The 144,179-nt window shown below is 39.0% G+C and overlaps 2 protein-coding genes across 3 annotated transcripts in view; both read left to right on the top strand.

Moving 5' to 3' along the window:
* LOC118812123 (ectonucleotide pyrophosphatase/phosphodiesterase family member 2) overlaps positions 1-28,762 on the top strand; it is a 35,179-nt gene extending 6,417 nt beyond the window's left edge. Inside the window, exons 5-25 of one of the 2 annotated variants that reach the window (XM_036576865.1) lie at positions 94-154; positions 3,405-3,502; positions 5,252-5,331; positions 5,430-5,549; positions 7,456-7,511; positions 11,146-11,211; positions 12,240-12,312; positions 13,103-13,211; positions 13,337-13,459; positions 14,601-14,632; positions 14,733-14,860; positions 15,784-15,865; positions 16,420-16,507; positions 16,656-16,831; positions 18,389-18,449; positions 18,776-18,915; positions 19,966-20,101; positions 21,214-21,291; positions 24,408-24,540; positions 24,797-24,950; positions 27,927-28,762. In XM_036576865.1, the coding sequence (XP_036432758.1) occupies positions 94-154; positions 3,405-3,502; positions 5,252-5,331; positions 5,430-5,549; positions 7,456-7,511; positions 11,146-11,211; positions 12,240-12,312; positions 13,103-13,211; positions 13,337-13,459; positions 14,601-14,632; positions 14,733-14,860; positions 15,784-15,865; positions 16,420-16,507; positions 16,656-16,831; positions 18,389-18,449; positions 18,776-18,915; positions 19,966-20,101; positions 21,214-21,291; positions 24,408-24,540; positions 24,797-24,950; positions 27,927-28,097 (2,165 nt within the window). In that variant the 3' untranslated portion in view covers positions 28,098-28,762. Of the gene's footprint in view, positions 1-93; positions 155-3,404; positions 3,503-5,251; positions 5,332-5,429; positions 5,550-7,455; positions 7,512-11,145; positions 11,212-12,239; positions 12,313-13,102; positions 13,212-13,336; positions 13,460-14,600; positions 14,633-14,732; positions 14,861-15,783; positions 15,866-16,419; positions 16,508-16,655; positions 16,832-18,388; positions 18,450-18,775; positions 18,928-19,965; positions 20,102-21,213; positions 21,292-24,407; positions 24,541-24,796; positions 24,951-27,926 lie in introns of both variants that reach the window. The other variant, XM_036576864.1, reaches the window with a different exon arrangement.
* A 6,033-nt stretch (positions 28,763-34,795) lies between these two features.
* LOC118812122 (venom phosphodiesterase 1) lies at positions 34,796-95,211 on the top strand. The gene is made up of 25 exons (XM_036576863.1): positions 34,796-35,018; positions 40,524-40,611; positions 46,271-46,399; positions 46,511-46,636; positions 47,418-47,478; positions 48,076-48,173; positions 48,285-48,364; positions 53,041-53,160; positions 53,471-53,580; positions 56,884-56,949; positions 57,345-57,417; positions 60,616-60,724; positions 61,733-61,855; positions 65,272-65,303; positions 67,381-67,508; positions 67,602-67,671; positions 67,768-67,855; positions 68,955-69,127; positions 72,109-72,154; positions 73,018-73,172; positions 78,509-78,650; positions 86,027-86,104; positions 86,223-86,343; positions 89,753-89,909; positions 94,661-95,211. The coding sequence occupies exons 1-25, from the start codon at positions 34,974-34,976 to the stop codon at positions 94,832-94,834; spliced, it is 2,592 nt and encodes an 863-aa protein (XP_036432756.1). The 5' UTR covers positions 34,796-34,973; the 3' UTR covers positions 94,835-95,211.
* The last annotated feature ends 48,968 nt before the right edge of the window (positions 95,212-144,179 follow it).

The raw sequence follows: 144,179 nt of genomic DNA, 5'->3' as shown, positions 1-144,179 counted from the left end.
ACTACCTTTAAGTGAATGAGAATGTGTGAGTTTGTATGTGTGCGGGTATCTTGTCTCTCTATCTTGTTTACTAAGTGTGTGTGTGGTTTGTAGGTGAGAGTCTGTGGGTGGAAGATGACTGTGAGGAGATTCATTCTGCAGAATGCCCAGCAGGGTGAGTGGCTTTTTCTAGCACCTCTAAGAACAGAAGCTCAGTAATTACTGTAATCAGCTCCATAATTATGGGCACCCTGGGGAAAACAAAGTTAAGTAAAACATGTTTTTGTGGTTAACTCGCTTAACCTCATAGTGAAAACTACCCTGAATACCATGTTTTGGGCTGCGGAGCTTCAGAAGTTACCAACAGTGAATATTCGAAGCTTTGGGAGTCATTCAGAAAATTAGACGCCCACGTTTAAAGCACATCCGTGGCTTTACCCTATGTAATATCTGAATCTCCAGAGTGCTGCAGAGATCACTGCCTGGCTTTGCCCTGTCTAACAGGCCTGCTGGACTCTCCTCCCTGCTAGAAAATACCAGTACAGGTCAACATGGCCGTTCATCAGCACAACCAGCATATGTTGTGTTTTGAATGACCATGCTGGGGTAACCAGCACTAAACTAGCACTAGACCAGCATAAACCAGCATATACTAACATAGACCAGCTTAGTCCAAGATGAAATGTTTGCTGGTCATTTTACAGCACCGTGCATGCACAGAGTAACCAGTGCTTCACGGAGGTATGAAGGGTGTACATCACGGCCCTAGTAAGGGTTCAGTACATTCAGTCACAGGCACTGTATGCAGCCTGTGAATACATGCCGTCTAGCACAGTGGAAGCTTGATGTTCACCACTGTGAGTGAGCGGGATGTCAGACGTCCGAGTTGAGGTGGTATATATTTCCACATTTTAACATGGTGAAGTATAAATATAGTTTAACGCTGCTGTTGGAGCAAAACCTCGTATTTCCAAAATAGTGCAGATAGAGAAAGTCTGCTGAGGGAGCCACTAAAGGCCTAAACCATCTCCTCCAAGAGTAGAGAGAGCGTGAGGACAGCTGAACACACACTACACATCGTTGTTGTCGAAAGAAAACCTTGTATCTCCAAAATGGTAACTTTACAGGAGAGGGAAAAAACTTACCTTACTTTTAATGTAAGTCAAAGGAACCAGACATTTTCCCCACTGTGATTTTGAGCCATTTCTTTTGGTCCGTTCATCATGAAATTTACACACAGTGTAAAGGACAACTGGCGCTTCCAAATTATGTCAAAACTGAAAAATGACAAAAAATGGAGATAAGAGGTTTTGTTCAGACAGCAGTGATAAGAATGTGCTGACAATGTATTGTGGCGTCACCACCGTGTTGTATGTAGTTCAGTTTTTTTAAAGAAAAGAAATGTTTATGTTGGGCTGTTTTAGGTTTGTTTGTAAGGACTTTTATGTTGAAGTGCCTGAATACGAGTTGAGTGGTGGGTTTTCCGGAGTAGAGTGGAGGGCTGTGTTTTTAGCTGTTAGCGCTGGAGAGGTTTCCTTTTGCCATGTTTGGCGCTGTTTTCAGCATATTAAAGATGAAGCTGAGTTGTGGACCATAACCTCCAGCTGTCTAAGATTCTCTTTTTGAACCCCAAATGTTACAGTATTTTACAGTTCACCCTTATTTAGTAAAAAAACATTTAGTAAAAAAAAACAAATATCTGAATCCCAAAATTAAAACCTGAATACCTACCCAAGAATGAATATCAGAATAGTCGAATATTCAGGTCCAGCCCTAGAAAATGTGTATCCTTTAATTTAAGTTTAAGAGAAATAATTTTGCACAAAGCCACATTGGTCACAATCATTGGCAATTCATATTAACAAAATGTGACTGAAGTTTATTCTATTTTACTTTAAAAAGCTTTTACGCCTGGATGAGGTGGAAAACTTGCTTTATTGATAAACGAGAAATGCAAAACATAATGGAAACAGACTTTCTGTAAAAGTTTACGTAGCAGGAACAAAAGTCACATGCGTGGCGCTGCGTTCTCTTAGAACTGTTTGCCCTGGTGGTGTTCCCAGGGGTTCGGGGGGCCACAGGGAAGTGGGATATCGATTTCAACCCTCATTAAATGGGCCACTGTCTGCTCTGCCCTGTTTCTGAACTGTTAGGGCTATAGCTTTGTGCAATTGGGAGGGGGCTGTCAAAACAGCTCTACCGGTAGCGAATAAGGGTTTGAATCCCTCCATTGCTTATGCCACATTTGTCGTGCAAGTGGAGACAGTGTGTCACGTCATTGACAGGAATTAAAAAAAAAACAGTAGTTGATGGAAACACTGATTCATTTACATTTTCTTTTGCTTCCTTTTCGGAAATTTTCTAGGAATGTTTGAATAGAAACCCTGCTAATGACATCTTGTTTCACTAGGGTATGAATATGAAGTCATTCACCAAAGTTTAGAGAATACACAAATGAACTGAGATGAATGTGTGTTGAAATAGCTTTGTTTGAATGTATGTTGAAGAGCTATAACAGATATTACAAAAATAGCTACATGCCTGAAAATCTCAGATGCATTGTTAGGGTAATAACAAGGTTTAAAAGGTTCAAACGACAGGAGTTGCAATGAACCTGCCTGGAAGAGAATGCATGCTTATTTTACCCCCACGCACAGTGAGGAGGATGAGAGGCAAATATTGCTCCAAAGATCATGGCTGGAGTTTTGCAGAAGGTGGTAGCACATTTGGGTCACAGTGTCTCCAAAACAACAATTAGACACTACCAGTCTGCCAACAAACTGTTTGGAGGGCCTTTTCTTTCTGGCTACCATTGCCAAAAAACTAAAACTTGGCTGTGGTTAGATTTTCTAGCAGGGCAGTGTTCCAAAGCACATGTCCAAATCCAAGTGAAATGGTCAGTCAGCACTTTCACACGGCCATCCCAGTCAAATGACCTAAACCCCAATGAAAACCTATCGGGTGAACTGTCTAAAAGAGAGTCTAAAAGACGGGATCTACGACCTCAGAGGATCTGCAGAGAATCTGTATGGAAGATCTTGCTTTGTATTTTCCATCTCATCATCAGTTATAGGAGAAGACTCATTGCTGAAATGTTGGCAAAGAGAAGTTGCACACAGAAGTAAACGCATGGGTGCCAATAGTTGTGACGAATGTTTTTGTTAAAAATCTAGATTGTTTTGGTAAAGGTCTTTTTAGACAACATTTACTTCAACTGAAATTTGAAATTTGAAACATTTTTATTTCTCATATTTCCAGTGTGAGATAAAGCTAATTAACCACAAAGGCCATTATGACCTTATTCACCCATCTTTGGCAATAATTATGGAGCTGACTGTATGTTCACATTTTCAAACCATTGCTATAAGGTGGAACTCTTCTGTTTTACCAGTGAATTAAAACTGAAATATCTCTTCTCTGTGCAGTTTTGTGCGCCCTCCTCTGATCATGCTGTCTTTGGACGGATTCCGAGCTTCCTACATGAAGAAAGGAAAATCTGTCATCCCCAACATCCACAAACTGAGTACGACTCAACCACAGCAACACAGCAAAAAAGTTATGTGGGCATAAGCTCCCCGGACAAAAAATTAGTCACATTGCGTCTTTAAGGTGGTAGTAACTTCAGGCTCCTGTAGATGGTGTTTTGAATGAATTTTCAGGTGTGTTGAAGCTTACGGTTATATGGGTCAACCAGCAGTGGCAGAAATCCCAGTCTACAGGAAATTCTTATTGTGACCGTAAGATGAAACTGGACAGGGACCGCCGGCGTGTTTCATGGCTTATGAAAAAATTGCTTCAAATGACCGTACGCTTCGATACACCTGAAAATTCAGCTGCTTCATTCACACTGTGGCCTTTGGTTGCCCAAAGGCAATCACTCCTTTTTGGCCAATCATTAACATCTGCTTTGCGATTCATTTTTCACACATCAAACAAGACATTCACTACACTGTACCACCTCTTCTCAATCTATGAATCCCATCACACACCCCGCAGGTATTTATAGCCCGACCATCCTTATGCAACGCCACCTGCAGGAGCCTGAAGTTACTACCATGTTAAACATGCAAACTAATTTTTCATCCAGGAAGCTTACGTTTTTGTCTATTTGAAATACATACAAAACACTAACATGTATTTCAAAATATATTGCCACATTTAACCAAATTTATTGTAAAATACATACATTTAAAAATGTGTGAGTAAATATTACACCTATAAATGTACCATACATACCATGTGTAATGCACTTTACTGCTTATGTTTGGAAATTAATTTGTATTCAAGTATCTCAATTTTACAAATTAGCAAATTGACCTTTAATGTGGCAAAAGTGTTAAGGTATTGAAATGCAGTTTGAAGATTTGAAATCCTGATCATTTGAAACTAATTTTGTGTGAGGGTCTTACTGCATACGTACAACGATAAATTTGCAGAACACAGAAGTCAGTTTATTTATATCCATAATCTTTATTAAAACTACATACAGTTGAAAAAATGTCATAAATACAAATAAATGCATGTTAAAAATATATTTAACAAATAGATTTTTGGCCATTTTCATACATTGTAAAAACATATTTGAAACATTTGGACTATATATTTTTTTTTAATATGGGAGTCCAGCATTGCCCTGCTCTTCCACAGTACAAACAAAGTGCACCATCAAAGATCAATTAGATTTTTTTCATCAAACATAAGCATCAGTCTGGTACAGAATTAAAAAATAATGAATGTGTCAATACCGATATGAATCGGATATCAGTGTGAATCCTACACAAATTACTTTCTTTAAGACACACCACAGCGAGGGGTATCCAGTCTTATACGCAAAAGGCTGGTGTGGCTGCAGGTTTTCATTCCAGCAAAGCAGGAGCTCAAATCAAACGTCTGAAACTGAGACCAACTGATTAAACAAGTGGGGTCCTGCTTGTTTGGAATGAAAGCCTAGAGCCACACTGGCACTTTGTAGATAAGACTGGACACGCCTGCTTTAAGGCGATTTCCTCTTTTCATTGTGTCAAAGTGAAAATTATGGCCACTGTGTACTTTTACTGGGCTCTGTTCCTCGGCTAGCAGTAGTTGAGAACTGACCCTCTCTGACTCCACATTAGAGGTGTGATTTTGTAACGCAAAACACAAAGAAAACCCAAAGAGTGGTAAACATCTAGAAAACATTTGGATGCTTGTTCTAAATTTGATTCATGTTCGCTACATTGTGTTTCTCATATAGTTCGAATTGTTTTTGGATTTTTTTTTATTTTTTTTATAGAGACGTGTGGGACCCACGCCCCTTATATGAGACCAATGTATCCTTCTAAAACTTTCCCCAACCTCTACACGCTAGCCACGGTAAGCTACATATGTGCTTTTTAGCTTCATAAAAGTCCAAAAACATATGCAATTGTGTTGAAGTTTATCTAAATCTTTCTCTCTCTGTGTTTTGGTAGGGCCTGTACCCAGAGTCTCATGGTATTGTGGGTAACACGATGCATGACCCAGTGTTTGAGGCAAACTTCAACCTACGTGGGAGAGAGAAGCTCAACCATCGCTGGTGGGGAGGGCAACCTGTGAGTTCCACTTTCTCCCTTTCATTAGCAGTACTTCAATAGACATATTCACCAATTAAAAAACTCTACATAATAAAACTATTAAGATGTAAACAAAGTGATTCAGAGTGGTTTGATGTGAAATGTGACAGTCTAAAGAAACTTAACGGACAAGTGTTGTTTACAGTAATGATGATAGGAACCTGATGCCTGAAGTGTTTTGATGCCTTTAAAGGGTACCTCCCAGACAGATGTTGTTTTAAACAGTTATGAATGTTGCCTGATCTCTGTTTTACAACTTTTGGCCTAAAAAAGATTTGTTAAAGCGCATTCATGAGAGAGAGGTACAGGCAGGGCAAAGTTGAACTTATGAGTAATAAGAAAACTTATTTTTTCAAATTTACATCTAGTCTGCTATTATCAACATTACATATCAAAACTAAGAAGACTCGTGTAGGTTCACTAGTGGTTTAAAATTAAGCAATAGAACACGAAATAACAGCACAGCTGTAATACATGACCTCAAGTGTTCTATTGCTATTATACAACAGTTAAATAAATAAAGTAAGAAATTAATAAATTGGGCTGTGAATTAATGTGTTTTAATGTTAGCAATGTCTTCCGCCAAATTATAGTTCCTTAACAAGCACCTTGTTGCTACGTCAGAGCAATGAACTCCGCTCACTCGCTGCACAGCCGGCAGTTCGTTCTCCAGCTCCTTACACTAAATTCCCAAACTGTCATCACCACTGAGCAAGCTTTTCAGTCAGCAGCTGTTATGTTATAAAATGCATTTTAGACATTGGAGACATTGTGACTGCTGGTTCCTATCAGTATTGTAAAGATCCAAGTCGTTAAGTTTCTCTACACTGAGCCACCAAACTGAGTTTTTTTTACAACAGCTGACAACACTCTCCCCTCAGTTAATCCAGAGCACATTAACAACACTCTCCCCTCAGTTAATCCAGAGCACATTAACAACACTCTCCCCTCAGTTAATCCAGAGCACATTAACAACACTCTCCCCTCAGTTAATCCAGAGCACATTAACAACACTCTCCCCTCAGTTAATCCAGAGCACATTAACAACACTCTCCCCTCAGTTAATCCAGAGCACATTAACAACACTCTCCCCTCAGTTAATCCAGAGCACATTAACAACACTCTCCCCTCAATTAATCCAGAGGACTTAACAACACTCTCCCTTCAGTTAATCCAGAGCATATAATCAGCACTCTCCCTTCATTTAATCCAGAGCATGTGATCAACACTCTCCCTTCAGTTAATCCAGAGCATATTATCAACACTCTCCTTTTAGTTAATCCAGAGCATATTATCAACACTCTCCCCTCAGTTAATCCAGAGAATATTATCAGTACTCTCCCCTCAATTAATCCAGAGCATATTCACAGCACTCTCCCTTAAATTAATCCAGAGTGTAGTTTTCAATTGCTGGCTAATTTAATTGATTTAATTATTTTTCTGAAGCTACATTATGATACAGTAGACTAAGAGACAAAGTTTTTCCCTTGTCTTTTAAAATTATATTTTTTTTTATCTTACTAAACATAAATTGTCAAACACACTTTGTCACTGTCATGTTAGTTATTAGTTAGTGACTTTGCACCAAAGTCCTATTTCCTGTCCATCCATAAACAATTAAAGTCCTGTTTTCTGAGTCATTTTGGCATTAGGAATATCAGATGAGCACATTACTGAAAGTCTGTATCTGATTTAAAGGTTAAAGTCTGATTGCACGGAGCTCTGCACCTGCTATACAGTTTATTTCTTAGGAAACTGGATCCTTATTTTTCAAGAGTTCAGTAGTGGGCTGTTCCCCTTAAAGAGCCCTTGCTGTGAAAGTTATGCTCATAATGGATGTTTTCTTTTGATGTTTTTAATGTTTCCACATTTTCCTCCCTCTTAGATCTGGATAACAGCAGAGAAACAGGGAGTGAAGGCAGGCACCTTCTTCTGGCCTTGGTAAGCAGATCAGTGTGATATAGGAAACCAACTCTGATGTCATTCTTGCTTCGAGTGGTCAGTTCTGAGTTCCCAGTGGATACCCATGGGCTGGTACTTGAGACCCCTACCCTAGAGTGAGTTAGTGCTGGCAACACATGAAAAAGGGAAAATAAGAAGCTGATACTACACATAGACTTGACTGTGTGATGTTGGTCCTGTACAAGCATTATTATTCACTATTACATAAGGCACTGTTAGAACAGCTAAATTAGTTTTTCCTGGAGAGGTTCAGTAATTTAAATGATCACTGATAAGATTTGTGATTTTAATCCAGTACGAATACACAATGTCATTTTTACAAATTTGACATTAATGATTATAGAGCTAATGGCCTTCTGTGATTGGCTGGAACTGGAGCTCCCTCAGTAATTCCTGCACCAAACCACCTCATGCTAATAGAATAACAAAACCTGCTAACAGACAAGGCCTACACTCTTAAAAAAGATGGTTCCTTCAAGGGTTCTTTAGTAAAGAACCATCTATCTTGAATACACAACCATGAGCATTAATTTGCACGATTAAAATGTTCTTTGCATCATTCTTCAGATTGATGGAGAACATTGTATGTGGTTCTATATAGAACCATTTTGAAAAGGGTTCTATATAGCACCAAAAAGGGTTCTTTTATAATAACAAGCTTGATATTGTAATAACAGAAGAACCACTTTTGGTGTCATATAAAACCCTTTTCTAAAAGGTTCTATGTAGAATCATCTACATCAATCTGAAGAACCCTCCCATGATGCAAAGAACTCTTTAGGCATGCATAGGGTTCTTTGAGTGTTCAAGGTTCTATGTAGAACCATTTTCTTTACTGAAGAACACTTAAAGAGCAATCTTTTTTAGGAGCGTATGTATTTGTGCTGTTGTATTTGGTTCTACATAAAACCTTTTTGAAAAGCGTTCTATGAAGCACCAAAAAAGGTTCTTCTATTGTTACAAGCTTAAAATCATAAGAATAGACAAATGCTTTTTTTGCTATATAGAACCCTTTTCTAAAGGGTTCTATGTAGAACCATCTACCACACATCCTGCATCAATCTGAAGAACTATTTCATGGTGCAAAGAACCCTTTAGTCATGCATAGGGTTCTTTGACTGTTTAAGGTTCTATATAGAACCTTTTTCTTTATTAAAGAACACTTAAAGAACCATCTTTTTTGAGAGTGTACAGTTATTGTTATTGAATATGGTGCATAATTAATCGTATATGAACTGGGCAGTCAGAGGCATTAGAAATGACCAAACTCATCCAGCTTGAATAGTGCTTATGCCCCCTATTGGGGCCAGATGTAAGCGCAAATATAGCCATGCAATTGCTGAATGCATTTCAAAGTACACACATCTGTCTGTCTGTCTATCTGTCTGTCTATCTATTTGCTCATGCAGTTGTCAGTCCCTATTCTCACACATTCTTCCTGCCATTTTTACTCAGGTTCACAATAGAGTGGTAATGAACTGATGTAAAAATGGTTGAAAGTAATTTAATTTCAGTTTCATGGGCTTCACAGCTTGTCAGATTTTGGGTTGCGAGAGCGAATACGGAGGAGAAGTGTGATCACCGTGCACATGATCGGACAAGCACATGCATTTCTGTCCCCTCCAGGCATTTACTCCAACAAAGCCCTCTCACACACTCTCAAACACAGACACAGGGTCCATTCATCTTTGTCTGTGTGCAATAGTACACTGTTGAGCTGTTTTGCTCTTTTGTCCTCCTAGCTTACATAAACTAACAAAAGGCCATGTTTATTTTCTTCTAACTCTCTCTCTCCTTTTCTCTTTTCATTCCTGCTGACACAGACAGGACGGTTCTTAAGTCAGATGTAATTAGGCTTGTGAGATCACGATGATAGTATCGTGGGTGGGAGTCTCTATAAACACCAGGTTACCTGCTGTGCCTGCATAAAGTGGAGAAAATAAACATGCTTTCTGGTTAAAATGTGTAAGCTAACTTAGTTCTTCGGTATGGTGGGGTAGTTCTTGTATAGGCTTGGTAGTTCTTAGTATGGTAGGGTAGTTCTTTGTATGGTTTGGTAGCACTTGGTATGTTTGGGTGGTTCTTGGCATGATTTTGTAGTTCTTGCTATGGTTTGGTTGTTCTTGGTATGGTGGGGTAGTTCTTGGTATGGTTTGGTAGTTCTTGGTCTGATTTGGTAATTCTTGGTGTGGTTTGGTAGTTCTTGGTGTGGTGGGTAGTTTTTGGTATGGTTTGGTAGATTTTGGTATGGTTGGCTAGTTCTTGGTTTGGTTTGGTTGTTCTTGGTATGGTGGGTGGGTAGTTCTTGGTATGGTTTGGTAGTTCTTGGTATGGTTTGGTAGTTCTTGGTATGGTAGGATAGTTCTTGGTCTGATTTGGTAGTTCTTGGTATGGTTGGGTAGTTCTTGGTATGGTGGGGTAGTCCTTGGTATGGTTTGGTAGTTCTTGGTCTGATTTGGTATTTCTTGGTGTGGTTTGGTAGTTCTTTGTATGGTGGGGTAGTTTTTGGTATGGTAGGATAGTTCTTGGTTTGGTTTGGTAGTTCTTGGTTTGGTTTGGTAGTTCTTGGTATGGTTGGGAAGTTCTTGGTATGGTTTGGTAGTTCTTGGTATGGTGGGTAGTTTTTGGTCTGGTTTAGTAGTTATTGGTGTGGTTTGGCGATTCTTGGTATGGTTGGGTAGTTCTTGGTGTATTTTGGTAGTTCTTGGTATGGTTGGGTAGTTCTTGGTATGGTAGGGTGGTTCTTGGTATGGTTTGGTGGTTCTTGGTATAGTTGGGTAGTTCTCGGCCTTTTCAAAAAGGTTCCATATAGAACCATCTATAGCCTATTCTCCATCAGTCTGAGGAACCTTTTCATGCTGTAGAGAACCCTTTAATCATGCAAAGTGTTATTTAAGTGTTCTTGGTATGTAGAACCATTTTCCATACAAAAGAGCCCCTGAAGAACCATCATTTTTAATAGTCAAGCTCGACATCATAACAAACCATTTAGTCAAGCAGTGGTATTGACTCTTTATAGAATCAATTTCCTTACTAAAGAACCCTTAAAGAACCTTCTTTTAAGAGTATAGTTCATATTCCGTGAGTGGAAGGCTGCTGCACGGCTTTATCAGATAAACAAGCATTACAACAGATGGGAAGAAATGTTCTGTCTTGCGCTGCTACAGAATGTTCTCAAGACGTGTCAGGGCTGATTCAGGGCATGAACTCTGTTACACATTAAAAGAAAACATATTGCAAAACAAAAACAATTACTTTTGGGCAACTGAAAGTCGCAGATGGAGTGTTCTCTAACATTAAAATCATCCAACCTTATTGACAGTTGTTCTAGATAGCTCAAACCAGTATGTAATCAGACTTGTCTGCTTTCATTTTTGTAATGAATTTGGATTAGCTGATCTTGAGCCAGGACTCAACTGGGCCTGCAGTGTTGAACAAGAACAAAGTCAGTGCCCGCTGACAGCAGCACTATTACACTGGTGAAGCACTCTGTCCATTCCACAGTCTGAACACTCAGCTGTGTGTGACGGAGTCTGAGTGTCTGTTGCTTTTTACACTGCTTTTTTTGTTGGTTGAATAAATCCTCCTCCTCCTGTCTCTGTTTGTTGTGTAGGGTGATTCCACTGGAGAGGAGGATCCTGACCATTCTGAGATGGTTCCACTTGCCTGATGATGAAAGGTCAGCCCTGCTGGCTCTTAAATGCATCCTTTCATGTGCTGAAAGAAAAGAACGGCATGAAATTTAAACACAACACACACAAACAATCACGCTATCTAAGCCACTTATCCTTCTGGGTCGTGGGGAGTGCTGGAGCCTATCCCAGCAGTCACTGGGCGGAAGGCAGGAAACACCCTGGACAGGTCGCGAGTCCATTTAAATATGCACATAATCCACAAAATATACGATATATTACATCAAATCAGCTTTGTTTTTTTCAGTTTACCGAGTTTTAGCAATATCTGTGTAGATGTAACATTTTCTGTAATTGAGTATTTAAATACATATGAATTGTAAAGTCATTTTTTCAGTGTATGTGATAAAGGACTTCAGTAGCAGTTTTAGTATCTTTTAGTATCTTTTTGTACAGCTTTTTTGAGCACCACTGATGTTGGAAGCCATCAATTATTCGTTTAACCCCTTATCAAACCATGGGCCCGCCAGCAGGCCCAAAGTTTTATTGCACGCTTCTATAACATAAGAAAAGCTCCATTAGTTTGCATGGAAGTCCTTGTAGTTACTGAATAATAAGCCTTAGTGTACAATAGGCCTGGGATTTTAAGGAGTTAAGAATCAAAACAAGTCATTTTTTCCATATTTTCTGGGATTCTATAGTCTTTTATCAAACATCTTAACAATTTCATATGTATTACACCTAATTTCGAGTCTTAGGGAAACCTCTGAAAGTGGTAATCCAAATATGTTAATACTGTAATAGCAGTAATGTTTGCTGGAACAAAATGCTGGTGAAAATGTCAGCTTAAGCAGCTCCAAGAATAGTGTGTATCTAAAATGTAATGACTGTGAGAGGTGTACCGATAAGGCATACTCACATATATAAAAACTGTATAACTGTATTTAGTGTAGCTGAATTTTGTTTAAAGTATCTTACAGAGCATTGTTCTTCATGGTCAGGGCACTGCTTCTACCATTATTCCGTTACCTCATTTACCAGTGCGGTGTTTGTTTCCTGTTGTGTGCTGTTTCAGGCCGTATGTGTATGCAGTGCACTCAGAGCAGCCCGATACTTTTGGGCACAGACTTGGACCCTTCAGTAATGAGGTAGGACTAACACATACCAAGCTAGCATGTCAACTTTCAATAGAAATTAGTTTTCTGAAACTACCTCTCATGTTCCCAAATCCTAAAAGGTTTCATTTTCTTGAAACCTTGAAACTAATTGTAAATGAAACGTTCAGGACTTGCATACAGATGAGACACATCTAAATACAGGTCTTAATAATGAACACGTTTACATTAAATGTGAGAAACTTAAGATGCAAGAATGAACACTTTTTTAGCATGTTAAAGTATATCACTGCTGTCGGAACGAAACCTCGTATCTCCAAAATGGTAACTTTACAGGAGAGAGAAAAAACCTACTTTACTTTTAATGTAAGTCAATGGAACCAGACTTTTTTCCAAGTCATTTTGGGCTGTTTCTTTTGGTCCATTCATCATGAAATTTACTCACAGTGTAAAGACCAACAGACATTTTCAAATTATGTCAAAAACTGAAAAATGGAGATGCAAGGTTTTGTGCCGACAGCAGCAATATAAGGTTTGTATGTACAAGATGTCCACCATGTTCGACACATTTGACCTCTACCATATTACTGTTTTTCTATTCAGTTTTAGTTCATTGATGTATTTAATATAGAGGGTTCTATGAAACCATAAATCAGCTGAAGTATGTAATAAAATCTTATATCATTATGTAATAATGATATTTATCAGCAGTGCATTTGGAATAAAGAAAAACATTGAATGAATATATTAATGCTGTAGCCTTACTGAATGAGCGTGTGTGTGTGTGTGTGTTTCTGTGTGTGGTTGTGTGTACCCTGGGCAGTTGGATAACCCCCTGAGGGAAATCGACAATATCATCGGTCAGCTGATGAATGGCCTGAAACAAATGAATTTACACCGCTGTGTAAATGTCATCCTAGTGGGCGATCATGGTACTGCACTCTTCCAGCTTCATACCTTGTAGTGAGGGTGTAGTGATGTGTTAATCAAATCATATCATTATTTGTTATATATGATGAAGGAATGTAACAAATCTGTCATTGCCTGCGTGTTACAGGAATGGAGGAGGCCCACTGTGACCGGACGGAATATCTTAGTTCATATGGACTAAATGTTGATGACTTCACACTCATCCAGGGTTCCTCTGGAAGGCTACGACCCAAGAACCGGAACATACCATGTGAGACACACTATAATCACGCACACCCAGGCATCCAGGCAGTTTGTTCAACATTTCCTCAGAAATAAAGCGTATTAGTGGAGAGTTGGTCCTCCCTAATGTTGCAGTGACGTCTGTTCTTCTGAGAAGGCTTTCCTGAACACATTGGAATGTTGTTGCAGGGATTTGACTCCGTTAATTAGTGCGGTCAGAAAAGATGTTTGATGATTCCTCATTGCACCAAAAACATGTTTACACTCCTTCACAGTTCATTGATGGGAAGCTTATTACAAAATACTGAGACACAACTGACATACAACAGTGTGTGCAATCCACTAATAAGATGGGGTGTCTGGACATTTGGACACACAATTTCATTACTATTTTAACACATTTCATGTGATGCCACAAGACAACAGCATATAATACAGTGTGGCGTATCAAATGGATTTAATGAAAAAAACTGTCTTCTTAATTACAATTGCATCACTCTGCACCGGTAGGCTGAGAAAACAATATTAACCAATAGTAAGTTTTACCTCTCCCTCCCACCATCTCCAGCCATCATCAAGTGAAAACGCTCAGCTAGTTTAGATACCCACCCTGATATCATATTCATATCATATTTATTATAATAACATTTTTTGTAGGGTACAAACAGTGTAAACATCCCCTCAAAGGTACAGTAGTGGTTTTAAGGTCCAACTGTGTACCTTAAATAAGTTTTTCCAGGTGAAAAGTACATATTCGTACATTTTTTATAACCGAATGTTTTAAAACAGAGCAATAAAATAAAAAGCCTGGAGACGAGACGGGGTGTGTGGAGTCAATACAACTTAAAAAATATAATTTCAATGGATTATGGTACAATTATGTTCCCTGACTAAAGGTACTGAGATGTACCCTTGAGGGGACCACCCCAGTGACAAGAGAGGTACTGCCCTAGTGATAGTTTAGTACCTTTATTTCTCAGAGTATATGGAAGGAAAATGCGTTATGATTTCTGATTCACGTTGACATTACCACATCTCTTTGGTGAGAGCAGAAACAGCAAAGACAGATAAAACATTGTGTGTTTTCAGTAGTGAACAGTGTCCCGTGGGTTAAAGAAACAAAAAACAACAGTTGTAATTGATCATCATACCTATGTTTTCCTTTTCAGATGACCCAAAAGAGATAGTAGCTAATTTAACAGTAAGTACATAAAATGACTGATACTATAAAATGACAAGCTGATGACATCATTTCATGATGACATCATTGAATCTCATTGTTTGTTTGCTGTGTTTGTCAGTGTAAGATGCCAAATCAGCACTTTAAACCGTACCTGAAACAGCACCTGCCCAAACGTCTACACTATGCCAACAACCGCAGGATTGAGGATGTCCACCTGTTGATGGAAAGGAAGTGGCTGGTAGCGATGTATGTAATGTACATGCATATTTGAGTTGATGTGTGTGAGATGTAGATGTGCCATTACTATTAAAAGTCTGTGACAGGCTGCTACAGACTGTCTCAGGTAAAACAGCAAAAAATTACCATAGAATATATGCTATTATACAACAGTTAGTTCAAGTCACGCAAGGTGATTGGTTGAGAAGCGTTCTTATCTTTTTTTCGTTTTCACTTCTTACTTTGCCACAAACAGAAAATGGATACTTTAAAGATCACATTTGACTGACAGGGAACTGGAGCTTTTCGCTTTGCGACATTCCCAAACTGTCATCACCACTGAGCAGCTTTTCAGTCGGTAGCTGTGACCTAAACAACCTGGAATCAGCCAGAAATGAACCGAATACATTCGCCAAACAAAATGGGCTGTAAGATGCTTTACAGACTGGCTGGAACAAAACAACATTAATATTGATCTGGCAAAAATTGACAAAACTGAGCTAAACCTGATATTGCGGCAGTTTTATGGCTCAGTCCGATTTGGTCAGACTCTTTTCTGTCTAATTCCAGGTTGTTTAGGTGTTGTTCTGTCACAGGTCCGGAATGAAAAGCTTCGTGTTCTATTGCTTTAATTAATCTTTTTTATTAGAAAGCATTCCTTGGCTTCTGCCTACATTATAGATCCACTATACAGGTGTACAATTACAGGCTGTAGCCTATCTGTTGTAGTAAAGTTATGAGTTCATTGAACTTCAAATAAATTTGAATTATTAGCATTAATAGTTATATCTCTTGCTCTCAGATGTTCACTTAACTCAAAGTTGTTAAAGATACACGGTTTTTTGTGTGGACAGTACGTTCATACTGTACTTCTGAAGGTGGTGTTAACGTAGTGTGTTGACTAGTGTAGATGTAACTGATATAAGGTTGTGCTGTCCTTTCTCTTGGTGTAGGGCTCCTCCTGAGAGTCGTTTACCCGGCAGTTGTCGGTACTTTGGTGATCATGGATTTGACAACAAAATAAGCAGCATGCAGGTACTGTATTAAATTCATAGATTCAGCATCTGTATGAAGCAGTGACAGACACCGAGGGCCTGATTTCAAAGACTTCTAGAACCAGGTTGAGGCGCAAATCAGACGCATTGTGTCTATTTAAATTTGCATTAGGATCTCAAAAGAGCTGTTCCTGAGAGAATTCCTTTAGCAATGGCTGGAGACACAGTGGTTAGATGGGGCCACGAGCCTCGCCGTGTTCCTAGCGAGAGTAGAGTGACCCCTGTGCAGAATTTTAGGTTGGAAAGAGCGTCATTTATTAACACCAATCTCCTCATTACTTAACTTTCGTTTCCTGTTTTGTCTCCATCATGTTAGTTGCTCCCTTATTTTACTGCCTGTTTTGAACCATGCACCTCATGAGTGAGCAGTTAGTGGGTGGGGCTATACACAGTTTGCGTGATCAGCTGCAGTCTTAGTAAACTGAATGGTAAATCCGCCGCATATTGAGGCCACCTCAAGGCACATTTTGTGCTGCAACTGCACTCATACATACATCTAGCCTGATGTTTTTCTCCGCACTTTGTTTCTCATAGACAATCTTTTTGGGACATGGACCAAGCTTCAAGTTCAGGAACCAAGTTCCTCCTTTTGAGAATATTGAGCTTTACAACATAATGTGCGGTGAGGCCTAAAATGATTCTCTGTCTTAACTTATAAACCCTTGGAAAACACTGGAACTATAAATAACTATTACATCCATAATAACTAGAACAAAATGTGTGTGTGTGTGTGTGTGTATTGGTGTGTGTATGTGTGTGAATGTTTGTAGACCTCCTGGGTTTGACTCCTGTCCCTAATAACGGAACTCATGGCAGTCTGAACGCCATGCTGAGAAATCCTCCATACACACCTACACGACCAGAGGAAATGACATCACCAAAACCTCTAGAGCCTGCCTCCACCTCTACTGCCATCTACAGCTTGGGATGCAGCTGTGATGAAGAGGTGACACACACACACACACACACACACATACCTCACATACTTCTAAATACTTGTGTCCACATAAAAAACAAGATCTATAAGAAACACATTTTCTTTTATGTTCGGTTCATACAGATGTAACAGTTCAAGCATAAAGGAAGCAGTGTCTTTTACATACGTCCCCTATAATGGCTGAAATGGAGCAGTATTTTGCCAGCTGTTTTGTTTTTGCCTTGGAATCAGACTTATATCAGTTGGGCTCTAATTCTTACCAGGATTTCCACACTACGAGTGTGATGTGTTTTAAAATAACATCTAAATAACATCATAAAGGTTTAAGAGGTTACATTGTCCAAATACTTTCTGGGGCCACTGCCTCAAACCATGTCAAGTTCGTAAAACACCCCTGCTCCCACACACACACACACACACACACACACACACACACATACACAACCCTCACCCTGCATTCATATCAGCAGACCCATTGTAGGACCAGTTGTAGACATGGGGGGTCTAAAGTCTACTTTCTGAACTTGTTTATTCATATTCCCAACAGTCCTGTGTAGAAAATAACGGAGAGTCTTAGACAAACATATGACCACAGTTTATGTTTTAAATAAAATTTTGACACAAAGATAGAAGATATTTTTTTATATTTCTTTGTCAGAAGCAGAACAGTGAACATACCCCCATCCTACCTCAAGAGCAGCCTTAAAAACCCCCACAAAACCAAGAGTAAAATTTAAGGGAACATGAGCGACAACAAGAAGAGAAAATGTTACCATTACAGTCGATTTTGTGCTCATGAATAAATCCATGAGTGCTGAAAAGAACAGTTTGAAACAATAGGGAATTAGGAAAAACAGCTTTGCCTAATTTTCTTCTTATCCTGAATATAGTCGATTAGCCAAGACGTAAACTTGCATATATGGTTTCAGACATTGCATGATGTAATGGACAGGTATAAAGACGGCTGGTGTTCGTGTTTTTAGCTACGTTCTTTTGTCCATTTTTAGGTAATAGTAGTACGCCACATAGTGTCAGGAACAACTGTGGACATTGAACATGTCTTGGCTGGTTGACTAGGTTTAGTATAAGGGAGAAATGAGGGTTTGCAGTGCTGAAACATAGTCTGATTATTTGCATCTAAAAAGCTTCAGCCAACCTGGAGAGATACTACAGAAAACATAATATGTCATTTATGGAAATTAAGGGTGTAAGGCTTTCAATACAGTATTGAATGTGAAAGAGTGCATCGAAATTAAAGCTCCCTCGCTGATACACTCCTCGCTCCCTCGATTTTTTAGGTCTCTCATGTGTTGTCGTGCTTGGAAACCACTGTCAGTGATCAGAACTATTAGACATCTGAATTCATACAAAGTGGCACAGAAGGGGAAGCACTGAAAAAGTTATATTAGAAAAACCGCTTCTGTTTATCCGACGCAAATGATGTGTGTCGGTACATGATGTGTGTCATTACATTACACATATACACATCTTGGAGTACTCGAACCTATACGTGCGTATGGGCTGTTTAATTGCGTTTAACAGATCTTTTTCCATCCTCTCTCGCAGAACAAGATTGAGGAAAGCACTCTGAGGTTTTCCCCAGAAAACACCGGTTTCCAGTTAAACAGTTAAGCCTTCATCATTCTTGTCATGTCACTGGCCCCTTCTCTCATTTCTAACAAAAAGCAGTCTGTTTAGCAGTTAGTGACGCATATGTCTGGATTTGTTTTCCCGCAGTTCTGAAAAGTCCTGTGTGTGTGCGCCCAACTTCTCTGAAATAATACAAATATGATGTAAAATAAATGTCCATTAAATAAGATTTGCTGTGTTTGGTAACCTCCACAATAAAGCATGTGATTACAGCTGCGACACTGTTTTTAAAACAGTGCTTCTAAGTTACTTTTAAAGCTGATAACAATAAGACATTTTTATCTGTTTCCTGGTGTGTTGCAGATGCCACCCACCTTCCGTTTGGCCGTCCTGCTGTCCTGTTCCAGTCGTCCTACACGTTACTGCAGCACAGTGACTACATTAGCGGCTATAGCTATGAGCTTCGAATGCCCCTGTGGACAGCATTCACCATTACACCACAGGCAAACACCACTGTACTCACCTTCACCCACACATCACCACTGCTACTACACTAGCGGTCAGAAGTCCTATAATAAGTTTAATAATAAGTTTGAAATTGATGTTTTCAATGATATAAAACCAGCTTTCGTTACAGGTACATTTGTAAAATTCTAATGCGCCGGTCCTGCTCATCTTAAGTAATTAGCAGGTGATCAAATCTCAAGACAGATAACTAGATTAGATTAAATTCAACTTTATTGTCATTGTGCAGAGTTCAGGTACAGAGCCAATGAAATGCAGTTAGCATCTAACCAGAAGTGCAAAATCCACTATTATTTACATATAAAGTGCAAGAAAATAACCAAAAATTGACAGTTATAATATATACAGAAAAAAATGTAGATGTTTCAAATATAAATATAATACACGTATATACAGAGTGAGTGGAGAGAGTGCGAATGTATGTAGTATGTACTGTCAGAGTAGCTGACAATGACATAATTATTTATTTATAATATTCATAATGTTACTATGATTACCTTTTTGTACTTAAAATATTGAATTAAAAATGGCTATAATGCAAAACAAAGTCGTTTTTATTAGCCAGTTCACCTCTACCACACACTGGAATATCAATGATATGTGCCAGACTTGGTAACTGAATTTAGTGCATCTTTCCCTTGAAAAATATGCTAAGATTTTTTATTTTTTTTTTGGCCAAAATGAGCACATACCATATGAAAAACAAATGTAAACACAAGGAACATAATATTAGCTAGCCAGGCTTTTTTATATTCTAATATCTGCATCTCATCCAATCTGAGCAGTGAGTTTGGTATATGGAATAACCACAAATATTAATATGGCAAATGATCCCAGATTTTTTAACGATAATGTATATATGCTCACACATAAATGTACTCACCAGAACAGACATATAGAATACATACCTGCAGGACTGTATATTAAACTCATCATCCATACGTCCATACGGCAGGCAGGTACACAGTGGTTTGCAGGTTTGTGTATGTGCCCTCGCCTTTTTTTAACTTGCTCTCTGCATCTTGCAGGTGGACAGCACTGCCCTCCCGCTGTCTGACTCGGAGTGTGTGAGAGCAGACGTCCGTGTTGCTCCTGAGCACACGCAGACCTGCCAATCCAGCATCCAGGATACCGAGATCGTTCGTGGATTTCTTTACCCACCTGGTTAGTGGTCTATCACACACACACTGACACACTAGGGCTGCACGATATGGACAACACAATAGCACATTACGAATATAATGAATATGGTGCTAGATATCGTTATTGTGACATGACTTGGAGTGTATTAAAACATATCACTGAACCTTCATGTGATTTGGCCTATATACCTGGAGACAGTTAAGTGAATTACCATGGTAACAGCTCCAAGTGGTGGTGAAAACCCATTTATTGCCAGTTTTACAACCCGTCAATTATTTATGTCATGCCAATCATAGAAGACACTAGCACTCCCACACATGAACATAATTAGACTTTAAAACACGTTGTGTGGATTAAAATCCTGCATTAACACTACAGTTATTGCTAAAAGGCTTTTGAGTTGAATGTGTTCAGTGCTGCAGGCAGATGTCTGTACTAAAAGCCACCTGTATGGTACAGTGTACAGGATATCCTCCGACCATAGTGTCAGGTTTCAGACATCAGGCAATACAGCTTCAGATCTGGGAAAAAACACATGAAAACATTGATATTATTTCTGTTACTAACGTTATTATTGCTACGCATGTAAAACATTTGTGGAAGTAATTAATAATAAATAAAAGGTAAATCAAAGGAAGCCCCCACACCCCCCGTCTGACCATGTTTAACAGTTTACCCCGGTTATTTTCCACATGTTTAACAGAATAAGAGGACTCTATTACTGGCATAGGCCCAGATGTGTTCATATCAGTCTGCATTATTTAACTAAATTGATAAAAGTATATACCTTTGTTAGAAATCATACAGAATCCACTTATGTAATATGTAAGATATGGTCAGGATGCACCCAATGAAAAATACTAATGCTGCGGTAATGGTTAACAATGCTTAGCTTATACTGTGCATCCCCAACATACACACACACATACATATAAAATAAAATAGAGTTTATTTAACCAATACACAACGGCATAAAAGGCATTAAAGCGGCCTACAAGCAATAACATACAGTTCAACTTAAATTTTATATAACATGTAAAACAAGGCCTGACTAGACAGGTATCAAAGGAGTCCAGTATACTTCAGAATGGAGATTTGTTACAAGCATGTTTATTGAACCCTCTACTCCACAGATTTCTCTCTTACTCCTGAATCCAGATACGATGCCTCCCTGATCACAAACACGGTGCCCATGTACCCCTCTTTTAAGAGTGAGTATGCTCATGTACTCCACTTTAAGCTGTTTTTGCATCTTACTGCCTTGGTAAAATGTCTGGCCACAGGACTAGAAAGGACGTTCCAGTGTTGCCACAGCTACAAAAAGAATAGCCACTATTAACCCTTAGAAGTCACAGTAGCATGTTGTCATTTTGTAGCAATTATTTCTCATTGATAACTTTGAAACAAATCTACAGTACCACACTTGTGCTTGTCAGTAGGAGAGAAATTATTTTATTATGAAGTTGATAGAAAGCTTTACTTGCTCTGTAATTAATAATGGATTAAAAGATGAATACGTCATGAATGAATAATTTTCATAAAGAAAAGAACCAATATTTGTTACTGTAAGATTTTTTCTGTGGACCATGACAATACACACACACACCCACGTGTGTGTGTGTGTGTGTGTGTGTGTATATATATATATATATATATATATCTCGCTGCTGTCAATGTCAAAACAAAACCTTGCATCTCTATTTTGTCATTTTTCAGTTTTGTGATAGTGCCTATTGCCCTTATAGTGCCTACATTGTGTGTAAATTTTATGATGAATGGACCAAACAAAATGGCCCAAAATGACTTGAAAAAAGTCTGGTTCCATTGACTTACATTAAAAGTAAAGGTTTTTTTCTTCTCCTGTAAAGTTTCTAATGTTGGAGATACGAGGTTTTGTTCCGACAGCAGTGATATACTTTAACATGCTAAAAAAGGTGTTCATTCCTGCATCTTAAATTTCTCACATTTAATGTAAATGTGTTCATTATTAAGACCTACACATTTAGATGCGTCTCATCTGTATGCAAGCCCTGAACGTTTAAATGGAACAAAACCTGGCATCTCCATTTTTTCATTTTTCTTTTTTTGGCATAATTCGAAAGTGCCTATTGCCCTTTACATTGTTTGTAAATTTTATGATGAATGGACCAAAAGAAACAGCCCAAAAAGAAAAATGTCTGGTTTCATTGACTTACATTAAAAGTAAAATATCTCTTCCTTTTCTTGTAAAGTTACTATTTTGGAGATTTAGAGGTTTTGTACCAACTTTTGTGTACCTTTCTTCTGAATGAAAGTGAAAGCCCTGTGAATGAGTTTGTGTTTAGTGCTCTGTTAGTCTGTATGTCAGAGTTTGTTTGTGTGTGTGCGTGTGTGTGTGTTAGACGTACCCGGAGCAGACTGATACCATTGTTCTTTGAGTGGACGCTTGTTTAGCTGGATAGCTATCATTGCTCACACACACACACACACAGTCTGTTTTTTTTTTTGTTGTCATTTACAGGGTTTCTTAACTCTGAAGTGAATGCAGGAGCAGGCAGAGTGGTAGCGTGTGTTGAAGTTAATCTTTGTCAAATAAAACTACATAATAATACAGTGTTACTACAGTCATGTTAAAAAAGTGAGGACACTCCATTAAATATTTAGTTCCTTATTAAGAAATATTGACATAGCAATTTTTTGATCTTCTTTCAAACAAGATCTAAAGATAAAGGTGTTGTAATTGCATCACCTTTGCAAAAACAGTGATTTTGTTATCATTTACTTAACAAAAAAAAGCCAGTTCCTACTAAGGAAAGAGTTAGCACACCCTGTGCCCTTATAGCTGGTTTTTTTCCCCATAGGCTGAAATGACCTCAATTTCCTGTAACTGTCTACAAGTCTCTGGCATCGCCTGTGAGAAAGTTTTTCCTCCCAGAGCATCTTAATAGGTTTAAGATGGCATTGACCTGGCTGTTCCAGAACTCTCCATTTCCTTCCATTCCTTGGTGGATTTACTGGAATATTTTGGGTCATGGTCATGTTGCATGGTCCACCTCTGCTTTTTGGATTGATAGTCTAATGTTTTTCTCAAGAAGCCTCTGACACAATAAAGAATCTATAGTGGGTTATATGATGGAGAGCTTGACAGGCCCTTCTGCAGCAAAGCAGCCCCAAACCATGACACTTCCACCTCAGTGTTTCACTGTTGTATGAGGTTCTTGTGCTCAAATGTGTTTGGTTTGTGCCCAACATGTCTTCTGTTACTGTGCCCAAGTGATTCAACTTTGGATTCATCTGTCTAAAGCACATTGTTTCAGATGTCCTGATCTTTCTCTAGGTGCTCTCTGGGGCACATTAGTCTTGCCCTGTTTTGACAGCAAGGGTTTTCTCCTTGCACACCTCCCAGGAAAATCAAACTTGTGCAGTCTCTTTCTGATGGTAGATTCATGTACTTTGACATCAACTGTGGCAGAAGCTACCTGCAGGCCCTGTGATGACATTTTAGGATTGTTGGAAGCCTCTTAATTCAGCTTGAGGTCTGCCCTTGGCCTGAACTCACTAGGACGGCCAGACCTTGTTTGGAGATCTTTTTAAATCCCTTCCCAGACTCATATGCATCTACCACCTTCTTTCTGAAGGTCTCAGAGAGCTGTTTGGATCTCAACATGGTGGTGCCACTCACTTCAACAATCAAGAGCAAACGAAACTAAATGAAACTAATCTAATATTAATCATTATAAGTAGTTATAAATGGGTCTCACTTTATTTGCATAGTCCACTATAAGTCCCCTATAGATTATCTGTAGATGTTCATATGGTCACAAACTATCTGTAAAAACTCAGTTGACTCTAAACAGTGGTGGGGTTAGGGTTAGGATTTGGACCAGGGTGAGGGTGGGGTTTAGATTTTGGGTTGAGGTTAAGGTTAGGGTTAGGGTTAGGATTAGAGCCAGGTTTAGCATTAAAGAAAATTTTGGTCAATTTAGTAGATATTTAGTTGAATGTAACTTAAAGTAATTTAAGTATCTATAAAGCATCTGGACTATGCAAGTGGACCGTCCAATTAAATTGTTACCAGTAAATGTAAGGGTTTCCTTACAAGAAAACTGCATTTCTATTGACGACATTTTACAACTTAATTTTAAAGACATTTTTTTGGTTTAGTTGAATTACCTCCATCTCAACATTGTAAAAATGAAGATCAAATGTTTATATATGTTAAAAAGACAAAGGTTTTCATGGGGTGTCTTAATTTCTGCACATGTACTGTATGTGATTGTACCTGCAGGGGGCGATATTGCAGCACTAAAGTAGCAGTATTTACTTTTCTATGTTTATGTGTGTGCAGGAATTTGGAACTACCTGCAGAAGGAAGCGTTGAGGCGCTCTAGTGAAGAGAAGAACGGCATTAATATAATCACTGGGCCCATATTTGACAGTAACTATGATGGGCTGAGAGACACAGTGGAGAAGATAAGAGAGTAAGAAACACACACACACACGCACACACATATATTTCATTTGATGGTTTGTGATGGTTTGAGGCCAAATATCTCTTGGCTTACTGACTATATTCAGGCTAAAGGGAAATTTACATACATTCGATTTTAGAACTATTCCTTTAAGCACTTGTGCATATGTGGATGCCTCACACATAAAATTGCTGCAGTGGCGACATTGTTGCTCTTTAGATTGCTGTCATTATCGATCACTGACAGGCATGTGTTTGTCTTGCAGGCATGCAGGTGATTCTGTCCCAGTCCCCACTCATTACTATGTGATAATAACAAGCTGTGAGGCAGAGAATACGACAGTAGAAGAGTGTGAGGGAGCCTTCTCAACTGTTACTTTCATCTTGCCACACCGGCCTGACAACTCGGAGAGCTGCAATGTGAGTATAGGTTTGTGCACACATGCAAGAATAATGTATCGCATGCCATCACATGCAAGCATTAACTGTCTGGCTCTGTCCACTGTGTTTCCTGTCAGTCAATTCAAAGGATAATTCCAGCGAATTTAAAGACTCACTCAGGCATGTTTTATTACTTTAGAAACTATTGAATAGAATTAAAACTGAGTCATTGGTGTACTGGATCTGTGTCTGTACAGTCTCAATGGAAGCCTTTCTGTTTCCTGAAATGACCAGTATAATCCCCCATAATGCTTTTGCCATATTTTGTCAAGGTTATAGTGCAGATACAAAAGGATTAAGATAAAGTCATACGCAATTTGGCGGTGAGTGTGTCTGTATAGATGCGTTCACTGGAACTTAATCTACAAAACAAGTGAGCTTCTGTAACAGACAGCCAGTTACAATCATTAAAACTTAACTGTTATTAATCTAACAGTTGTGTTTAAACTTAAGGGCTTTTGCCACTGTTCTTTTATATTGCATGGGAATGCATCATAATAGGAACAATTGTTTTATACATAGAGCTCTACACACCAGTCATGCAAAGACCACCTGCAGGGCTGTACAATGCGACAATATTGTTGCATGTGCTAGGAGAAATATACACTGTGCGAGTACAAAAAAACATCACAGTCGCTTGCGTGCAAAAGGCCCTTATGTGTGTAGTGTCTGTATCTCCAGTCACATAGTTTGTCAAGTCCTAGTGTGAACTGCGACATAGGTGAGGTTCTTGTGTTTATACTAGTCCATCATGTCATTTAAACACTATTTATACTATTCTGATAATGTCACAGTCATTTCCAGTCACTTTTTTGAGAATCTTGGCTTTTAAAACTAATTTTGTAAATCAAAATAACCAGTTTATTTGAGTGTATCGCCTTGATTTCATTTGATTTGTTGCTGTAGTGATAACGAATGAAAGCTGAAATGCTTGCTGAGATTCCCACTGCATTAGGTACTTATGCTGCTGCGTCATGAACTGCATACTAGCACACTTAATAGTATAATACTGTACCAGTAAAAGTGCTCGCATTAGTGTAGTACATCAAGTCAAGTGGTCTTTATTATGTTACGACCCGGTCTAGGTCGGGCCGCAACGTAAAAATAAAGAGACCTCCGTGCCGTCCCGGTTCCCCAAGTCACACAGACAACCAATGTTTGCGACAATAACAATTTGGCTTCATTTTCAAGAGTTCAGGGCTTTAGACAGTTATGAAATGTTAGGGGAGGGAAAGGTAAAATAACAAACAAAAACACAGCTAACTTAAGTTTAGAAAAATATAACTTACCTAACAAACAAAAAGAAAATCAAATACAATTTCTAACCTAACTTCCTAACTAAAGCAAACCAAGAGAAAAAGACAACAGCAAAAAAAAAATAACCCCCTCTTCCCAGGGTGAGTTTATGTGCAAGAGCTATTGTCTGGGCAGCCACGGTAGCTGAGCATTTACAGTATACTTCAATGAAAGAGTAACGGCATGAGCAAGGACAAACAGCAAAACACCAGTAAACCATACACCAGTAGTGAAGCTCTCACACCAACACAGCTCTACAGCAGTAGTGTCGCTCAAGTGACTGCAGGGAACCAGGAACGCAACAGAAGCCACGCCAGAAGCAAAAGCACCCCCCATTTCCGCCTGGGCGTCTCGCTTTTATTGGCGGCTCCCCCTGGTGGTGGCTCAGTGCATCTTCCCTCAGCTCTGCAATAAATACAGAAAACACACTACAAAAACTATGACCCAAAGGGTCATAACAATTATTATTTCTCAATATGACTTGAATACCGAGTGAATACATTGGAATGATGCATTTCTTCAGGCCTCATGGTGCAACACACAACAGCAGCACATTACACAGGACTACATAAAGTGCAGAGACACAACAGTATGATAGGAATGCAGCACATCTTGGGCAAAATTGTCTGGAAAACTGACAACGGGAAACAAAACCTCATAGTGTGTTACTCACCCTGTGGAAAAACCACTACACTTGGATACAAAGTGGACCCCATTCCTTCCTTTTGACAGCTTGAATTCATAATCTTCTGTGGTGTTTGAGGTTGGTGCAGTTTACTGCACAGCAGCTCCTTGTCATTGTTGCTTTGTGCCATGAAGAGAGCTGCTCTTTGCCATAACGAGTGCTACTTTCTGTTGCTTTTTACCCCCTACTTGTGTGCGTGCCTTCTCCGCGATGATGCTTCACAGAAACCCGTCTATTAGAGTATTACACACTTGAAAAATGTTCCAGATATAATAATAGACAGAATAACTGGAGAGAAATAATAATAAGATAATTGCAGACTTCTTGACCCATGCTACACAGGTGAGAACCTTTGAGTAAAGAGGTCAGCACCTCCCCCAGCCATGGGTTCACTGATTACAAACCTTATTATACAGGGTGCTTACACAATTTTCTTATTCAGGCTTTTTAATACCTGTTTAACATGATCCAGTTTAATTGATGCCCATGTCTTTACTTTAATATGTTGTAAAATAATATATCTACCGCTTTTTTGTAGACTACTTATGTGGAATAACCATACACTGATATCATACTGAGTGCTGGAGCTTGCTTCTTTTTTTTGTTTTTGAATGTGCTGTTTCTGCCAACAGCTGTTTAAAGCCAGAAGCAGTGTGGTGAGGCCAGTGAAGCAAAACATTTCTGTGAAGTTTTTAAACAGCTTGAAAAAGTTTGGAAAAAATATTAAAGGAGTATATTTGGTTCACAATTTTGGCAGGCTGTCACTCACAACAAGCAAATGGAGAAAACAAACTAGAATAGCCACATGCTTACTTTTTCCAGTGTTTCCGGTGTTTAGAAGAAAGGCAGACGGTTTAAATACAATATTGACCTCAGATTTTTCAAAAATATTTTTAAACTTTCTAAGACTGAATCTGTATTTCACAATACAGTCTGAAAAAACGACTGTCCTTCTGACCTTTTTCCTCACCCAGAGTTCAGAGGAGCCGTCCGTCTGGGTCGAGGAGATTCTGCGGACACACACGGCTCGTGTTCGCGACGTGGAGCTGCTGACCGGACTGGATTTCTTCCGCTCGACATCCTTGCCCTACACACAAATCCTCATGCTCAAAACCTACATGCACACCTTCGAGGAAGACGTCTAACCCCAAGGAGACACCGTAAGAATGGAAACGTCGTGGCAACATCGTTCAACATCAGTGTTCCGTCTCTCTCTCCTTCTACCTGGGTCAACTGATGCTTAGGTGTATATTTTTTATACAGTTTGTCATATTTATTGTTCACTTAAAACAAAATAATGACGAGACCACATGTAACTCAGTTAAACATAAAAGGCTTTTCGTCTGTACAGCACCTGAAAACTGGACTCACAGTGTTTGTGTTGTCTGTCGTAGATTGTGAATAGGTTGTGTTGGTGTGAGTGAGGATTGTGTCTTTGTGTGCCATTTATGTGCTGTGCTGTAAGTTAAGCATTCGTTAGTGTGTATGTTTATAGCTGTTCTGTGGACACACTTCAGACCACATCATGCGAAGATGATTGCTGCAGCTGTTTTGAATGGTGGGGTTTTATGTGTGGCTCCATGCTCCTGTACACTGCTATGATTATGTGACCGCACAATAACGTCTTTCCCTCCTTCCTGACGCTCTTCCTTCCTCTGCCTGCCGTCCGACTACCGGATCAGTCGGGCTCAGAGCAAAGATTCTGTCCGTGAGTTGGGAGAACATGCTAGAGTGTCTGAAATGCATGAGATTAACACTTTAACGTCTAGTTAAGCCCAGATAACAATAAATCCACATACTGCATCTGCAATTCTGGGGGAGTGTTCGTTCTCGTTTCACTGTCAAAAATGTGAATCTTATAGAAAGTATTCACCTTGCAGTTTAGCTACACGTGCTCAACTTGTTCATGTTCATAAGCCAGCTGGAGAAACTCTCACGTTAGAATTATTTTTTTGTTAGGATTTGAGTTGAGATTAGGTTTAGGGCTTCAGTGAGTGTTATGGTTAAAAACATTATGGTGAATTTAATTGTAGATGTTTAGCTATTAAGTTGTGTAGTATGTATAAATAGTACTGTGCAAAGGTCAGATACCACGCTTCATTGCTTTAATGTCCAGTCGAAGCAGCCAGTAAGGACAAATTATTTATTTTTTAGGAGATATTTCTGCAGAGATGAGATATCCACAGCTGTTTCTGTCCATCCTTCCACTGTGAGAAGAGAACTCAACACTATGAGTCTGAAAGGATGTGTAGCTGTCAAGAAGCCCTTACTGGGGAAAAATAGACCAAAAAGAAAAAAAAAATCAAACAACAAACCTGCTCTCAGAACAATGGACTGACCACCCCAGAGTCCAGACCTCAACATCACTGAATGTAGTTGGGATCACTTGGATTGTGAGAAGCAAAAAATGCAACCAACTTCTAAGACTGAACTTCGGAAGTGTGAAAAAAATATCTCTGCAGATTTCTTTGAAAAAAAATGTAAGCAAATCTCCTGAGAAGAATGGAAGATGAAACAAAGGCAAAGTATTGACTGGAAGGTAAACAAATGAAGGGAGGAGGGTCTCTGACTTTTGCACAGTGCTGTAAATTAAAGACAAGGTGAGCATCAACAAGGCTTCCACAGTAGGCCTGTAAAATAAAGTGTTACCCAAAGTCTTTTTCCTAAATGGTAGATGGATGGTTAATAGAAATGTAATATGGTAAAGGTAGAAAAGAGAACAAAATCAATGTGCAGTGTGTTTCTAAGATTTCACTGGAAAACAGAATCTGGTATTTTCACATAAATACTTCCACGATTGATGGGGTTTTTGGGGTTTTAATGAAGTAACCTGCCAACAGAGTCTTTTGTACCTAAGGGAAAACATTTCTGCCCTTTGAGGAGTAAAACAACCTTTCAGGCTTTGGCAGTTGTCTAAAATAAATGAAAATAATCAACTAATCAAGGAAAACTTGTGAGTCACACAAATTAGTCTGTTGTTTCTATGAACCATGTGATGTCTGGCGGGGATGCCATATTACCATTCCTAGACGTCATTTTCTTTTCTGGCAAAATATTCTTTCCAAAGGCAGTGGGCGAGTTTCAGACCATTATCAGTTTCTTTGCAGGTCTCTGAAGGTTTTAATGTCTGAATAATTCTGAGTTTGTTATCCCATTAATGAAAACAATTTCACCCACACCACTGTGAGAAAAACAGCTCCAGACTTTGAGGTTTCCTCCTCTGTGCTTTACAGAGCTTTTAGTGCAATCTGAATGGAATTCCTCTCAAAAATTTCCCCACAAAAATAATCTGTTATCAGTTTGATGTTGTGCTAAAAGAGCATTTCATTCAACTTTAATGAAATAACCTAAAGAACTTAATGAATTTTACCAATGGTTGAAGTGTCCAAATACTTTCTGGGGCTTTTGTATGGTGGCTCAATCCACTGAGCATGTGGAGTGCAGGAAGTCTATGAAAACCTAAAATGTGGGATTACAGCCAACTTACAATATAAATCACAAAAATGTCTAATGTATTTCTGTAAGAGGTTCAGTGACCTTACTGGAACGACTCGGTGCACAACAACGTTTGTAACATAACATCTTTTTTTTTTTATTATTTCTGCATAACTCAACTGTTGACGTGTAAACAAAGTCAGTTGGAGTTATTTTGAGGTGAAGTGCTCCTTTCTAAAGAAACTTACGAAGTCAGAACTGTTGATAGTGGTGGTGACAGGAACCAGATGTCTAAAAAGTATTATTGCTGTAAAGGTTGCATCATATAAAGTCATTACATTAAATGTAATGACTTTAAACTATGACTGATAGTTTTGACATAAGTGTTTGGCTGCTTTAATGCATTAATAGCGCAGATGTACATGCAGAGCATCACAACGCACAATAGTTCCTGAAAAAACAGGAACATTACATATAAAGTCTCAAAAGACGTGTAAGTTCACTGGTGGTTTTGTGTACTTGGCCATGTTACCAAATGCTCATTAAACTGACATTCTATCAAAATTAGCAAGGCTAACTACTCGAGCAATAAAAGAGAAGTCAGTAAACTGGGAAGTAAGTGTGGTTTTATGACTTTGCTAGTGTGATTAATGCCAATGATAATGCCCTTTCATAATGCAAAGCCACAAGATGAAAATGAATTTTTGGTTTAAATCTCCAGCTGCTGACAGATGCGCAGTGATTCTGGTAACGAGGCACCAGCATCAGTCTGCATCTGGAGAAAGAAGGTCAGTCAGAATTTGTTTAGTGTAATTGCACCAAGATTAGTAAAGTTGATTACTAGGCTGTAAAAAGAAAGACAGTAAAAAGGAAAGATAATGATTTTTTATTTTAATTATTACTGAGTCAGTGCTAGAAAGGCCAGTGACAAAGGCCTCTAGCTAATAATAAATCAGTCAATGATCCTTACAAGAAACAATGAGCAACTGCACACTGTTCTCTTTTGACCCCAAATGTAGTCAGTCAGCCAAGACCGTTGGCCTTGACTAAATGGAATGGCACTTTATTGGTTAATACTGCTTCAGTATTTCTTTAGGTACAAAATTTGTGTTATTTCTGCTAGTTATTACAGCAGAAGCACACATATATCTCATGAATGACTTTTGAATTTGAATTTGAAGTCTTTTAGCTGTAAGCTAAGGGTATTTCCATCCAAATTGGAATCCATCCACCATTTTCATACATAGTGCCTCACCTTTATAAAAACATAGGATGGAGTCAAATCAACTGTTTGATCTAACTATAATGAATTATTATTCATTAATAATGCACTGGTGTGCTTGACCATGGAAAACAACTGTGGTAGATGGCAGGAAAATTATTTCCCTGGTGAAGAAAAATCCTTTCATAACAGTTGGCCAGATCATAAACAGCAAGGAAGATCAGACACACAGTCATGGAAAAACATCTTTTAGGGACAGATGAGTCAGAGATGAACTTCTACCAGAATGATGAGAAGAGAAGAATATAGAAAAGAGGAGGAATTACTCATAAAAGCATCTGACCTCTGTCCATTCTGAATTTTACTTACTGAAGGTGAAATGCCTCAAGAAAAAGCAGGGCCTGAAGACAGTTGTACGAAATGCCTGTCAGAGTTTATGATTCTTAGCTTGTCTAATTACTTTTGAGCCTCTAAAATGGTGGGCTCTGTTTGAAAATGGTTGTGATTCTCACATCACCACCCAATTTGGATGTAAATAACTTTAAAATAAAGCTGAAAGGCAGCACTTCTCCAGTATGCTCTTGTAGGCAGCGAAAATAACAATAACTTTGTCCAAACATTCATGGACCTGATTGTATATATAAATTTCTCACCTGCATGCAAGGACCTGTAGTGTTTTTAAAAGGGAGTGCCACTGATCAAGATTTTTTTCACTAAGATAATGGCTAAGATCTACAACCCTGTTTCCAAAACAGTTGGAACACTGTGCAAAATGCAAATAAAGTAAGAGCAGAATGTAATGATGTGCAAATCAAAAAATCCTATAATTCATTGGAAATAGTACAGGACAACATATCAAATTAGAAATGTTATTGTTTTTTGAAAAATATATGCCCTTTTTGAACTTGATGCTCGCAACATGTTTCAAAAAAGTTGGGAAGGGGGCATGTTTACTACTGTGTTGCATTATTTCTTTTAACAACACTCCGTAAGCATTTGGGAACTGAGGAGACCAGTTGGTGTAGTTTTGGAAGTGAAATGTTTTCCTGTTTTCCTGCTCAACAGTTCAGGGTCTTTGTCGTATTTTTGTTTCATAATGCACTAAAGGTTTTCAGTGGGTGACAGCTTTGGACTGCAGGCTGGACTCTTTTGCTATGGGGCCAGATGTCTGGATGGCAGCATATGTTGCTCCAAAACCTGTGTATATTTTTCAGCATTAATGGTGCCCTCACAAAATGTGCAATCACTCTTTCGATGATTGGATGTCAGTGCCAGTTTTAACATGACTTTATCCAACTTGGAACAACAAAAAGGCAATTCACCAGTCTTAAGCCAGATCTTGCAGCCAGACAAAGCAATAACTCACAGAATTTATGTTCAAACTGTCAAAGAAAATTGCATAACGAAGTTTGCATGGCTTGCTACGTAGCTCACTGAGGCTATCTTAGCTGAGAGCAAGTCTGTGAGGGGTCAGGATGGCAATACTGTCCTTATTTTTTCATAGTCCTTTATACATAGTATGTTCTTTATAACACCATAACATCCCACGTTTACATTTTGAGGATACATACAAAATGTTTCAACCTTGAGTGAAACCACTTTTGTCAATTCTACCATTGCCAGTTGGACTGCAGTCTGGCAGGCAGGCCAGTTCAGCAACTGGAGTCTTTTACTATGGGGCCAGATGTCTGGATGGCAGCATATGTTGCTCCAAAACCTGTGTATATTGTTCAGCATTAATGGTGCCCTCACAAAATTTGCAATCACTCATTCGATGTTCACTAATACACCCCTGTACCATCTTGGATGCTGGCTTTTGAACTGTGCACTGATAACAAGCTGGATGGTCCCTCTCCTCTTTAGCCTGAAATATGCGCCATCCATGATTTCCAAAAAGAATTTTAAAATTTGATTCGTCGAACAGGTACAGGACACATAACACTTTTCCACTTCCCCTCAGTCCATTTTAAGTGAGCTTGGGCCCAGAGAAGGTGGCAGTGTTTCTGGATCCTGTTTATATATGGTTTCTTCTTTGCATGATAGAGTTTTAACTTGCATTTGTAGATACAGTGATTAACTGCGTTTACAGACAGTGTTTTTCAAAAGTGTTCCTGAGCCCATGCAGTGATTTCCACTGCAGAATCATGTCTGTTTTTAATGCGGTGCCATCTGAGGGCCAGAAGATCATGGCCAGCCAATATTGGTTTTCAACCTTTCCCTTGCATGAAGAGATTTCTCTGGATACATAATGATATTATGTATCGTAGATGATGAAATCCCCAAGTTCTTTGCTATTTTACTCCATCACAGACAGTTATTACACGAAATGTTTATGAGTGTGCTGCCTGACGCCTGAGGCACTCACAGAAGTTTCACAAAGTAGAACACTGTACTGTGTACCATACTATTTTAAGAATTGTTTAAAGGAAGCTTGATTTGGGAAAACTTTCATAAAAGAGCACAGAACCTGTTTTCTCTTTTTAAAAGGGATCAACAGGTTTTTCGTGTGTTGTATTACACTTTTGGGAAAAAGTACTTTGTAATGTTTTGGATGAAATGTACTTGTTATTTATTTATTCACAGTGGAGAGGTACATGCAGAGTGTTGCAAGGCAAAATAGTACCCTATTTCACCATTATCACATAAAAACTGTGAAGGCACGTGTGGGGTCACAGGTGGTTTAAGAAAGTAAATAAATGACTATATTGGTGTTGTAGACACTTTGACCCCTGGGTCCTATCACCACCACTGTAAAAAATCCAAGTCAGTACATTTCTCTACAAAAAAAAAAAAATGATAATAATAATAATAAAATCTTGAAGATTGGTGGAATTCCCTTTTAAATCTCTTCTAAGTCTTCTAGTCCATTTTTGTTACATATACTGAATTACTGAATCTCTATAAAATAATAAAACAATTTAACCTTAACTCCAAATGCATTATCTAATAGGTACCCATGCCATGTGGATGCCTGATAGGCCATGTGTCAGGTAGCCTATGGGTTCATGTAAGATAGTGTGGCTGTAAAAAGAACATGCAGGGCTTTGGTGATCAGGGTATACTGGTTTATTAATTCAGAAATAAGATAGCACTCATTTATGAAGTGAATGGTTGGAAAAGGTCACATGTGAACTGAGTTAATGTTTACAGAATATACGAAGGCATTCCCCATAGCATAAAGTGTGCAAGAGCAGGAACCCCACGGCAATCAGAACAATAAATCTTACTGCACACAGCACAGCCTTTCAGAAGGTTCACAGCTGATAAAATTCTACTGCAGCATGTTCACACTTTAGTGCTGTAAGGGTTTCTTCAGGTGTCTTAACCTGCCTGTGATCAGCAGTGCGTTCTCCTTACAATCAACATGGAATTTGGCAAGACCCACATGAACAAGAAGAAACTTATCATTGTAAGTAAGGATAATATTTATGTCTGTGTATTTATAGGGTGCTGTTAGATTGGAGATGTGACTATTGTTTAAGGGCTATATTTGTTTGCTGTCTTGTGATTTTTTTGACCTGATGAACAAAAACCCTGAAAGAAAAACAGCATAGTCCGGTATGGTCACCACCAAGACGAGCATATGTTGTGTTTGGTGCTGGTATGCTGGTCAGCAGCATGCTGTTTAGGTCATTTTATGTCTTATTTTATCTTCAGTCCCCATATTATAGGTGTAAATACTGTACAGTAGCTTAGTAAAAAATCAGCTTAACCCTAGGCATACTTTTCATAAACACTGGAAATTAATTAAGGCAGATACAGTTCCTTAAAATATGATTTGAATATAAATTCTCGGTATATATACACACAATATACAGTACACCAGTGTTAAATTGACAGCAACGTTATAGAGTTACGCAAAGGTTATTGTACTCATAGTATTATGATAAACAGACTCAGCTATTCATCATAGAGAACTACATAGGCCATGGGAGTTTTTCCTTGCCACTGTGGCCTCTGGCTTGCTCATGGGGGCTTGGACCTGGATTTCTTTCTGTAATGCTGATTTCCTTGTAAAGCTGCTTTGTGACAACACCTGTTGTAAAAAGCGCTATATAAATAAACTTTGCTTGCTTGCTTACATACTGTAAAGAACTAAAGTCATTTTACATCAGAAACTCTACTGTAATCCACTGCTTTCCTTAAATACAGCAGATTGCTGTAATAATGTGTACATTCTGGGAGACATAGATCAGTCTTTTTATCAAAGAGTTTAAATGTTGGTTTTCATAGTAATTAGCTGTTATTTGTTAAATCATATTGGGATAGTGACTTTTAATCTGCACAGTCTGCCTGTTTCAGTGCGAGTTTTAACATGTCTTTATCCAATTGGCCTAATCATTTCCCCTAAGGGGAATTACCAGCAACATCTTAAGTTTATCATATGAGCTCTTGGAGGGGCAAAGCACTGAGCAGAACACCTGTGTCAATTTCAGTAGCAAAACTTGACTGTCACTTGTACATTTCCCTGTTCAAACTTGAAACCACCATAGCCATGCAGGCCATAGCAGTAAAATACTTGAAAAAATACTTGAAAATGCTTTCAATTTCCAAACCATAATATTTGATTTGCCATTTTCACATTAGGTTTAAAGTTGCAAACTACTCAATCTGTTACACATGACTGCTGATACAACATAATTGCTTTACTCTGCTAACTTGCTAGTTAGCAAGCTGGACAACTTGGAACCAGTCTTAAGTCAGATCTTGCAGCCTGACAAAGCAATAACTTTACAGAATTTATGTACATTTATGTTCAAACTGTCAAAGAAAATTTCATAACGAAGTTTGCATGGCTAGCTACATAGCTCACTGAGGCTAACTTAGCTAAGCGCAAGTCTGTGAGGGGTCAGGATGGCAATACTGTCCTTATTTCTTCATATTCCTTAACGCCATAACCTCCCATGTTTACATTTTGAGTGAAACCACTTTCGTCAACTCTACCGTTGCCAGTTGGCATTGGGGTTGTATCACTTTCCAGACTCTGAGCTGCTTTGTCATTTCTGGTGAAATGCGAAATGATATGAGCTACTCAGTACTGCTCAGCTTATACAATGCTAGGCCATTTACCAATACCTCTTAACCCATCACCATAGTGCTAGCAACACTTTTGGCAGTAATATGGCAAGTTATCTTGGCATGTCTCGTCCTGGAGATGATACTGGCAATGTTGCCTTTTATATTATTTTGAACCTATTATTTTATCAAAATGTTGTAGAGTCCCACTACTGGCAGACACTGGTACCAGGATACTCTGGAGGTGTGGCTAGGGTGATGGCCACACACAAAGGCCCATGGTAATGTGCGGCCCTCAGACAAAGGGACTTGTTGTGTTGTTTTATATTGTTGTCTATTAGTTATAGTAATGTGTAAGTGTTTTATATGTTGTTCTGTGCTGGGGAGTGGGCTAATGTGTGAGATTTGTGTGTGGGGGGAGTCACTGTCAGGGTGAAGCCAGTGGCTAGAGGTGACCTCCCCCTCGAGTGCGGTGCTCTGTATGTACCCCTTTCTGCTAGGGTGTCAAAGAGCGCTGCTTGCAGTCGAACTGTGGATACCCCTGTGTTTTTTCAGTTTTTTTTAAACTTTGTCTGGTTAACACTGGTTATCATCCTTGTTTTTCTTTGTAAAGAGCCCACTTCCAGAGATCTTGCTGTATTTTTAGTGTTCTCTATGGCAGACAGGGTGGCCAGGTCCAGCAAAAATCAACAGTCCAAAGTTTGCTCAAAAGCCACCCACCAGAAGATGAAACTGTATTATTTTCTTCTATGATGGCATTTTCAAACTAGTCCAATTTGGCAGGAAAACCTCAAACCTGGCAACCCAGGTGGATGCATGTATTCTGAAAAATTACATACAAAAAAGGAGATATGAGGTTTTGGTCCAACAACAGCGATTTGCAAGTATTGGAATTTTATAATACAGTATCAGTACTGTCAATAATCAGTAAATGACCCTATTTTATTCTTACTGTTTTTCTTTTTTTTTTTACAGTGTGGTGAATGTGTCCACAATCATCCTTAACCACAGAAGTTAATTTAACCCTGCAGATGTTACTATGTATCTATATATTCAGTGACTCATTTATGAAATAGACACCAATTCAAATTGTATTAAACTGCTCTGAATTTGTGTTTGATCTTCTCAACTCCTTTAAATTCCAATGTCTAGTCTAGATCTGAAGTAGCCAGGATTACTTTGTGAAAGTTACCTAGCATTTCTTTCATTTCTGTGGAAGAATGTGGATGGGAGTGAATGACTGAACCACCGGATTTGCATTCTTGAAAGGTTTATCATTAGTTCTACCGTAAAAGATTAAAACTGAAGGCTTATCTCTATTTCACTTCCCTCACACATTCTCTCTTTCTGTGACCACTCACTCTGTGTTTTGGCATTTGTGGTTGTTTAAACATTGACGCAGGCTTTAGATGCCGTGTTCTAGGCTTCTATTTCCAGACGCCATACTTCATACTTCCCAAAAGTGACATTTTCTGCTTTATTCCTCTGATGCAAATCCAAGCCACACCACTTACAGAACACCGAACACAATAGCATCGGGAACGGTTCCACTTTTGTGACTGTGCATGATTTGCATCCAGGGTTCACAAAGTAGAACAGAAACTATACTAATTTAAGGACTGTTTAAAGGAAGGTTTATTTGGGAAGTCTAATAAAGTTTCATAAAAGAGCACAGAAGCTTTTTTCACTTTTTAAAATGGAATCAACAGTTTTTCTTATGTTACGCTTCTGGGAAAAAAGTCTAGGCACAGGAGCATTGAAAGGAAACAGATCTATTCAGAATGAAATGACTGTAGGCGGTTTCAGTTTACAGTTCCATACAATCACAGTTACTTTATTGTTCAAAAAGAATAGCCACAATATTGTATGCAAGTATGTCACGTAGCCAGCATCTTGCGGTGGGATGCATCATGACTTGGTCATGTCTCGGCCTGAACCTCTCCTGTTGCTCTACTTTCAAGACACTGAGCTGTAAAAGCTATAATAAGACATTGTTTTATGCCACATCTCAGTGCCAGCCCTATAGAAGGAGTGGGCCTTTTTTTTCTTCATTTTATGTACAGGTATCTTACGCAGGTCAGCCTGTGGCCTAATGTTACTATTACATTATTATCCACAGAAATTGTCCCCCGCCCCCCCCCGGTCTGGCACTTCTGCTGTTACATAATTTATATTGTTCTAAGAAAACCTCATAAAATAAATTAATAGACTACAGATTCTTTCAGTGCATTATAGTTGCTTCTATTAAGATTACAGCACTGTTTCTAGTTTCAGTAAAATGTTGTCGCAGTTCTTTTACAGTCTTAGGCAAACCTTTGACCTCCTCCAGTCAATATTTTTTTTAAGTAAAAATGAGTTAACGCTTCCTCTAAGATGACTGTTTATTTGCCATATTTAACATATTGGGGGGGGGACAAAATGTGACCTGTACAAAAGTCACTTTTTTATATATTATGTTTTTTTTCAATATGTTCCTAGTTAACTAACTAAATAAAAATTGTGCACTTAATTTTGCAGAAAAATGCCACATTTAAGTGTGTTCTCTGTAGAAGATGTGTTAACTTATTTTCTCCAGCATTTAGCAATCGTTAAATGCTAAACAGTGCTGCTATTCAGGGTGAGGTCTTGGTTAGCATTAGTATAGCATGCTAACAGCTATGCTCACCACAGAACAGGACTCTGGTTCACTGAAGCTACTAGTGAATGTTTGGTAACGATTCAAATCTGAGGGAGTCAAAATAAGCAGCTGGTGTCGGTTTGACAGAAACTAAACCTGTTCTGGGTGTTTGGGTCTGTGGTCTGCTAGCTGGGCTAAAGCTAGCTGGCTCCTCTCTCTTAATCAGAAAGAAATGGCATCAGGAAAGCAAAGCCAAATCCCAAACATTTTAGAAAATTTAGAAATTTAGAAAATAGAGTTTTCAGGTCCCTTAAGTCAAGTCAAGTCAAATTTATTTATATAGCACCTTTTACAACAGATGTTTTCACAAAGCAGCTTTACAGAGAACCCGGGTCCACGCCCCCAGTGAGCAAGCCTTGGCGACAGTGGCAAGGAAAAACTCCCTCAACAAGAGGAAGAAACCATGAGAGGAACCAGACTCAAAAGGGGAACCCATCCTCCTCTGGTCGACACCGGATAACAGCACAGACACAAAACAGTATAAGTGGATACAGAGGGCATGTTCTGAAAAAACGGATTTGTGTCGGAGTCACAGAAAGCCAAAATCAAACATGTTTTGAGGTGCTGCTGTAGCCGTTTGGGTTAAGCTAATGCTAACTTAGATATCATGCTAAAAGTGACACAGCGGCACTATAGGCTTGGTTCCAGCTAACTGATCAAATAGGAGGACAAAGACTGAGAGCGCAATGTCAATTGGCTGGTGTTAGAGTGACGGATGGAATCCAGCATGTTCTGTGGTGGATGTAGCTGTTTGCAAGTTAGCTATCGCTGAGCCACTTTTGTGTGTTGGTTTTTCTTCTGTATTTCTTGGCTCTGATTAGGCAGCACAGCAGACAGATAAAGAAACTGTAAAAGGTCTCAGAAGACCAGTAAGAAAAGGTACAATACGGCCATGGAACCCATTTTGCTGTACAGTGGAATAGAGGCCAGTAATAGTCTGATGGCTCCATCTGATGCCATAACAGTGCCATTTGGGAAAATGGCACTGGACACATAACCTTTGACTCATGGTTAACCGCATTACTGTTTACAGCTTTGCTTCTGTTTTAATGAGTACTGCATTCTGTTTTATCATTTACATAGAATGTGTTTATAAGACACCAAAGGGATGAATGTTTTGAATAAAAGGTTCAAAGTTTAGTAATTTAGCATAACGTATGTGTGTGTGTGTGTGTGTGTGTGTGTGTGTGTGTGTGTGTGCGTGTGTGTGTGTGAGAGCAGATAGGAGTTTTGGCTGTTTCTGTTGTGACCATCATATTAGGCCTGGGATTGGGTCTTGGACTTCAACTGCAAAGCTGCAGGAACAAAGGTGAGTACAATATCACATAAACATCATATCATCATGATATCACATTATCACGGCTTTGAGCCACTCCAGTGCTGAACTCCTGCAGCGATATCTGAGTACTGTCACTGAATTAGCCTGCTTATTAAGCTTACTAACACTTTTACGGCTTTGTGGAGTCTCTAAAGTACACTGTACATTGTACCTTTATTAGAGCCATAAAAGAAGAACATAAAACACAATAGCAGTCTTTTATTGGTCATTATACCTCAGTTAGTTCTGACCTCAGAACGTGATTGGTTAAGAGGTATTCTTTGACTGCCATTATCTCCGAACACAGGCACTTATTTTTTTCTGAGGGGGGCGATTTTTACCCAGTTTTTTTCCTTAATTCAGTCATATCCAATGTCCACCTGCTAGCTAGCTCTCCCCCATCAGACAATGCTAATGCTGGGAGGGTGAAGACCAGTACAAATTTCTTCCAGGACACATAAAGAGCCACCATATCTTTTCAAACTGCTGCTGAAATAATGTAATTGGACGGCTCAATGCACTTGGAGGAAACCTCTAGCTGACAATTCTGTTATGCCAGCTAACAGATGGCTGCATTGGCTGCCATCACACTGAGTGATGGGGGGAAAATGAGGACCATCTTATTCATCCAGACTTTTTCAATCAGACTCTTTATATATTCTAGTGTAAACCTGTCAATCTGAATCAACGACCCACCAAGAGAGCGCAAAAAAGGAAATAAGAAATTAGTTAAGAAATAAGTGCCTCGCAGCTACAAACCCACCCAAATGTGTTTCAGCTGTTGTATCTGTGCTGTTTTAGCACAAGCCAACAGCAGCAGCGAGCTGTTACATCTCTATGTTTGTTCTGCTGCCACAGTATTAAGAGATTGTGTGTTTTCCTGCAAGTTCTCGGAAAAAAAAACTGTGGTGTAGTCCATGTAAGCCATGTCTGCTCAGAAGCTAACTTGACAGTGTTTATTAACAATAATAGTGATATCAAACAACATGCCTTGGAGTTCCACTGTTCTACTCTGAACTCTCAGAGAGGCAGTTCCCACATTGCACCTTACTGCCTAGCTGATGTGAAGGGCTTTATGATGGGGAATTTCCAGAGTTGGCCTAATGAGAAGTCTGAGGTTTGTAGCTTTATAATGCTAGTTTTGTTAGCTATTTTAACTGCTAGTTGAATAATGCTAACTGTAGCCGTTTATCCATTCTGCTAACTTATGTATTATTTATGTATACGTACTTATTATTAACAACATATCTGAATTAAGCACAGAGGTGGAACAGTAGCTGAAAAGTACCCTCTCAAACAGAGACTAAACTCTTCTAGCTTGGACGGTGAACTCTGCTGGGGCGACCGTTAAGACCGCGTTAAGGCTGAAAGTCGATCAGAGTCAGAGATATTCTGCTATTTATGTCTTCTGTACACATTTCCAGCAGATGTCCTTCTCGATGTCTTGTTTTATTAAGTTGGCTTGAAAAAGCCAACTTACTGTTCTTCGTAATCTTCTTCTTATTATTATTATTATTCTATACTCAAAAAACTAAATGCTACTCCTCCTACAGTCTTCGAGCTAGAGCCACGAAACTTGGCAGGATCGTAGGACCCATACCCGCGGAGTGTGCTTGTGCTTTTCTAAGTGATCCGATGTACGGTTTTCCCAAAATTAACGTTCAAAGTCGATATTTTTTCCCATAGGGAATGAATGGGCGGAATGTTGGCAGCATGCCACACATGATGTCACAATGGCCCATTAACTCACACACCCATCCAAACTGACGCACGGAGCGCTTAGTCTCACATGCTCCTAATGCAGCCTAATGCTCAGCAGTATCAGCACACATAATGAGTTTTTTAAGGTGGAATTGCACTAAGGTAGCAATGAAGTTTAAGGTGGAACTTGTTTTAAGGTAGCACTGAGTTTACACTGACACTGATATTACGGTGGAACTGCTATTAACAATCACTAAATTTAAGGTGGAACAGAATTTAAGGTGGAATTATCATTACATAGCCTTAAATTTAAGGTGGAACTTCAGTTAACATAGCACTAAATTTAAGATGGCACAGAATTTAAGATGGAACTTCAATTAACATAGCACTAAATTTAAGGTGGCACAGAATTTAAGGTGGAACTCTCTTTAAGGTAGCATTAAAATTAAGGTGGCACAGTAGTTAAGGTGGAACTTCAATTAACATTGCAATAAAATTAAGGTGCCACAGCAATTAACATAGCATTAAATTTAAGGAGGAACCGCTACTAACATAACACAAAATTCAACGTGGAACAAAATTTAAGGTGGAACTTCAATTAATATAGCATTAAATTTAAGGTGGAACCACTATTAACATAGCACTAAATTTAAGATGGCACAGAATTTAAGGTGGAACTCTCTTTAAGGTAGCACTAAAATTAGCATGGCACAGAATTTAAGGTGGAACTCTCTTTAAGGTAGCACTAAAATTAACATGGCACAGAATTTAAGGTGGAACTTCAATTAACACAGCATTAAATTTAAGGTGGAACTTCAATTAACATAGCACTAAATTTAAGATGGCACAGAATTTAATGTAGAACTTCAATTAACACAGCATTAAATTTAAGGTGGAACTTCAATTAACATAGCACTAAATTTAAGATGGCACAGCATATAAGGTGGAATTTCAATTAACATAGCATTAAATTTAAGGTGGAACCGCTATTAACATAGCACTAAATTTAAGATGGCACAGAATTTAAGGTGAAATGTCAATTAACATAGCATTAAATTTAAGGTGGAACTTTAATTAACCTTGTACTGTAATTAAGGTGGCATAGAACTTAAGAGTGGAATTTGAATTAACATAGCATTAAATTTAAGGTGGAACTGCTATTAACATAGCACTAACTTGAAGTAGGCACAGAATTTAAAGTGGAACTCTCTTTAAGGTAGCACTAAAATTAACATGGCACAGAATTTAAGGTGGAACTTCAATTAACATAGCACTAAATTTAAGGAGGCACAGAATTTAAGGTGGAACGTCAGTCAAGGTGGCACTGCAATTTAAATAGCAATAAATTTAAGGTGGCACAGATTTTGAGGTGGAACTCTCTTTAATGGAGAACTAAAATAAAGGTGGCACAGAATTTAAGGTGGAACTTCAAATAACATAGCACTAAATTTAACGTGGCACAGACTTTAAGGTGAAACTTCATTCACGGTAGCACCTAGCAACAAATTACCATACAAGAAAGATACTGCACCTTCTGATTAATAAAATTTTGGCAACAATCTTCAACAATTTTAACGTTTTAACGTAATTAACTGGCTTTTTCAAGCCAACTTAAAGTTCGTTCACGAACTTTCCCTTTCTAGTTAAAATTGAGATTATTGAGTGGAATCGATTTTTGGAAATGACTCCATAGATTCCTGGCAATTGGAATCAGAATCAGAGTCAACCCCAAAATATCTGAACAGCCAATTAATGGTTAAAACTACGTGCTTGGAAATTTGAGAAAAGTTCTGTGGAAAACTGAATTAGCTTCAGTGTTACAATGCTCACACCTCAGACATACATCATACATACATATATATACATATATATATATATATATATATTCTAGTGTAAACTTGTCAATGACTCAATCTGAATCATCCACATCAACAGCCAAGAAAGGAGAGAGCACAATGAAGGAAATAACAAATTAGTTAAGAAAAATGTGTTTCTGTACTGTATCAGCATAAGCCAACAGCAGCAGCAAGCTGTTATATCTGAACAGCCCCGACAACAATTAATGGTTAAAACTACGTGCTTGGAAATTTTACTGAATTAGCTTCAGTGCTGTTCAAACTGTACAGACTAATTATGCTGTAACACGACATATATTTATATATATATATATATATATATATATAATATATATAATGTATATGGGTGTGAAAAAATCAATTCTTAGATGCATCGCGATGCAGACTTGAACGATTCTGAATCGATTCACAAATGTCAAAAATCGTTTTTCTAAATATTTAATTTATAACGTAATGTTGACGAAACGCTAAAGGCGGAACTTGGAAGTGCGGAAGTGCAGCGCCCGGACAGTCTGTGGCGGCACATAACAAAAACACACATGGATGAGTGAGAAATCCGACCGGCAGCCTCTGCATTAAAAGCTAGGTTAGGTCAGGAGTCACAACCCAAATGATAAGAAGAACCATTCTGTCCTTTAACATAAATCAAACCACCTTGGGAGCCACAACATTTAATGCCCAGTATGTCTCAGTGTGTGTTAATGTCCTAGTATAGGCTAAACAGCATAAACGAAAACGCAGACTAACTGCTCTGCTTTAAGCTTTAGCTATAGCCACTTACCTCCCACCTCCGCCAGAAAACATTTCCTCAGAAGTAGATCAGTTTCTTGTAAAATGTCTCTCAACGTTCGACTGTTTTACGAGGCTGAAGTCGCTTCTTATTCTCCAGCTTCCCGTTCCACCTTAAATTCTAACTGAGGCGCCAGAATGTAAATGCGGCACCATTTAAGGTGGAACGGGAGAATTCGAAAGAGAAGCGACTTCAGCTTCGTAACTGTTTAGTGTGCGACGGTCTCTCGTTGCAGATTTAACGTACCAGGAAACCAACTGCGCTGCTATGTGACCTGCAGTCTGCACGGCAATTCTCAGTCGTTGCGAAACAAGGCCTTTGCACTATGTTGCACATGCCCCGTCTACTGACACAGCGACCCCCCGCCCCCATCCACTGACACTGGATCTTATTTCACCGTAACTGCGCATTTTATCGCAGATGAGTGGCAGCTTCTCGTGCTCCAAACAAGAGCAGTGAATGAGAGCCTTCTAGTTCACTTGCCACATCACTTCCATTTGTTTTATTAAAAAAGATATTGGAAGTAAATTCATTATAAATCATTACACATACTTTAAAAGTACTTTAAAAATACTTTAAATGCTTTAAAAGTACCAAGTCACTTTAAATAACAATAACACAGAGTCACTTAGTCACTTTAAAATGTATGTTGTCTCTATATTCTGTGTATATTTTGTGTATATTTAACATATTTCAGTTGGTTTTTCTTGTATTTTTATTTTTACTTCATTACCTTCTGTAGAGTGATTAGCTGAGCCTCACCACAAGCATTTCAATGCATAAATGTCCTGACATGTTGTGCAAATGACAAATAATCTTGAAACTTGAACTGGAAACTTGAGCTCACTGTGAGAAAATAGAAATGCTGTATAGAAAAAAAAAGATGCGAGATGCATCGACAATCGTTTTATAATCGCATCTCAGCCCTCTGAATCGTAATCGAATCGAATTGTGAGGTGCCTAGAGATTCCAACCCCTAATATATAAAATGGTTGTATGTTGTAAGTGTAATTTCATCATAAAGAAACTTTAAAACCTATGTATGATTTTTTGCAGATAACACTAAAATTATGGGAAAAAAACGACGTATAGACAAAGAAATTGTTCTCCATTTAAAAAGAATATGTACATTTTTCATTAAATGCATAAAGGAATTGTCTATTGACCATATGTAGAACGTTGTTACTGGTAACTTTCTTCCAGTACATTTTCCAGTTTCACATTTTTTTTTTAGAAATGGAACAGAGGATTAGAAAATTAGCTCAAGTTTTCAGTTAATTCATCGCTGTTCTCTGTCCTTTAGCACCAGTGTCTTGTCGGAACCGGTGCTATGAGCCGTACGATGACGAATCTCCAGGCTGCCGCTGTGATGCACAGTGCGTTGCCAATAACAACTGCTGCTATGACTTCCAGGATATCTGTCTTCTACCAAGTAAGTTCTGGGATCACTGGTTTACATGTGCTGTTAATAAGATGGATGACCTGTCTAATGTTAATGTAAGATTGAGATACATGTGTATTCGTCACTACTTTCTCCTTGTAGCTGAGAGCTGGGAGTGCACTGCACTACGCTGTGGAGAAAAGCGTATCTCTGGCAGTAAATGCCACTGCTCAACTGACTGTCTGAGTGCCGGAGACTGTTGCACTAACTACAACGTGATCTGCAATGGTGAGTCAGTGGTGGAATTTAAGTGCTGCACAAAATCTAGTTAGATACTGCACAAAGCACACACACACACACACACACACACACACACACACACTAAGACTACCAAGACCAGAGAGTAGAAAACAGCAACACTCCCGCCAAGCAGTTTCAGCAAACAGGAACTACCAGTGCAAAGTTTTGCAGCTTTGCACTGAAGCTACAAGGCTAACATATCTAACAAGTAATGGAAGCTTATAAGCACCAGTTTAGCATTGTATGCTGAAACCAGTCTTCAGGGCCCCCAGATGGTCCACATTTTGCTTTATCCCGCTGTATTGTGAGTTAATTTATAAAATATGGACCATTTAGTAGCCCTGAGGACTGGTTTCAGCATATGATGCTGAACTGGTGGCCATAAGGCCACTGGCCTGAACGAGTAGTTCTCAAACTTTAAGTTTAAAGGCCTCTTTTGAGCATAGTAAGTGCCATTGCACCCCAATTGTGCCCACTGACCATTAGCATTAAGTAGAGGGTGGGTTTGTTGGCGAAGGTTTTAAATCTAATGCAGGCAGCTACAGGACGCTAATGAATAGAACATAGCAGAGGAGTGACAGTGGTTACAAGAGCTCAGTTTTTCATAATACACTCATATAGTCACTTGCATAAACATATGTAATAAGACATTACGGCATGGACACTCATATACTACACAACCCACACGGGGATAGATATCAACACCCACCACACAGCCTCACATACGCACACACGCTTTTCACCATGATCTGTGCTGTTTCCTTCCTAGGAGTGAAGTCATGGGTGGAGGATGAATGTGTGAATATGACCACACCAAAATGTCCAGCCAAGTAATAATGTCCACTGCTTCATACATTCCAGTCTATTCTGTTCTATTCTAGTGTGCTCTATTCTATTCTATTCTATTCTATTCTATTCTAATGTGCTCTACTCTATTCTCATGTGCTCTATTCTATTCTATTCTAATGTGCTCTATTCTATTCTATTATATTATATTCTAGTGTGCTCTATTCTAATCCATTCTGTTCTAGTGTGGTCTATTCTATTCTATTGTGCTCTATTCTATTCTAGTGTGCTCTAGCTCTATTCTATTCTATTGTGCTCTATTCTATTCTAGTGTGCTTTATTCTATTCTATTCTAATGTGCTCTACTCTTCTCACGTGCTCTATTCTATTCTATTCTGCTCTATTCTATTCTATTCTAATGTGCTCTACTCTATTCTCATGTGCTCTATTCTATTCGATTCTATTCTAGTGTGCTCTATTCTATTCTATTCTAGTGTGCTCTATTCTAATCTATTCTATTCTAGTGTGGTCTATTCTATTCTATTCTGTTGTGCTCTATTCTATTCAATTCTATTCTAGTGTGCTCTATTCTAATTCTATTTTGTTCTGTTTTATACTATTGTGTTGTATTCTACTCTCAGTTTTAAGAGGCAGCCTTTGCTGTTGATTTCTCTGGATGGATTAAGAGCAGAGTATCAGCAGACATGGCACTCTCTCATACCAGTGCTGGACAAGCTAAGTGAGCGCATATATACACCACACCCATACACTCACATCCACAACACATACCTTTGAACATTCACAGGCCCTTCAAGAGCTAAATTATACGTGTGGTGTTTGTTTTTGTTAGGAAAGTGTGGGACGTCTACCAGCTTCATGCAGCCTGTGTTCCCCAGTAAAACCTTTCCTAACCACTACTCCATTGTTACAGTAAGTTGTCTATGAGTAAGAGTGTGTGTGTCTCAGTAAAACTTGTTGACGCTGTTGGCTAATAAAATATACCCTCAACAGCTGCTTCCCTGGTGCGGTGAGACAGCTACATGCGTATGTTCATCTGGTAAAACTCACAAACTGCAACTAATAAATAATAAATACTTTCCCAGTGCAATAAAGCTTGGGCCTTATTTACCAATATCTGCCTATGTATCTGCCTAAGTAGCCCAGAACAGCCTATGCTGTTTTCATCTAGAGCAGGGGTCAGCAACATGTCTCTGGCTCTTTTAATGCCCTGTTGCGGCTTCACAGCAGAATTAGATTTTTAGGTAAAAATAAAATAATCCTCCTTAGCAGTAAAATAATGCTTTGCCGGTTGTTCTAACACAGTTTCAGATGCCATTTAAGGTAGAACAGGAATATTCGAAAAAGAAGCTGGCGAATGCGAAGCTGACTTCAGCCTCATTGAGAGACATTTTACAATAAACTAGTTCTATACTAAACCTTTGTTTCCTGCTGGAGATGTGAGAAAAGTGGTTAAAGCTGAGCTAAAGCTTATAGTAGAGCAAAGTAAGTCTGTGTTTTTGTATACTTTTTAGTCTATACTAGTACATTAGCACATACTTAGACATATTTACAGCCAAGATGGTAAAATGGATATAAAATGTGGATTCCCAGGTGGTTTGATTTTTTCGTTGAAAGGACAAAATGGCTTTTTTTAACATTTGGGTTCCCGACTCCTAATCTAGAGCATTATGCGTTCCCATTTGGCTATGTTGTTTTACAAAGGATTTCTCAAAAAGCCAGATAACCTGAGCCCAAAGCTAAGCCTTGTACAATGGGATAATAGGTAGGGGCAACAGCATCAGACGCACAGAATGGGCAGCTGTTCAACTCGGCAAAAAAAGGAAGACACACAGCGTTAGTTCTGTAATGAGTGACTGATCACAGATTACAGTATTAACAGAGTGCAGCAACACAATTGGGCTCTTGTGTACAATTGGAAATGCCTGGATACCATTGACAATAGTGAGATTGATTGAATTTGCGTGTCCCTTTTGTTACTGTCCATTCATGCAAAACCTTGAATTCATTTGGTGTCTGACGCAATCCTTGGCAAACTTTTTGGCTGATAATTGGACAGTACTGTTCACAGTGCACGCCATTAGTCAAATTCCAGGTTTGGCACACAAGAGAGTATTCCAGTTCCGCTCCTTTCATCTGCCCGTGAGAGTCTGGATCTGATTGTGTGCACGTGTCATTTTCCAAATAGTGTGGAGGGTTGTATCTCGTGGGCTTTTAAGTAGTTTTGGGGCAATTTCTCTTCTTTGTTTTTTCTTTTTACGTCTACAAAAATTTGTATTTTTTAAAATTATAGAGATCTTGAAAACAAGTGCAGTAATAGTTATCTTTTCAGAAATTGTTAGTCTGGAGTGTCTGTGAGCTGAAAGTGCAATAATTTTGATGGTGATTCATTCTATTGGTCATTATGAGTAAAATTAAACAATTAGCGTAAGGCAGACGTTTGTTTATTGATTTTCTGTCCTCTTGGATTCATGCTCAGTACTAAAACTCTGATTCACAGCAAAACAAGCTTTATTTTTAATTATAAATTGAGCTGCATATTTAATATCAGATATTTTAATACAAAATCAGTGTAAACTGAAAGCCCTTTGTTTATAATATGAAGGCTAAAAGCAGACATGTAATATGGATTGCTGGCTGATGGATGGTCACAGGTGGATGAAATCACTCTGGATAGTGAGGGCAGAGTCTGCTAAGTGATCTAATGTGTGAATCACGTTGCTGTTCTAACCCTTTGTTGGAATATGATGGCCAAACAGCAGAACAATAATATCAGGTGAGCCAAATTACTCACTGTTGGCTTGATGATGTGCTTGCTAGTTAGAGGCGGGTCTGCTGAACATCCTGATATGTGGATCATGTTTGTATCTTAAACCGTTCTGAAGTACTGAAGGCTAGAAGTGACCTACTGTTTAGGGTCCTAAGGGTTAACAAAGTGTTAGCCATTGTCATAGTTCTATAATAACTTATTATAGAACTAATAAGTTAACAACAAATCATGTGGTGTACCTTTTTCAGGCGTAGCTAACCTCTCTGCTGGATCTCCATATTGTCATTTCAGGGCTGAAAGAATGATGTCATATCCTGTTCGTCTAGCATTTGTCAACACAAAAGAGTTACATGTTAATAACGTGAGTAAAGTGTGATTCGTAAACAACTCAACCTCACATCCCATTGATATGGGTGTTGCTTTTTCATATGCGAATGCTGCCGCTGCTAAGCCTTAATAGCATGGTGGCATTTGTTGTTTATCAAGTCAAGTACTAAAGTAAGCAACTGGTTGGTTTTGACCATCATTCTCTTTTGTAAATACAGCATTAGCACACCCATGTTTGGCAACTACAGAAAGCTGAAAAGGTTTAGAATAATCTGGACAGCTGGAGCTGTACATATGTCTACTCTGGTATTTTCAAAAGCTTGTTCTGCCTCATCATCCCATTCTAACCTTCCTTTTAATGTTTCTGACCCGCACTTCATATCAACCTTCTTAATGGGGCTGTTTTTAAAGCAAAATCACAAATTCATTGTATCTTCAAAACGAGTTATTATAATACATATTTCCAATACCTGACATCAAACTGAAAGGTGTTACTTCTTCCTCTTGTTCTAACCTGGTTAGTGTGTTTCGCATCATATACCTACTTCCCTTTAATTAAAACATAATCTGTGTTGTAGCCTTTCCGTGCAGACTGGGAGCTCTCTGTGTATGTGTGTGGTTAACTGTGTGTGGACTGTACTTGATTAATAGCTGTCCTTGGAGAGCTCGTGTGTGAGTAATCTTGTGGTCCGCTGCTAGAAGCCCACCCTTCTCACTTCTCTCTCTCACACCTCTGCAACATTTTCCTGCCAAGACAAGAGTTTAATACTCATGCATTGATCATTTTCCTTATTTCCCAAAACCCCCCTCCTTTTTCATTGGTTTTCCTTTACTTTTACATGTCGATCACTATTTTAAAGCCGAATTCTTCACCAACCATGCTTCACACACATCAATCTTTTTACTTCGAAGGGACATCTTTAAAGTAATCTCCTCAAACCAGCTCATTCTGTGAATTTCTGCACACATGCTGCACCCAAACAAGAGAACTACTTTGGCTAATCTCCGAACTGGTAGTATGTATTATAACCGCTTCCAAATTTGGATTTGGCCATAAAATTTCATACAATGGTCAGTTTCTCATAATTTAATCCAGCGTAGAGGAGTGTTCCATCCTATAGCAGCTGCTCTCTCTCCTAAATTACTCTGCTAATTGAGAATAGTAGGTACCAGGTGGTTTCATTCTTGCTCACTGCACCCATTATCTTTCCCGCTGTGGCAGCTCTTCTTATAGCTAACTTCTGATAAACCCAAACACATTAATTCCATCCACTAATACTGCTGTTCCAGGTCTTCTCTCCCACAGGACCTCTCTTTTTTCGATAGTAAAAAACACTTTGAGCTTCCTGCACTGCTCGAGTTTCTTATCATTTCTTATTTCTTATCATTACTGCTGTGATCTGTTGTATTATTACTGTTGTGATCCTAATTACAACTTGCTCAAAATTTCTCAGTGTTGTAATACACACATCTACACTTAAATCTACACTGTCTCCTAGTTTTTGCGTACTGCTGCAGTCATATCTTCAGAAAGTTTTCTACTTTTCTCTTTTTACAGCTTTTTTTTTCGTGTGGCCACACTGCGAGACAAAACACACAGACAAACATTTGACATTTATCTCTTAGCGCTTTTCTCTTTTCTCTCTCTCTCTTTATCTCTTTATTTCTTTTTTTCTCTATGTCTTTATTCCTACTTCATCTCTTTATTTCTCTCTTTATTTTTCTGGCATTTTTTTTTCTTCTCTCTTCAATGTTTTTACGTCTTTTTTTCTTTTTTTTTTTCTTCAAATTTTGTACTTTTATCCTTTTTATATTACAGGCTTTTACGTTTTATCCTTTTTATTTATTTTCTAATTTTATTCTTTTTATATTTTTCAGTTTTCCTCCTTTTTTGTCTTATTTAACCTTCTCCCCCCTTCCTCAGCCTGAAGCTTTCCTTCTGTTATTACTATAAGTCACAGCCACAAAGTTACAGTTCTTATAAATAACTACTGTTAAATTTTTGCTTACCTCAAAATGCGTGCGCTGTGGGTCTAAAAAGGTCAGTTTGTGGAAAGAGAAAAAGGCTTTTTCTGTATTCCATATGGTATGCAGGTCTCAGGAGACCGACTGCATACTTCTCTTAAAAAGCTGCTTTCAGCCAGTTCATTCCAGTTTATCTGATCCTACAAGGCCCTACTGGACCATTTATCATACGGACTTACATGAGTTCACTGAAAGTGGACCTGCAAGTAAGGTCATCTAAGTTCATCTGCTTTTGTAAAGCCCCTGAGCGAGGAACTGTGGCCTAATCCGTCCTGTATTACCTCTAAGTGAGACATTAATATTCCCTTTTAGCCAATGCTTAACTATTTTATTATTTTATTATTTGATTACTGATTACATGTCTATCTATTTACTTATTGATTAACGGTGTATTTATTCAAAGTCTTCTATCAGTAATAAGATGGTATAGAGCAGTATAAGCTGGAAACCTTCTTTCTTTTACTAGGGTCTTTACGCTGAGTCGCATGGTTTGGTGGATAACAACATGTATGACCCTGTATTTGATGCTTCATTCAGTCTGTCCAATGAAGAGAAGTCCAAACCCAGATGGTACCTGGGACAACCAGTAAGCATTACACACACACACACACACACACACACACATGCTTAAATTATTAGTGTTACAGCTGAGTTTCAGGAAGCTCCCATTTCGAGTTTAGAGCTTGAAAAACGAGCAGATTTATAGAAAAAAATTAAAATGTTTTTACTTTCAAGGTCAAATTCTCTACTATCTTTATGCTGCTAACCTTTTGTGCGTTTTTTCTTTGTAAATACAGAATGAACAGCAATAACAATATTTCTATCTCTATATTTTAGATCACTTCACATGATGAAGTCTGCACATCTCTTTCTTTCTCCCTCTTTCTCTCTCTCAGATCTGGCACACAGCAATGTATCAAGGTCTGCGAGCAGGAACATTCTTCTGGCCAGGATCAGACGTAGACATAAATGGATCCTTCCCAAATATTTACGAGGATTATGATGGGTACGGTGCACATTATCAGACTCTCCTTGAGTTCAATAAGACATACTCACTATGTAATGTAAAGAAAAATAATAATAATATACTTTACTTTAGATTTTCTAAATTTGTTAATGAAAAGTTTTGTGTTTCATAGTTTACAGGCCTTGCATAATAAAAAAAATAATAATAATAATAATAGCACTAGAATATCAACAGCTGCTTTTGTCTTCTTTTGTTTATGCTCCTTACTAAGGTTCATTTGTTTAACCAAATAATAATAGTTTATTTGTTCAACTACCATTAAACTGCCAATAATATATATAGTTGTATATTTAGATATATATTATATATAGATGATGTATGATATATATAATATATATATAATATATATATATATATATATAATATATAAATAATACATACATCATCTATATATAATATAGCTCTCTGTTTACCAGTCAGTCAACATCCCGACCCTCATCTAAGGTTATGAGCTGTGGGTGAAAGAAGGAGTTTGCAGATACAAGCGTCAGAAATTAGCTTTCTTCACAAGGTGGTGGGCTACACTCTACTTGACAGAGTGAGCTCAGTGATCTGGGAGGAGCAGAGTAGAACCGCTACACACTGAGAGGAGCCAATTGAGGTGATTCAGGCATCTGATTAGGATGGCCCCTGGACGCCTTCTGGTGGGGATGACTGGGACGAGATCCCTAGGACCCGCTATAGGGATTATATCTCCAAGTTGGCCTTGGAGCAGCTTATCCAGAATGACTTCAAGTCTAATCACTCCTATCCAGAGTGACTCAAGTCTTCTCTTGCCTGGGAATCAAACCCCAGGCAGCTGGAGGAGGCAGAGGTGATGGCTACTCAGCTGATGATGAGCAGAGGTACGAATGGGCTTGAAGCAGTAAACTTTGTCATACAGAGGGGAAGTACTTTTGTGTGAGCATTTCACTGCTACCAACTAACATTACACTGAAGTTTATGCTTTAAAGCTGGTGCCGTTCTGGCTGCAGTCAGTGGAACAGTTTTCATTTTCCTTATCAAAAACATCGGCATCTGAGAGAGCAAGTGCTCAGCAGGGAGTAGATGTCCTGCCGCTGGAGCCACTTGTTTGTGGAAAACGTCTACAGCGGCCCTTAGCTTTTCTAGCTAGGCTATTGTTAGCAAGCTGTTTCAACATCTTCAGCTAACTTGGCTAATTTCGCTTAATGGTTGTAGTTATTGTCACCTATCCATCAATTTATCACTCTTATACAAGAGTTAGTTCCGGCCACGCAAGCTGATTGGTTGAGAAGCGTTCTAACCGTGCTGTTATTTCGCCATAACATCACGGGATTTCCACAAACACTATCACTCCGCTGAGATGCTGTTGCTAAGCAATGACTTTGACAGCTGTATGACAGCTGTACAACCTGGAATTAGGTAGAAATGAACCCAATACCATTCGCCAAACATGTAGTCTCATCTTCAGAGTCTGACCAAATCGGACTGAGCCATAAAACCTCCGCAATTAAAAACAAAAAAGCTGCTCAGTGTTGATGACAGTTTCGGAATTTAGTGTAAGGAGCTGGGGAATTAACTGCAGGCTGTGCAGCGAGTGGGCGGAGCTCATTACTCTGATGTAGCAACGAGCTGCTTGTTAAGGAACTATAATTTGGCGGAAGGAACTACTAACATTAAAACACATTAAATGACACGTTCACGGCCCAATTTATTAATTTCTTACTTTATTTATTTAACTGTTGTATAAAAGCAATAGAACACTCGAGATAGTGTGATATCGCGCATAACATTGCGGCTGTGATGATCTATGGCACTCGCCTTCAGTTCGTGCCTGCGACCAAATCACAGCCGTAATGTTATTTCACGATAACACACTCCCTCTTGTGTTCTATTGTACGGAGCCCCGCTGGCGACAACCTGTATAAATAAAAATAATGTGTGGCCACGACTTAGTAAGGCGTGGGAATGAGATGATTAAGTCGTGGCCACGACTTAGTAAAGCGTGGGAATGAGATCCTAATGCGTGGCCACGACTTAGTAAGCCGTGATCTCGTTCCCACACTTTACTAAGTCATGGCCACGACTTAATCATCTCATTTCCACGCCTTACTAAGTCGTGGCTACCCGTTAGGATCTTGTTCCCACGTGTTAATAAGGCATGGCCACACATTATTTTTATTTATACAGGATGTCATCATCAGGGCTCCGTACTATTGCTTAAGTAGATGTCAACCGATGTTATTCTACTCTGATAGCTGTGAAGGAATTCTTTCACGTCGAATTTATATACTATTTATATACTCAGTTTGGACTCCCACATTGTTGTGTGTTTGGTGTTCAGCCATTCCGGACACATTCTATGACAAAGATGAAGTGACACATCTTTCTATAGTGAGCTGAAGTAACATGAATGCCAGGATTTCTGAGGTTAATAATCGTCTGTATGGCAATAGCGAAATTTGTTTTACATACTACCATTTCTTGTGAAAAGGGCCTATTAACAGAACTTTAGGCTGCTTCCTATTTCTCCTGTTATATCAAATACATGAATGCACAACGCCAGAGGGCATCTGCGAGTGAATGCTAAATGAATGGGGCTGAATAGAGCTAAATGACTAAAAATGAAATGTTGAAATAGTTTCTGACCATTTGTCCAAGACACCCTCAGAAGACATTACTGTGTGGCAATTCTCCTCTGTATACTTTCTCTTTTTTTTGGTTCCTAGACATATGTTCCTGCTACAGATGGAGGAATGGTGGCCTTTGCTGCAAGTAGAGAGCAGCAATAGCAAAGACCAAACACTGTATTTTTTCACATACTGACCACACAGACAGTGATGCGCTGTACTGGGAGTGAATTTATAGACAAGGATTTTTTTATTTTTAGCACGAACTCACCTGATTTGTGCTTGGTGTTACTAAAACTATGGCAACTAGCGGTTAGCTCCAGTTTAGAAATGCCTACAGGTGTTTAGTGACCAGCATCAAGACACGACTCCTAGTGTGAACGCAGCGAAAACTGCATTAGCTAACATGATTAGATGGTAAACCATTCTGGATAAGAGCGTATGCCGTAAACATAGGCTAAGTTTCCCCTTTAAAAAAACTGGTTTAACAAATGAATCCTAGTAAGGACGACTACAAAAGCATCTGGTGAGAAACCTCAAAAATCTTATTAATATTATCATATTTTGAGGTCTCTCAAGTTTGTTTTTACAGTGTGGTAGTAATAGCAGGAGCAGTATTATATTTGATGTATTTGTTATTATTACTATTATAGTTGATGGATTTGTGTGTTTGGGTTGGTGTGTGTTACAGAACGGTTCCATATGAGCTGAGAGTTTTCACTATACTTAAGTGGTTACAGCTGCCTGATGATCAGCGGTAAGTCTAAGTCATTGTTACTGCCACACCTTACATGTTTACTGCTCTGTCACACAGCTTATCAGACTGTTATATCCATTTTAAACCGATCCACTGTTACAGAACGACAGACTCTGCCCTTAGACTGACAACAAGATAAAGCCATAAACATGACCAAGGCCAAGTGCACTGGTATATGATTAAGGCTTAAAAGTCAATGATGATAATTATGATGATGATGATGATAATGATGATGATAATTATGATGTTGATGATTTTCTTCCACTGTGCATAAAGCCATTCAGTCACACTGGGTTTTCCTAAATATAATGTTTTCAAGCTACTGTTAATAAAGGTCATTTTTAATGTTTGCTTTAGTAATTTGTTTTAATTCTGAATATATGTTTTCACTGCAGACCAGATTTTTTTACTTTATATCTGGAAGAACCGGATTCCTCTGGGCACAGCTATGGACCTGTCAGTGGGGGGGTGAGAGCTTCTTTCACACACACACGCACATGCACACACACACACACACACACACACATACACACACACACACACACACACACACACACACACACACCCCTACATTATCTAAGCTGCTTATTCTGGGTCGCAGGGGGTGCTGGAGCCTATCCCAGACCTCACTGGGTGGAAGGCAGGAAACACATTGGACAGGTTGCCAGTCCATCACAGGGCAGACAAACAGACACATACAGTCACACACACATTAGAGCTTCTATCCGCTGCCAAAAAAGAAAAAAGAAATGAAAGCAAAGGCATCCAGATTTCATAGGGTGTCCCGGTGCTTGACAAAAACTGGTTGTGTCTGGCTTTTAGCTGAGTAATTAGGTTTCTCAGTGCATATGTACTGCACATATGTACAGATTACTGACATAATCTGATTTTCTGCAGTTATCAGTTGGCTGAGACACATTCGACGCTGCTGTAAAACATTTTATGCGGTTATTAAAAGTATAATAAACTATGATATAATCATTGAAATACACTGTCTCATATGGCTTTATTGCTGTAATATTGTGCTCCCATGTTTGCATTTCTTACAGCTAAAGTCCATGGTAATCTAAAACCTTAAGCAGGTCATATTACTCCCACAACTACAGTTGCAATGTTTGCCATGATACTCTCAAGTTAAACAGATCAAAATGTACAAATGTGTAAAAAATACTATATTTTCGCAAAATGGTAAAACAGGCCAGTTAACCTTGTTTATGAATGAGAAAAAATGTAGGTGAGATGATGTTTGCTCTTAACGTTACATTCAATCTAGCAGTGTATTTTATGAATCTGGACTAAATCTCAGATCTGCTGGGTTTAATTTGCCAACCCAAAACAAAAACACAAAATCAGGAATAAATCAATGATTTGCGGCCACAAAGAGATTTTTGACTGCCATATTTTAGTGAGTCAGGTCAACAGGAATTTACCTCCTGAATCCTGAAATTAATGAAAGGCCAGGAGATGTTGTTACTAATACTTGAGGTATTCATGCTTCATGGTTTCTTAGTAGAGTGTAAGGACATTGCGGTGGTCTGGGGTCCATCCAGCTGCTGTTTTTCTAAACAACAGCAGCTGGGGTCAATCCAGTCTGATATGCTTAAAATAAGTTAATGCTTTGTTCCACATGGCAACATTGTCTTTTATGATTACAAAAAACTTGGCTGAAGTCACTGTTTCGATATCAGAGATATTTGTTTGCATAATATTCTGCAGTTCCTCAGGAAATGCTTTAAGGTTTGTAATTTCATTTCTTCTGAACTGTAAGCTCTGGCACTGTCCCACACCACTGCTCTTTCAAATTACTGTTGCCCAGAAAAATAGAACTTCATATAACACTATATATATATATATATATATATATATATATATATATATATATATATATATATATATATATATATATATATATATTTGATGTCTAATTAATACAAATTTGTTTTTTGCCAAATTTGTCAATTTTAGTAGCGTTTTATTTTTCTTTTAGCCCGCAGCTCACACTGTGTGAGATAAATGAACTCCTAAAACACACTAGCACATTTCTAGTACTTTCTATTAGCCATTCAAAATATAAGTAACATTATTTGCTCCTTACTGAAATAAGCTGTTGCTATTTAAAAGCTGCACTATGTAAGATTCAAGAGAAAAAAGGCTAAATTATGGCATGCGTGCACTTCTGCAAGTCAACCTATAAAGCCTGAAATATGTTAAAAGTCAGAGGTGTTGGAGGTTTTTTGGGACCATGTCATACATCTTCACGTATTAACGACATGCACAGGCTCAAAAAGAAGATCCAGCTCAATGTTTAGGTATCAAATGCAAAATCAACATAATACTGATGAAGATACAGACCACTGAAGTTGTGTCGTCATTTTGTAGTGGGTGCCATGCTCCTACACCCGTATTTCTCTCTGTGAAGAATTAGTGGAGTTTCAAAAGTCACCTCTGTCGCATCAAAAATGTTTCAAAGCTGATCCATTTTGTCCTACAAACATTCTTCTCTCGAATATCGCTGGATTGTGAATTACGAGATCCATAAAGAGTCAAAATGTGAACATTGCTACATGTGAGCTAATGTTACTGCTCACTGAATTGACATCATTAGACTGGCAGCCTCCTCCAAAATTATGCAAACCAGCACACTTTGACAGTGTGGCAGTGTATCTCTGTGTACAGACTGAGGTCAGAATAAAAGGAGCAGATTTCCCTGTTGCGTAATGTAGGTTATGATGCTGTTCTTCATCTGATACTCCCTGAAACACGACATTCATTTATTCATCATCATTAACCGCTTAATCCAGATAGGGTTTGCAGTCTGAATCACGACAGATCTTTCCTATGTCTTCATAGCTCGCTTTGAAAAACTCTGCAAACTTACCTGCACCATCAGAATATCCTAATTATTATTTTAATGCTGGTAACATTGTCTGATGAGGACATTTGCCAGCTACTTGTTTGAATTTTCCCATTCTACCTTAAATGGTGCAGCAGTTACATTCTGAACTGCTGTGCCATTTAAGGTGGTACAGGAAAATTCAAACAAGCAGCTGGTGAAAAAGAAGCTGACTTCAGCTTCACAGAGAGTTATAAGGTATGATATGAGCAGGTTTCTCTATTTCTGCTTGACAGCTGAGTAACACTACATTAACATTAACTTATTTTTGCTGTTCCACAGAACCAGTATTGTTTTGTCCTGTTTGCTAATGTTTGTGGCAGTTAATCACATCTGCTGCACCATTTAGGGTGGAGTGGGAAAATCTGGGGAAGAAGCTAGTGAATAAGAAACTAACTCCAGCCTTGTAGCTTTAGCACTGGTAGAATTTGAGGAGATTTAGGCTATTAAAATATCCTACTTAGAGGTTTTATGTACAGAGTGATCTATATTATGCATAGAAAAGAACTTATAAACTCTTTGGCCATAGCCTGCCTTACTTTCACGTTGCTTAGTGACATGAAGTTGATGTGCAGCAGCATTAGCTTGCATTTGCAGGCCCAAAGTGTTATTACACAATTTTTTACCTGAGAATAGCTCAGCCAGTTTGCACCGAAGTCCCTGTAGTAACTGAATAATAAGCCTGGGATGTTAAGGGGTTAATTTCATAAATAATAATACAGTCTCTGAAGTCTGGTGTTGGTGTGCTCTGTCTTTGATCTGCTTTGATTCAGGTCATCAGTGCATTACAAGGAGTGGACATGGTGATTGGGCAACTGATGAATGGCTTGAAACAGCTCAACCTTCATGAGTGTGTCAACATCATTGTCGTAGCTGATCACGGTGGGTTAGTTTTTTTATTTCGCAACTACATTACATACCATCACATTCAGCTCTGTGGCATAGACTCACATCCCTGATCACATCCCTGATGTGAGATCCATAGGCTGACATTCCAAATCCTTGAATTATGTCTTGGGCCACTTTTCCAGACAAAATATTTTTCCTGTCATGCTAATTCTGTCTGCTGCTTCATTTTTAGAGACCACCGGCTGTAAACAGCAAATGCTTAATACACAAACAATGGGCTGGATAAAAGCATCTCTCTACATTGTTGAACATGAGTAACAAGAGATTTGCTGTTTTTTTTTCATTGTTGCTCCTGTTAGTGCTTTACATTTAAAATGAATGTGTTTGCCATCAAATTTCAAAGATTGCTCCTAACAGACATAACAAAGATGCACTCAAAGCTCCAGTCAAACACAGTTTGTTTTATCAGGCCAAGAGAATAGAACAGCACACCACTAAAGTGTGGTTTGTGAAAAAACATTCTCTTGCCTCCCAAACTGGTCAGTGACTACGCAGTGCATTGCTGTTTTCTACAGAACATGATTTTACAAACTTTCCATCCAACTTTCTGTTTATTCAGTGCAGGGTACCTTTGGAAAGGCACTGTTTGAGTAAATGATGTTTATAAAACCATAAGAGCCACCAGGGGGAATCAGTGTCTTGTGTCATTCAGAGCCTAAAAATGAAAAGAAGAGATGGACTAAACCCAGTTACCTGATCGTGGTTGACTAAAATTATATCTGTTGGCTAATTGTATTTATTTTTTTTTGAAATTGTAGATGTATTTCTTTTAATAAGCTGAGAAGCATGATGTCTTGTTCAGTCGTACTGAATTAAAATTGCCAGTGGACAACATGATCTAATTGTGATAGTGTTGAATATTGAAAGTTACATGAAAAAAATGACATCATCTTGTCTGGAAAGATGAAAAGGATGAAAAATAAAAATGTAATAGCAAAGCCACTTTCCATTTCTTATTTTTATTGTTTGTGTGGTGTGTAGGTATGGTTGAAATCAGCTGTGACAGAAAGGAAGTTCTGCAGGATATGGTGGGTGACATATCGCACTTGTATGTGTATGATGGACCATTCGGGCGAATCAGAGCGAGGGACAAAACAATGACCTGTGAGTAAAATCTAACAAAGACATGCACACACAAAAGCACACATATATCCAAAACATCACTGGAAATTACCTTATACCCAAAACAAAGCAGTTTTAAAGATGTACTCCAGTGGCAAATACCTCGAATTTTCAATGGATGTGGAGTGCGGCTTATGTACAGCGCAGCAGGACATGACAAATAATATTCAATATTCGTAAAATGTGAAGTGGCCGTTGTACTAAAACCTGAAGAAATGGCCACCACATGTAGAGATAAAGACAGTTACATATGAAAAAAACAAGGAGTGGGATATTCCAGTCATTTCAAGAGCTCCTTAGTTTTATTTTTGCTGTACCAGGTATTCCAGGACCTCCCATGAGCCAGGAGGATATATGGTTTAGATAATCAATCAATCAATCAATCAATCAATCAATGAGCCTTTATTTAAACTCAGAGTACGTTGAAGGAGACCCTCATTTACAGTGTAGCCGAGCCAATACAGAGGTCAGGGATTGAGAAGTTAAATAGTAAAGCATAACAAATGCTAAAAAGTAATAATTATCATAGTGGTAAATTAAAAATAAATAAAGAAATAAATACACTAATTCACCCTGGAGATTTCAAGACATCTTCATCATTCATCATTATCGTTTGACTGATAATGGTGAGCTTGTATACAGCACCAAAGCAACCACCTAGTAACACCCTAGCAACCACCAGCAATATCACAGCCACCACCTGACAACACCTTATTAGCCACATGGCAAACCATAGCAACAACCTGGAGCACCATAGCAACCACCAAACAACAACATAGCAACACCAGGTTGCAATCACTCCACATAATTCTGCATTTTCTTCAGGAAATGCAAGTTTCTAGTTTTACTGTGACTTTTATGGAAAATCTGAATTTGAAGCCTTTCAGTATTATTGAATAAGCCTGTTAGCCTCTTAGCTGCCAGCTGACCTCATCTAACATGGGCAAAACATAGGTTCAGTTATGGAGAATATAAAGTGTGAACCGGATAAAAAGAGCCTACAACTTCAACCAGTGACAAAGCGTCCAACAATAACAGGCCTTTCGTGCTGTGAAGCGATGTGGAAGTGCTGCAGGGACATTTTGGATGGCACCCATTAAACTCTAGGCAGAACAAAAAGGGCTCAGTGAACCGCACAAATCAAGCTCAGACAAAAAGCTTTACAGCATCAAACGTACTAATAACTGCATGAATGTTGGTATAAACACTCTTAAGAAGTTTATGTTTAAAATCAGTGCCTCATCTAAAAGAATGTCATCACACCTATTAGATGAAATTTGACACTGGAGTTCATCTGTAAGTGTCTCCGTTGCCCAAACACACACTGTATGTGATCCCAGGAGGATCTGTGGTTTAGATAATCAATCAATCAATCAATCAATCAATCAATGAGCCTTTATTTAAACTCAGAGTACATTGAAGGAGACCCTCATTTACAGTGTAGCCGAGCCAATACAGAGGTCAGGGATTGAGAAGTTAAATAGTAAAGCATAACAAATGCTAAAAAGTAATAATTATCATAGTGGTAAATTAAAAATAAATAAATAAATAAATAAATAAATACACTAATTCACCCTTAAGATTTCAAGACATCTTCATCATTCATCATTATCGTTTGACTGATAATGGTGAGCTTGTATACAGCACCAAAGCAACCACCTAGCAACACCCTAGCAACCTCCAGATATAATATATCAACTGGTTAGCAACATCCAAGCAACCATCTGGGATAGCATACCAACCACCTAGTAACACCCTAGCAACCATCGGAAATATCACAGCCACCACCTGACAACACGTTATTAGCCACATGGCAAACCATAGCAACAACCTGGAGCACCATAGCAACCACCAACAACAACATAGCAACACCAGGTTGCAATCACTCCACATAATTCTGCATTTTCTTCAGGAAATGCAAGTTTCTAGTTTTACTGTGACTTTTATGGAAAATCTGAATTTGAAGCCTTTCAGTATTATTGAATAAGCCTGTTAGCCTCTTAGCTGCCAGCTGACCTCATCTAACATGGGCAAAACATAGGTTCAGTTATGGAGAATATAAAGTGTGAACCGGATAAAAAGAGCCTACAACTTCAACCAGTGATGTTCATCTCGCAGTTCTTCGTTTGGTCACTTTTCATAGACAAAGCGTCCAGCAATAACAGGCCTTTCGTGCTGTGAAGCGATGTGGAAGTGCTGCAGGGACATTTTGGATGGCATCCATTAAACTCTAGGCAGAACAAAAAGGGCTCAGTGAACCGCACAAATCAAGCTCAGACAAAAAGCTTTACAGCATCAAACGTACTAATAACTGCATGAATGTTGGTATAAACACTCGTAAGAAGTTTATGTATAAAATCAGTGCCTCATCTAAAAGAATGTCATCACACCTATTAGATGAAATTTGACACTGGAGTTCATCTGTAAGTGTCTCCGTTGCCCAAACACACACTGTATGTGATCTTCCACACAGTGTTGTTATGAATGATGTGCTGGAGTTCAGATTTTCACTGTTAAACTGGAAGACCACTCTTGAAGAACATTAGTGCTGAATAATGAGTTCGGGGAAGCACTCTGAAGTTTTGCCTTTCAGAAACTCCCTCTGGCATGCAGAAGGGCAAGGAGTCAAAGTTAAAGACAACACACCCCAGTCTGAAGGCCAACTGCTGTCTTCCAGTGAACGCAGGGTTAAGCTCACCATGTTATGTGTTTACTTTCCACATGGTTTCAGAAGAATATGGTGTGACATTCAGTCCTTGTTCTCATTTCCTCTGTCAGTTTTTCATTGTTTGAAATATGCTGTCATTACTTTGGACAGACGTCTGTTTCTTTGGTATTTTAGGAACAGGAAAGTAAAATATCTCTTTTGTCAGAAGAAAACCTCATCTGCATTTCTGATGTTTTTCAGTTTTTGCCATAATTTGAAAATACCTTTTGCTCTTTATGTGGTCATGATAAATGGACTAAAAGAAATGACCTAAAATGACTTTGAAAGAAATCTGCTTCCATTGACTTACATTAAAAGTAAAGTAGTTTTTTTAGGTTTTTCAAGTTACCATTTTGGAGATACAAGGTTTTCTTCCGACAACAGCGATATACAAATTTAGTGTGGACATTTTTATAATAATATTACAATATTGATACAGTACTAATATCCAAAATGCCCCAGACAAATTTTAAATATGGCTCAATTAGAAACAAAAAAAGCCTGATTATTTTCTTTATTTGTATGACCAAATGTGTGTATCTAGTGCACTTTGGGTGCCAAGTAATTGGCCAAAATTTGTTTAATTTGTGCAAAGAAATGAAAAAACAGTGTGTTAACACTTTAGCTCTTATACAGAGTGAGTCTGTGTGTAAGTCTGAATTGTGGTTTGTGTTTGGACGTTGTTTTGCAGTGGATGCTGCGGGGCTGGTGGCCAACATGACAGTACGTGAATCTTGAAGAAGAACTCATCCCTGCATGTTTACTGTTCTTGTCTCCACAACAGAAAGGACTGGCAAATACATGTCAACAGAAGGAGTTTCTGAAAAAGTGATCAGTTTACAATCACAAAAAGGCCTTTCTGATGAAGCAGCATCATCACTGAGTACACTGACATCAAACTTAATCATCAGTCTCTCAGCTGTAACCAAATACAACAAAGGAAGCATCATTTGAATTTAGTCATGACAACAGTGTCAGACTTTGATGCTGGAGGGCCACAGCACTGCAGGGTATTGTGTTAACCTGCTGCAACACAACCTATTGAAGTCATGAAGGATTTGGTAATGACTGATTAATTAAATCAAGATAGTGTTTCAGGGAAAACGCTGGGGTTAAACGGAAACAGTTGTGTCTCTCCAGGTGTGAAGGATGATCAAATGTGCCATACAAAGTGTGTGTGGCACTGTTTGCATGTTGATGTTGCTGTCATTCCTTAGTATAACTATCATCATGTCATCAAGCGCTTTCCTAGAAACACCTAGCTTGTAGCGTCATTCACTGGTCACTGTATTAGGAAGACCTACATTGTACTTTAGCTCACAGGCCACTTTATTAGAAATGCTACATTTACTCACTGGTCACTTTATTAGAAAAACATACCTTGTACTTTCACTCACTGGCCAGTTTATTAGAAACACCTACCCTGTACTTCCACTCACTGGCCACTTTATTAGAAACACCTAATTTGTACTTTCACTCACTGGCCATTTTTTTAGAAACACCTACTTTGTACTTCCACTGACTGGCCACTTACTAGAAACATCTAGTTTTTGCTTTTACTCACTGGCCACATTATTAGAAACATCTACCTTGTACTTCCACTCACTGGCCCCTTTATAAGAAACACCTGCCTTGTACTTTTACTCATTGGCCACTTTATTAGAAACACCTACCTTGTGCTTTCAGTCACTGGCCACTTTATTAGAAACACCTACTTTTGGATTTCACTCACTGACCACTTTATTAGAAACCTACTTTTTGCTTTCCTCTGGCAGTTTTTCATTGTATAAATAATATGCTGTCATTACTTTGGACAGACATCTGTTTCTTTGATTGACACGCCTCCCTACATGGGCATCCAGTTATTTGTCATCTTTTGCAATTCTAGGAACAGGTCACATCACATCAGTAAAAATGGAAATAATGTATACAAATTTAGTGGAGACATTTTTATATTAATATCACAATATTGCTATGGTACTACTATCCAAAATACCCCAGAAAAATATTACTTCATTAGAAAAAATGCCTGCTTGGCCAAATAATTGGCCAAAATTAGTTTTTGCTTTCACTCACTGACCACTTTATTAGAAACACCTCCTTTTTTACTTTCACTCACTGGCTGCTTTATTAGAAACACCTACTTTTTGCTTTTACTCACTGGCCACTTTATTAGAAACACCTACTTTTTGCTTTTACTCGCTGGCCGCTTTATTAGAAACACATACTTTGTGCTTTCAACCTCTGTCCACTTTCTCAGAATCTCTTACTTATATTTTTTCTTACTGGCTACTTTCTGAGATCCATTTACATTGTATGTCCCCTGCATCTGTATATAGTTACAGACTGTAGCCAGTGCTTAGACAATTCATCAGCCCCCGTTAACCCCATTCATCATTGGTCAGTTTTATGCTACAGAACGGCTGTTGATCAGACAATTGGGTGATCATTTTCAATGTGGTGACACTGATTTGAGACCACCGTACCTGGAATGACACAGCAGTGTTGCTGGGGTTTTACAAACGTCAGTGTCGCTGTTAGGTTGAGAATGGTTTACCGCAAAAAATATCCAGCCAAGAGCTGATTTGTGGTCAGTAACTGAGCATTGATGAAGGGCTAGAAGATGACTGACACAAACTGTACACCAGCAAGATGGAGGTAAAAGGTAGGGTTTTCTAATGAAAAGGCCAGTGAATGTTTATTATGTGTTTCTATATGTAATGTATGCATATATGTACGTATATTATGTGAATTGTTTTTAAGTAACATGCATGTATATCGCATATATGTATGTCTATAGTGTAAGAAACCTGATCAGCAGATAAAGGCCTACCTGAAGCATCACCTGCCCCAGCGTTTACACTATATTAACAGCAGACGCATAGAGGACGTTAGCGTGCTGGTCAACTCTCGCTGGCTGTTCGAGAGGTACAGTGCATTTACTGATTTACTCTTACCACACAAACACCTCCCTGTTTGCATGATTAAGCATGTTGTGTTTTCTGGTTTTTGTACCTGTAGGTATTCTGGTTCCCTCACATATTGCACTGGAGGAACTCATGGCTATGATAATGATGACCCCAGCATGCAGGTGTGTGTGCTTTCTCTGACTTCTTGTTGTTAGTTCTTGCTTGTATATCTCTTTTTGTCTCTCTCTCTCTCTCTTATTCTCTCTTGTTTCTCCCAGGCTATGTTTCTGAGTTATGGACCCAAATTTCACTATCAGACCGAAGTTGAGCCGTTTTCCAACATTGAGCTCTATAATCTAATGTGCGGTGAGTGAAAACTCGTGAATGTACCCTACTTTCTGCAAACAACTTGCCCTTTTTAAGCCCTATTTGAGCTGGATTAGTTTTAGCAGAGGAGGTCCAGTAATGTAATTAATCAGGATTGTGACTGGCTGATTTATATGGGATAAAGTGTCTGTGTAATTTCTGAAAATTAACCCTCGAAGCCCAGAATGAAGTGATGTAGCCTAGACGTTGACGTCAGTGCTTAGATTAAAATGAAATGGGTCCAAACAAGCAGCAAAAAGAAACTTACTGTTATTGTCAGATTGAAGAGCATTAGGCTAGTAAAACAGGCTCATTTAACTTATTAAAAGGCACCAGTGTAATCTAAAACACCAAACCACTCTGAATGACTTTGTTTACATCTTAACAACTGCATTGTGCAGACATTTTTACCAAATTTCCCTTTAACACTGATGTGAATGGCTTTATCCCGTATGAATCACCCAGTCAAATTCCTTACAAATTATACACATTACAAATTCATTACTGGTAACATTAACGCAGCTGTATGTAGGGATAATTCATTTTGGATAATTCATTCATTGTAAGTGGTACTTTTTCGAAGTCTGTGGGTGTGAGAACAACTCCCACGCTGCAGAGAGGATCCTGCACAGCATTAGAAGGTTTTAAAAGGTCATAAACAGGATTAGGATGGGGTGTTAGGTCTCCTACTTATGATATAGTGCCTTCCATGGATTTAGTTTGTGATATAACCCTTTAATGTTCTGCCCAACCATTTGGTAGAGCACATTTTGAGCCAGGGGAGCCTGAAAAATCATTTGAGTCAAACCAGTCTAGTTCAGTTCGCCATTTTCCAGCTGCAGTTTTGAAGGATTGTTTCGTGGTACAATGTAATTCAGGTATGAAGGTCAGTAAAAATGCCAAGTGATGCAATTGTCTAAGACGGCAGCTGGAAAAATCATTTGAGTTAAACCAGCCCATTTCCAGCTGTGGTTTTGGAGAATTATGTCATGGTATGATATAGCTGACTCAGGTATGAAGGGCAGTTAAAACAGGGCAGTAAAAAAACCTAGAGTCCAGTTCAGATAAGTACACTCACCTCTCCTCACCTCTCCTCCAGATGTTTTGGAAATCACTCCAGCCGAAAATAACGGTACCCATGGCAGCCTGAACCACATGCTACGGTCGCCACCATACTCACCCCAGTATCCGCTGGAGCAGAGCTCACCCGGCCAGTGCCCTCTGACCAGCCTGGAGCCCACTGACCCACTGGGCTGCTCCTGCCCTGTACTGGTACTTAGTCTCATTCAGATAATCTCCATCACTCACTTACAGTCACTGTCACTGACTTACTGTGATATCACTGTTGTATGAAAATTTTGTATTGAAACTTTATAAGAGAAGAAAATAGTGTTCTTAATACCAAAAAGGTTTGCTTTTGGTCAAAATTTGGTCAGTCAGTTTGTCATTAAATGATCACAGATTGTAAAGAACAGGTAGCATTTTGGTTTTTCTCCCCAATTTAGTCAGATCCATTTCCACCTGCTAGCTAAGCCTACCCCAAGACATGATGCTACCAAGCTGGGAGGGTGATGGTTAGCACATGCTTCCTCCGAGACACGTGAAGCATCACTGCATGCTTTCAAACTGCTGCTAACAGAATCATTAGACAGCTCAACATGGTTGGAGGAGAACAGAAACTACTAATTCTGTTACATCAGCTAACAGACACCTGCTTTTGGTTAGCATTGTACTGACTGATGGGGAGAAGGAGGACCATCCTACTTTCCCAGAAAGAGCAAGAGCAGTTGCACTGTCTTGGATTCCTGCTGACAGATGGCTGTGGCATTACTGGTGTAATAAAAAAGTATTCAACACTGTCAAACACTGTTGATGCAAGATTCTCGCAGGGTCAGCGTTTTAAATGTATAATTGCAAATGTTAAAAGTTTATCCTGAAAAAAAGTTACTATAGTTACATATCCTCATTTAGCATGGCATCTTACTGGGCACTTAGTCAGTGATTAGTAGGTGTACCAGACAAAATGAGTTTGAGGGACAAAGTAGATGTACCTAATAAACTGACAACTCTGGGCCACAAAAGACGAAGCTCCTCACTATTCAAACTGTAGTGTCTTTCTATTACATATTATTTTACAAAAAAGATGCAAAAAACAGATATTTCTCTGTTCTCAGTGTTACCTCGACAAACCACTGTGTAAATAAATCATTCACTGAGCATAAAGTTATTTACCTAGTGCAGAAAACAGCGACTGCTCCCACCTTTTAGCTTTAGCATTAACTTCTGTTCTGGATTTAACCCACAGTGGCTATATATATGTGAATATATATGTATATTGTGCTACAGAATGTTACATGTAGACACTGAATACTGTCTGTTATTGAGACAAAGTAATGTTACAGCAATTCTTGCATAATTAAAGTGTTCTTTGCATGGTGAAATGGCTCTTCAGATTTGATGGAGAATGTGCTGTAGATGGATTTATATAGAAATTTTGTGAAGGCTTGACATCATAACAGTAGAATAATGTTTTTTTTTGTGCTATTTAGAGCCCTTTTCAAAATGAAACCAACTGCAGCACTTTCTGCATCAATCTGAAGAATGCTTTCATGATGCAAAGAACCCCTTAATCATGCAAAGGGTTCTTTGAGTGTTCATGGTTCTATATGGAACCATTTTCTTTAAGAAAAGAAGAACATTATAAGTGTGTAGCTAAACACTTGTTTAGCTTTATTGATCTACAGGTGAGCATTAACGTTTTATGCAAGACTGAGAGTGTTTGAGCTTAGAGCATCAATCTGTGACACCATCAACTATTTTTATTACACCAGTGATCAAACTCACAATTTTCCAATGATAGAGCCTCTTTTGACCCCAGCTAGCGTTTTCAAATGGTATGAAAAAAATTGGAAAAACTAACAAACAAACAAAAATTAGTTCTCTAAAAAAAGTTCTCTAATGACAGCGCTCTCACCAACATACTCACTAGACGTCACATGTACACACACTCACAGGCACACACATATATTGGACATGCTAACTCACACATCCACTATGACATAATGGAGCACACACCCAAAGACACCATCGCACTCCTGCATAGAATCACACACACACACACACGCCGTCACTCACAAGTGCTAACGCACGTAGCATCAGGTCTCCAAATTGGTTTGGAACCACAATGAGACCTGGAAACAAAGAGTATTTTCCTAGGAACAAAAATGCAACGGAAAACATCACCCTTAATGAGCACATACACTGTTTTCTCCAATTTTCTGTATAAACCAGTAGTGAACCTACATGTGCGTTTTTCACTGTAATCTTGATAATACTGGTAAATTAAGTAAAACTATGTTTTCTTTGGGGGCTATTTTGCCTCACAATGTTCTGCCTGTACCGCTCCACCAAGAATGCATTTCTAAAAATGTTTTAGGCCAAAATTTTTTCTCAAAGCGTTTCTCAAAGCAATGTCTTCAATGCATCACGCAGTGTATTCATAACCATCTCGTGTAAAAACTTTCTGTGAGGGAGCTTTCAGAGTTATTAAACACTGCAGGCAGCTGGTTCTTATCTTTAGTTGTGACCAATTCAGAGTCAGTGAATTTCTCTAGAATGAATAATTTTGCCTTAAACCATTCAGAGTAACTTTGATTATATCTTGAATATTTAATTATGCACACATTTTTTTTAAAAAAATGGTGGAATTTCTCTTTAACTGTTCTGAGACAGATAGTGTTAATAGTATTTATTTATTTGTTTGTTTGTTCACTTTTTGTTCTGTGTAGCCCAGTAGCCTATTATTTTTGTCTTACCTCCAAACTTGCACGTTTCTAGATCATGACTTATGTAATTTCATTCATTGTAGGCTATAGATTGATTCAGTAATCATTACTAATGAATACAACAGCTCTGAATGTCTTCAGTACTTTTCTGTACACTCTCATTTGATTTTGTTTGTATTTTGTACCATAATGTGAGAAATCACTTAGCCAGCTAGCATATCTATGCATTTTTAAATGAGGAATTAGCTATTGTCTAACATTTCAATTGGACTTATTTTGATCATGGCAAATTCTGGTAAATTGCTATGGGCTATTTCATAGCTTTGTGTTTTTTTCCTTTTGCTCTAAGCCCAGCGTAACATATCTGCCGCAGTATCATCATAGCTGTTACTGAGCCTTTAACCATTCAGACGATACTTCTCAGTAGGAGTTTCTATAGTAATCTAACACTGTTTGTGTTTGTTGCAGGGTGGCACCAATCCCAACTCCCGCCTCAACCTGACTGATGCTGAAAGTAATAATTAAGTTCATATCTTAAATGCAAGCAATATACAGTATCTTAGCAATATGGTTCTGTACACTTATAAAAAGATGGTTCTTCAATGGTTCTTTAGTAAAGAAAATGGTTCTATAAAGAACCATGAACACACAGAGACCCCTTTGCATCGTGAAAGGGTTCTGTGCTGTAGATGGTTCTATATAGAACCTTTTTGAAAAGGGTTTTGTGTAGCTCCTCAAAGGGTTGTTTTTGTTATAATGTCAAGCTTGTAACAATAAGAGAACCCTTTTGAGTACTATATAGAACACTTTTCATACCTACAGCACATTCTGAAGAACCCTTTTATGATGCCAAGAACCTCTTATCATGGAAAGTGTCTGTATAGAACCATGTTCTGAACTAAAGAACCCTTGAAGAAGCATCTTTTTTAAGAGTGTAGACTCCAATGGGCATGTATTATATCGCTGTTGTCGGACGAAAACCTCGTATCTCCAAAATGGTAACTTTACAGGAGAAGGAAAAAACATACTTTATTTTTAATGTAAGTCAATGGAACCATTGACATTTTTCCAAGTCGTTTTGGGTCATTTCTTTCAGTCCATTATTCATTAAATTTACACACAATGTAAAGAGCAACCCGGCATTTTCAAATTATGTCAAAAACTGAACAACGACAAAGATGGAGATTTTTTCGACAGCAGCGGTATATGACTGTATGCTGATATGCTTAAAGTATGTTTTGTGTTTTGATGATTGTGCTTTGTTTGTGACTTATCTGCATGTCATTAAGTGTGTATTGTGTAGGGTCCTATCAGAGTGAATGTTGTGTGTGATTGTACACTGATGAATATGTATTTTTTGCATGGTTGTATTTGCAGTAGCTACAAGTGAGAGAAAACACTTGCCATTTGGGAGACCCAGAGTGCTGAAGTCCCAGTCGAACTACTGCCTTCTGCGCCATGAAGGCTTTGTCAGTGGCTACAGCAGAGACATATACATGCCTCTCTGGAGCTCATTTACTGTGGAAAAACCAGTGAGAAATAAAACACACACACACACACAGGCACATACAAAGACATACAAACAAAAAGACGCAACATGAACCCATCAGGTTTGACACCAGGCCCCAAAAATGAAAGAAAGGCATTCACTTAAAACTGCTGCCAAAGGAATTGTGTGCATGCTGACGTTGGCAACAATAAAACCATTTTAGCTGTTTTATTATGTAGAACTAGAGCTTTCTGTGTGCTACCGTATTTTCTATCACTGCGTAAAATATGTACATTGCTTCCTTTCTTGTTGGATGTAACGTTTGGGGCTTAGAGGCAGGATTCATGTGAAAAGTAGCTTTATTAATGGCCAAATATCTAAAATTCAGCTGTGTCTCAAAGTGAAGAATGCAGCCGAAGAAGGCTGTTTTTCCTGGGCATTCCTTCGAATGCATCCGAGGCTGAAGATCTGGAAGGGTACACCAGCTGCGTCCTTCGGTCTCTCACAAATGACGGATGCAGCTGGTCTATCCTTCCACATTTGGCAGAAATGGCAGAAATAGCCACAAGTGGCAAAACGCTGCAGTGTCAGAGTTTGTAATGAAATATAATGACGTGTAAATTTTAATTGAATATTTTTAAATGTAAGATTTAAATGTGTCACATTGCTAATGTCAGTAAGCTGTGTTGGTACAGCCTGATCAGGCCGTTTCAAATAGGCATGAGTGAACACTGAAGAGGAGCCCTCATATACCAGTGATAGGAAGGTCTCTCCTATGTTGATTGGGACACGGATATTATGTGGGAGCTAATGAGTCCAGGAAATAAGCTGCACTCACTAAGCACTTCATTTGACATACCTGCCTCATATCTACATTTATTTTATCATTTTATCAGCTCCACTTACCATATTACCACTTTGTAGCTCTACAATTACAGACTGTAGTCCATCTGTTTCTCTGCATACCTTGTTAGCCCTCTTTCACCCTGTTCTTCAGGGGTCAGGACCCCACAGGACCACCACAGAGCAGGTATTACTTGGGTGGTGGATCATTCTTAGCACTGCAGTGACACTGATGTGGTGGTGGGGTGTAAGTGTGTGTTGTGCTGGTGAGATTGTATCAGACACATTACTGGTATACCTGTTTAGGCTTTGTGTCATTCAATTTTCCAGCACTTGAACAGTATTTTAGAGAGATGCATGCTTTCACAATTGCCTTAACAGTCCTGTTACACAGGATTTGATATTCTCAGCATGAATAACCAACAGCAGAGCTGAAAATGTGATTGTAATAACAAACATGTAGCAAAGTTCATAGAAATGTTCTGTTCCATCAGCAGTATGTGTTGCTTTTGGCCTGTAGAAGCCATGTGAGCAAAGGACAGTTTTCCGCCACTTCTCTTGAGTGGTATACCACAAGTATCCTGCTGTTGTAAAAAGCGAAAGCTCATCTGTAAAAACAGAGCATTCTGCTTTGCCAGACGTCTTTGCTTTCCCTGTATTGGCTTGTGTTGACACGTGAGCCCTGCTGGTAATGTTGCAGGAAGTGTACTGTGTCTTGTGTTGCAACGTCAGTGTTACTGGGATTTTGACTCCAGCTTGTGGCCAAACATAATCCCGTCCCATTTACAATAACTACTATTATATTTCCTTTTTTGAAGCTGAATGTGCGAAAGGGACTACAGTGTGTGGAGCCCAGGAGTGTCCAGCTCATTGATTTCTCTGCTCAAACACCCTTGGTTTGAAATAGTTGATAGTTGCCAGGTTTTTGCAGGGAAATCACTAAAAGCTGAATGTTTCAAGGTCTCTGACTGTAGTGCAATACCACAGCCTCTTTATGCTTACACTAAGGTATAGATTGTTTAGTGGGAGGGCCTAGGTGGTCTTATATATGTGTACATTACAATATTTAGTCATACTTTCCTCTATTTGCAATTGTTTTTTTTCCTCTAATGAGAAAAACTTGGTAAATGTACTTTGTCTACTACCAGTAGTAGTATGAATACGTTTAAAGCCACATTTGAGCCGTATTCAGTTTTACTTAGGGAGGTAAATCATTTACCTTCAATCTGAGTGATGACTGATAATATCTGTGGTTTTAAGGCAGTACCAATCAGCACTTATCTGACAGTAATAATTACAAACAAATGGCCCATTGTGATTGACTGAACCTGAACCCCCCTCACTAGTAGTACTAGTAGTAGTTTTCTACATTGTGTATAAATTTCATGATGAACTGGCCAAAAAGTCTGGTTCCATTAACTTGCATTAAAAGTAAAGTATGTTTTTTTCCTTCTCCTGTAAACTTAGCATTTTGGAGATACGAGTTTTTGTTCCAACAAATTTCATAGACAACATTTGTAAATTATTTACATTTGCAAGTTAAAAAAAAAAAAGGATGCCCCCGACTCAGAAACACATTACTGTGTTCTCCCAGTCACCATGCTGCCCCAGACCCCCTAATATTTCCAAGCAAGTGAAAACTGTCTGAGAGCAAGTGTGCATTTTGCTACATTCACAAAACAATACGCCACAACCAGTAAATGTTCTTGTAGCGCGAGCGGTATAGCAATTTTGGGATTTTGAAAGACATGTAGTGTCTACGTACTGAGTAATGAGCACATTCAGAAAATGAAAAAAACATTACTAAAATTAAGAAATTTAAACATAATTCATACACAAATAAATAAAATACTGAAACACATAACATTAACAGTAAACCTACTGTCTGTAACTAAAACTAGAGAACTGAGTAAACACTCTCCTGCCTTTCGTAGACCAAAATAAACTCAACACCTGGCTGCAATTAGCAGGATGAATTACCCAATGAATTATCAGTAAACATAACGTATGAGTAAAATGTTTATAAAAAAGGATCTCTTAAGGGGACAGATACAGAAAATATATGTAGGCCTGTTACTGCATTTGTACAAGTTTGAACACCCCTGGTCAAACTACATGTTTGCTGATTTTGTAAGTGAAAATTAAGTTAACGCATCCTGTATAAGAAACATGCATAAACATGGCATTCTTCTACAGATTTTAGTGTTATTGGTGCTATTTGTATTTATTTTCTGAGTTTAACACACTGGAAAAAATAAAATATAAAGGATAAAATGTGCCATAACATTTCCACAGGCCACTTTTTATGGGTTTTTTCCATACGGAGTTTTGCTGGTGATGTCCTGTATAAATAAAAATAATGAGTTGCCATGACTTAGTAAGGCATGGGAACGAGATCCTAATGCATAGTCACAACTTAGTAAACTGTAGGAATGACATATTTATGCCATGACTACAGCTTAATAAGGCATGATCTCGTTCCTACGCCCTTAATAAGCCATGGCCACACATTAGGATCTCAGTCCCACGCATTAATACGGCGTGACCATGCAGTTCAGGTCAACTTTACCTAGCCAGTAAGAATATCTGACTCATCAAATAGAGACTTCATTTCCTACTTCCTTGGCAGTCATGCAATTGCTCACCTACAGTCAGGGTCTATTTACACATCCAGCCAAACTTAAATAGGCTAAAAGTAGTGTGCAGATATTACACGTATACCTTGCTTATGCACAGCTATTTCTCCTGCTAAACAGGTACGACAGTGTCTCATAATGACATGGCACTCAACTGACTGACACATGATGGGCTTTTCCACTCAGTGATTTTCCAGCCCAGTCCTGGCTGGATCCCACCTCTGATCACACCTGAACTAAACAGTCAGGAACACTGAAGACCTGGTACAGCTGACACGTGACGGGCTTTTCCACTCAGTGATTTTCCAGCCCAGTCCTGGCTGGATCCCATCTCTGATCACAGGAGAATGGCCAGACTTTTTCAAACTAACAGGAAGATTTCAGTAACTAGAAAAGCCAATCTTTACAGAGTTAAACAGAAGAATTTCTGTGGTGCTGGGATGTATTGTTGTTGGGAATGTTTTCATGACATGTTAGGCCCCATTACCATTTGAGCTTTTTGAATTACACATCCTTCCTCAGTATTGTTGCTGAACATGTGGACCTCTTTGTGGCCACAATTTCTCATCCTCTAAAGGCTACTTTCACAATGGTAATGTGCCTTGTCACAGAGCACAACTCAACTCAAACTGGTTCCGTGAACATGACAATGAGTTCAGTGTACTTCCTTGGTCTCCCAGTCAGCCCATCTGAATCCACCTATGGGATGTGGTTGAACTGGAGATCAGCAGCATGAATGTGCGGCTGCCACTAATGTGGCATTGATGCAATTGTGTCAACATTGACAAGAATCTCTAGGGAATGTTCCAAAGAATTCAAGCTGTTCTGAAAGTAAAAGGGGTTCTCACCCATTATTAGAATGACGCTTCTCCTAAAGTGGCCGGTGACTAGTTGTTAACATATGAATGACGAGAATAACATATGTGTGATGAGAATGAGTATGTGACTGGATGATAAAGTATGTCTGAGGATTGCGTGTTTGGGGAGGGGCGTGTTTGAGTATTTGGCCCCTGGTCAAATCTATTTATATCTAATGTAGCCAAATTAAAACAATTGCGCAGCGATATAAAAGACTCACTGAAAGTTATCACAAACGTTTGATTGCAGTCGTTACTGCCAAGGGTGGCACAACCAGTTCTTAGGCTTAGGGGGCAATTACTTTTTCACATGAGTGATAAAGCTTTTCAATATCGTTCATTTTGTGTTTACTCGTGTTGTCTGTATCTTAAATTAAAATTAGTTGGATGATCTCAAACATTTAATTGTGACAAATTAGCAAAAAGAGAAGAAATCGGGTGAGGAGCAAATACTTTTTCACAGCAGTGTAGGAGCACTTTGTTGTTCTACAATTACAGTCTGTAGTCCATCTGTTCTGTACGTACTTTGTTATGCCAACCTTACCCCAATCCTCAGTGATCAAGACCCCCCACAGGACCATCACAGAGCAGGTATTTTTTGGGTGGTGGAACATTCTCAGCACTGCAGTGGCACTGGCGTGGTGGTGGTGTGTTAGTGTGTGTTGTGCTGGTATGAGTGGATCAGACACAGCTGTCCTGTTCTGTGGTAGTCCTGTAGGGGTCCTGACCATTGAAGAACAAAGTGGGGTAAAGAAGTATGCAGAGCAACAGATGGACTACAGTCTGTAATTGTAGAACTTCAAAGTCCTTCTATATGGTAAGCAGAGCTGATAAAATGGACAACAGATGTAAATATAAAGTAGGTGTTCCTGATAAAGTGAGTGAGTGTATATATGCATATTAGGCATACATAATATTTCTTATAATGGCACAAATGGGCATTACTGACTTATGCCTCATTACATCATTGACTTCTACTGCAATGTTATATATCTAGAAAACACGAATGAAGTTTATAAGTTAATGTGTGTCTCCCTTTGTAGGCTGGAGACAATGCTGGCTCACTGCCAGCAGTGACCGAAGACTGTCTGAGGCCTGATGTTAGAATCCCAGTGGATCAGAGTCTGACCTGTGACCAGTATAGCAGTGCCAGCAACATCACACATGCCTTCCTGTATCCCCCCAGTATGTACTACACTCCCCTTCATATACACATGCACAGCCTAGGGTTACCAGACACCAGAATTTTGACTTTGATGCTGATATCAATAGTAGTATCACAATATTCAGTACCAAAACAATATCACTATACTGCTACTATCTGAACACCCAATGTTTTTTTGGATTCAACGCAGAAAAATATTCAAATAGTTACAGCTTAATTACCATCTCATCATCATTCTTTTTTCACTACAAACGTTTAAATGCTCAAATTAGTAACAAAATAATTTACACACAACCTCGTTCAGCATGTTCTGAGTGGAAGATTAACACTGGGATAAGGAAATACAATATAGTGTAACATCAATCACACTGTGTTTAAACAAATAGAAATGAGCGTTGCCTTTTATTGACTGTTTCTATGTACCCAAGGTCACTTGTATATTTTAGATAAGCTAATGAATGCATCTTAGCCCACGCAGTTTGACTCCCCTAAAGGCAGAATACGTCACTGTAGCGCTGGCCTAAATAAAGAGCTCATAGTATTGAAAATCGATACTTTGTGCAAGACTATAGGGCAAACATTTATGCAAAGCTTACCATTTTGGAAGCTTTTTAATGCATACTTGCTACATAGTGTGTAATGTCATGGAGATGTAAAAAAAGAAGTTGTGCATTGTGGATCCAGAAAGTATTTGGACATTTGTGCCATACTCAAAAATGTATTAGGTTCATTTTGTTTTGTTTTGCAATTTCTTTTCTGAAACAAATGTCATTTTGTTAAACATTGTATTACATAACCAAAAGAACTATATAGAATTACATTTTACAAATGGTTAAAGTGCCCAAATACTTTTGCGGACCACTATATATGCAACTAGTATCACCAACTGTCTTTCCTAGACTGTTTTGTGAAAGCTACCTGGTGCTAGGATGACTGATGCTTATCTGAGATCATACTACAAACCATAGCAACCTCTGTAACTGTTTATGGCTGACTAGGCCAACGAGATTCCACTAGGACTACAGAGAACAGTCAGATCAATTCAGTTTTACTGTCATTGTACAATAGTGTGCAAAAATCAGAGACCACAGATACAAGATAATCTACTTTCATGAGGAACAGGAATGTCAAAACTGGGGTTCACAAAGGTATCAAAAGAAAAAGAGAAAATAGGACTCCCAACATCCATGTAAGACCATGTAAACCACAAGAACTGTCACCATCTGATAACCAGTACTTTAAGCTTTCATCTGTGAAAGAGAAGAGAAAATCAAGCTCCACTCTTACTTTAGAACCAAAGAAATCCACAGGTGTTTCTGTCCATCCTCCCACTGTGAGAAGACAACTCAGCGCTATTTGCATTAGAACACTGTAACTGGACATCTGAGATGTGAAGTAAGGTTTTCTTGGACTGATGAGTTTAGATTTGTATTTAGTATTATTTAGTGTGATTAACGGGAGGCCAGTTGGGGATACAAGTACATGATCACTGTTGAGTCAAGAATGTCAGCAATCCAGCATCGCTCCTCTGGGCCAAACCCTTCCCAGTTCACGAGGCAGAAGATGCGTCTCTCCAGCAGTTGGGAATCCAGGATGGCACAGACCGTGTGAGCCAGACTTCCGCCAGTTTTCCATAGGCGGAAGTGGATCCGCACTGGGGGAGGCGTCAGGCAATGTACCAGGAAACCACTTGTCTAAGCAAGGAAACATAAAAGCTCAGTGATACGTGGTAATGACAGGAAAGCTGTAGGCTATAAATCACCTGGTTTATCCTTCACAGTAATTCAGTCTTTAGTAAGTAGCCACACCCTGTCTCCGAGGTGATACTTGAGAATCTCTGTAATTGCAGTCTGCCTTTTCTTTCTGATATTCATTATATGGACACCTGTTTGTGGACTGACTATCACACCTACACTATTTTGCCAAAAGTATTCGCGTCGTCTGCCTTCACATGCATATGAACTTGAGCGACATCCCATCCTTAATCCATAGGGTTTAATATGATGTCCGCCCACCTTTTGCAGCTATAACAGCTTGAACTCTTCTGTGAAAGCTTTCCACAAGGTTTAGGAGTGTGTTTATGGGAATTTTTGACCATTCTTCCAGAAGTGCATTTGTGAGGTCAGACACTGATGTTGGACGAGAAGGCCTGGCTCACAGTCTCCGCTCTAACTCATCTATCAGGTTGAGGTGCAGGCCAGTCAAGTTCTTCCACACCAAACTCGCTCATCCGTGTCTTTATGGGCCTTGCTTTGTGCACTGGTGCGCAGTCATGTTGGAACAGGAAGGGGCCGCCCCCAAACTGTTCCCACAAAGTCAGGAGCATGAAATTGTCTAAAATCTCTTGGTCTGCTGAAGCATTGAGTTCCTTTCACTGGAACTAAGGGGCCGAGCCCAGTTCCTGAAAAACAACCCTACACCATAATCCCCCCACCAAACTTTATACTTGGCACAATGCAGTCAGACAATTACCGTTCTCCTGGTAACCGCCAAACCCAGACTCGTCCATCAGATTGCCAGACGGAGAAGCGTGATTCATCACTCCAGAGAACACGTCTCCACTGCTCTAGAGTCTAGTGGTGGCGCTTAACACCACTGCATTCGACGCTTTGCATTGCGCTTGGTGATGTAAGGCTCAGCCATGGAAACCCATTCCATGAAGCTCTCTATGCACTGTTCTTGAGCTAATCTGAAGGCCACAAGAAGTTTGGAGGTCTGTAGCGATTGACTCTGCAGAAAGTTGGTGACTTATGCGCACTATGTGTCTCAGCATCCACTGACCCCGCTCTGTCATTTTACGTGGCCGACCACTTTGTGGCTAAGTTGCTGTTATTCCCAATCACTTCCAATTTGTTATAATACCACTGACAGTTGACTGTGGAATATTTAGTAGTGAGGAAATTTCATGACTGGATTTGTTGCACAGGTGGCATCCTATCACGGTACCACGCTGGAATTCACTGAGCTCCTGAAAGCGACCCATTCTTTCACAAATGTTTGTAGAAGCAGTCTGCATGCCTAGGTGCTTGGTTTTATACACCTGTGGCCATGGAAGTGATTGGAACACCTGAATTAAATTATTTGGATGGGTGAGTGAATACTTTTGGCAATAAAGTATGTATGACCTTGATGGACATCCTATTCCAAAATCATGGGCATTGAAATTGGGGTTGCCCTACCCGATTCCTGCACCCCTACACCCCCATAGGTTTTCCTTGAGGGCTATTTACCCTGCATGTACCCCTCCACTAAAAATGGATTAAAATAAATGGATTAAAAAGATGCTTCAGGCCAAAACTTAATAACAAATCTTTCATAAAACAATGTTTCAGGCATCAGGCAGCATATTTCTAACCTCGTAACCATTTTGTATAATAACTTTCTGGGAAGCAGCTTTTAGAGGTAGATGCATGGTTCCTATCACCACCACTGTCAACAACTCTGTCTTGGTAAGTATATCTAGAACAAATGACTTTGTTTACATTTTACCCACTTAATTATGTGGAACGTTTGAAAAATTTAGTGGATTTCTCCTTCAAATAATCCTTCAAGCTCTGTATAAAGTTCCTTAACTGTCATTTCCCTCAGGATATTTAAAAGTAAGGAAAATGGTCCCATAAGATTATTGGCCAACATGAAAAGCTGAAGATATGGAGATTTTTGTGATTTTTTTGAAGATATGACGTGCAAATTGTTTAAGATAGAAAAAATTACAAGCAACTAAAAATACTAAGAGGGGACAAATTTGACCAGCGCTAAATGTATAAATAGCTGGTGAGTCGGAAGATGACCTAGACTGCCACGGTAAATACTGATTGACAGGGTTATGTGCTGAAGGAAACAATGCCCTTATAATAAGTCAAATATACACAAAATCTATAGATACATTTTCAGACTGGGTGTTGTGAGTTGTGAGTTGTGTTATCTTACTTAGCCTTCCTGGCAGCCAGCTTACATACTTATTGTAAGTGAAGTTAATGAGAGAATGATGTCATGGATACAATGGAATTTTACAGCAAAGCTTTAGGGTATGTAGTAAACCCCTCAGCATTTTCCCTTAGCTAAAAGAAACTTCTGAGGAATTTCATGCAACACTCTTAATTAACTCCCTTTTATAAGGGAAATCCTCCCTTATAGTTCATACATAATGGAAAACAACTGGACAAAGCACCTATTAGGTACTGGGCGCAGTTCAAGTTTTACCGGCTGGGAGTCTTAGTAGTAGCACATAGACAGCATAATTAGATATTGGTGTGAACATTCATGGGTAACAAGGGCAAACAATAGCTTTCAGTCAGGAGACGTGTGGTGGGCGCCATGCCAAAATGTCCAGTAGCCAGCAATGTGTGAGCCAACCTCAGTAGCCGATCTCTGCAAAAAATGGGGACCTAGATTATTAGGAGGAGAGTTAATGGGAATAGGATCCTCTGGATAGGCTGTTCTTATTTCCTCATTGACATGCCACTGTACAGGAGCTACATTAATGATAGCAGAATTACTTTGTGGGGCATGTTCACAACCATAGAAACAAAAAATTCTGCTTTACCATTGTTTGAGCCTGGTTAGTAGGCGATTATGAAATTGAAACCAACGAAGCCCATTTTCCTTGTCAAGTTTTCAATTGCTGGGCTAATTTGATAGTATTACAAATTTCTTTGGTCCATAAAAAGCATGAAGGGTTTAACAGCCCTCTTCAGCCACAGATGCCACTCTACTAATGCTAGTTTTACTTCTACCACAAAAGGCGAGATGCGTCTGAACATCCCCTTTAAGTGATGCAAATGCTGCTCATGCTGTATCCTCATTCCAAAAGACACATGATTAGGCCTGCCACAGTACTGAAACCACTGATGAATCTTGTCTAAAAAAAATGCAAACCCCAAAAATCTACCATGTGCCATTCGTGGCCCCCCTCCAATTTTAGCATCCATGTGCACTTCCACATGAGTACTGATGTACTCCAGGAAAGAGACTCTAGTCTGAATGAACAAACACTTTTCAGCTTCGACTTACTCACCAACAGTTTTTGTGGAGCACGCCTCACGTGTTGGATATGGTCTTGAAGGGAAGCAGAGAATATAAAAATTCATCAATGTATATGATCACAAACGTTTCAAGCATATGTCTAAGCACTTCGTTCATAAATGCTCAGAAAACAGAGGGGGAGCTAGGGGGAGCCGTATGAGATCGCCACATATTCGTAATTAATTTGAAGTGGGGTGCCTTCCATCCATCTCCCTGCTTTATATGTTCCAGATTGTAGGCCCTCAGCAGGTCCAACTAAGTGAGGAAACAAGGCCCTGCGAGCTGTTCCAGGGCAGCAGGTACCAGTGGGAGAGGAAAACAAAATATTATGGTGACAGTGTTTACTGTTACGGTTACAGCGAACCTGTATAGCAATAATTTGTCCCTATCAGTCTGATGAACAAAAAAATTAAAAACAGATGCTAATGAGGTGAAGGGCCAAATAAATCCTGTTGAAGAGCCTTTTGAATATATTCCACCATAGCCTTAGTTTTTGCAACTGACAGGGGATAAATATGCGACGGGGGAATCATTGCTATTCAATTGCACAGTCCCAAAGTCTGTAAGGGGGAAGACAAGTGTTCTTCTTTTTGCTAAATGTAAACAGAGGACATCTCTCACCACAATAAAGACAGAGAGCATTTTGCAATTAGCGCTTACGTTCCTCTGTGGCGTTCACCCAAGTTGCATAGGCTCGGTCTGATCTGCTGCCTGAGAAATGAAAGCTGGATGTGAGAGGCGAGCAGGGAGCCATATTTCTTGAAGGAGGTTATCTAGTTATCACTAGTCATCACTATCTAGTTAATGATAGTGATGATAGAGTGATAATGATAATGGTAGAGTCTGAAGGCATTAATCAGAGCTGCCTCATTTCAGCCGCACTTAGCAGCTGTGGTGCAAAAGTGCAAAGTGTAATCTGTTACAGTGTCCTGTCCCTGTGCGAGCTTCAGAAGCTGGTCACCATCCTCGCGGCTGCCTGCAAGGGGATGAAATACAGCTCTGAAATGTGCCATATACTCGTCATAATTCTGAGCAACTTCCTGGTTATTCATCTGTAGAGCAGTGACCCATTCTAGGCTCTTCCAGCAAGCAGGGTATCACCATTACTTTGGAATCATCTGAGAGAGCTGGACCAGGAAGTTGTGTTTCCATTTTATTTATCCAGGAGAGTGACTTATTATAGGTGCAGCCGGGGCAAAAACAGCTTTGGGAATTGATTCAGCTTGACCAGCAGGAGGATGTGGTGCAGGTGTCGCATCTAGTATTCTGTGGCGAATGGGAGACCAGATCTGGATGCAAATACAGAGTTTAATAATGTAATCAAGCAAACAAACAGGAAAGTCAGAAACCAGTTCAGGAAAACTGGAAACAATATTTTTAGTTTACTTTTGTTTTTCTGTCGTTAAAGAGGGTCTGTTTGTTTTACTGCAACAAAGTGAAGAACAAAGGATGCTGGTGAGAAGAGTGATTTTATTCATCCACTTGTAAGCATCACATAATATGCTGGTGGTGTGGAGGTGTGGAGGAAAATCCCTGCAGATTTCTTTGAAAAACTGAAAGCAAGTTTCCTGAAAAGAATGTAATCTGTAATAAAGGCAAAGGGTGAGCACACTAAATGGTAAAAAAAAAATTGTTATAATGCCTAGTCGTCACTGTTTTGTGCTTTTTTGTGTTAATTATATGTTTTCTGTTGTTTTTTTGTCCTGATGCCAAAAATGACTTGTACCTAATGGCCGTTTTGGCCAGAAACTATGTAAATGAAAGGGGGTCTCTGACGTTTGCAGAGTACTGTAAATATTATTGCTGTCACATCAACATGTCATCTTATATATCTTATAATATATATCTTTTAATCTTATATACTAATTTGTATATATATGTATATATGACTGTGTATATATATATTAGTATATCGCTATATTAGTATATTGCTGTTGTCGGAAAAGCTTGTATCTCCAGAATGATAACTTTACAGGAGAAGGGAAAAACATACTTTGCTTTTAATGTACATCAATGGAACCAGACTTTCTGGCCATTTCTTTTGGTCTGTTCATCATTAAATTTACCAACATGTATAGGCATTGTCAAATGATGTAAAACACAAAAAAAATAAAAAATGGAGAGACAAGGTTTTGTTCCAACAGCAGCGAAATATATATACAATGTCTAGGACAGTGACTGGATGACAATAAATAATACAAATAATATACAGTATAAAATACACAGCACATGATAGTAGTAATATAAAAAAACCTAAAAGTGTAAACAGTATTTTCAAATGTAAAAAATATAACATGTAGGACTTTTTTGTGCTGATTTTGTGTGTGTGTATGTGTGTGTGTGTGTGTGTGTGTGTGTGTGTGTGTTGCAGGTCTAAACAGCACAGCTGAAGAGCACTATGATGGACTTATTCTGAGTAATGTAGTTCCGATGTACCCGGAGTTCAAGAGTGAGTCATCCCTTCACACTTCCCTGAGTGTCATGCTCTTCCTTATACATCAAACACTGAGCAGTAATTATGTAAATCAATTATACAAAGTGTGCGTTTGTGTATGTGCTTTCTGCAGGAATATGGCAGTACTTTCAGGAAGTCTTACTGCTGAAGTATTCCTCTCAGTATAATGGGATCAATGTGGTGACTGGACCTGTGTTTTACTATAACTACGATGGCACTGCCGATCAGATACAGTATGTGTCCTGCGTCATATCAGCATCACCAGCCATTTGATCAGCACGTAGATTGTTGTGTTTCAATATATACAGAACTCAGGAACACAGAATGTATCTGTGTGTGCTTGCATATTACGACACTTGTGAGGAACACATGATATTTTGTCCTGTTTTTTTTTTTTACATATTAATATGTGAAAAAATTTCAACTTGTAAGGCCTATTTGCTGACTCTTTTGTTTGTGATACCATTTTGTGCTACTATATTTAACAACCCAAATAGCAAGCATATATTGGTCTGCTGGCTTGATAAGGTCAGCACCCCGCTGACTGTTTGCCACTGCTGGTCCGCCCTCAGACCACCCAGATCACTGTCCTGCATACAAGCTCCAACTATTTTTTAATCTTCTCAAACAGATGTTAAATGCACAGAGACTTTTATTTTAGAAAATAAACTTAATAACTGAGAAAAAAAAAATAATGACTAGGCCTGATAAAATGGTTTTATAGAAAATGTTGTTGCTGACACTGTGCTAGATTAAAAATATTTACCAAAATAATGTAAAGTGTAACTAAAGAGAGGAAGAAAGAAAAAATCAGTAAATTGGACTGCGAGTGGAAAATGAGCAATGATAAGTGGAATTCTGTCTAATACTCTACTTAACTGCCAGTGGGCCACCCACAAAACGCTGAGCAAAATGCCAGTGTACCTCCAGCTTTGCCATTGGCGGGCCAACAGTGGTCCACTATCCTCTTGCTTTCAGGGAAAAAACTGTCCAAACTGTTTATTTTTGTGTGTTTTGTTTAAGGCTCAACAAAATAACCATGCACTAGAAACACATTCTTAGGCTTCTTACGTTTAGGACTATGATGCACACTACTGTAAGCACTACTAGAAGCACTACTTTAAGCACTATTGTAAGCACCACTGTGCAGCAACCAGTAAATAGACATCTAAACCTTCCCTAACCCAGAGATGGGGATGCAAGTGAGCCACTCAAGCTTGAGTATCACTCAAGTCACATGCTGACCAGTTCGTGACTCATCCTTAACTGACTCTGTACTTAAGACTCAAAATTATAGCTTAGGGGAAAAACATGAACAAAACCCAATGCAGTATTTACTCATTTCAAACATCCCCAACATTGTGTGACTAGTCATGTGCAGTCATTACTGTAACGGTGTTCTCCGATAGCTTGCAGTAGCATCAAATTCAATATAGCTTCAAATAACAAGCCTTTCATTATTGTGTCTGATGGACAGATCGAAACACTACATGAAATAAAAGCAGTGTTTTGAAAGAAAGAGGCAAAACGACTTGAATCAGCTGGCTAGCATGGAGTTGGAATAGCAAATAAGCTATGCCAGCTAGCATAATTTCTAATTGAGCTGAAGCTTTAGTAAGTTATATTTCACATTTCTTAAAACTTCAGCTGTATTAGCTGTTATGATAGCTAGTTTGCATATTTGCTTTACAAACTACAGGCTAACCAGCTGTTTCAAGTAGTTTTCCATCTTTCCTTTAAAGGATCAATTTTCTACTTTGCCTTACAAAACAACCAGTAGGGCAGTGTTCTTGGAAATGAATACTGCTACCTATTGGCATGAGTGATACAGAGCATCTATACTGCCCCCAGTGTTGTGGAGAGACAATCGCTGTCTCCTCGTTTGATAGTGGGACGAAGGTCCCGGTCGCTCAAAAGTTGAGAGAATCAGAGATAATTTACTAGTAACTATTAGAAATGCTTGTTTTTTGATTCTGTGTAGTCAGTAACTGACACAACTGTTGTTGTAACTATTTTAGACAGTAACAGTTACCTGTCCAAGTAACATGACAGCTACCAAATGCCCTGTTATGTAATTTTTCTTTGAGATCGAGTTACTTCTGACATGAAATATAACCCATTCTCTATCTTTGCTGTCACTTGGAGTTGAAGCGAATGTTACAGAGAAAGTGTCAGACTGACAGCAACACAGCAAATTATTTACTCCTCCTGATGAGGACCAAGCCCTATCACTTTAGTCCTAAGCTCTGCCGAATAGAAACTATTTATTTTGATGACCTCTGCTTTTAGACAGCATTTGCTCCGTATATAGTGGGAATGCTACTAGCATGTGTGATAGCAGCAAAATACCACTTTGACGCATTGGTTTACATTTTATTTTACACAAAAATAAACAGCATAACTTCAGAGTTGTGTTCCCAATGCCTGGCAACAAGTATTTGGCTCTACCATATCAGAAAATTGCTGATGTTTACCTTGATTCTTTGTCGATGCTGCTCTCCATTTATTTTGCGATTTTTACACACCCTAACATTACTTGTTGCTGCCTGCCTGACGTTTCAGCTTGTAAAGAGTAGTGATGATCCTCCAGGATGTTTTTTACTATTGAATATGAAACAACATGCAGCTCCCCTGCCCGGTATTGCATTGAATAAGTGACTAGCGTAGCCTAGCTTTGACCAATGAGCATGCAAATCTTTTTATTCTACAACAAATTTACCCCCCTGTTGACACATGATCTATACATGGGACTACCCTCATGTGGACCCACGCATCATTACGATAAAATGGTTCATATAAGCCTACAAAGTAAATTGAGTTACATTATGAAAGATCCTTAAAGACAATGACAAATCACTTTAATACGTAGCGCTTTGAGTTTTTTTGGTCGTAAACGTTGCTTATTGCTCATTTAAACTCTGCATTTGTTGCATGTAGCGCTGCAGTCTTGTCCTTCATGCTGAAGGTTTTCCTGTAATGAAAGGCTTGTTACTTTAAAATGCGTCAAACATAACTCGCAGGGAACATCCATGAAAAAATTGGGGCTAAATGTAGGTGGGATTAAATGAGTCTGAAATTTTTAAACCAATTCAGTGCCTTACGAAGTTGGAGCTCAAAATAGGGGACGTGGTGCACTTGTCAGCAATAACAAGCCTGTTGTTTGCCCATCAATGTAACGTAAGTTAGCATGACTGAAAAACCTCTCCAGAAAACTCCAATTAAACATGTAAATAGCCAGATAGTAAAAGATCACAGACTTGGAGGCGAGGTTCATAAAGGAAGTAGTGTGGCCCCATTAGACTATGTTGAACCTGGCAGGTTTTTAGTAGGGGTTTACTTCTGTGCAGTGCCAATAGCTGCAGCTAATAATGAGACTAAACTAAAATGCTGTACTAAAGACTCAACACTCCACATGCACTCAAAGTGAAGCGACTTGTCAAGGCCTATGCCCAAACCTTCAATTTAGCTACACCACTTAGCCCTAACTATCCACTACGATGTCGCATTAGCTGCTAAGGATCAGAATAATGCTTAGGGCTAGGCTCTAGGTCAGCGTCAGGTCAGGATTAGTAGTATTAGTGGTGTATTTGAAGTCAGTACCTGGATAACCACAGTAATAAAAACGTGCATGTATGTGTGTAGGTTTGTTGCAGGAACACGTATTCCCATCCCCACCCATTACTTTGCAGTACTGACAAGCTGCTTGGATTCAAACCAGCCAGTGAGTGAGTGTGAGGGGGAGTTACACACTGTGTGTTTCATACTGCCACACAGGCCTGACAACTCAGAGAGCTGCATGGTGAGTATGCATACATACATGCACACCCACACAAAAATTTGTGAGAAAATGAAAAGCCTCCACAGGTGATGGTTGGTTTATATCGAAAGTCCTTGAAAATGTTTAGTTTAGGAAGAACTCCCCACGCAAGTGACAAAACTAGAACGAAACAACATTGCTTATATGACTCTAATGCCATGTAATCCCTTGCATCTCCAAAGAATAACATCATCGAGATCAGAACAGTCTGCTCAGATTAGTGTTCAGCTCAAATGAAATCTCAAAGAAATGCAAATGTTTTTAGTGTTACTGTGCTAACATGAAGGCCTGCCAGACACTTTTTAAAGACTTTGAGCATCTTTGCTTTTTGCGTAGTGCTGCAGGTGACGTGGTACAAAGCAACAGATTACAGTAATCTACTTCCTTTAAGTGTAATTGAGTAGTGTGACACATCACAGATTCTCTTTTAGTCTAAAAACAATGAGACTTTGCTCTCAGGTCACACCTCTACATGTCTGACTAGGATAGAGAATACATCATGGGTTATTGTAGTGATTCATTCATTTGGGTTTTAATTAAAGAAAGATATGATGGGAAGGGTCGCATTTTACGTGGACATTGTATCATACTGTCCAGATAATTTCTGTGTTGGCTACATTTCTGAAAAAAGCCATGTTACTAAGTTAGGTGAAAGTGAGCTAATGTCAGTAGAAATGTGGCACCTGCTTTGAAACGGGAAACATGTGTTGTGTCGATAGCACTTCAAACAAATAGTTGTTGCACCATTCAGTAATCCTGCTCTTAGTGTGAAGGAATGGTGGTTACTAATTCTGGGCAACAGACAAAAGGCATCTGTTCTAAAACAAAGTGCATAAGATTCCAGGCTTATTATGTCCTGAGGCTTCTTATTCAGCAGCTACGTGGAAGTCAGTGCAAACAGGCCGTGTTATTGGTAAGTTATAGGAGTGAGTAATACAAGCATGAACCTGCTTGTGGTTCCTGGCCGTATGAGGGAGTTTAAAGTATTGTTGCCTAGCTTCTTTGACTCACACTGGTGGTTTGCTGATTTGGATGATAATAGACGATAGTAGTCACTGTAGAGCCAAAATAGTAACTTTACAGGAAAAGGCAAAACATTCTTTACGTTTAATGTAAGTTAATATAAAGAGATTTTATTCTCAGCAATTTTGTAGCATTTTTTTATTAGTCCAACCATCATGAATTTTTCACACAATGCAGCTGGTCTGCTCGAATGATGTTGAAAAGTGAAAATCGGAAAAAATGGAAATACTTGGAGTTTTTTGAACAGTGTCAATATGCCAATATGGCAAGTGTGACATTAATACATAGATACTTTTGATGCAGTCCCAAAAATACCCTTTTGAAATTTGACCTGACACCTCTGGTTTTTAAATGATGATTTTAGGCTTTATAAGGTGACTATAGCAGCACATACACACCATTATGTGCAGCTTCAATATATCAATGAGAATCATGTTGCGAGACTTCTAACATTGAATTGACCTGCAAGAGTATACTGGATACAAGCATTTGTTAAATACGTGATGATAAAATAATAGTAACAATAAAACTAATAAGTCACAATATATCATCTTGCAATGCTTAATGCATCACAAATCTTTAAATATTGCGTTTAGACCTGGATTTTGGCTCTCACAGCGTGAGATCTGGTGATGCTGGTGACTTTTGTCTTGGAACTGTTGGTACCAATGACGAATGCTCTGAGCTGTTGGAGGCTCACTGCCACACTGACACTCAGAAACTCTATGACCCCCTCTTTTAATTAGTATGTGATTGGTTCCTAGGCTCCTCACAGTAATGAGAAACTCATAAACACATGTGGACATATTGCGATAATGAGATTTTGGGTAAACATTAATGAAAAAACATTGAAAAATCATTTCCTCAAACTTTTGCCTGTAACATATAGAGCTACCATTGATCTAATACATTGTTTGAATATTGTTTATCTGTGTGATGCTTATGACGCTCAAACATTTATGGACATTTTTGAGGGCTCTATGACAATGACCTCAATGTCAAATTTTGAAAAATTTCCTAATCTTTGTGTTTTAAAGCTAAAACCATAAAACTGAATTATGAGAGCTTTGTCCATGTTTCTTTTTGGATGTGGTGTTTCAGAAACAAGGACAAACCTGTGTTGATTCATTTTTTTCTTACCATGTAACAGAAAAGATATTTTTTAGAGAGCATTCCCTTTTGGTCAGGAGATAGCTCTTCACTGGAGCGTGACTTCCCTGCTCAAACACACGTGGTTTGTTTGTTAATTTCTGAAGGGCAAAATTAAACAAGATGCTTTAAAGTCTGAGTCTGAGAAGTGTCACTGTCTGTGCCTCTCAGTCATAGTCTAAGAATCCACGTTCTGTCTTTCTTTCTAGAGACAGTGCTCTGAGTCTTCCCGACTCATCCATATACAGTCAGATGAAAAGGTTTAGGCGCCCCTGGTCAAGTGTCAAGTTTTGATGCACAAGTACATTTTATTTGCAGAATTTAAGACATCAGAAATGTGGCCAGTGCAAAATATCTGGCACATATTTTATGGTTTATTTTTTCTATTACATTAAACTCAGCAATAAATAGAAATTGTGCATAGAAATTGTCAGAAAAACGCCATTTTTAATTGTGCTGTCTGTAGAGGATGTGTTCATTTATTTTCACTTAGAAAATCAATAAAACATGCAGTTTGACCAGAAGTGTTCAAACTTTTGCATACAACTTTATGAGCAAAAATGTTAGATACCATTATTTAAACCACGGTTCTGGTTTGAGGTTTCTTATTACTGAAAAATGAATCTGTTTAGAAGAGATTAAACCATACACAGTCATATTTTATTAAACATTTGCCAGATTCTAAAGGGATCTTGTGTTTTTCTGACATACGGTTTTCTGCCGTCTGTTTATATTAGAACAGTTATGTCTTTTTTTTTTTTATATTTAGGAGGCATTCTGGCATGAAATTAACACTTTATATGCTATTTGCCATGTTATGTAATATTCTGTAGAGAAGCATTACATCTGTCAGCCTCATTGGTTTAACAGAATTCACATTGTTTAGGGTTTCATCCATCAGTGTTCATGGCTTTATATATATTGTGTGTCCAACTCCAGCAAATATTTTAAAACAATGCAAGGCACAATTTCTAAGATGAACAAAACCAATTTTATATAAGATCACACCTTAAAACTAAGTTTAATCCTGCTCCATTTTTTACAGTGTATCATTCAGCAAATGCTGAGTTCTCCTACTTTTTACTCAGAATAAGAGTATCTGCTAAATGTTTAAACATGTTTTTTTTTTACTGTTTCCACAAAAAAATGAGTTTAACCCCATAAAGAAAAATGGGAAATGACCTTTCAAAAGGATGTTAGTACACCACAGAAAAAATATGTGATGCATAATTATGACTATACAGCCAGCCAATACCAGGAGACTAGAGGCTAGACTTGAAAACAGCAGTAATGCAACAAAACAAGTTGTAAAGAAAAGTTCATGAAAGAACTTTGAGGCATTACAAAACCATCGCTATGAAATCCCAGCTGGCTGCTAAGATGTTGCTATGGTATGCCAGGTGGTTGCTAAGGTGTTGCTAGGCCATTGCTATGTTATTCTAGGCAGTCGAAAAAGATGTTGCTAGACCTTTGCTATAGTATCCCAGGTGGTTGCTAAGGTGTCGCTAGGCTGTTGCTATGAAATCCCAGGTGGTTGCTAAGGTGTCGCTAGGCCGTTGCTATGATATTCCAGGTGGTTGAAAAAGATGTTACTAGACCTTTGCTATAGAATCCCAGGTGGCTGCTAAGGTGTCGCCAGGTTATGGCAAATAGATAGTTCTGTAAAATACAAGTGTACTCAATTTGATCTTTAAATCACTGAGCCTTAAAGATAAACTAGCTGTTTTTATTTCACTTCTTGAAGCGCAGTGTCGTTTGCAGTGTCCCACAGGGTTTTTCCCTTTTGTCACGTGATGTGACATGGAATAGCCCTGATCTGAGCAAATGTTGTCAAGTTTGAATCCATTACCAGGAGCCAGTTTCCTGGAAAACTGATTGCAGCACAGTGTGTTTTTGGCTGCTTGAGTGCTGTAAGTGTTATGCAAATGTAGAGTTTAGCCTACACATCACAAGGGAAGGCCTGGGGCAGCCCCAAGCTCAAATTATCATGTCAGACCAATTAGTGCAGCACTGGTGGTTAATGTGTCACTTGAATATGTCAGACTTTTACCACTTAACACACACATCTCATCCCCACACTTCTTTTCCAAAGCACCGTAACCTCAGATCTGTCTTTTTAAACACACGTTCAAATAGATACAGTTGTGGGCAAAAGTTTCCGGTCAAGATTTTCTAAGTGAAAATAATGAACACATCCTCTATAGAGAACACACCTTTGCACACTCAGCAAATACCTAGAGGCTGTGCACTACAATTGGTAGAAAAATGGCATATTTAAGTGTCCTATAGAGGACGTGGTAACTTATTTTTTACTTTGAAAATCAATAGGACAAGTAATTTGACCAGGTTCACCCAAACGTTTGCCTGCAAATGTATTTAGTGAATGGAATCTTTTAGTTTTGCATGTCATTATCAATGTTATGACCACACCATCGATGAAGATTTGCATTTCATAACACATCAGACATTATTATTTATTAACAAACAATGGTTGTATGGTAATTACATGGTGCATATGGATAATAATTTGCTGAAATAACCAGACACTTTTTTGACCGCAGAGCAACCAAGTGGAGTCAACCTGGGTGGAGGACCTAGTGTGGTTCCATCAGTCACGTGTCAACGATGTTGAGTTACTCACAGGATTGAACTTCTTCCAGGATAGCGGTCGACCAATCCCTGAGATTCTACGGGTAAAGACCCGCCCTACTGCGGCAATTCACAGGAAAACATGAAACTGGTCGTTTGCATATACCTGTAAAGGCTTAATATGTAAATTTTTGGGGTTAAATTAACCAAGCTATTGATTGAGTTATACACAGATGTGTTCTTTTTGTTCCTTGTTGCACTTTGTTCAGGAGGAACGTAATTTTACTCCACTGTGTACTTGTACATAGATGGAATGAAAATAAAAGCCACTTGACTTGACTTGACTTAACCAATGCGTTGCTATTTAGTATTGGCCATGGATAACTGAAAACTCTGCATAATGATTTTCATGAGCAATTTTCCTTTCATACTTGTTCACTTGATTCATACTTGATGTTTAAATTTCTGATTAAACAAATATAATAACTACTTTAATAAAACTAAAGGAAACACTTTTCAGCAACATTTGCTTCTCCATCACTGAACGGGAACAATGATTACAATTTTGGTGAAGTGCCAGGTTTACTTTTGGAGACCTGCTATATTAGAAAATGATCTGAACAACGCAATATTAAGCCGCTTGATTGCAAAAGGGGCTTCTGAGAAGGAAAAATCATAGGCAGGCGTGTGTAAACAGAGGCGCAAGTTGGTTTTTCAGCATGCATGTATCAGCCAGCTTTCCCCTGTGGTTGTGAAAAATGTCTCAGGTTGGAATGCAATGAGAAAACAAGCTCCAACTGGGCTCAACAGGGAGAGGTTTTAATATCAGGCGTTTTATTTGTTCATCCTTCTTTTATCTAATATTTCTATATTAACACCTTAAAATCCCATGTTTATCACATACTAAGGGCTATTATTCAGTAACTACAAGCAAACTGGCTGAGCTATTCTTAGGCTTTAGAAGTGAGCGATAAAACCTGGGCCCTGACCACTTAAGGGGTCAAACTCAGTTAATCAATCACTAAAGTGGATTTATAGGAATTACAGAGGAACACTGGAAACTTCAACATTGTCTAGACAGCATGCTTTCAGTATCAGAACTTTATCTAACTTTTGAAGTTGTATTATGTCTTGTGGATCATTTATCACTCAGTAAATGCAGAACCGCTGCTTTCTGAGAGTTGGTGAGAAACCATATGAAGTAAGCAAGTTTCAATGAATCAGTGCAATTCAATGTGATTTAAGAATGTAAATCATTCCGATAACAAGCAAATTGGTGTTTTCTTTATTTTCTAGATGAGAATAAAGATGTTTATGGAAATACAACATTGACAGCAAATTGTTTTAGCTAGAACAGTTTCAATGAAGTTCAGAAGGTTAAGAATGTTCACGGTCGTTACTCTGCCCCCAGATCTTACTTTATCCATCTGAATCTACTCAGGCAGGTCGCTTCGTGTGAAATCCTGACTGCGCAGTTGTGAAATCCTGTTGATAATACATTCAGTAGTGAACCAAAATCACAATATAGGCAGCGTCCAGCTCTTCTTGAATTGTTGTAATAACAATACTAATACTACTACTACTACTACTACTACTACTACTAATAATAATAATAATAATAATAATATTCATAATATTAATACTGCTACTACTCCTACTATCTCTATAAATGACATTCCTTTCAGTTACAAAAAAGTGATTTACACAGTGAGATAAGCAAAACATTAAAAAGCTAAAATCTTATGACAACAGCAAAGTTATAGATCATAGAATATAAAAACGGGACCCTGTTAATAAAGAGTACAACTAATTTTCCCAAGCATAGTCCACTACAAAGCACTTCTTATCAGTCAGATCTTACAAATTCATCAAGATCATCGTATCACTTACCCAGAAGCACAGAAGAGAAATATTTGGTGAGAAGTGGATGTTCAGGTTTCTTCTCTGAGCCCACTCATGTGGGTCACCACGAACTTCTTCAGAATTTCCTGATGACAATGATTTTTCTTCAATTATTGATTTCCAAGGAAATCCTCACAGATGGCTCTTGGGCAGTGAGACATGAACTCTGCACAATTGGTAATAAAATAAAAAAAAGTCTCAGCACAATTCCTTTCGATATCTAGTCTACTCAATGTAGATTCATGTGTTTTATGTGGAACATTTCCACCAGTGAGCTCCATGATGAATCAGCATGTTGGCCAATGTGGCTCAGGTATAAGGTAATGACTGATACTGAGCTAAACAGCCTGCTAATGTCAGCCATTCATTACAAGCCAGCTAGGTATCTGAATATGAACAGTCTGCGATGTCAAAAATAAAAAAGGTAAAAATAACTGTACAATGGACCTTTCTGACAGTCTAGATCACACTATGAAAGAAGTAGTTTGGTATTTTGGTTGCAGGAGTGTATGTATAAACCAGCGTTTAATGTTTTGCTGGCTTTTTGTAGTCTCTGCCTTCATGAAAAGCTAGTTTGGATTCCTCCTGTTCTGTTGCTAGTTAATGGCAGTTTCAATGAAAGTGGTATTACATTTTAAATAATAATTACTTCATGTGGTGCTGTTAGTTTAATGTTTAGAAAATGTCTATAACTGTTACTTTATCAACCAATTCAATGATGCTTTTAAACACTTAATGAGCCAGATTTTGTTCCATTTTCCTGACTGTTCTTTTCTTGCTCTCCACAGATTTTTTCTGTACTCTTATAGCAGACACTCTTATTCAACAATTACTTTGTTTTGTGGGTTAAGTCTTACAAAAAGCCACATGAATTTCAAGTGAAAAAAATGTGTTACCTTGTGAAAAACCATGTGATTACTTGTAAACATGTGCTTTTCACACATCATCATGTGAAAATGTTCACATGATAAAAAAAAAAAACATGATTACTTGTAAGAATGTGTTTTTTGCAAACTTGTGAAAGGATTTTTCCTGTAGGGGAATTACTGATGTTTAGCATTAACGATTATAAGGTCTGTAATGAAAACACCCAGGATGAGTGATGCAGAATGAGTGTTTTTGTTTTAACAAAAAAAAGGTTGGAGGCCTTTGATATAAGATAGTAATGTTAATCTGAGAAAAAAATTATTCAACCTTTCAGCACTTGAAGTATCTTAATATTGTAATGCATGGCATACAGTGTGAAAACGCACTAGAAACAGACATTTTAGGACGTCCCTGATTATAGGACAGTAACACAGTGGTCATCTGGTGGTCAGATGTACTCAAGTTTGAGTCTGCCTTGTCCACCTTTTGTGGTAATTAAAAAAATAGATTTCAGGTGATGTGTGGTGAAGTGAATACTGGCCAGTTTTGGTCTTTGCACAAGGACAAAATAGTTGTTAGCAATTTTACAATTGTAATAAACTAAATTGAATATTTGAAGATTTTTTTTTTCTCTTGGAAATGTAATTCGGTAAAAAAGTAAATAAAAAGTATTTCAAATTAAATAACACTTGTATGCAAATGTTTGGAGCCCCTGTTGAAAATAAGTTAACAGATCCTCTACAGAGAACACAAGTCTGCACATTTTAATGCAATGAATGTTTGTTAAATTTAACATATTAAAAAACATAATGTGGCCTGTGCAAATATTATGGCACATTTTTTTCCAACATGTTGAACAAATAAATAGAAAGTGTGAACTAACCACTAAACGTGCAGAAAAATATTTTAGGTTGTATGAAGATTCACTTATTTTCTTTCAGAAAACCAACAAAACATTGATTTGCCCAGGAAAATGAAAAATGAAACACTGTAGTTTTTGTTATCACACATAATTTACCAGCCATACTGTTGTGGGGGCTGTAGGCATACAGCAATTCAAACATAAAACTAAGTGAACAATTTTCATCATAGCTAATATTTTTATATTATCAAATGCAACTTTGATAATTATTGATTTGACAACACCTGAAAGGAAAATGATAAATTAAATTAATGTTGTGGCAAAAAAATTGTTCCAACAGTAACTCAATGCTGCAAGCTACTTCATATTGAGGACATGTCAGTGCTATGTTCCTGAGAACTTTTGCAAGTGCAAATTTGATGAACTTCATGGTGGTGCATCACATCACAATACGGCTACATCTGAAGCTAATCAGACTCACGTTGCTGATGACATGCGAAACTGAATTCCTTATACTTCTGAACATAAACACACCAGGTAAATATCAGTAACCTGCTGGCAGCTGGCACCAGTGTTTCTCAACACCTCTACAAAAGCGTAGGCTGGGGTTTGCGAATGCCTCCCTCTCGACTCCTCACAGCACAGCATGGCTACAGAGCAACATGATATTGCTGATTATAATCAAACAAAGCAACAGTTATCTGTGTTGTTTTTAATTAGAGTGTACCGCAATGCTTGAAAACAGCCAACAGCCTTTCCCCAAGTAAGCTGAATAATGCTGGGTTGCTAACTCTCAGAGTTTTGGCGTCTTGGGGTCTTTCCTCAAATTCTCTTGCTGCACAAAAATTTCAAGCCAACCAACCTACGCACTTCCAACAAACTTGCATTACAACTGTTTTATGTTATTTCTAGATAATGACAACCAGCTGGTATCGTATCGTACCATGTAGAGAAGACCACATCTCCCACAGCTGTACCTTTTTTATCTGCCACAGTCAGAATGCATGAGTGGTGAGGAGTGAAGCATAGTGGCACAAACTGATAAGCCAGGATTCTCCATACTCAAAGATAGCACTGATAACCCATCACCTGAACAAAACGTGTGCCAATTTCCTCAGCTCAGACACTAAGGCGCTAAAGTTGGTTTAACTCCTCGTAATTTGCCACCAAAAGCACTGGAATAGTTACCGAGTAACTCTTTACAAATTACTGATTACTTCTCTCAAACTGTAATGGGATTACTTTATTAGTTATTTATTATTACTTTATTATTATTTAGTGATTAATAACACTATTGTTATCTGATTTATTTTAATCTTCGTGTTTTTGTTTCTTTCTTATTTTTCTGCCGGATTTTTTCGGCTAACTTGTCCCGAAGTTTTAAAAATATCAACACCGTTCCAACTTCAGAATGTTCGTTCTGATTGGGAATGGTATGTTTTTTGTTAAATTCCAATTTTCCAATAGGAATGAATGGGGTGAAAATTGCACGAACATCTACATTACTGCTGCTCAGTTTCAAATATACTATCTCAAGGCAGACCCCAAGCACAAATTAGTTATTCAAGTTATTCTGACCCGCACTCATCTGTTTGTTGTTTTTTTTCCTCCCTCATTTCTCCCATAGAGTCCCATTCATTTTCGCCACCACACAAACTCTATTACTTCGTTGATCAACAGCCACCAAGCTACATGTCCTCCCAAGGGTAGGACCTCAAACTCTATTGCACAGCCATACTGACCCGCACTCCTCTATGTGTAATTTTTTTATCCCTCATTCCTCCCATAGAGTCCGATTCATTTTTGTCCAAACCCCAGCCGTATTATTTCTTTTGCCCAACAGGCACCAAACTGCAGGTTCTCACTCAGGACAAGGCCCCAAACTCCACAGCTCTACTGACCTGCACTCCTCTATGTGTCATTTTTTCATCCCTTGTTTCACACGTAGACTCCCATTCATAAACATCCCCATACACCATCATTAGCAACCACATGGGATGTCATGGCAATCACCTAGCGACATCAAAGCAACTACCTGTGATACTACAGCAACCACCTAACAGCATCTTAGCAACCACCTAGGATACCATAGAAACTGCATAGCAACCACCTAGTATACCATACCAAATGCCTAGCAACACCAAATCAGTCAACGGGCAGTCGTGGCTGGAGGTTAGGGAACCAGCCTTGTGACCGGAAGGTCGCCGGTTCGATCCCCTCAGCTGACAGTATGTGACTGAAGTGCCCTTGAGCAAGGCACCTAACCCCCAACTGCTCCCCGGGTGCCGTGGATAGGGCTGCCCACCGCTCTGGGCAAGTGTGCTCACTGCCCCCTAGTATGTGTGTTCACTAGTGTGTATGTGGTGTTTCACTGCACGGATGGGTTAAATGCGGAGGTATAATTCCGATGTGTTCAGACACGGCTAAAAGGTTTATCATATATCACCCACCTGGGATACCATAGCAACCACCTTTGATACTATAGCAACACCTCAGCAAGCAAAGTTTATTTATATAGTGCTTTTTACAACAGGTGTTGTCACAAAGCAACTTTACAGAAAAATCAGCTTTACAGAAAAATCCAGGTCCAAGCCCCCATGAGCGTCGCCAGTGGCAACAGTGGCAAGGAAAAACTCCCTAAGAGCAAGAAACCTTGAGAGGAACCAAGACTCAGAAGGGGAACCCATCCTCCTCTGGTCAACACTGGATAGCAAACATTGTTAGTATGAAGTATTATAGTGCAAAACGGGGAAACAGGTGGAGCAATGGAGCAAGCAACCACCTGGATACCATAGCAACCTCCTAACAACACTTCAGCACCTGGAATTCCACAGCAACTACCTATCAATACCCTAGCAACCACATAAAATACCATAACAACACCTTAGCAACCATTCGTAAATTACTCAAGCTGCGCAATCACTCTGCATTTTCTTCAGAAATTCTGGATGTATTACATTCTGGAAAAAGTAATCTCTCTACTTTTCACTTTACTTCTAGGTTACTCGCTTAAACCCATACAAATCTATACCACCTGAAGCAGAAATCTGTTTACTGTCTGACTCATGTAGACCCAGAGTTTTCTTATTAGTGTGCTTACGCAAGTACATGTAAACACACTGAACGAATTACTGATAAAATCTCATTTTCTGTAGTTATCAGATTATTAAGTGCATGTAAATGCACTCACTGTAGTGCCACTGCAGGTCACCGCCCAACGTTGGCATTGAAGTGTGCACCTTTATTACAGGAAACATTATCTATCAAAATATTAAAAGGAAAAATAAAACACTGGTTCCAAAGCAATAAACACTCTCCTAAAAATGAAATATTCACATCAAATAGCCAGAAACACATCGTTTGAACTTGTTAAACAAGTCAGGTTTTTCACAATGCAAGGAGAAATATAGTGCACAGTCAGAGTGAGTTTGCTGCTGTCTCTGTTGTACACATGGACATACATACATGCAGAATAAATCCAAAGTATAGAAGCTGCATAGACATTTAGTAACTAATTGTGTTTTTTACTTGTGGCAGGGCAGCAAAACTCTGAACTCTGCATTTCACTGCATTTCTCTCTCATTACAAACTGCGTACACACTGTTTGCACAACACTAAACACGGTTCTAACCACAAGTTTAATGGTAATTTAGCATGAAATCTTTTTCAAAGATGAAAGCAGAAAATGAATATATTGGGGAATTAGTTATAAAGACTGCAACAGGACAAACATTCATCCATAAGTATCTGATCTGATCTGGTTTGGTTCATCCACCCTACAAGAACGAGCCAAACTCCAGCACATAATCAGGACAGCAGACAGAATCATTGGATGTAGTCTGCCAACACTTCAGGAAGTCTACAACAGAAGTGATGAAGGGAGCTGGCAAAATAACAGCTGACCCCTCTCATCCTGTTTCAGCCATATCTGTATGGTAGAAGATTCAGAGCCATCAAAACCAGCACAACCAGACATGTTAATAGCTTTTCTCTAAGAGCTGTAGTGCTCATCAACTTCGCACTTCAAACCTAACCAACAAACTGAACCAACAAACCTTCCTTACTGTATTAGAGTCCTCCTGTAGCATAATGCTTATTTGTACTACTATACGAAGTAAATTTTTACGAACGTTCATATTACTCTGTAATATTCTGTATAAAATAGTTTTAAATAGTATATTTTATAGCTCATGTCTACTTGATCTGCATACATACAGACATTCACATCTGCACGTCTTATGTGTGCATCTCTTGAGCTCCTTTCACATTGCTGTATTTTTATTATTACTCTTTATTCTGTATTTTATTTATTGTATTTTATTTTACTTTTCCATTGGTTTAATACTTGTAATACTAGTATGTGTGCTGTCTGATCTGTTTAATGTTACATGTCAGACATGTGTGCACTCACTGACAAATGCCTTGTATGTGTAACATACTTGGTGAAATAAAGCAATTCTTAGTCTGAATACAGAAGTTTTCTCTACACTGCTAAATGAGTGAAAGAATGAGGGAAAAATAAAGGCAGCGTGTATCAAATACATAATGAGTATAATGCAAATAGGTAGAGATAGACGTAAGTGTATAAAAATGTCCAATGCATGTATGCCTGTTTTATTTAATGCAGTACAGCCACATTTTATATGAAATGAGCTCCAAAACAGCAACAGACACATGAATACAAAACAGCATCAGGTACTGCCCTGCTATCTGTTGTATGATGAAGCAACCTAAAGGAAACTGAGGAAGATGAGTAGTGTGAGGACAGAGAAGGAGAGGAACAATAGAGTGTGACCCTCTCTCTTGATGGTGGTATACACTCTTGGAAATAAATGTACTAAACTGTCACTGGGGCTGTACCCCTCTTGTCACTGGGGTGGTCTCCTTAAGGGTACGTCTCAGTACCTTTAGTCAGGGAACATAACTGGACCATAATCCACTGAAATTATATTTTCTAAGTTGTATTGACTCCACACACCCCGTCTCGTCTCCAGGCTTTTTATTTTATTTTTGTGTTTTAAAACATTAGGTTATGAAAAGGTTCACCTGGAAAAACCTATTTAAGGTACACAATTAGACCTTAAAACCACTGTTGTACCTTTGAGGGCACAATAACATTGTCTGTACCTCTAGATTTTGGAAGTTCTATGAGTACAGCAGATTAAGTTAAAGAGCAGGGCTGGAGAACTCCAGTCCTGGAGGGCCGGATTTGCCAAAGTTTGGTGATTTTCCTTCTCAAGCACATCTGATTCAGCTTATCAGTCAATTTCCAGTTTTAGTTTGTGTGCTAGAGCAGGAAATCCCCAAAATGTGCTGGAGCTTGGCCCCCAGTTTTCTGTGCCTATTATAGAGGATACATTTAGGAACATCAAAGTTGGGAACTGAATAATTCAGTACATTTATATGAAGTGTCTTTTCATTATCTGTGGTCTGCAGTTTTGCATTTTCTTTAGTCCAAAGTCAGCAGCAAACTCACTGTGACAAGTGCATTCTCAGTTTCTCTTGTGAAAAACCTGAGTTGCTGTAGAAATTCACATGATAGCTGTGAAGAGGCTGGTTGCAGGTGCAAGTTGTTTTTATTACTGTTCAGTAGCAAAGGTTTGTAGCACAGATAAATTCATGAAGAAACAAAGAAAACCTATGACCAGAGAAACAAACCCACAACCAGAGAAACAGGCAACAGCAATGGGGTATATAGACAGCGCAAGACAAAGGGACAGAGCAAACAGAGAGATATAAATACACTGAGGGGAAGCAAGAAACACCTGAGACTTATAAGAGGGCGGGGCTACTGACTACATGAAGGTGGAGCAGGTGACAAGGGAACAGGACCAGGGAGGAGTCAGATCAAAACAACAACAACAAAGGCACATGTCACAAGAAAACAAAGGCACATGGCAGACAAACAAAAACGCATCATTGGGAAACCAAGAAAAAAAGCAAAAACAGAGAAAGACCAGGACAGAGAATGAGCGGATGTTCACTTTGCTCTCAACAAAGGTTCATTTTGCTCTCAATATGGGAATATTTTTAAATGCATGTAGAGTCTGTTCAAAAATGCAGAACACTGAAGTCTGCAGAGCTGTGGCCTGCAAGGACTGGAGTCTGACAAATGTGCTGAGGATACTGCAGTGCTTGTTGGACTCACTGGATTCTGAAGTTCTGATTTCTCTGATAATATTCCCTTTTTATTAAGATGTGTGGCAACACTGTACTTTGAGTGGTCCTTTGTAGAAGGCAGCATAGTCCAGAGCCTCTCGCTTAGGTGCCCAGTCATCAGATGCCGTGTTGAAGCAGGGCGGCAGCTCGCTAGTGCTCTGATGGGCTCTGGTGGAGAGCAACAGCAGGCTGATGCCTTGCCTCAACACATTGCAACAAGTACGTACAATATAAAATATCTCAGTATTTACCATCTGCCTTTGTTACAGCTTCACTTCCTTTCAAGAGACTCACTTTCAGTTTCTCAATGAAATCTGTAGGGATTTTTTTCCACACCTAAAAAGTTCAATCCAAGTAATCCCAAACACATTCAGTGATGTAGAGGTCTAGACTCTGGGGTGGTCAGTCCATCCTTTCAAATCAAATCAAATCAAATGTATTTGTATAGCGCTTTTTACAACTGATGTTGTCACAAAGCAGCTTCACAGAAATCCGTTTAGAACAAAGTTTCAACATGAAATGTAAATCCTCCAAGTGAGCAAGCCAGGGGCGACAGTGGCAAGGAAAAACTCCCTCAGTTGAGGAAGAAACCTTGGGAGGAACCAAGGCTCACAAGGGGGGACCCATCCTCCTCTGGTCAAACTACCTACAAAATTATTATTCTACTAATATTAATAGTAGTAGTAGTAGTAATAGTTAGGAGGTAGTAATAGTTAGGAGACTTCAGTGTAGAGTGGGCAGCCAGTCCAAGGCAGGTGGCGGTGACTGGGTTGTGGGTAACTGGTCTGAAGCGGGTAGCCGGAGAGCTCTACAAACAATCATCCAGCAGTGTCCGGCCGGACAGGTGGGCAGTCGTTTTCTCGGAAGAAAGGTAGGGAAATGGAGTTAGTTTAGTTCTGTATAGGTGTATGTATAGTAGTATGTAAAACATTTCCAGAGTGTGGCTAACGACTCCGGCAGATCTGACTATAACAGCTTAACTAAAAGGAGAGAACCAAAAGGGCACACAGACACGGGAGCACCCTGAGACAATCTGGCATCCCTCCGCTCCACCGTCCACAAACCTGAGTGTTCGCGTGTGAGCGGCGGGACGACAGCACCAGTGTCTCAGTTTACTATAATTCCCTGCGTCCATGGCCCTGGATCTGCTGCCTTTATCCAAGGGGAAACATTAGCTACCAAAAGCTAAACTAAACAATTGAGTCTGAGTCCCGAACATTTTCTGGAAGATCATTCCAGAGTTTGGGGGCTTTATAAGAAAAGGCTCTTCCCCCAGATGAAACCTTCTGAATTCTGGGAACTATTAAAAAGCCAGCACTCTGTGATCTGAGTAATCGTGGTGGCTCGTAAAGGGAAATAAGGTCTTGCAGGTACTCAGGAGCGAGCCCATGTAGGGCTTTATACGTCAATAAAAGAATTTTGTAATCTATACGGAATTTAACAGGCAGCCAATGGAGTGATGATAGAACTGGACTGATATGATCAGATTTTCTAGTTTTAGTGAGAACCCTGGCTGCAGCATTTTGAACTAGTTGAAGTTTACTTAAATTCCTGCTGGTGCATCCTGATAGTAGTGCGTTACAGTAATCTAGCCTTGAAGTAATAAAGGCATGTACTAATGTTTCTGCATCATGCAGCGATAAGGCATTTCTTATTCTGGCGATGTTGCGAAGATGTACAAAAGCTGTCCTAGTGATACTGCCTATGTGTTGATCGAATGATAAATCTGGATCGAGTATTACACCAAGATTTTTTGCTGCTGAACCTGGTATAACTGGAAAGTCAGCGAGATTTAAAGTTAAATCTGATAATTTATTTCTTGCCACTTTTGGACCCAGAAGGAGAACCTCTGTTTTGTTACTGTTTAGGAGGAGGAAGTTACGCGACATCCAACCCTTCACATCTTTTACACAATCCTCTATTTTCTTTAACCTGTATTTGTCATCAGGCTTGGCTGATATGTACAGTTGCGTATCGTCTGCGTAACAGTGAAAGTTAATGCCATGGCTACTTATAACTGTGCCTAACGGTAACATGTATAATGTAAATAATAATGGTCCTAAAATAAAGCCTTGCGGAATTCCAGATCTTACTTGTGAATAATTGGAAGATAAGTCATTTACCTTTACGAACTGATAACGTTCTGTTAAGTAAGAGTTGAACCATGATAGGGCTGTCCCTGTGATTCCAACCATGTTTTCTAAGCTTTCTAGGAGAATATTGTGGTCTATCGTATCGAAAGCTGCGCTGAGGTCAAGTAGCACCAACAGGGATATGTAGCCTTGATCAGAGGCAAGAAGAAGATCATTTGTTATCTTAACTAGAGCTGTCTCAGTGCTGTGATGTGGCCTGAATCCAGATTGGAATTTCTCAAATATGTAGTTCTTATGTAGATATGAACTAAGTTGTTGGGCTACGGCTTTTTCTAAGATCTTAGATATAAATGGCAGGTTAGATATAGGCCTGTAATTAGACAATATGCTAGCATCAAGGTTTGGTTTCTTGATCAGAGGCTTAATAACTGCTAGTTTAAAAGCTCTGGGTACATGGCCCAGGCTAAGGGACGAGTTTACTATAGTTGAAAGAGGATTAATGATAACTGGTAGTACTTCTTTGAGTAATTTTGAGGGGATTGCATCAAGTGTGCAGGTTGTACAATTTGCAGAGGAGATAATTTTCTCTAGTTCTAGCTGTGGGAGTGGGTAGAAATTTTCAAGCCTTTCTTCTGCAGCTATGTTATATTTTATATCAGCCATGTCAGATGACAGCCAAGTTGGATTTAATACTGTGGGTTGAATTTGTTGTCTAATATTTTTGATTTTATTATTTAAAAAGTCCATAAAAACTTCAGACAGAAACACCTGAAACACCACTTTCAGGTGGTTGTTAGGAGGCCTATTTTCTCTGTAGATTTAAATCATTTTTAATTCCAGTTTGGAATCTCCTGTTTCGAACAATCAATTGCACAATCTGAATACCCCCTGAAAGCATCCATACCCTGTGAAATAACTCATGACATGCTGTCTTTTCCGTTTACATGTGTTAATGAGTCACATGAAAGTGACATGGCCTGTATCAACTAAAACGGAATCTACAAGGATGCTTATTGCATGAGTCAGGAAATTGATGAGCCATAGGATGATTCCTTTCAACTCACATTGCATTGCCAAATCACAAACTGTCAACTCTTGAAATCATAGCCCTGTTTTTTGTCCACTGTCATTTCCTTTCTTTCAGTTTTTCCCTTCAGAACATGACAAATACTTTGGACACACAATTTTTGTTGTTGATTCCCTGCTGTGCTACATCCTGGCTTACTGGTACCACAAAAGTGATTCAATTGAAAAGATTTCCTTCCCAAAGACTTCATGTGACAAGTCAAACAGAATCAGATGCTTGCAGAGATAAAATACAAAGGACCCTTTACTAGTAGAATCGCAGCCCAAAGTTGTGGTCAAAAAACAGGCATGGTTCAGTTCCAGAAAGCAGATGAGAAACAAAACAATAAACATAACATCAGGCAAACCGTCCAAACACTACACTAGATGAGTCATATGATAAAAACACAGGTGACAATCATTAGTATTCAGGGGAGCATGAACGCGGATAGGAGCGTGAACGCGGATAGGAGCTTGAAGTCATGTGGGGAGTTTGGGAGAGAGTTCTGGGAGTTTGAGTCCGGCTGTCTATCATCGTTCGTTGGCTGCGTGGAAGTCAGGTGAGAGTCCTCTGGGAGATCGAGTACGAATCCAACGAGGCACTGAAGTTGCCCCCCTCGTCTCTGGGCGTCCAGCAGCCTACGGACGGCGTAGACTGGTTCCCCATCTATCACATCCGGCGGGGTGATGTGATGTCTGGCGAGGCCTCGTCTATGGGCCCTGCAACAACAGGTAGGACCTGTTCGATCCTCTGATGCATCTGCTCCCACACTTGTTCACTTCTCTACATCCAGGAACATACAGCAGGAACATCAGAGGAAGTCCCTGTCCAAGGGGCTATGGGAGGCTGATATCCCAGAATGCATTGAAAAAAGGGGTCAAACCCGTTGCAGAACTCGTGAGGGAGTTTTGAGCCATTTCAGCCCAAGCCAGATATCAGGACCAATCTGAGGGATTCTCGTGACAAAACACACATAGGAATTTACCCAGTTCCTGATTCGTCCTCTCACATTGTCATTTAGATTGCGGATGATACCCTGATGTAAGGCTAATTGAAACTCCAATACTCTCAAAAAAAGCAGACCAAACCTGAGAAGTAAATTGTGGTCCCCAGTCGGACACAATGTCTTCAGGTATAGACGTGAAGGGAACAAATAGAACGAATAGAACACCTCTGGAAAAATGATCAATAATAGTTAGTATTGTAGTGTAGCCTTGTGATTCTGGTAAGTCTGTTACAAAGTCTATGGCCAGATGGGACCAAGGTCATTCAGGTACTGGTAATGGAACCAATTTACCCACTGGCAACGATTTAGGTGTTTTACATTGAGAGCAAATATAGCAAGAAACTACAAAGGAATGAATGTCTTTTTGCATAGACTCCCACCAATATTTGTGTGACAACAACTGACGTGTTCTTGTTTCTCCTGGGTGGCCAGAGGTTAGAGATGAATGTGCCCAAGTAATAAGCTGTGTGTGGAAAGAACTAGGTACATAGGTCTTATCAGGGGGATATTGACTGGGAATGGTGACCTTGTCTAACTCCTTATTAATAGCTTCATCTATTTCCCATCTAATGGATGAGATTGACACTTCAGGGGGTAGAATGCGAGTAACTGGTTGACTGTCTGTTCATCTTGATGAATACGAGAAAGCGCATCGGCTTTTGTATTTCTAGAACTAGCCTGTAGGTAATATTAAAACGAAAACGAGAGAAGAACAGGGACCACCGAGCTTGACGTGCATTCATACGTTTAGCATTACGTATATATTCAAGGTTCTTGTGATCTGTTAGCACCAAAAAAGGATGATTCGCTCCCTCTAGCCAATGCCGCCATTCTTCTAAGGTTAATTTTACAGCCAATAACTCCCTGTCCCCTATTCCATAATTTCGTTCCGCGGGAGATAGTCTGTGCAAATAGAAAGCTACCGGATGTAATTTTGGAGGATTTCCTGTGCGCTGGGACAATACGGCTCCTATACCTGTCTCAGAGGCATCTACTTCTACTGTGAATGGTTCAGACAGATCTGGGTGTTTTAGAATGGGGGCAGCAGTAAATGCTTCCTTTAGGGACTGGAAAGCTACCTCTGCCTGTTCTGTCCACTTTAACTTCTTGGAACCAACCTTGAGTAGGGACGTAAGCGGTGCAGCAATAGTGCTAAAATTACGAATGAATCAATGGTAGAAATTTGCGAAACCTAGAAACCTCTGCAATTCCTTCACTGAGGACGGAGCTGGCCACTGAAGAACTGCATCTACTTTATGGTCATCCATGATGACTCCTTGTATGCTGATAACATATCCTAAAAAGGTTCAAGATGGTACTCACATTTTTCATCCTTAAAGAACAAATTGTTTTCAAGCAAGCATTCCAAAACTGACCTAACATGTCTTACATGTGTATCCTTATCAGGTGAGTATACTAGGATATCATCCAAATATGCTATCACGTATTTACCCAACATGTCCCTGAGGACCTCATTGATGAACGCTTGAAAGACAGAGGGGGCGATAGAGAAATACTCGTAGTGCCCCCTAGTGGTCACAAACGCAGTTTTCCACTCGTCCCCTTCCTTAATCCTGATCAAGTTATAAGCACTACAAAGGTCTAACTTGGTGAAATATCTGGCTCCCTTGAGTTGCTCTAAAGCGACTGGAACTAAAGGAAGAGGGTAGGGATAACTCTTAGTAATCTGATTGAGTGCACAATAGTCAATGCATGGACGCAAACCACCATCCTTCTTCTTTAGGAAGAAGAAGCTAGACGAAATGGGAGATGTTGAGGGCCTAATAAATCCTTGTTCTAATGCTTCCTGTATGTATGTGTCCATAGCTTTCTCCTCTTCTTGTGTTAATGGATATATTCTAGCCTTGGGAAAGGTGGAATTATCTACCAGTTCTATGGCACAATCATAGTCTCGGTGTAGAGGGAGTTTGGTGGCGTTCTACTTACTAAATGCCTCTTTCAAGTCTAAATACTCTGCTGGGATCTGAACGGTGAGATCAGCGTTCGGACTTTCTACAGATGTGGAGCAGACAGATAAGGAAGGTTGTGTAAGACAAGTTTGGAAAGAATTATCAGACCATCGGAGAATGGCATGATCAGACCATGAAATGGAAGGATAATGTTTCTCTAACCAGGGCAGACCTAAGATTCTCAAATTCTGACTGTTCCAGAATTAAAAAGGATAGAGTCTTTGTGTAGTGCACTAGTTTGTAAATCTAGCGGTAGAGTCACTTTTGAGATGGTCCCCAGGCCTACTGGTCCTCCATCTAGAGCTGCCACTTTCAGCTGCGACTTGAATTCTTCAACTGGAATCTGTAACTGCTCCACCAATTGGGCGTGAATAAAAATTCCATTCTGCTCCGGAATCTACTAGGGCTGAGAACACAACAGATTGGGGATGACAGTATACAATCACTGGCAACATGAAAGACTTGGAAACCAACCCCTTTGTGGGCACACTCACCACATTAGCACATGGAGTATTCTCCATGTGCTGTCCAGGGGTCGGTGCCTTATGCAATTGTGGTCAGGCTCTGCATTCTCGCAGCTGATGGATGGCTTTTCCACAATACAAGCATAGATCTCTCATCCTACGCATTCTCTCTTCTCGTGACAGACGGGAGGAATCACATAGGTTCAGATGTCTCTCCTTGCTCCGATGTCATTCGCACCCCGGTGGTTATTCTTCTGATGTTTCCTTGACTTGTGGTGTTGGTGCAGGAGATGATCCAGGCGGATGGCTAGAGTGATGAGCTGATCCAAGGTTAGGTCGTCATCTTTACAAGCTAGTTCTGCTAATAACTCAGGGTTCAATCCTTGTCGAAACATGATTAGAAGTGCTGCCTCATTCCAACCACTGCTAGCAGGTAGTGTACGAAACTCAAGTGAATACTCTACCACAGAACAATTCCCCCGATGTAACTTGGCCAATAATTCACCACTGACTTTTCCTTCATACTGATGGTCAAACACTGTCTTGAATTCCTTGATAAGCTGAGTGTATGATAGGCGGTTAATGTGATCCCAGCTAGCAGTAGCCCATTCCAGAGCTTTCTCAGTCAAACGTGAGATAATAAAGGAAAATTTTGCTTGATCTGAATTGTTTGGGGAATTATCGAAATAAATGGCACACTGTAATAAAAAACCATGGCATTTGTCTGGATCCCCATCATACTTATCAGGTTTGCTAACGGGAAAAACAGCAGCTAGTTCTAGAACTAGTAACATTCACATCAGTCCCAGCTAGGCTCATGTTCTGAAGTTGAATGGTTAGTCCTTTAACACTAGCTACTACTTGAACCAACTGAGCTTGCTGCTCAGATTGTTGGTGAGCCAAAGATTCCAGGGAATGCGTGACTCCAGACAATACCTGTTGGTGCCTTCCCAGGAGCTGCCCTTGCTCAGCCAGAGCCTTTTGAAATGCCTCCGGGTCTGCATTGTCTGCATTGGTGGTGAAGTATTCTGTGATGAGTCAAACAGAATCAGACACTTGCAGAGATAAAATACAAAGGAGGCTTTACCAGTAGAATCGCAGTCCAAAGCCGTGGTCAAAAAACAGGCATGGGTCAATTCCAGAAAGCAGATGAGAAACAAAACAATAAACTTAACATCAGGCAAACCGTCCAAACACTTTGACCCTCTGCTTGTGGTCAAAAACACAAGCAGAGGGTCAAAGTCCAAAATCCAAAATCAGGCAAACAATCCGAAGGGCAGGGCAAAAAGACAAAGTCAAAGATCAGAGGCAAAGGTCATACACGATATACATACATAGGAATAAATGCTCAGTAGATCACAGAAATGGATTCAATACTTCTCAATTTCCCTATTCTAAAGCCCGGGCTTAAATACTACACTAGATGAGTCATATGATAAAAACACAGGTGACATTCATTAGTATTCGGGGGAGCGCGAACGCGGATAGGAGCTTGAAGTCATGTGCAGAGTCATGTGACCTCCCGGAGAGTTCCGGGAGTTTGAGTCTGGCTGTCTATCGTCGTTCATTGGCTGCGTGGAAGTCAGGTGATCGAGTCCGAATCCAACGAGGCACTCGGCAGATGCGTGACACTTCAAGTAGAATATTATCAACTAATGCATCTGCTATCTGCTTTCTGCTATATGATGAAGCAACCTAAAAAAAAGTGAGGAAGATGAGTAGTATGAGGACAGAGAAGGAGAGGAACAATAGAGTGTGACCCTCTCTCTTGGTGGTGGTTTTCCCCCCTTGAAATAAATGTACTAAACTGTCACTGCACCCCTCTTGTCACTGGGGTGGTCTCCTTAAGCGTACATCTCAGTACCTTTAGTCAGGGAACATAACTGGACCATAATCCACTGAAATTATATTTTCTAAGTTGTATTGACTCCACACACCCCGTCTCGTCTCCAGGTTTTTTATTTTATTTTTGTGTTTTAACACATTAGGTTTTGAAAAGGTTCACCTGGAAAAACCTATTTAAGGTACACAATTAGACCTTAAAACCACTGTTGTACCTTTGAGGGCACAATAGTATTGTCTGTACCTTGATGAACAAAAACGTACCTGCACAGCACCTTTATTTCTAACAGTGTATGGTCTAATGAGTGCAATCCTCTAAATCCAGATTCTCTCTAGATTTTGAAAGTTCTATGAGAACAGCAGATTAAGTTAAAGAGCAGGGCTGGAGAACTCCAGTCCTGGAGGGCCAGATTTGCCAAAGCACATCTGATTCAGCTTATCAGTCAATTTCCAGTTTTAGTTTGTGTGCTAGAGCAGGAAATCCCCAAAATGTGCTGGAGCTTGGCCCCCAGTTTTCTGTGCCTATTATAGAGGATACATTTAGGAACATCAAAGTTGGGAACTGAATAATTCAGTACATTTATATGAAGTGTCTTTTCATTATCTGTGGTCTGCAGTTTTGCATTTTCTTTAGTCCAAAGTCAGCAGCAAACTCACTGTGACAAGTGCATTCTCAGTTTCTCTTGTGAAAAACCTGAGTTGCTGTAGAAATTCACATGATAGCTGTGAAGAGGCTGGTTGCAGGTGCAAGTTGTTTTTATTACTATTCAGTAGCAAAGGTTTGTAGCACAGATAAATTCATGAAGAAACAAAGAAAACCTATGACCAGAGAAACAAACCCACAACCAGAGAAACAGGCAACAGCAATGGGGTATATAGACAGCGCAAGACAAAGGGACAGAGCAAACAGAGAGATATAAATACACTGAGGGGAAGCAAGAAACACCTGAGACTTATAAGAGGGCGGGGCTACTGACTACATGAAGGTGGAGCAGGTGACAAGGGAACAGGACCAGGGAGGAGTCAGATCAAAACAACAACAACAAAGGCACATGTCACAAGAAAACAAAGGCACATGGCAGACAAACAAAAACGCATCATTGGGAAACCAAGAAAAAAAGCAAAAACAGAGAAAGACCAGGACAGAGAATGAGCGGATGTTCACTTTGCTCTCAACAAAGGTTCATTTTGCTCTCAATATGGGAATATTTTTAAATGCATGTAGAGTCTGTTCAAAAATGCAGAACACTGAAGTCTGCAGAGCTGTGGCCTGCAAGGACTGGAGTCTGACAAATGTGCTGAGGATACTGCAGTGCTTGTTGGATTCTGAAGTTCTGATTTCTCTGATAATATTCCCTTTTTATTAAGATGTGTGGCAACACTGTACTTTGAGTGGTCCTTTGTAGATGATTAATAAACTCTTAACAAAGTATCAGTAACATATCAGTGAAACAGCAGTGAAGTAGCAGTAGTGCAGCATTAGAGTACATTGAGGTAAATATCTTGAACCCAGACTCAACCCAAAATATAACCTTAACCCTGGCCCTAATTGTGACCCTAACCTTAACCTCAACCCAAAGCCTAATCCTACCCCTCACCCTGGCCCTAATCCTAACTCTAACCTTAACCTCAACCCAAAACCTAATCCTACCCCTTACTCTCGTCCCTAATCCTAATCCCAACCTTAACCTCAAACCAAAACCTAATCCTAACCCTCACTCTGGCCCTAACCCTAACCCTCACCTCAAGCAAACCCTAATCCAGTTAAACTCCAGTCACAGAATGGTGTCAGCAGTGTTTGTTAAGGATACTGAGATGGTCTGTATTAGACCTGCTACATGTTCAGTTCCTCTCAGGTTAACATCGACAGATATGAACTTGGACTCCAAATAAAGTAAAAAATAACTGATTTCAGCAGATTATAAACAAATTTAATTTACACAGTTTATTAAGTTCAGGTAAGCAGTTAAAAAGTTCATTGAAAATCTACTGAATGTTGTCTGCTACATCATTAATATGTTGTTGATGTTACTGAGAGCCAGTTGAGTGTTAATCTTATCTAAAAAGGACCACTCAAAATAAAGTGTCACCATATGGGCTTAGTTGTGATATTAGGTGTTGAAATGGACAGTAGATGCTATGACCCTTTAGAGTACCAGGGACAGAGTCATGAATCAGAGGCAGCAGCAGGATGTTTGGTCTAGTTTAAACTTAAAAAAGAAATACTGTGTGAAACCAAAACAAACCTGATGTGAAGACATAAAAATCACTGCAGGGCCAGATAAAGAAAATAAACAAAAGGGCTACTTATATAGCACATGAAGGGAAACATGAGGGCTATTTATGTAGCAGACAAGACTAGAAACACCTGGGAAAGGAGAGGTAGCAAATTAGACTGGTGGCATAGAGCCAGTCTGGCATTTATCAAAAGGAAGAAGCATTAAGTGCAGGATGTACGTGACAGTTTTTGAATTTATTAAATGGGAAAAAAAAAAACAGGCATACCAGGCATCGGCCAGCTGCAGCTATGAGGGCCAGGAGAAGTCCTCATCCTCTGCCAAAGGGAGCTCACCTAGCAGGCCCACCTCCTTCCACCCTGCAAACCTGACCCGCAGCCAGGGCAGAAAAGATAAGATTGCAGGCAACAGACAAGGCAATAGGGTGTGGGGCACTGGTGTCTCTGGCTCATCTGGCAGAGCATGAGGGAGAGAGAGTGAGAGAGAGTCCAATACAGGGAGGGAGGGGGCGTAAGCAGCTTCCGTGCACGAAACCTCCATAGCAAACACAGGGAAGGCAGCATAGTCCAGAGCCTCTCGCTTAGGTGCCCAGTCATCAGATGCCGTGTTGAAGCAGGGCGGCAGCTCACTAGTGCTCTGAGGGACTCTGGTGGAGAGCAACAGCAGGCCGATGCCTTGCCTCAGCACGTTGCAACAAGTATGTACAATATAAAATATCTCAGTATTTACCATCTGCCTTTGTTACAGCTTCACTTCCTTTCAAGAGACTCACTTTCATCCATACCCTGTGAAATAACTCATGACATGCTGTCTATTCTGTTCACATGCGTTGATGAGTCACATGAAAGTGACATGGCCTGTATCAACTAAAATGGAATCCACAAGGATGCTTATTGCATGAGTCAGGAAAATGATGAGCCATAGGATGATTCCTTTCAACTCACATTGCATTGCCAAATCACAAACTGTCAACTCTTAAAATCATAGCCTTGTTGGTGTTCTTTGTAATTTGTCCACTGTCATTTCATTTTTTCCCTTCAGAACATGACAAATACTTTTACATTTTTTGTTGTTGATTCCTTGCTGTGCCACATCCTGGCTTACTGGTACAACAAAAGTGATTCAGTTGAAAAGATTTCCTTCCCAAAGCCGTCAAGTAAAATATTATCAACTAATGCATCTAAAATTTGTGTCAGCTTATAAACACATATGGTTTCTGTTGTCCTGTATTCTATGTTTAGTATTCTGTTTAATATTCTATGTTTAGTATTTCCAAAAAATCCTGCCCCTTTCCTATTTTTGTTTAGTGTAATGTTTAAGCCCTAGTTATGAATATGCAGCTATATTTAGTCAATAACTGCTTGTTGCATTTGTAATTTTTAAGCAGTGAGCACTTTAGCTAGCTGCTATCAAATAGTGAAAGTGAAGACCTTTTTGGTGGGCACAAAGGTCAGTGCAGGTCATCTCAGGAATTTATACACTGAGCAGCCACTTCATTAACTACACCTCTTTGTGTCTACTCATCGTCCACTTTATCAGCTCCACTTACCTATAGAAGCACTTTGCAATTCTACAATTACAGACCTTAGTCAATCTTTTGCGCTGCATAATTTGTTAGCCCTATTATCCCATTCTTCACTGGTCAGGACCACCACAGAGCATGTATTATTTGGGTGGTGGATCATTCTCAGCACTGCAGTGACACTGACGTGATAATGGTGTGTTAGTGTGTGTTGTGCTGATCAAAATCAATTCACACAGTTGCCCACATCGTAGTCAGTCAGCGAAGACTTAGAAGTGTCTGATTATTTAGGCATGCAGTTAGCACAATGCTAATTAGTGGGGTTTAAGTTTCCATTACTTTTTAGCTAATTTAGTCTTGTTGCTCCAGTGCAAAACTAAAGAAGCAAACCTCAGACACCAAACATGTCGGGACTGTGACAGTCTGTTTACACAAAATAAATACAAAAGCAATAAATAGACAATACAAGAGACAGTAGTGTACAATGGTATGAAAGTTATGTCATGTGTTCAGTCCAAATACATATGTATACAGTTCAGAATAACATTAATATGTAGTGTGCATATAGTTTAAGTAGTGGTTGTATTCGTGATCTGGCGGGTGCGACCAGTTTAACAGCTGGAGGGTAGAAACTGTCCTTGAACCTGGTGGTTCTGGCTCAAACATTCCGCCATCTCCTCCCAGATGGCAGCCTGGGGGAACAGGAAGTAGCTGGGGTGTGTAGGGTCTGGGTTGATTCGGCTGGCTTTGCTCAGACATCTTCTACTGTAAATGTCCTGTATGGGTGGGAGGACAGCTGTAGTGATAGATCGGGCAGTTTTCACCAGCCTTTTCAGGACATACCGTTCAGCAGCAGTGGAGCTGCCATACCAGACTGTGATGCAGCTTGTCAGGGTGCTCTCCACTGTGGACCTGTAGAAGTTGCAGAGTAGCTAATGTGGCAGGTTGACACCCATCAGCTGCCTGAAGAAATGAAGGCACTGTTAGGCCTTTTTGATGAGGTGGAATGTGTTGAGTGACAAGATGGGGTCCTCAGCTAGACACGCTCAGGCACAGTGCAGGGAAGAACAACAGCACTGATAAAGCAGCCAAACTTGCTCAGAGTTCAGGGCAGAGTGGCAGCAGTGATAGTAGCCACACTCTTTCCACCATGGTTCTCTTGATGCTCAGAGGTGAGTGCACTCTGCTTCCCTTCCTGAAATCAACAATCATCTCTTCAGTTTGTTGACACTAGGAGAGATATTGTTATCTGTATACCACTCTGTGAGAAGTTGCTGTCTCCGCTGCTACTCCGTCCTGAACACTGTAAAAGGTAGCTGCTTTCACTGTAAGTGTGGCTGCTTCCACTGCTGCCACCCTGCCCTGCATGCTGAGCGAGTGTGGCTGCTATCACTGCTGCAACTATGCCCTGCACATCCAGACAGGAGGGCATTGCAATAATCCAGCCTTGAGGTAATAAATGCATGAATTAGCTATTCTGCATCTTGTGGAGAGCATTTCTTTATTTTGCGGGGATGCAGGAAAGCTATTGGTAATATTGGTAATATGTGCATCAAAGTACAGATCGGGATCTAGTCTGACTCCAAGGTTTTTCACAGATCCTGAAGTTTAGCGTTAAAATAGACAGTTTCTAGCAGCTTTTGGGTCAAGAACCTCTGTTTTGTCTGAGTTGAGTAGAGGGAAATTACTCGACATCCAGCCTTTTATGTCTTTTACACAGTCCTCAATCTTACTAAGTTGAAGTTTATCATCATAAGCTATTCAACCCCCCTGAAAGTAATGTAGCTGCCTCCTCTGATCTATGCAATTTCTTCCTACAGTTCCTTGAAACGAAAATCGTTAAGATCAACAGCTCTTTAGTGGCCTCTTCAATTAGTACACTCTCCCCTTACTCTGTGAACTCCAGTCTCTTACCTAGTACCTCGTTCTCTACCTGTCTTTCTCCTATTAGTACTGTTGATTCTTCTCTTATTGCTAATATTGTCACAGCCTCTAATGCTTCCGTTCACTCCCTTGATTCTCTACCAACCATTTTAACTAGAGCCTGTCTACCCACTCTGGTTCCCCATCTCACAATGCTTGTTAATCACTGCATCTTGGCCAGGTTCCTTATAGGTTCTTGGCCTAAAAGCTGCAGTTACTCCGATTCTCTAAAAACCCAGTCATGATCCAACTAATTTCCACCTAATGAGTTAATCAACTGCAGGCTTATTTATAAGGCAATAATCTTTTCCAATCTTTCCAGTCCGCAGTACTGAAACTAAATGACCTTCTTACATCTGCAGATGGTGGAGCCCTAAACATTCTTATTTTGCTAGATCTGAGTGCAGCCTTCTACTGTCCTGTTGAGGCTGCGCAAGCTAGCCGTTGTTGGCTCAGTGCTGGATTGGTTCACTTCTAATCTCACTAATACAAAGCAGTTTTTTGTGTCTTTGCTTTTCTTCTTCAAATTCTGTTGTCACTCAACGGGTCCCTCAGGGTTCAGTCCTCAGACCTCTCCTCTTTATCACTTACATACTCCCCCTTGAACAGATCATACGTCACTTTAAACCTTTAAATGGTGAGGGCCCACCAGCAGGCCCACAGTTTTATAACACACTCGTACAACTTAAGAACAGCTCAACTAGTTAACACTGAAGTTCCTGTAGTTACTCCTCCTCATAAGCTCTAAATCAACTCTCAATAGAACTGGCTCTGTAAATGTTTCACTTGGCGACAGTAGTTTACCCTTCCACTCAGGTCAGGAATCCAGGGGTCATCCTCGTCCCATTCAATGCCCATGTTAGGTCTATTGTTAAAACTTCTATCTTTCATCTTTGCAATCTGGCTAAAATTCAACCATTCCTCTCTCTTTCGGCTGCAGGATCCCTTGTTCACGTCTTCATCTTTAGAAGCTTGGACTATTGTACTTCTCTGCTGCTTGCCTGCTCGTCTCTGGAAGTCTCTTCCTTCATATGTCTGTCAGTTTAATTCTCTCTCCATGTTTAAAACAAATCTCAAGACCCATCTCTTCTCTTTAGCTTCCAACTTACCACCAAGCTAATCTTCCCTCTCAGTATAACCTGACCCTGTCTTTTTCTCTGCTGTCTGTTCATGTGTTTCCTGGTGTTCTGTGTTCTTTTGCTATTGTAAGTGGCTTTTTGTTCTTAAAAAGCTCTATATAAGTTGCATGTATTATTATCACTATTAAGATTCACCTCCTTTTTGTAGGCTTCCTCATTGTTCAGCGATGAGGCCTGTAACTGCTGTATCATCAGCGAACCAAAAGACAAGATGTTAAATTATGTGGTAAAAACTCACTTTTAAGATATATGTTTTGATCTTTTTGATTTTTTTCAGATCTGTGCTCAGGCAAGCTCAGAGAACATATAGATGGAAAAATATTTATAAATGTCAGATATGCATAATAATGGATTCATAGTATTGTGGTGATGGCCACTGGGTGCACTGCCAACCAGGAGCTTGCATCAAAGAGAGCCACATGAAGGGGCTCCTGGGAGGTACGTGCTCCAGTTGAAAGAAGGGACTGCTTATGTTGTTTATTGTTGTTGATGTTGCTGTTTTTAGTTAAGGTATGTGTAATTTTGCATCTGAGGTGGGAGTTGTTTGTTTGTTGAGGGGGAGTCACCATGAGATTGAAGCCTGCGGCTGGCGGTGACATGATGTACCTCTGTGCCTGCTCAATTTAATTAAAAGGGCTGTTCTCATAGCAGAATCATGGCTTTAGCTGAATCTTCCTTTGACCGACATTACAATATTTGACTTTTTGTAAAATAAGAGTCATTCTTAAGACTTTCTGTTTTACCTGGAAAAGATGAGGTGACATGCGTTATTAGTAATCCATCCACATGGAGAAGATCAGAATATAAACATGAATAAAAGCTTGTGAACCTTTATATCCCACTGTAAAAAAAATACCCCTAAATAAGTGAGTATTATTATAAAGTAAATATAGTTATAAACTTAAAAAGTCAGTAAGCAGGTTGAGTTCACTGACCTTCAACAAGCATAAAACACAAATTCCTCTTCTGTTAATTATATATTACAAGCTTTATTTCAAGTTACTAAATTTCAGGTTACTTACTTTTGTAAGTTTAAAATCTGAATATTTTTGTAGAGACAATGGTTGTGAAAAAAAGCTTCATGTTAGGAGAAACCCATCACTATCAGAGCAATAGTTATGAAGTCTTAAACAACTGGAGCAGTGATGAACCTGAATGTCTCCGATAGAATGCCTTTATTGTCATTGTACAAAATATACAACGAAATTAAGAGTGTTACTCATAATCAGTGCAAGCCAAGACAGAATACAAACCAAGACAGAAAAACATGCTAAGAAAATGAAAATCATATAAAATAATTTAAGAGAATGGGATATTGCACTAAAATGTAATAACAATTAAATAAAAGGTGCTTTTACTAATAAGTTATATCACAGTTAATCTTAAAAACACTCAACAGGTGGCAGTAGTCCTCATATCATATATGCTTATTCCAGTGTTTACTGCTCTTAAAACTTAATATTTGTGGAATTTAGAGTTCTGATGGCTCAGGGAAAGAAACAATACTAAATCTGTTTGTTCGGCTTTTCATACACCTGTAACATCTGCAGGACCACAGGAGATTGAACAGTTGGTAACCAGGATGGGAAGGGTCCTTTGTTATTTTCCTAGCTCTGCTGAGGCATCGGGAACTGGAGATATCTTCCAGAGAAGGCTGAGGGCAGCCGATGATTTTTTGAGCAGTATTAATGACCTTCTGTAGGGTTCTTCTGTTTTCCACTGAGCAGCCAGCATACCACACTGTACTGGCAGTCCGCCAGTACACTCTCTATTGTGGAGTAGTAGAAGGCCAATAGCAGCTCCTCCTTTAGATTGTTCCTACAAAGTACTCTCAGACAGTGCAGTCACTGTTGGACCTTTTTTACCACTGCTGTCATATTAGCAGACCAGGAGAGATTCTCTGCGATGTGGATTTCCAGGAAATTAAAGGTGGAAACCCTCTCCACACAGTGGAGCAGGGTCAATAACAATTTCTTTGGTTTTACTAATGTTAAGTGCCAGGTTGTTTGTCGAACACCACTCTGGACCTCATTACTGTACGCTGACTTGTCTCCAACCACAGTAATGTAATCGGCAAATTTAATAATGCTGTTGGTGGAGTGAATGGGACTCCTGTGGAGACTGCTAAACATGAGAGTAGAGGAGGAGTGGGGGCCAATTCTAACTGTCTGTGGGCAATTTGTAAGAAAATCCTCTATCGAGGTGCAGGTAAGAGGGGGAAAAACCTACAACAAATAGCTTGTCGACTAGTATATCAGGGATAATTGTATTGAAAGCCAAGCTGTAGTCAACAAAAATCATCCTTACATAGTTCCACAGGTATTTCAGATGGCTCAGCGCAGTGTGGAGTGCTGTAGCAATGGCATCCTTTCTCCAGTTTGGAGGAAGGCTAGCTTTGATATGGTGTAAAAGTTAGTCTTTCAAAACATTTCATAACTACTGATGTCCATGCGATTGGTCTGTAGTCATTTAGACTGTTGATGGCTGGCTTCTTTGGGACAGTGACTGACTTCAGACAAGATAGGATGATGGCTTGTATTAGGGAGACATAAAGTATAATATAAGTACAATATAAGTACAATAAAGTCAAGAGTGCATGGATGGTTGCTCCAATGCCATCCTGATGCTTTCATGACATCACAAGTGTCAATCAAGTACAGATGTTAAGATGTAAACCGATGAAGCCCATTGGCTGAGTGGTGAAATGTCTTCGAGATTATACCACAAGTCCAGTTGCCTTGACTTAGTACTACTAGACAGCTCAAATAAAAATACTCATGATTCATGATTGTGTACGCTACTCCAGCACAGCAGGGGGTGGTAATGCACTAGCATTGGTGATTCATCATGTTCAGGGGACTGGACTGGCCAATGCAACTGTCAGATTCACTGACTACTGTTTACTGATTTACATTGAATGAATGTTTGCGTGTTACTGGAGGCATGCTTTGAATTAAAGCCCTGCAGGTGACACTAATCACGACCCAGAATTAGGCTCCTGGCATGGGCAACCATACTGACGTAAATCATCTGGTAGAATCAATGATGCACTGTACTCTGATAATCCTGTATGACTCCTCTTATGTTAAACCCACATCTGGTGCTTGTTACCAGAAAGCCACTATGGAGCTTTTTGTCTCACTTGACCACAGAACATAGTCCCAGTGATGTTAGGTGATCTCCATACACGTAGTTTCTAGTATGAAGACAGCATGGGCCTTTTTCTGGCAGGACCTTTCAAATAGTTTGTTGGCACTGAAGTTGTCTTAAATTGTACTTCTGGTGATTTGCTGAGCCCACACTGTAGCCAACTCTCACAATCTTCCAGCTGTAATATTTAAGAAAGTTCTGCCTTTCAGACCATCCTCCTCATCCTGTGTGGGGGGCCAACTTTTATTCCAGGCAGCTCCTGTTGTTTAATCATTATGGGACGCATATACTAAACCTTCGGCTCTTACTAAACCTGGCACTAAAGCATTTTGTGCACACAAAAGCAGCAGCAGTCGATTTATCAATATATGCATAGAAGTCTTTTTGCATGCTGACATGCGATCGTCACTGTGAGTTTTAATGCTCATGAATATGTATTGTAAGGACTGGCATGCACAGTCAACTCCAGAATTATTGGCATCCTTCATGAAAATGAGCTACACACAATACAGTAAATAAACCACACATGCAATAACTAATATTTCAGGGTAAGCTGCATATTTTTGCTTTTACATTCTGTCTTAGAACAAAAAATGTTTCTTTAGTAGCACAATTGTTTTGTGAGAACATATGTTTCAAAAATATTGGCATTGCAGAAGTCTGATGTTATGTTCCCTTTTCTTTTGGATTTTGGTGTATGTTTAGGGTCATTATCTTGCTGAAATGTCCGCCCACAGTCACATTACATGATTCTATTTGTAGTACCAATGACATTTTGCAAAGTTCAGGCGCTGCATTTTTTTTTCGTTTGGTCTTAGGAACTCTTCCAAAAAGCTTCTGGTCTTGTAGGTGGCATCTGAAATGTGAAAAGCACTAAAGGTTCAATGGAACTATGCAGTTCTAAAACATTGGGTTCCTCTTTGCCTTTCTTATTATTCACCTCACTGTTCGTCAGGCCAGTTTACTCATGCATCCTCATCCTGGGCAAATTATTAACGCCCTCATTGTGCTACCTATATTGTGTTACCTATATTGATGGATTATAAAAGGATTTTTTATATGTGTGTAATCTCATATTTATAATCCAGAGACACAGGAAATGGTCGTAGACAGAGTTCCTGGTACTGCTTAAATAGGTTATTTTTTAAAAGCTGCTCTTTATGTGCATGCAAATTGTTTCTATCAAGTATTTGAATATATTTAATTGAATTTATTTATTTTTGAATATGTTTTTTATTTTATATATGTTTAATTGTTTATTTTTAATGCTTACTACCTCTATTTTTTAAGTAAATGAGCAGATATTGTCACACATCCATCAGGCTGTGAACCACATATGGACTCCATCTCCCCGAATCCTCTGGGAGATCACATGACTCCTGATCTCCGTTCACGCTCCAATCAGCGCTCTCGCGCACTGGAGTACTGATTGTATGCATCTGTGTGATATGTGTGATATGTCATATGACCTTATTAGTTAGGTTTATAAGCCCGGGCTTTAACAGAGGCTAGTTGCGAGGTATTGAATCATTATTGATCTACTGAGGGTTATATTGTCTGTGAGATTCCTGTTTATGACCACTGTTTCCTGTTTTTCGACTCTGCTTTTTGCCTTAACCCTTGGATTGTTTGCCCTGTTTTTGACCTTTTCTTGGTAAGTGTGGTTTTGTTTTTGTCTTATAAATTTACTAGACTGCAGAGCTGTGTATTTCCAGGGGAGGAAGTAGGGTGGGCTTTGTCCTCTAATCATCTCTACAGGTTTTGTGGAGGTTGTTAGCCTCACCATAAGGCAAAGGCTGGGTAGAAACAGAATGCATGTATCAGCATAGTCAGGATATTAAAAAAAGGTAACTGTGTCTTGTTCCAGTTACAGTAAAAAAGTCAGTAATCAGAATACAGGTATATTAATAGGTACATTAAAATAGAGTGATCACTAGCAGGATCACTTTTCCACTCACATGCCAAAAGTCATTTTTCAGATGGAAAAAAGTGTCAATATTTCATTAATCCTGTGTTTGGTCTTGTGAACTTTCGCAGGTGACAAACTCACTCCACCATTATCTGTTGTCTCTGGGTCTGGCATAGGAATATGCTTGCTGACTGGATGGTAGGGTCGGAGTATTTGTAATGAGGATAATTGCCACTCGAGTGTTTTGTGGTTTTGTCTGATGCTAGAGGGCGCTCCTGAGTGGGTCCAAAATGAATAGGTTCCTATGGAGGTTTTTTTTGCAAACCTTAGTTTACTAGTAGCTTAATATATATGCACAAATTTGTACTCATTTTCTCAACATAGAGCAACAAAATGTGTCTTATGTACATTCAAAACATCGGTGAGGGCAAATTTTTTCATTTAGCCAATAAGCTAATCAGCTCGCCAACCAGTTCTTAAGTTCTTTAAGTTTTATACCAAACCTGAAGTACAAAACCTGAGTGTAATTTTAGCTCTGTTTTATCCTGTATGTAAATGCACTTACAAAAGCAACTATTTATTATTTGAGAAATATTTCTAGAGTTTGGCTTTTTCTATCTAAGAGCGACACAGGGAAACTTATGAATGCATTTGTTACAAGCAGAATTGAAAACTGTAATGCTCTTTTATCTCTTTAACTCAATGCAATTTTAATTTAATTTAATGCAATTTTTTCTCTTTGGTGCTTATCTTATTAATCTGATCTGTCATGAATTGTGCTTACATGCACTTAATAATAACTTAATAAGATTTTGTCAGTTGTCATATGCGCTTTGTTTCGCATTTATCGTATATCTTAATCAGATTTCTAGACCTTACTCTGATCTAAGAAATTCGAGTATGCTGTTTACAAGACCATTTAAATAATCAGATAACTGCAGAAATCCGATTATGATCGGACTACTAAGGGCATGTAAATGCATTCACTGTCTTGTATGATTTTTAATTAATGAATATGAAGTAACAAAAAAGTAGGCTGATTATGTTAATTTAAATCAGCAATACTTGGATTACATCTTTCATATTTATCATATAATCAGTAATCTGTACAGAACACATCTTCAAAGTCACTCTGCTAACCCTGACTATGACGCCAGACAGCTTAGTCTCTCCTGGTATGTGGACCTGTCATTGCTAGAGATGAGCCGAACCAGGGTGGTGTCGTTTTTTTAAACTTGAGAGGTCTGATGCATTCACTGTTAAATGTACAGTCACTGATGTGACTGGTACAAAGGAGAAAGCACACAGCCCTGTGAAGCTGAATCAAACAGGATATGGGGATAAACATGAGGGAAGTCCAGGTGGTGCAGGATGTTGATGCCATTATCTATAGGTGTGGTTGCTCTATTTGCAAGGGAATACTCAAAGGCATTGATTTTGAAGCAATACAGGACAAGCCTCTCAAAGCACTTCATGATGACATAGGTTTGGGCAGCTGGTTTGTACTCACTGAGGAAGTAGATTATCTGGTTTTGGGGAACTGATTTGACACAGGTTTTTTGAAACAAGCAGAGGCAACAAACTGGACCCCACTGGAACTGATTAAAAAGATCAGACCGGTGAGGGATGGCTGTTCAGCACAGTGTCTGGGGGTTGATGAGACACCATTAAGGCTAGTCACCTCCCTAAGCTTCTGATCCCAGAGTTTCTGATGACTCAGTGTGGACTCATCTTTGGTAATAATGGTAACCAGAAGGAAGAAGTTTGTGAATAAACTTTATGTTGGCTTGACAATGGTCATGGGCTGGAGGTCAGGGAACCAGACTTGTGACTGGAAGGTCACCAGTTCAACCCTAGAGCTGACAGTATGTGACTGAGGTGCCCTTGAGCAAGGCACTTAACCCCCATCTGCTCCCTCGGCGCTGTGGATAGGGCTGCCCACCGCTCTGGGCAAGTGTGTTAACTGCCCACTAGTGTGTATGTGGTGTTTCACTGCCCGGATGGGTCAAAATGTGGAGGTGAAATGTATCCGTTGTGGGACTAATAAGGGTCATTTGGATTTTCTTAACATTGGATTTGGATTTTCTTAACATTTTGCCATTTATCAGAAGAAAATCATTTTGGTTTGTTTTGTTTGAATTAATGCTGTACAAAAACCATACATGTGAGTGATCCTGAAAGCACAAGTGTACTTTTATTATATAGGCACTACAATTCTGCATAGTTTTATGGTTCTAGCTTGAAAGCTGTAACATGTGAAAATAGTTGGCTTTGTTGAGCCAACTTAATAATAATGTGAAAATAATTAGGGTTGTAGGTGCCACAGAGGACAGGTAGGGCAAGGATTGAAGAGAGTGCAGAAAGGGTGCTGTAGACTGACTGTAACTAGGCTGGGGAGTCTTTCAAATCTTGAGCAAGCACTCAAGAAGACACACATAAGGATTTTGCAAATATCTTTAAATAGCAGCAGTTAACCCAACACAGTTTGCTTTATGAGAACGCCTGTTGTAAAAAGCACTATGTACTTACATTTTGAATTGATTTCACTTGACTCACCAAGGCTTTGAAAAATTATTATTTTTTTAATTTACACATTCACATTTTTACTTGAATGTTGTTGTTTATTATGGGGAGGAAATCCAGCCAAAAAAAGATATTATACTTAAACAATAAAATGTAAATGCAAACCTCTTTTTGACATTTCTTTTTCCAAACGTCTGCACAAATATCCTGCCAAAATTGCCAAATGAAATACCTGTATGTTATTTCATTTTCACATAAACATGTTTAATTTGTGTCAAAGATAAAAATAAATTTAAAACAGCTATTTGTCGTTTCATTTTAGCCATTATTCTGTTATTTTGTGGCCATATCTAAATTGGAAAAGCTAAAGGAGAAAAGAAAATCCAAGCTTCACTTTGGCTTTGCCTTTTCTAAATGCATAAAATCAAAATGCAATATTTACATTCTTAGTTCTTTTCATAGCAGTAGGCTGCATATCTACAAAATGAAAATGCAAAATGGATAAATCAACAGCAAAGTGACAGTTTGCGATTCTGTTTTCAGTTTAGAGTACTATGAAAAACAACCCTAGGCTGAAATATATATAATGTTGATGTACAGATGAGGGCAAAGGAAAAGGAAACATAAATAGGAGTGGTGATAAGTCACTGGTGTGATTACATCAGAGTTCAGACAGGAACTGCATCAGACAGTTAAGCAAATAACTCTGTGGTAAATATAGACTGCATATAACAGTATATGCTGAGCAGATTCCTGCTGAACTAGATGGATCAAAATGACCAAGAGGAAAAGATCTGAGTAACTTTGAAAGAAGGTTCATTGTTGTAAGGCAGGAGCTTCAGTCACAGAGACTGCTCAACTGGCTAGTGTTTCAACAGGAACAATAACTAAGGTCACATCTGCGGTTAGATCTGTAGGAAAGACATCAAAAAGTAAAATAGTTTGAAGCTGAGGTTGATAAAGCACACATTCATTGAGCATGATAGTGTGGTTGTAAGAAAAATAGAAGAGCAACTGTTCCTCAGGTGACAGAGAATGTCAATGTAGGATGAGATCAGACTGTCAGAAAAACAGACTGTCCACAACACTGAGAGGGAGATTTCAGTAGGCCTGCAGTGTGTAAACCCCTCATTACGAAGACAAGTGAGTATTTGAGAGATGTTAGTAGGGCCTGGTCTACAGAGATGTGGAAAACAGTGATAAGGTCTGAATGCTTAACCCCTACATTCAGGGGGTCCACTGATTCTGTTATACTGTGGGGGTATGTTGCTGGCATGGTGTGAGTCCTCCTAATTACTGAGTTTCAGCCACACCCATTGCTAACAGGTGGATAAAATGAAGCACATAGCTTTGCAGTCTCGATAGACAAACACTGGCAGTAGAATAGGTCAGACTGGAGAGCTTAGTGACTTTAAACATGGCACTGTCATAGGATGTCACCTCTGTCACAAGTCAGTTTGTGAAATTTATGTCCTGCTAGATCTGCCCTGGTCAACTGTAAGTGCTATAATTATGAAATGGAAGAACCTTCGAGCAACAACAGCTTAGCCACAAAGCGGTAGACCACGCAAACTCACAGTGTGGGACTGACGAGTGCCTATATTCTGTTGAATCACTCAGTTTCAGAGTTTCAAATTGCCTCTGGAAGCCACATCAGCAAAAGAACTGCGCTTTAGGAGGTCCACGAAATGGGTTTCCATGGCTGAGCAGCAGCTCACAAGCCCAAGATCAAAATGCAGAATGCCAAGCGTCGGATGGAGTGCTGTAAAGCACGCCGCCACTGGACTCTGAAGCAGTGGAAACGTATTCTGTGAAGTGATGGATCGCACTTCTCTATCTGGCAGTCTGGTGGATGAGGCTGGCTTTGCCGAATGCCAGAAGAAACGTTACCTGCCTGACTGCATTGTGCCAGCTGTAAAGTTTGGTGGAGGAGGGATAGTGCTATGGTTGTTTTTCAGGGGTTGGTCTAGACCCCTTAGGTCCAGTGAAGGGAAATCTTAATGCTTCAGAGTATCAAGACATTTTGGACAACTGTAAGCTCCCAACTTTGTGGGAATAGTTTGGAGGAGGCCCTTTTCTGTTCCAGTAAGTCTGAGCCCCAGTGCACAAAGCAAGCTCTATAAAGGCATAGCTGGGTGAGTTTGGTGTGGAAGAACTTGACTGGCCGACACAGAGCCCTGACCTTATCCCCATCAAATACCTTTGGCATGAGCTGGAACAGAGGCTGTGAGCCAGGCCCTCTTGTCCAACATTGTCTGACCTCACAAATATTCTTCTGGATGAATAGGCAAAAATTCCTTCATGTCTTCGTCAGCATAGTGTTGATTATGCCTTTGAGCCCTAAACAGTGAGTTTGACCTTCTTTTTGAGGCTGTGTGTGTGACATTAACATGTAAAAATGTAAAAAAAAAATCAACTTGATGCCTATGACTTTTAAATTATTATGGTAGGCTTTACAAGTTGACTTGCAACATATGTTAACGTGTTTTTTTATCCTGACTCAGTAATGCTACTTCTTTTAATTTTAACAAAAAGTTAAAAAGTGTAGCTTTAAATTAAAAAAAACAAAAAAAAACTGAGAAAATCAGAAAAAATTATTGTAGGAGAAGTGAATGTAGAATAAAGAAGTGAAGACCATTACATTCATTTTTTATGAATCCAGTTTCAATAAAGATTGTGTTAACACAGTATTTGACGTTTTATAACACATAACATAATCATTCCAAATCCCTGCAACATGTTCCTAAAAAGTTGGGACAGGTGTCTTTTCAATACACAAGGTAACCAAGGGATTAAAAGCAGGGGTGGGTTTATGGGACTTGAAACATACTACCAAGTGATAGGTAGGCTATCTGATTGGATCCACATACAATCTACTTGAATGTAGCTACAATGCAATCTACAAATAGTGCATAATTTTTTTTTTTTTTTAACTATGTCACATTTACTGCCATCCATAAATGGCCTATGTTAATATCAGCATCCCTGTCTCTCCAGAACTGGAGCTGCCAAGGGGTGTGTTTAGTAACTGCCTGTTGGGCTATAGCAATGTGTCTCTCTTCTGTCTCTTTTTACTGCCAAAACATTTAATATAAACATAAATTGTGAACTCTTACAACCACTGAATATTTTGTGGTAAACGTATCCCAGCCTCATTGCTGCCTAAGCCACTGGACCTAGTGACTTTTGAGACCCTTGTTACTTTATTTCTAAAAAGCAATGAGCAACAAATCTCGCAAGGGGAAAGCAAAAAAAGCTTTATCACAAGTTCTACCAGGGAGACTCCAGTGCTACGTCACTCATTACTCTAACCAGTCACTAGCTTCCACCTGTCTTTAAAATGACTCGACTTACACAACTGCTTTGCTGCTTTCAGATACTGATGTTTCGTTGTTCCCCTCTTTCCTCCCTGCCGCCACCAGTTGGTGCCCGTTCGGTTGCCCAAGGGATAGGCTCAGCCCCCTGCGCCAAGGACTTTTTCACTTTTTCCTTCCTTCACGTTTGTCTCTGGAGTCTTTCTGGTAGAAATATAAATCTTTTATTGTACTATTGGAATTTATTCCCATACATGCTGACCATTTTCTTTATTAACTGGTCCATAGTTTGCCACAGCCTCACTCAGCATGGCAGGCTACTGTTTGATTTTCTGACTCAGTTCACAAAGTTACTTAGTTAGTACCCAATTTTATCAGTCAGCCTTCACCACAGTTTATTACAGTACAACAGTTACCATGGTCAAAATACATAAAACTGCCCTGAATCCCTGAATCTTCAGATGATATTATACACCACAGAGGGTGAAATACCTAAAACCCTTGAAATACCTTGTTGAGCATTGTTCTTTTTATGTGTTTTTAATTTTTTGCTGATGCATTTTTGGCAAAGTCGCAAGCCTCGACCCATCCTTTCTCATAAGGGACAAGTCTTTTCTGGGATTTTCCTTTTATATCCAAGCTTGATTGCATCACTTGTTTAAGATGTTCCAACTTTTTTTTGGAACGCGTTGTATATCAATTTTAGAATGACAGCGTGTTTACAAAAACAACACAAAAAAAACCCTTGTCTTTGTACTGCTTTCTGTTTTTATTTGCATTTATTTGAATTGGGTTTGTATTATGATGAATGAAAGTATGAAAAGACAAAACAGCAAGAAAAGAGATTAGAAAATTGTGGTAAAGCACTCATCCTACTTTAGGCCACTATCATGTACTGTAAAATGCTATTATGCTCACTGAATTGTGTTCATTGTATGAGCCTCATCCAGAGTGAGGTAAGGCTCAGGTGACACAGTAAACCATGGGAATTCTCACCACTTTTTGAGCTTTAATTCCACTAGATTGTGCACTGCTGGGGTAACCTATTTTTGACTATGATTCCTCTGGTTTTGGCGCGAGTTTCCACTTCCTTATTGAAACGTGATCATGTGTAGTCATGTGACCACTTACTCATTCACATACTGCTAACTCATTGTTTCCTACTACGCAATGACTATACATTGTTCCTACATTTAAACTGTGTTGCCATGGCTAAAAATCACATAGCAAATCTGACATTTTGCAGTAAGTTCTGCTTTAAGCTCCTGTGGGGCCCAAGAAGCATCATGAGGACATTATATGCTGGTAGAACAAATATCGCTTTGCACATTTTAATAGTTATTATAATGATTATTAATAATTACACTGACACTTTTGGGAAACTAGGATTTGATCTAATTCGCACTCCTAGATTCATTACCTGTAGTTGATAGCATGTATTCTGAGTTGTCAGATTATACACACTTTACTCGTTGGACATTTTATCAGAAATGCCTACCATATAGGTACTCTTTCATGGTGTACAATTGCTGACTGTAGCCCATCTGTTGCTGCAGAATATATCATTTATTTTTACCCATCTGCTCCATCCATTAATGCAAAAGTATTTCTATAGGACCACAGCTGACCAGATATTATTTATGTGGTGCACTCTCAGTGTATTCTCAGTGTAGCCGTGACCAGGGCAATGTTTTTAATTGGGGTGCTCAAATTTGAAGCTGTGTATGTGACATTATGCAAAACATTTTTTTCTTGTTTATGTTGGATAATTATCCACTCACATGGCAGTATTCATAACATGAGACATTATTACATTAAACAATATTAAGCCATGTTGGTGCACAAACTAGCCTGCAACTTTTCAATATACTTTAACGTGTTTCTGTTTCAGCAACATGACCCCAAATCAGCTTAGCAATTGGCGAGAGAAGTGATTTAGCTTGCTGTAAATCAAGTATGAGTAAATGTTTTTTAGTACTCACTAATACCAAGTCCAATAGTGTACTCAGTAACCTACACAGAATGAAATAGCTGTTGATGTAAATGAGTGCAGTTAAATCACTCAAATATGTCTGATTTTAAATGAAATGCATTAGCTACCTATGCTACATTAAATAGTGCTATATACACTTATATAACCATACTTTCTTAGCAAATGGTAACTTTTTTCACCTCTGTTTTGTCTCCATCCATATTAGGGAAGTAATTGTGTTTGTTTGTGTTTAAAAACAGCCTAAAATCACACAGTGTAGGTCTGGCGGGAGCACACATGGGTCTTTAATATGCTTAGAAATGTTTAAAAATTATGTTTAGCAGCAATAACCACAATCAAATGCTTCTTGTAAGTGGAAATGAGTCTTTCACATCACTGTAGATGAATCTGACCCACTCTTCTTTACAGAATTGGAGGGCTTTCTAGGATGAACTGCCCATTTTAGGTCCTGCCACAGCCTCTTAATGGGGTTCACGACTTTAAATTGGACACTCCTAAACTTTTATTTTGTTTCTTTTGAGCCATTTAGATGTAGATTTGGTCTTGTGCCTCAGATTGTTGTCTTGCTGCTTGAGCTTCAGATCACAGACTGATGGCTGGACATTCTCTTGCAGGGCTTTTTAGAAGGGAGTAGAATTTATGGTTCTGTCAGTTATGGCAAATCACCCAGAAACAGCAAAGCATCCCCACATCATCACACTACCACTGCCATGTTTGACTATTGGTGTGACGTTCTTATTGTGGAATGCTGTATTAGCTTTGCACCAGATGTGTCTACCAAAATTTCTGCTTTCAAATTATCAGTGCTGCAGCCCATTCACTACTTCCATTTCCCACGCACTGTGGTGTTACCCGGATTTTTACACGTCAGCATCACTGGGTCTGCCAACCAAAAATGAGTGAAACCACAGAAGTTCTGTTGTGCTAGTTTTTTATATAGGTTGGCAAGTGCAGATAATTATACAGGGGAAAGTGTTGTTGTGTCAGTGCTTGTGTCACAGCCTGTTTCCCAGAAACAGATTTAGCCTAACTGCAGACTAAAAGTGAATCTACTGTATAAATGTATAAATTCTCTGGAAAATGAGTGTGCATTAGTGTCTTTGCACTAACAAATAGTGCAACTGTAAGGCCATAATTTCATCCTCATGACTAACGTTACACACACACACATTATCTAAACCACTTATCCTTCTGGGTTCCGGGGTGCTGTCATTGGGCGGAAGGCAGGATACACCCAGGACAGGTCACCAGTCCATCGCAGGGTGACTAACGTTACATATTCATACTGTATTATTTAAGCTAGATGACCCATTGCTTGGTGTGCTATAAAACTTATTTACTGGAATGAGTCAAACTGCTGGTGTGATGTTCTTATTGTGGAATGCTGTGTTAGCTCTATGACAGATGTGGTGGGATCCCAAAAGTCCAAAAGGTCCCACCTTCGAATATCATTAGAAATTCCTGGGGGTCATCAGGGTGTTTTTTGGCAAACATCTGATGAGCCTTTCTGTTCCTCTTGGTTAGCAGTGGTTTTTGCCTCGCAACTCTTCCACGGATAACATTTTTTGCACAGTCTCTTTCTAACAGTGTAATCAATGCTGGCCTTATCTGAGGTGAGTGAGGCCCACAGTTCTTTAGATGTTCTGAAGTCTTTTGTGACTTCCTGAATGCATCTCTCTGCACTCTAGGAGACATTTTGGTTGGCTGGTCATCACTAGGAAGATTCACCACTGTTCTAAGTTTTCTCCATTTGGAAATAAGGGCTCTCGCTCTGTTTTGCTGCAGTCTCAGAGCCTTAGAAATGACTTTTGAGTAATGAAAGGGACAATTACTCTTTTACAGTTTTTAACCTTTTTCCTTCAATAAATGGAATGGTCACTTAAAAGATTGTATTTTGTGTGATTATTCTTTCTTTGTCTTTGGTCCTCAATTTTTTGTCTGAAGATCTGAAACAATTAAGAGTGATAAATGTGCAAAAATCAAATAAATCACTGGGGCAAATACTTTTTCATGGCACTGTAATTCATGTTTAAATAGGACAAAGACCAATTTGGTGAGCATGCCCAAAGGGCTTTTATAATTGTATGTTATAGTATTTTCAAGCTACCTTGTTTGGTTGTGTATTTGTATTTGTGTGTGTTTTGGCTATTATGGTTGTTAAGATTTATCAGCTCTGTGGCTGAAGCTCTGAATACATTGGCATGTCATTTTTCTAGACTTCCATTACCTTGTTATTGGTGATTTCATATATTTAATGTTACATGTTGAAAGCTCCACTGGTTGGTATGATAGGGTTCATATGGTGCTGGTTATCTTTAGGCTGATTTGATTTATGCTGATATTATGAGCTGTTTAGCTGTGTTGTTATGTGTTTTCATCATATGCTCCATTCTGTCTGCTGTTGTATAGGCACAGCATCTATAAAACAACACATTTGAAATTAATCTGCCAGTCCTATTTTCATTAGAAAAAGGGCTGTGTGGGCGAAATTATTAACTTCTTTCTGTGGAAAACTAAAGTTAGACTTTAAATGGAGCTTCTGTGAGTAATCAGCGAGATAAACATGTGGACACATCCAGAGTGCCAGTAAAAAGCTTTCTCTTAAGGCAGAATTACGTACTATTTTTGTTAAAACTGAAATAAGTAGCGATACTGATTATGGAGAAAAAAGAACACACTAATATATGGTGTGCATGCGCTGCTGCAGGTCGCCCTGTAAAGCCTGAAGTAAACATATTTTAAGGTCAGAGGTACCGGGAGTTTTTCGGACCATGTCATATGTCTTTACATGTTAACATCACATGCGTAGGCTCAAAAAGAAGGTCTGAATCGGTGGGTCTGAAGCTCAACTGACATTACAAAATGCTCTTTAACATGTTGCATGCAATTACATATTTCCACCAGAGAGGTCTAAAAAACTCCTCAAATCCAACATGGTGTTGGTTTAAATTAACCTGGAGTCAGCTTTGCTAATATTGAGATTACAGCTTCTGGCCTCAATTTATGTGGACAGTCAGTCATAGGTTATATAAAGATGCACAAATTGTTAATAAACTATCTGGTGAAACAGTTGATTCTGAACAGCATTGGGTTAAAGAGTGGATTTAGATATTAGGTTGAGGTTAAGGTTAGCGTTACAGTGAGTTTTAGGTATAGGACTAGACATAGGCTTCCAGGGTTGGATTACTGACGAGGCCATTGGGGCCAGTGCTCATTGGCCTCTGACTGAGTTGAACAAATAGCCAGCGAATATGTACAAGTGAAATAAATGAACATGTTATCTGCTCTCAAGCCCCTCAAGTTTCATATTATTACGATATTTGGTTTTTATTGTTGTTTAAACGAGATGCCTATGCTAACCACGCACTAGAAGACTTTGAAAAGACATTAGTGTGCATGCTAAGTTAGGTTATGGCTAAAATGTTCAGTTAAATGTAAGTTAAGGCCAATTCAAGCATTAGCAAAGCATCAAGTTTGCACCATAAAAAAAAAAGAGTTGCCAACTTTGAACTTCTGAATCAGCAGTCACATCAGTCTAGATGAGTAAGCTGCCTGAAAGCTCAAAACGTACTAATCTGGGATACATAAGCATGATAAGAAAGCACATTAACCAACAAAGTACAGTATGACTCATCAGCAGAATCTCAGCAGGGCTCCCTCAAACAAAAGACACAGCTAAGCAAAACATACAAGTGATGATTCTAGTTTCATTCACTTATTTATCTCAAACAGTGTCTGGCTGACTGCATTGTCTTTTGTGAATGGCATGGGAGACACGGAGTGTTGATAAAGAACTTATTTTGGAAAATCCCTGCATGTCTCAGTCTTTAGCATGTAAAGCAGTCATAGGCTGTCCATATCACACCACACTACATTATCTATTCATACATTTTCCAGTTTCTGCTTTCACAAAAGTCAGAGAGATAAGCAAGGTAGACAACACAAATGAATACATGAATGCTCACATTTAAACTGTCTTTTGTGGAAACACATTTTTGACGTTGAATAGCACATTTCCATTTCCAAAAAAGTTGGAGCACTGTGCAAAATGTAAATAAAAACAGAACGCAATGATATGCAAAACAAACCAAATGTTGAAACTGAGAAACTTTGTTTTTGAAAAATATATGCCCATTTTGAATTTGATGCCAGTAACATATTTCAAAAACGTTGGGATGGCAGCATGTTTACTACTGTGTTTCATCACCTCTTCTTTTAACAACACTCTGTAAGTGTGGGGAGCTGAGAAGACCAATTGATGTAGTTCTGAAAGTAAAATGTTTTTCTGTTCTTTAGAATTTATTTATATTCCTGTTCTTTATAGAATTTAAACTGCTCAACATTTCAGGGTGTCCTTTGTCAAACTTTTCATTTTATAATGTGCCAAATGTTTTCAGTCTGTGACAAGTATGGACTGCAGGCCAGTTTAGCACCCAGACTCTTTTACTATGGAGCCATGCTGTTGTAATACATGCAGAATGTGGTTTGGCATTGTCTTGCTTAAATAATCAAAGTCTTCCCTGAAAAATATGTTTTCTGAATGGCAGCATATGTTGCCAAAACCTGTATCATTCAGCATTTTTGGTGCCTTCACAGATGTGTAAGTCACCCACATCATCTGTGCACTGATGACAAGCCAGATGGCCCCTCTCTACTTTAGCCTGAAAGGCGCAACATCCATGATTTCCAAAAAGAGTTTCAATTTTTCATTCATCAGATCAAAGGACACGTTTCCACTTCTCCTCAGTCTATCTTAAAGGAGCTCAGGCCCAGAGAAGGTGGCGGTGTTTCTGAATTGTGTTCATATATGGTTTCTTCTTTGCATGGTAGAATTTGAACAACAAAGTGTGTTTACAGACAGTGGTTTTCAGAAGTGTTCATGAGTCCGTGCAGTGATTTTCAATGCAGAACCTTATTTGTTTCTAATGCAGTGCTGTCTGAGGGTCCAAAGATCTCAGCCAGCAAAGAATGATTTTTGGCCTTGTCACTTGCATACAGAGATTTCTCCAGATTCTCTGATTTAATTGATACTATGTACCATAGATGATGAAAAGCAAAAGTTATTTGTTATTTTGTGTTAAGAAACACTATTCTTGAATTTGCCTGTGCAGTCTTTCACAGAGAGGTGAACCCCTTCTCATCTTTACTTCTGAAAGACTCAGACTTTCTGGGGTGCTCTTTTTTGCCAATTAACATAATTAGTTGTGAGATGTTCCACCAGTGCATTTTTAACATTACACAACGTTACCAGCCATTTGTTGCCCCTGTCCCAACTTTTTTGAAATGTGTTACTAGCATCAAATTTAAAATGGGCATATATTTTTCAAAAAACAGTAAACAGGGTTGTATATTAATAATAAATGTGTGAATATAAATGTATTATTGAAATGTAAATAAAACTCAGATCTGTTGTTTTTTAAACTGTGACTTCCACCTGTGACTGCTGCAAAATACTACTGACATTACAGGTACTGCTTTCTCTCAAATAGTCTGCCTCAGGTTAAACTGATTTAATTAGGTTTGGTCCTATAATCCTTTACAGAGACAATAGACTGTAATGAGTTGTAATGAGCAGGAGTCTGAGGGGTACATGAGCAGAGTAATTTTATTAAGGGAGTTCATAGTCATAACAGGCAGAGGTTTGCGTACTGGCAGGCACATAGACAAAAAGAGAGTTTATGATCAAAATCTAGAAAATAGAGTTAGGGTTAAAACCAGAAGCAAGTCCAGAACAGTTCTTGAAGGGGGAAGAAGAGCCCCATGGGGCACAGAATCCCACTGCAGTAGGGCCATAAAATGATTTTGTCAGTAAGAATAGTTAAAAAATGAAATGCTTTGCCTGAAAGTGCCTTAAAAAAAGCAATGATTAGTAAATTATGCTTGACCTGGATTAAACAGAAAATGGTACAAAAGCACGATGTTCAATGTTTTACCTTTTTTTTGGTTAATATATACTCATTCCAAATATATTGCCCACAACACATTCCAAAAAAGTTGGGACAGGAACACCACTGTGTTACATCAGCTTTCTTTTTAAAGGCACTTAATAATTGGGAACTGAAGACACCAACTGATCCTATTTTGAAGGCAATGTTTTTTGGGTTTTTTTGGCATTCTTCAGTTATTCAAGTCTTCAGCTATGTAACAGGGCCTTTGTTGTAGTATTTAGCACCTCATAATGTGCCACACCTTTTCAGTAGGAGACAGGCAGGCCAGTTTTACACCCACAGTCTCTTATTATGCAGCCATGATGTTGTAACACATGCAGAATTTTTCTTGGTTTTGTCATGTTGAAATAAGCATTCTGAAAAAGACAGCGTCTAAAAAGCAGCGCGCGTTGCTCTAAAATGTGGATATATGTTTCAGCGTTAATGGTGCCCTTACAAATGAGCAAGTTATCCATTCAACGGGAACCAATATACCCCTATAGCCCTAAACCCTGGCTTTTGAACTTCGTAACAGTCTGGATGGTCCTTTTCTTCTTTGTCCCAGACAACACAATGTCCATTATTTCCACAAAAATAAGTGGAACTCATCAGACCTCAGCACACATTTTCATTGTGGAACAGTCCATTTTTAGATGAGCTTGAGTCCAGAAAAGCATTTCTGGACGTTGCTAACATATTGTGCATAGTACACTGTCAACCTGCATTCGTAGATGCGGCAATGAACAGTGTCATTTGACAATGGTTTGCCAAACTATTCCGAGCTCAGGAATAGTTCTTAAGCAGGATCAACTTTGCCTTTAGCCATGAGCAAGGCAGTATTGCAGCTGTGTAAAGGGTGGCTTTTGAACTACTGCATTTCTAACCATGAGGGAAATGCTGTATTTGTTGGACAACTCCACTGTAATTATTTTAGCCACAAGGAGACTGAAGTCTAGATGACCTCTACCAAGATTGGCCACATTGGTGAGCTCCCACTGTGTTACCATCAGCCTGCCTAGCAACACAGGGGCCAGGGCTGGAGTGGTATAGGCCCCCCTCCAAATAACAGGCAGTCACAAGCAAACAAAAGATGTCTCAAAACTGAGACAGCTGGCTTGCTTTACACATATTTCTCAAGTAAATGTGTTGTCTGCACAAAAAAAATTGAGTTAGAGTAGGTAATATGGCAAATATTTCACCCACAAACCCCATACATCTGTCTGGCTTCCGTTGTAAGCTTACTCCTCAAACCAAAAATGGACTGGAAACCATCTTCATGTCAATGTGCCCTCCTGCGTCAGAGATGATGAGGCTCCTGCGCTCTGGATTCCATCAGGTTCAGCATATTCAATTGGCAATGATTCAACAAGATCCAGGAGCAAGTACTGCTGATGTTAACGAGTCCTGGTGTTGCCAACAGTAATGCCAATTGATGTCCGTTATTTTATTCTGTATTATTTTGTACAACATAAACACTTGTGTGCCAAGTATTTTGTAACCTGATGCATGGGTATGGGTTTGATGAGGTTTGAGTTGGTGCGTCATTCTCTGTTGTTTTTTTATTCGCATCACACACACTGGTGCACTCCTTCATGCCAGAGCACTGAGCAAACTTGGCATTCATTTAGTGAGAAGAAATTTTTCTCCAGTCATTCCATCATAGCACATTTGCCATAGTTCAATGACCAAAGGAAAAAGTTATCAGCTGCTTAAAGGGGAATTCCTCTGACTTTCTTGAGGTGTAAACTGCCATTCAGAGTGGTTTGATGTGAAATGGTTCGGTACAGACTCTGATGTCCTTACAGTGGTGGTGATAGGAATCAGAGGTAACAAAGTCTACAACACAAATATAGCCATTTTGTTTACTATCCAAAACCACCAGTGAACCTACACAACAACAATGTGTAGTGTGTAATGTTGATGACGGCAAAATAGTTTTAAATCTGAAGAACGTTGTCTTTGGGAAACTTTTTGACTTACAACACTCGAATCTAAAAACAATTGTAAAACAATGCACAGACATCCATTAGTGTATTCAAAACCACTTCAGTTACTTCATTAACTTTCTGTGATGCGGCTTAAATTCCTCAGACATCTGCTTCCTTTCACCACCACAGTGGACAATTATGACTTGGCAAGTTCCTCTAGAATTAAGCATTTCACATTAAACCACTCTGATTGACTTTGTAGTCAATCAGAGTGGCCTTTATTTTTTGGCTTCAACAACAAACAAATTGAGAATTAAGGAGAGACACTACACTATACGACCACTCTGAATGACTGTTTATGTCTTAATGACTTAATCATGCAGATTTATTTGCTTTTGTCGAATAAGATCATGGGGTTGCATTTATCTTGCCTGGCGTGTAGGCTAATCTACAACTTTGACCTATGAAGAACAAAGAGTTTTTTGAGGGTAAATTAATTGCATGTGTGACCTGCAATGAAATAAACATGTTTTGTAATTTTGTACTGTTTGTGTTTTTTCCAGTGACTCGTGAGCACAACTCATTTACAGTGACCTATTATCTGTCACTCTGTCTTGAGGAAAACATTTTTCCTAGCTACTTTCCTGGAATTCACTGAGAGACACTGATTCTATTATTCGTGTGGGTGTGTGTATGCTAAAAATCATCACATAAAAAGTCACATTGTTCATAATATCTTTTTTTCTTAAACATTGTATATTTTCTTACAAATCTGCTGCCTTATTCTGTGTCCTGTGAAAACAAAAAAAACATGAATTCAAAATAGAACTGTTACCTTTACTAAAGACCCTTTGAAGAACCTTCTTTTTTAAAGTGTGTATAACAGATCATTTTATAGTAAAAAATGCAGAAATCAATACTCTTCATTCATTTAATTTCCAGTCAAAATGGCTATTAAGTTATTCATATTCAACTTTGAGGAGATATTTATGAGGAGCTTAGATATAAAATAATCCACTTGAATATGGAAAGAGAAAGAAAAAAAAACAAAAAAAACAGCAGTTTCCAAAACTGACATTCAAAAATGATTACAAGACACAGAGAAAACGTGGCTCCTAATAACCATCTAAAAAAAGACCACCAAAACTGTCTGAGGAGAAAATCAAATCCACTCTGAAAAAATCCACAGGTTTCTGTCCATCCTTCCACTGTGAGAAAAGATCTCAGCACTATGAGTCTAAAAGGATGTGCAGCTGTTAAGAAGCCCTCATGGAGAAAAAGAGACAGACACAAAAGAAGAAATCAGAGAAGTTAATGGTGTTCTCAGAATAATGGACTAATCACCACAGAGTGTTTAGGATCAGACTACAGAAGTCCTGTGATGGACTGGCAATGAGTGCTGAGATAGGCTCCAGCACCCCACCCAGGAGGATAAGGTGCATAGATTAGCTTAGTGAGTGAGTGAGTGAGTGGGGTGGACTTTCTTTGGAAAACTAAAAGCAAGACTCCTGAAAAGAATGGAACCTGTGATAAAAGCAAAGGGTGGACACACTAAATATAGAAAAAAATATTAAATTTAGTTGATGAGGCTTCTGTGTAATCCTAATATATATATATATATATATATATATATATATATATATATATATATAATATATATATATATATTATGCTCAATATATGCTGCCGTGTGAGCGCCAGATCCTATTTGGTGAATACAAGATACTGTTTGTCTATCACACAATATTATCTGGTGCTTGCCTGATAGTATGTGGTGTGCACCTGACTTTATCTACACAACAAAAACAACAAAACATTTCATAATAATAAAAAAAATGTCTGTCATGCTTTTTCCCCGACACTGAAAAATGAAAAATTTGTGCTTAATGGCTGTTTTAACTGGAAAGTAAATAAATGAATGGTAATCTCTGACTTACTGCATTTTTTATTATCATATTCTACTATAATAGCACCTAAAAAGCTGCTTTAACCAATACCATCTCCTATGTTTGTTTGCAGGACTGTTAATGTGGCAAGATACAATATACTGATTCAGAGGTGACTGTCAGTAATTTCTTTGGTAGGCCAAACGTCACTGAGCTTTAACCCTCACCAGCAGAAGCAGTCAGGAAGCAGATGGGCTTATCTTGTTCTGTTTACCTAGCTGAGGTTAACACAAACGAAATAATGACAGAGCTGAACAGTAAACAGTGTTTCAGACTCCATTTCCCATCACTTAGTCTGTTTGCCCGAACGCTTAAAATAAGCAGAAGTGTATTTGGCAAAATATTTCTTGGAGATAACCTAAAATCCTTTTGTTTATTACGGTCAGTCAAGTGTGTGTATGTGTGTGCATCAGTATCAAAACAGAAAATAGTTGTTTTTTTTAACTTTGTTTAAAATGAAATTATTTTTGCAAGTATATTTTTATTAAATACAAATACTTTTTTCTGTTTCTAGCTTTCCATATATCAAGGCATATTCATCAGTCATTTCTCTGAAGAAAAACAGTGAAATGCCTGCCACCCCTCAAAGCTGTTGCATTGTGTTTTGCATCTTTGGCCAAAAAAGTACCTACGAGGAACTGGTACGCTTCATCCGTTTCAAGTTTGACATGTTGGGAGGTGACGTCATTTAGTCCTCCTCTAAGTGTCTAGCCTAGAAGCTGATAATACAGACTTACTGCACATACCTATCTTTTCCTGGATTATGTTTGCTTGTGTGTGTGTGTGTCTCCATGGTAAATCAGTAATGTCAGGAACAGATGATGCCTTGCTGATTCCTAAATACGGCGTAATGCACTGGAAGCACAGAGGCTAAAACCTAGTTATTGCCACCTGTGTCTCTCTAAAAGCAAACAGTCAGCAGCCCAGAGCATATGCTAGTCATGAACAGAAAGAGATATGACTAAGAAACAAAAGCTACTTAAGAAAATAACTCAAAAGGCCATGTTTAAACAAGATGATGTGAAAGCACAGAAGCTCTGCAAACCTTCATGGGCTAATTACACGAAACAGAATGCAGGCGTAGGTTAATGACTTCCTGCTTCAAGCAAAATGAGAAGCCGAAGGTTTATCATCAGTTTTGTCTATTTCTGTTAGAGTATATTGTTAAATGTCTAACAATTGTCTACTCTCTCAGAACACACTCATATTTATATTCATTTGTATTTGTAACACATTGTGTCTACATAAACAAATTTTGTAATGTTAAACATAACCTGTGTGTTATCTCTATTAACACAGGCAATGTGTTCAAATTTGTAATAATTTTTCCACATTTTAACAAATGTCAGAAATACACATCATGTTCTTTCAGCATAATACATCACATCAAGCTCAAAAAAGATAAACTCAATACATTGACATCTATGAATACGCTCATTAGATATTTTACAATTTAAATGAATTAGAAAATTATGAATTTTGAAAATTTGGTCCAGAACCCGACCCTTTCATGTCTGCATGGGTTTTCTATGGGTATCCCAGTGCAAAGACATGCAGTCAGGCCAACTGGACATGCTAAATTGCCCCTAGGTGTGAATGTGTGTGTGAATGTATATGTCTGTCTGTCTGTCTGTCTGTCTGTCTGTCTGCCCTATGTTGGACTGGCGACCTGTCCAGGGTGTATCCTGCCTTCCGTTCAATTATAGTGTGTGTGCTCCAGAACCCCTCTGTGCCACCTCTTTCACTGTC

The sequence above is a fragment of the Colossoma macropomum genome, unplaced genomic scaffold (assembly GCF_904425465.1).
Source record: "Colossoma macropomum unplaced genomic scaffold, Colossoma_macropomum, whole genome shotgun sequence".
Classification (NCBI taxonomy): Eukaryota; Metazoa; Chordata; class Actinopteri; order Characiformes; family Serrasalmidae; genus Colossoma; species Colossoma macropomum.
The sequence above is the reverse complement of the archived record's forward strand: the minus strand, read 5'-3'. Positions and strand labels throughout refer to the sequence as shown.

What these genes read in the sequence shown, in the direction of transcription:
- LOC118812122 (XM_036576863.1), top strand. Translation starts at nt 34,974, where the DNA reads ATGGAATTTGGCAAGACCCACATGAACAAGAAGAAACTTATCATT. An exon ending in GGATATCTGTCTTCTACCAA is followed by an intron (nt 46,400 to 46,510) that starts GTAAGTTCTGGG and finishes TTCTCCTTGTAG; the next exon opens with CTGAGAGCTGGGAGTGCACT. An exon ending in GATGTACCCGGAGTTCAAGA is followed by an intron (nt 86,105 to 86,222) that starts GTGAGTCATCCC and finishes TGCTTTCTGCAG; the next exon opens with GAATATGGCAGTACTTTCAG.